Source organism: Protomyctophum bolini (assembly GCF_963924005.1).
Source record: "Protomyctophum bolini genome assembly, chromosome: 12".
NCBI classification, from domain to species: Eukaryota; Metazoa; Chordata; class Actinopteri; order Myctophiformes; family Myctophidae; genus Protomyctophum; species Protomyctophum bolini.
In genome coordinates, this window is record NC_137873.1 from 42,507,503 (window position 1) to 42,651,681 (window position 144,179).

A 144,179-nucleotide genomic window follows, 5' to 3' on the forward strand; every position below is an offset into this window, starting at 1 on the left:
GAAAGTCCCAATTCACAAGTTTCCAAATATAAAATATATATTTGAAAAAACATACACAACAAACTGAAAGCAAATATCAGCTCTATAAGCTTAAGCTCACAATGCATCACATTGTGACCAATTCATACATTAGGATATATACAAATATATACAAATGCACAACAAAACAATAACAGTTAAAAAACTATATATATTTGTATTTGTATTTTAGAAGCACAGTGTTTGCAAACAGGGTTTAAATTAATGTATAGACAATGCTTCCATTACAAGCATTGTGATTGTTTGAGCAATATCAACTTGTCAGCAACGTTTGGCCTCATGCAGTGAGGTCCATGCATATCTGGTTCAAGCCAAGAGATCTGAGTTATTATTATTATTATGGTGGGTGTGATTTATCAGTGACCGGATAGCAACCGCAAGGTTCCCAGTTTGAACCCTGTGGGCTCCCCCAGAGTTAGTGTCGAAGTGTCCTTGAGCAAGACTCTGAACCCCCTGATTGCTCCTGATGTGCAGGTTTGCTGCCTTGCATGGTTTCCTCCGGCATCGGTGTGTGAATGTGTGAATGTGTGTGTGTGTGTGTGTGTGTGTGTGTGTGTGTGTGTGTGTGTGTGTGTGTGTGTGTGTGTGTGAATGGGTGAATGTAATGCACAATCTCTGTAAAGCGCCGTTGGATAAAGGTGCTATATAAAGGCACCGTTTACCATTCATCAGTGCGTAAAGTAAGTGAGACAGACTGCACATGGCAGCCACCACCACCACCACCCCCAGTCCCCACATGCCAAAAAACCTTGTTAATAATTAGGCCTGTGAGAGGATGTGTTTGTTGTTGCATAATTGTTCCAGAGCAGTGACTCTTCCATGAGGCAAACAGGGACGAGATAAGCTCCCACGAGGCCATGAATATTGTCACTATGTGACATCAGTGGTGGAAAGAGTAGCCTACTGGTACTCAAAGTTTTTACTTAAGTAAAAGTATCAATATTTACAATATAGAACGGTTAGAACCACTCCGTTACAAGTCAAAGTAAAAGATCAGAATTCAAAATGTATTCAAACCGTACTCTCTCACTGTGCAGAATGTCCCCATTTCAAGTTTTTTAAATGTATAACAATCTTCACGAGTCACGATGTCTCTGATGAAGACCGCAAGGTCGAAACGTTAGTCGTTTTGTATACTCAGCACCTTAATAAAAGGCTCTAAATGTCCGTGTTGCTCCAGTCTCCTCTCCTTTTGCAAGTATAATAAGTATTTATAGTAGGCTTACTAAAGTATTGGTGTCAAAATGTACAAAAGTGCACGCTGCGTTCATGATTTGAGGCTTTTTGTTCAAAATGGGCCAATCCTGCAAACTTTGAAAGCCAATGTTAGACCAATTAAGGCTAATAAGGGTTAAAGTCTATTTGTGATAACAATCTAAATCTGTGAAGTAACTATAGCAACTAAAAATGTAAAATAATTAATTAAGTATAAAATATCAAGGGATGGAAAATACTCAAACTCGTAAAGTAAAAACATTGTACAGTACAGTAGGTAAATGTACAATATACTAAAATAAATAAATGAATGCATTAACCCATTCTGACCGGGAACCCATGGTGTTAGCATCATGTTATGCTTTAGCTATTGAAAAATAGCAGATCTACAAGCTCGTAGCGCGCCACCGAGTGGCGCGCTACGAGCTTGTAGGTCTGCTATTTTTGAAAAATCGAAGAACGACTGACATTTTTTAGAATCTGATCTCAGGTCAGAATGGGTTAATCAGACCAGTGTGTGTCCAGTGGAAACCTCGTATGAATCTGATCTCAGGTCAGAAGAAGTCTTCTGTTGCGAGTTCTGTGTTGCCATGGTGAAGAGCAGCCATGAGCCGTCTCCCTATAGGAAGGATGGAGGGTTTGTTGTGTCAGAAGGTTTGTATGGATGACGGTATGTAACAAAATGCGGAGGATGAGAAACATTAGCAAATTGCGGAGTGTTGCGGAGGATTGCGGAGTGTTGCGGAGGATTGCGGAGGATTTTTCTCCAAAAATTCGGATTGCGGAAGAATTGCGGAAAAATATTGCGGAAAAATTGTGTTGCGGAGGATGAGAAACATTAGCAAATTGAGGAGAAATTGCGGAAAAATTGCGGAAAAAATTGTCCTATAGTGTAGACTAGAGTCTACACACTGTATAATGTATAGTCTATACACTATATTACACAATATACTGTATAATGTCCCATTGTCAAACATTCATGTTTTATAACGTTAACAAGACAAAACAAATGCTAAATATTATAGGCCTACAGTTATCTTTGCACCAAACCTCCGTCCGTGGACATTACGGTACTTTCCGTCACCTTCTAAAAATAATGGCCGATGTCATTTTTCAGAAAACAGGAAAAAACTGAATCAAAATAAACAATATGATATTTCTTAATCATTTCCCCCAAAACTATAGGTTTATTGTAGGATAGTAGGAAGGGGTGGGGGGGGGGGGGGGGGAGGGGATAGTGAAGGGAGGTTAGCCCTGTGCACAAAAAAGAAATCACACCCGTGTGAAGTGAGTGGTACAACTCTGTGTGGGAGTCCCCAGGGGGTCCCCGGAACCTCCAGACCCACAGGAGGTTCCAGCGAGCCGCCCCGCGTCCGAACCAACCAAATGCTATTTTCGTGCTCGGACACAGCCAGAGACACACAAAGATCCGTATAGCACCACTCAAAAAGGGGGGGGGGGGGGAATAAGTGATGGGACGTGTAGGTGGGTTATTGTGCATGTATACATGCACATGTTCTGCACACCTGCAGGCAATACTATCCTATTGCAAAATGGGTTGCTCTCGCTGTATAAAAGGAATAAATATTCAAAGGAATTCATCGAAAATAGCAGGACTACAAACTCACAACGTGTCACAATGTGAACGTATAGATATGCTATTTTCTAAAACTCATAAAATAGGGCTTAAGTGGTTCATGATCAATATAACTATATTCCAATAACACCTTTTTGCTACATTAAATGTGGATGCTAATACTTTTGCACTTTGATTTTCACTGGTAACAAAGTGTTTTCACACTATGTGGTGTTCATCCACCACTATAGCTGGACCCAGCAACAACAACAACGTCTGTGATTAGTTTCATTTCAAGCAAACGGCCAATGAAAGCTCACCATAACGAGGACACTGTGTGTGACAATCACCGCCTCCCCGTTCACCTTGGATCCTTTCACTGCTGCATGCTTCACCATGGAAACGCTAACTTTGTGCATCCTACTGTACAACAAAGACCGCAATCAGTGCCATGAGTTACTTTGACACGGTTTCTTTTGCAAAGAAGACGCATCCTTGATATGAACATGGTTTGTGAACCACTGTGTAATCTGACAGTAACCTTCGACCCTGGAAATAAAAACGCCTGGGTTTTTCTGAGAAGTGTAAATGCCTGGAAACATTTGTAAAATAGTATTTACCACAGTTTGATTCAGTCTTGTATATTTACTAAATACAAGACTGAATCAAACTGGGGCAGACACATGCAGTCCAACAATGTACAATGTCTTTCATACTGCACACAGTGTACAATGTCTTACTGTCTTTACATGAAGAAATCTATGTTTATCATTCCACCAAGGTATACATTCATTTTATTGTCCACGTGAACAACGTTTTGAGTCTTTTGACATTCAAAGATCACAGATATATACAGGAAAGTTGCAACATGATTACCTATACTGTATACAGCATGTTGACAGATTGTACACAGTAAAATCCCCACTGTTAATTTAACTCTGAGAGTGTAATTAAGGGCCCATTTGGGTCCACATTAAACATGACACAATGCTCAATTTTCTTGTTGTTTAAAATGACACAATGGGCTTATAGCGCACTGTGGTCTTTTAAAAGGAGTATATACTATTGGAGGAGCAGCAAAGAAAACAAAACAGGATTCTATTGTGATAACTTAAACATCACAAGTACAACTGTTTTATATCTCCCTCTATCTATGTACTCAAGCCTGAAAATACTACTACTATTCACATCACTGTTAAGCATGTATATTGTAGGTGTAGACTTGTGTTACTATAAGTAGGCCTACATGCAGATGAAAGATAAAAACTCACTGTACGTCACACAAATAAATATTGTGTCATATAGAGGAGGATTATCACAGACAAAATAGAAAGGCTTAGTTTAATATGCTACAATTAAGGCACACAAAACATTCTGCTATAATATTCATATCAGGTGGATACACTATACAGTAATATCCGGGTGTATCCCATTTTATTTACAAAGTGTAGCCTATACTGTAAAAAGCCTTTCAAATTCAGAGTTGAACTAGATAAAGTGCCCCTCGGGGCACAGGTCTCCACCAGGGCAAGTCGGGTCAGGGCAGAGGACGGACGGACGGACGGACTGACGGACACACACACACACACACACACACACACACACACACACACACACACACACACAGTGCAAAACATACTCTCTCCCCATGCCTTCGGCCTGGTGGAGACAATCAATAGTCTGGATCTGACTGTGTAGCATATAATTTATACTCAAATGCTCTCATTTTACACTTTGGAATGAAATAACACAAAAGTGCTTTTCATCTGTCACCTTCTGTCACAGGCAGAGTAAATTACTGCAGGACACAAAAACAACCATATCAATATGATACACTGCAAACAGGGAACAACACCACAGTATACACATGAGTTTGAGTAGCCTATATATTCAGCGATCGTTATAGGGTTATAGTTTTACATAATTACAAGGAATTATTTCCATGACTGAAGTTACCCTGCCCCAGAACACACCCTTCCACTTGCCTTGCTGTAATACCCATACAGTACAGTAGTGTATATACTACAATATTACTGCATTTGTAAGAAGAGGAAGAAGAAGACGAAGAAGGAGAACAACAAAGTCGCACTGAAGTCCAAGATAATTAATATGGGCGGTCGACACAGGACGGTTCCATCCAGTTGTCACACATAATGTGCAGTAGCATACTGTAGCTCTGTTGGAGATCACATAATGTACAGTAGCTTATTCCATAACTTGAGTAAACTAAAGACCTGGAGGCGTGATCAATGCCATTTGGCTATTCTGAGTGGCCAAAGAGCATTGATCACGCCTCCAGGTCTTTAGTTTACTCAAGTTAGGGAATAAGACCTGGTACTTAAGACACGCAAAATACAGCCCTGTACAGCTCTGTTGGAGATCAAGGAAGCTGAGAGAATTGCCAGGAGAATTGCAAGGTTCTTTTTTCTTTCTATTAAAAAATAAATAATCATGCACCTTAGTATACTGTATATACCTGTTACTATTTTAACTGCCTTCATTCCATTGCCATTTCTTGTAACCATGCACCTTAAAAAATATGTTATTTAAATATTTATGTTATGTTTCCATTATTTTCCCCTTTACTGAAAACTGTAACTGCTGGGAGCTTATAAAACAAATAATGTCTTTTCTTTACCCCTGTGAATCTGTGATTTGACAATAAAGTTGAAGATATGCATGTTTTGATATTAATTCAGTAAACACCTGACAACAACAAGATGCTGCTATAATAACAGCACAGCTCCATGTACTAGAATGGAAAACCAGAGCTGTTTAAGTTACAGTTTAAATCAAAACAGGTCGCAGGTCTTTGAGACTTTGGGCCGGAACTGTATCAATTTCCACAAGAGAGTAAAAGAAAACTCTGTAAGTAACACTCTGAACTTCAGTATTATTATTTTTAACTGTCTTACTTGTGCAGATCTCCAAGTCCTAAAGAACATTGGAATGAGCTGGCAGGAAGCAGAAGCCCAGGCCCAGACGAGAGCTTGTAGGTCTGCTATTATTGAAAAAATCGTGAAAATGTAGTGCAAATCTTTGAATATATATGAATATATATTGAGAGAACGTTTTTAACTCAAATCTTTGCCTCTTGGGGGGTGCCTGGAACTTAACTATCATTTACAGCACATACAGAAGGCCACACTGGAACAAACACACATGACTACACAACTCACAAAAATGCTATTCGCTAAACCTACCCCGAATGTTGGCAGTGATCATGTTGAATCGATTTGTTTGGGTGTGTGAGAGAACATTTAAATATATTAACAAAAACACAAAGGACTTTTTTTGCTAAAGGTTATTATAACTTGAATATATAGCTACATAATTGTTCTTTTTGATCCCTCTTCAGGCAATAGATGAATGCTATACAATAGATTATTTTGTATTGATCCCCTTGGGGAAACGACTTCTCTGCGTTTGACCCTGTTGGGGTCAAATGCACACCCAGCTGAAGTTGCCCTTGCTTAGTGGCCAACAGTATAAGACTGTGGTTGTACTGGTCAGTACAACAGTATCAGACTGTGGTTGTACTGGTCAGTACAACAGTATCAGACTGTGGTTGTACTGGTCAGTACAACAGTATCAGACTGTGGTTGTACTGGTCAGTACAACAGTATCAGACTGTGGTTGTACTGGTCAGTACAACAGTATCAGACTGTGGTTGTACTGGTCAGTACAACAGTATCAGACTGTGGTTGTACTGGTCAGTACAACAGTATCAGACTGTGGTTGTACTGGTCAGTACAACAGTATCAGACTGTGGTTGTACTGGTCAGTACAACAGTATCAGACTGTGGTTGTACTGGTCAGCTCCCAGGTTTTAGTGTGTGTGTGTTTCTATGTGCAGGGCGTTGATGAGTGAAATGTAATTGGGATGGATTTCCCAGGAGAGTTTGTCTTAACTGACACTACTACCACCAGTAAGACGCGCAAACGCGGGAAGCGAACGCAGCTGAGACCCTGCAGATCATGTCTGTCTGTCCCGCTGTTACTGTATATGTGGACCTGGCCCCTTTTGTGCCCATATATGGAGCTGAGTGGACCTGGCCCCTTTTGTGCCCATATATGGAGCTGAGTGATTGCTGATGTAACACACTCCATATTTGGATAGCGGGACAGACACACGGACACACGGACGGACAGACAGACATGATCTGCTAGGTCTCATAGTAAGTGCTCACTGCGTTCGCAATCACTGCGTTCGCAACTAGACTAACCTCCCACTGACCCAAAAATAAGAACTTTACCTTTATCCTTTATTAGTGTTTTGGGAATCTCTAATGGGAAGAGATACAATACCCTGGCAGCCATCTCACTCTAGCCTCTCTCAGATCAGATCTCAGTGGTGATTTGAGTCAGACCCAGGTCGTTGGAGTCCGACGTCGCGCCCTGGTAGCGGACGGTGGACATTTCCACCGCTAGTCATACGGGTCTGGCCTGCAGCCTCCCGTCTCCGCGGGCCTCCGCGGGGCAGGTGTGGTCCCTGAGCGTGCTCCGGACGCGGCTCAGCCCCGCCTGGCTGTCGCCGTGTCCCCGGAGCACCGCCGGGCAGCAGAAGTCGCCGAAGCACCGCTTGAAGTTCTTGTCGAGGAAGGCGTAGAGGATGGGGTTGAGGCTGCTGTTGGTGTAGCCCAGCGCCACGCAGAAGAAGTAGGCGGCCATGACGCCGGTGGTCTCGGGCACGTCGGGCGACAGCGCCTTGACGAGGACGAAGATGTGTATGGGCGTCCAGCACACCACGAACACGGCCACCACCACCAGCACCAGGCGCGTGATCCGCCGGAGGTTGCGGTCCTTGTCGCGCGAGCCCGACAGCAGGCGCACGCTCTTCAGCCTCAGCACCATGAGGGTGTAGCAGACGGAGATGACGAGCAGGGGCACCACGAAGCCGAAGATGAAGACGCAGATCTTCAGCAGCGTGTCCCAGTACGCGTAGTACGGCTCTGGGAACTGCAGCGCACATTCTGTGGTTCCTGATGGAGGAGGGGGAGTCAAGACAACACATAACAACAGATTAACGTAATACTACACACTGTTCTTTGAGTCCTGATCGATGAGGTCAGAGGACAACAAATAAAAACAGATTAACGTAATATTACACGCTGTTCTTTGAGTCCTGATGAGGAGGGGGAGACAAGACAACACATAACAACAGGTTAACGTAATACTACACACTGTTCTTTGAGTCCTGATCGATGAGGTCAGAGGACAACAAATAAAAACAGATTAACGTAATATTACACGCTGTTCTTTGAGTCCTGATGAGGAGGGGGAGACAAGACAACACATAACAACAGGTTAACACAATACTACACACTGTTCTTTGAGTCCTGATCAATGAGGAGGGGGAGTCAGAGGACAACAAATAAAAACAGATTAACATAATATTACACGCTGTTCTTTCCATATCAGGAAAGATCCACAGAATCCACACACTGTGATAGCGTGATTATATGGACAACAGAAGCCAGTGAACAATTGGGCAATTTGCTTTAGCAATTAAAGAAAAAAAGCTTTCAGGCAATTCTCTCCCTCTGGGAGATCTAATATGCTCGTTGTCACGGACTTTAATCAGCCAAGTAGCGATAATGCAATGGCCCTGCTAGCTCATAAAGATTCTATTTCCGGTGTATATATGTGATGGTCATATGTACAGGCGGATGCTGCCCGCGGGCAATTGAGTCAATTCAAGGCAATTAAGGATGTATTCAGAGTACATGAGTTTGTCATCCACTGTCAATGTCAGCCACTATAATATGGCCCATTTACTGCCGATCAATGTCCCGCCTTATCTCCCGTAATCACAATGGCCGACATGGAGGACCGTTCAAGATCCTAGACTCAGGAGGTTATAACGTTGTCACATGCTCATAAAAGTACATGTGCAGCTAAATGTTATGGTTGTCATTTTGTATTGTCCTGTATCTGTCATTCTCTTGGCCAGTTCACACTTGTAAAGGAGACACCTGTCTCGGGGAGGTGCATACGTGGGTTAGACCAGTGGTTCCCAAACCTTTTCATGTCAAGGACCCCCCAAATTTACACTAATTAGCCCGCGGACCCCCGTTTGAATGAAGAGATATGCCAGGGACCCCCCCATAAGAGAAAATCTTTATGCCTCTAGCAGTGATTTCCAACCCGTTTAATTTCAAGGACCCCCAGTTTGACATGCATTATAGTCTACGGACCCCCATTTAAAAGCATTTATATCTCTGGGACCCCCAATTCATATAGTAAAATCAATGCTAATTTAACTCTGAGAGCGTACTAATGGAACCAGGTCCATTTGGTTCCATTTGTACACTCTCTCAGTTACAGACCCTTAAGGGTCCATTTGGTTCCAAATTATCATTTAGCTGGGTCCCCCCCCCTGGAACTCCCTCGAGTACCCCTGGGGGTCCCCGGACACCACTTTGGGAACCACTGGGTTAGACATACCAACAGTCGTGCTGCTGGTTAAAAATCACCCATGCATGGCTGGCTCCCGACATGCATGGCAGGTTAAAACTAATCTGTGCTGTTTAGGTTAGGGTTTGGGGAGGGTGTCTGACTCACGGTGTGTCTGACTGTTGGTTGCGAACGCAGTGAGCACTTACTATGAGACCTAGCAGATCATGTCTGTCTGTCTGTGTGTGTGTCCGTGTGTCCCCCCTTTGTGCCCATATATGGAGCTGAGTGATTTGTTTGTGATTGATGCAACACACTCCATATTTGGACGTATAGCTGCTTTGGGGACTCCTTATATGGTTATGGCTAAGTTAAAAACTTAAAAAAATACTAACTTAAAAATAAATCTTTAAAAAACCCAAATATGTACGAGCTGCGTTCGCTTCCCGCGTTTGCGCGTCTTACTGGTATATGTCTAACTAAACAGATAAAGGTGAAATAAATAGAAATAAGAATCCAGTACATAGTGGGTATATAACATGAAGCCAGCGCATACCGTTGTTAGTCTGCGTGCTGCCGAGGACCATGGCGGGGATGCCCACGGCGGACGACAGCACCCAGATCAGCACGTTGATGATCTTGGCCTTGAGGGGCGTGCGGAAGTCCAGCGCCTTGACCGGGTGGCACACGGCCACGTAGCGGTCCACGCTCATCATGGTCAGGGTGAAGATGCTGGTGAACATGTTGTAGTAGTCTATGGAGATGAAGACCTTTATGGGAGCAAAGGGAGAGATCATGATGCTGGTGAACATGTTGTAGTAGTCTATGGAGATGAAGACCTTTATGGGACCAAAGGGAGAACATGATGCTGGTGAACATGTTGTAGTAGTCTATGGAGATGAAGACCTTTATGGGACCAAAGGGAGAGATCATGATGCTGGTGAACATGTTGTAGTAGTCTATGGAGATGAAGACCTTTATGGGACCAAAGGGAGAGATCATGATGCTGGTGAACATGTTGTAGTAGTCTATGGAGATGAAGACCTTTATGGGACCAAAGGGAGAACATGTTGTAGTAGTCTATGGAGATGAAGACCTTTATGGGACCAAAGGAGAGATCATGATGCTGGTGAACATGTTGTAGTAGTCTATGGAGATGAAGACCTTTATGGGACCAAAGGGAGATCATGACAGTCTTTTAGATCATCTTTTTTATAATTAGACGGGATGATTTAGATCGCGAGTTATTAACGTTTTAAGATTTTCGTTGTCGTCGGCAACGAACATGGAGGATTGCGCAACAAGCGCTCCCAGGCTGTGGAGCGATGCGAGCGGTTTTGATATCATTAATCTCCGTCGTTTTAATAATCAATCAGTCACATCTGTAATTAAAGTGTTCTATATGATGACAGCTTTACACATAGCGAACAGGACAGAAGGAAAGCAACCATCAAACAGTCATTTTACACTTGGTTGCACTGCGACGCATTGTGAGCTTGTATAGATCGACTATTTTCAGCAAGTGTAAAATCAGCCATTACGACGCCATCAAGGCCCGCCAAAATCGACTAAATCAACTGTAGATTTAGTCGACTAACACTAAAACATTCCAGGTGACTAAAATGTTACGAAGACTAAATGAAAACTATTCAAAAGACTACGACTAAAAGCTAAAATCAACATTTGCTGCCCAAAACAATCAACAGTGGATGGGAGACCTAACCTTGCACACCACCTGGCCGAACGGCCAGGAGTGCAGGAGGTAGTCTGTGGTCTGGAAGGGGATGGTGGTGGTGACCAGGGCATCGGCCACAGCCAGGTTGAAGATGTAGATGTTGGTGGCTGTTTTCATCTTGGTGTATCTGTGGGTGGAGACATGAGGAACAACATGTTTTCATCTATGGGTGTATCTGTGGGTGGAGACATGAGGAACAACATGTTTTCATCTTGGTGTATCTGTGGGTGGAGACATGAGGAACAACATGTTTTCATCTATGGTGTATCTGTGGGTGGAGACATGAGGAACAACATGTTTTCATCTTGGTGTATCTGTGGGTGGAGACATGAGGAACAACATGTTTTCATCTATGGTGTATCTGTGGGTGGAGACATGAGGAACAACATGTTTTCATCTATGGGTGTATCTGTGGGTGGAGACATGAGGAACAACATGTTTTCATCTTGGTGTATCTGTGGGTGGAGACATGAGGAACAACATGTTTTCATCTTGGTGTATCTGTGGGTGGAGACATGAGGAACAACATGTTTTAATCTATAGGTGTATCTGTGGGTGGAGACATGAGGTACAACATGTTTTCATCTAGTGTAACTGTGGGTGGAAACACGACAAAGAGCTGTAACATATACTCGTGTGTTAATTAAACCCATTCAAACCGCGAGAAAGCATCTGCGCCATTTTAGATTTTAACCACCTATAATCCATTATTTTATACTTTTGCCATTCAGAGCCTCAGATTATGTCCATTCATGTCATCCAGACTCATTCTCGAAGATAATAATTCACCCTTTATTAAAACTCATGCTTATTCATATGTGGTGTTTCACATTGCTCATTTGAGGTGGATTATTAGCTATCACAATATTCAACAAATTAACAATGCCAATAATAGCCTACTTTGATGAATTCCTTCTTTAGTGAACGGATTTCATTCTGCATGCATGCACACGCATGCGCGCGCACACACACACACACACACACACACACACACACACACACACACACACACACACACACACACACACACGCAGAGACGCAGACATTTAAATACCATCATATTCTTTTTTTACTATAAAATGATGTATATCTGATTGCCACCTGGGGGCGCACAGGGACAAGCTGAGAAAACATACCTATTCATTTAGGCGGCCTTATTATTTTCTTCCGTGTTAAAACAATATCACTAATAATAATAATAATCAAAGACTAATGTCCTTTATAGCTATTAATACTTTTTTGATGAATAAATAAATTGCCAGTGAGTAGTATAGGTTTCTCAAAGTACAGTATAGCCCATGATGTGTGTGTGTGTAGTGTGTAGTCAGTGTGTGTGTGTGTATAGTTATTAGTTTTATCAGCCTAAATGTAAGTGAAAACATTAACTCACCTAACGATGACATACATCACTAGGCAGTTTCCCACCAAGCCCACCACGAACACCACGGCGTACACCGCGGCTATGATGGGACAGATGGGCGACATGCTCTCCATAACGTTCTCCACGTCCTCCCAGGTGCCATTGTTGTTGTTCATGGACGCGGCGTCCCGGCCGCTCATGAAGACGTCGGTGAAGTTTGGCGTGCACTCCTCCGGAGGATGGAAAAAACACCTGTCATCTTTGAAGATACGCACAACCCCGGTGCTGTCCATCATGTCCATGGTGGTGCTGAAGAACGCCGGACGGACAGAGCGCTGTTGAGACCACTCTAGTTGAACACGTCTGGCAATCTATCAAAATCTGACAGTTGTTAGTTAGGGGGACATATAGCACTGTAAAAAATATATAGTAATATTCATATATTCTGCATAATTCACAGATAATTGTGCATAACACGTGTGGCAATCTCTTACCTGTTATGTTTGTTTATTTCTTGCTCCGAAAAGTTGGTATCAGGTTAAGATAAAATGTCCGTCACGCGTGCCGCGGGATATTTATTCACGACTAGTAGCCATGTAACAATTAAAATAAGAAAAGGTATGTTACTGCAAAAGTCAATCAAAGCCCTTCCAGATGCCTGTGTGCCTGCCTGTGGAGAAGGAGAGGCTGTGCCACAGTGTGCCATGCACGCACGCAGCGCTGCGTAACGTTCTCCGGCTCCGCGCAGAGTGCTGCTCAATCAGTGACATCAGAGGCTCAGGCTGCTGCTGCCGGGTTCATGCTATAGTTTGTTGTGATGTGATGACAGTCAGGGGGCCACAACACTGCTGTCATCCCCCCGATGGAACCAACTGAACCGCGGCTATACTGAAAACAATAACAACAACAACACTATAGTGTCGTTCCATGCGTTTTGTCTGTTAAAACTATATGAGTACACAATATTAAATAAATCACATGCAGGCCTATACAACAACAGATGCACATGTGATTTATTTCATCATGCATCATGCAGTGAATTTAGTTCTCCGCATTTGACCCGTCTTGGAGCGGCGAGCCGCAGCCTAGAGGAGCGCGGTGAGCTGCGCTTGGGAATCATTTGATTAATGCTGCATGTACCCCCTCCAACTGTAGGATAGACTTTCTCCATTTTCAACTGTTTTTGCTTTGGCAATGTGTGTTTTCTCATGCCAATAAAGCTCATTTGAATTGAATTGATTATAGTTGATTGATGCTGAGTGGGTACCAATTAAGCAGGGAGGCATTGTTGGGATCGAACCCCGACCTCCCATGCAGTTTCAGGGTACAATATGGACACAGATCAGGGTCTGCCTGCACGGTGTGTGGGAAAAAAGAAAAAAAAAGAAGAGAAGATCGAGTGCATCCTTCATTAAGACAAAAGGGTAAAATCATCTCTTTGACTGAATGCCAGAAGCAATTTTGAATTGTGACACGTTTCAACGTAATTGAGCTTAATTATGTTGGTATTCTGCTCTTCCCCCACGCACTGAAACGTGTTGCTTAGAGACCTCTGGCTTGAGTTGAGTTCTACACATTTTGTTTAGTTAGTGTCGTCACACTCACAGTCTCACTGTATAATGTTTCTTTGTATCTATTCACAATTTCACACCAGTTAAAAAAAAAGTTTGCTGCAACAATTAAGAATAACTGCATGTTGTTTAATCCCAAAAATGTGTCAAATGGATCCTAGACAGAAAGACTATAATTATGCTAAACTCATAAGCATATAATCAAACTTTAAGACTACAGGTCCAGTTTCTAGACCAAGCCAATTTATTGATTTTAAAATTTGGCTTAGGCCTATATTGTATCCACAGATATAAATAGTTTGGAAAGACAGGAAAACTGCACAAAATGTTTCCCCTGATCAGGTAGGCTACTATGATTAATTATACTAGGAGGAAGAACTTTTTCAAAAAAAAGTGTAACACAAAGTGTTAAAATTATGTTTTTACAGTATGACATATAAACATATACGCCTCTTCTTCCGGCTCTGGGGGGCTTGTCAAAATTATAAACCCAATTGGCCAGTAGTGAGGAGTAGCACGAGTGACGTTACTTGGGCAGAGACGCAGCGTGCCTTCAGCGCTTCTGAGTCTAGATGGCACTTCCGACCCTCCTGCCTTCATTGGAGCTCCAATGAACTGCCGCGGCCAGTGAGGCATCTATTCTTTTTTTTAAATATCTATGGCCACAACCTCCAGTTCATTAAGTATACGCCTACCATGTTTTCCACCTTAGTAGCCTACTTCCACCCACCTGAACCCCCACAGCTGTTGTATGACAATGGGGGAGGACCTTACCATTAGCTTTAGAAACGGGTAGATTCATTGGTAGGCTACTCCTGAGGAGGACAGAGTCTGTCTAGTGTGTGATTTGAAAGAAATTGAAAATGAAATTATTTTTTTGTTTTACTGCCCATTATATGAAGAATTAAGACATGTATTATTTAGTAAAATGACAACCATCTTTCTGTGCTGACTTTTTCTGGTTGGAGGACTATGAAAAACTGGAATTTTGTTTTAGGAAAGGTATTTTTGCTTTGGCAGACTTTTTATGCAGGGCGTGGGAAATAAGGCAGAATGTTTTGTTTGTGTAAAAGAAAAAAAAAAGGGAATAACAACAAAACAAATCTGTTTCTTGTACACAATGCAATATTGAATGCAATGATATGGTGTGTCCTGTAAGTCCATGTGGGCTGGGCGCCTTTGGTGCATGACACAAAAATAAAGAAATCTATCTATCTATCTGTTCATGATGTCACTATAAAGTGCATGGTGTATTTTCGAGTGGGCCTTTTGACTCAAAGGCTTTCAGCTTTCAGGAAGAAACCAAAAATACACAGGAAAGATATATTTCAACATTCTAGTATATTCTATAGTCCATCTGGGGGTCTAGACTCAGAGTAATGTTAACTCCATAAACGCATGCAAAACAGAAAAAAGTAACCTACAAAAATCCCTTTAAAACCCTCTTTAACAGTTTTCATCATGGCTGCACAGTGTGGAACAGTGAGGAGGAGACATTGGAGGAACAGCAGGGAGTTTGGCATCGTTGATTTTGACAGAACCTTTTTATTTTAGCTTTAGTCTCTTGAATATAGTTTTCATTTGGTTTTCGTCACCATTTTTAGTCAACTGGAAAGTTCTAGTGATTTTTAGTTGATAATATCACAAGATTTTAGTCGACTAAATCTACAGTTGATTTAGTCGATCGACTAAAATGTATTTTGGCGGAATGCCGCCATATAACGACTGATTTTACACTTGCTGAAAATAGCCGATCTACAAGCCCACAACGTGTCGCAGTGCGACGCGTTGTGAGCTTGTAGATCAGCATGCATTTTCAGCATGCAACCGAGTGTAAAATGACTTGTCCACTAGTTTAGTTTTTTCATTTAGTTTCCATTTAGTTTTCACTGCAGGTGAACTGAGAACGAGGTATAATTATAGATAAAGCCACTGTTGGGTTGGAGGCAAAACACACTGGATGTTTCCGTGGCAACTTATTATATTTTTCGAAAACTATATATCTTCCGGCGCGCGGCGCGGCGCGGCGTGCGGCGTGGACACCTTCAGGTGTCAGGAAAGTTATTTCCAGACGACGACACCTGCGAGAAGCAGCAGCGGGGTGACGGGGTGCCACAGCGGGTGACTGGGTCCCACTCCACACAGAATCTACTGCAAATGTCAAGAGGATCAGACCTTTATACCGGTCTCACAGTTCATCTGTGTCTCTGTCAGAGGATCAGACCTTTATACCCGTCTCACAGTTCATCTGTGTCTCTGTCAGAGGATCAGACCTTTATACCTGTCTCACAGTTCATCTGTGTCTCTGTCAGAGGATCAGACCTTTATACCTGTCTCACAGTTCATCTGTGTCTCTGTCAGAGGATCAGACCTTTATACCCGTCTCACAGTTCATCTGTGTCTCTGTCAGAGGATCAGACCTTTATACCCGTCTCACAGTTCATCTGTGTCTCTGTCAGAGGATCAGACCTTTATACCCGTCTCACAGTTCATCTGTGTCTCTGTCAGAGGATCAGACCTTTATACCTGTCTCACAGTTCATCTGTGTCTCTGTCAGAGGATCAGACCTTTATACCCGTCTCACAGTTCATCTGTGTCTCTGTCAGAGGATCAGACCTTTATACCTGTCTCACAGTTCATCTGTGTCTCTGTCAGAGGATCAGACCTTTATACCTGTCTCACAGTTCATCTGTGTCTCTGTCAGAGGATCAGACCTTTATACCTGTCTCACAGTTCATCTGTGTCTCTGTCAGAGGATCAGACCTTTATACCCGTCTCACAGTTCATCTGGGTCTCTGTCAGAGGATCAGACCTTTATACCCGTCTCACAGTTCATCTGTGTCTCTGTCAGAGGATCAGACCTTTATACCCGTCTCACAGTTCATCTGTGTCTCTGTTCAGCGTGGCTATACTGTCTCCACCTTTCCTTTCCACCTCAGCTCATTATCCACCATTAAAAGGACCACTTCACCACTTTTCAACCTATCTTCATATAATAATTGATAAATGTTTTTATGTGATGTATTCCCATGCTTTTTTGTTCTTGCTTATTGTAAGTCGCTCTGGATTAAGAGCGTCTGCTAAATGCCTAAATTGTAAATTGTAATAGGTCCTCACTAATAATCATGAAAAAATGGCACGATTTTTTTCCTACTCAGTCTGTGTCTCATCATAGGACGGCACCATTTTGCACCAATTTGCACAATTGCACCATTCTTTCATGATTATTAGTGAGGACCTATTATATGAAGAAGATAGGTTGAAAAGTGGTGAAGTGGTCCTTCAATTATGCTTGTTCACTTGGTAGCCCTCATGTGTATACTCCCTGTTCCTTTGCCAGTTTGTAAGAGTCTCGGCTCTCTATGGAGGGTATGCGTATGCATTAAATGAATGGCAAATCGAGTGGCAAATCGAGTGGCAAAGTGAGTTTAACATAGTTTAACTTTGCTTAATGCAATCAGACAGGACTTTTCTGTGTGGATGTATTATATGGGCTGTCAAGGCCCGAAAGTAGTTTTTTGCATAATCGATACAGGCTACTTGTTTTTCCTAGCATTCACGTTTCTAGTATTTTGCTCCTCTGATTATGTCAAGCCTTTGTGTTTCACCAGTGCCTCAAACCTTTTGGGGATATTGGATGCTTCGTTTCTTTGTTATAAATCTGACCGAACTCTCTTATATGATTACTTACATATGACTACCCACCTCATCTCCTAACCTAACCATAACCCTAACCCACCTCATCTCCTAAACCTAACCATAACCGCAAGCACGGGAGCAGACGCTAGTCCGACATGTGGATGAATGTCGGACTAATGCCCTGTCTGAAAAGCATCCACCTCCCACACATGCATTTTGCACATGTATGTACAACATGTGATGAAGACCGTCTAGACAGGCAATCTCTGCCAATGGCAAGAAGTCAAATTTAGACTGTTATAGTCCTTTAAATCAGGCTTAAGTTCGGGATGAATTGACAGCAGTTTCAAGCACTGCTGTCCTTAACTCTCTTTATGAATGCCTCATGATTCACAAAATGTCAAATCCAGCAAACCCGAGTAAAGGTGTACCAAGGTGGCCATTTACTGATATAATTTTGGACTGTCAGCGTAAATTCCTCCACCTCTTCAATTTGAGGCGTATAGAATCTGAAGTCACAGACGCTCATCAGTGTGAATACAGCTCTGATTATGTCAGTGAAGATCACACTTGCTATTGTGTGAGCCTGAATGCCATGACAGATGTAATTACAATGCATGTCATCACCCTTCAAGTGGTCTGAACCACCCAACCAGCCCGCCCCGCCCCCCCCCAAACAGTACAGTAAATAAGGAAGAAAAGGTTAAACATCTCTGACGAGACAAATTATGTAAAACCTCTCATCTTATTAACCCATTCTGACCTGAGATCAGATTCATACGAGGTTTCCACTGGACACACACTGGTCTGATGAACCCATTCTGACCTGAGATCAGATTCTAAAAATGTCAGTCGCTCTTCGATTTTTCTAAAATAGCAGACCTACAAGCTCGTAGCGCGCCACTCGGTGGCGCGCTATGAGCTTGTAGATCTGCTATTTTTCAATAGATAAAGCATAACATGATTCTAACACCAAAATGGGTGCCCGGTCAGAATGGGTTAAAAAAGAATGACCTGTTACAACTTACAGGCCAGACGCTCAATCACGCTATGTTGGAAGAATGTCAATGCCCCTACGATCGGCGTTTGGCAGAGGAATTTAACGACCAGTTTGGCACATGAGAAACTAACGTATGTAATTATTCTATAAGTTATGGGATTAACTTAAGTTCTTGGACTTCATTAAGCGAGGTGATATTATTGTATAGTGGTTAATTGGAGTATAGTCAGCTGTAGGGTGGGGGGTAAGGAACTGTGACGGGACATTTGTTTGTTTAACTGTATGTAATATGTTTTTTTTTGTTATTAATATTACTATTCTTTTAATTTGTTTTGTATTTATGGACATTTCCTGATGTTTCTCCGAAGATTTTATTTAGTATTTGTGCTGCCATGGGGTTGTGGGGGGAAAATATTATATATGTGAATAATTGCTTTGAAAATACTATGTTGTAAAGAAAAATCTATAAACATAATGTAAAGAAAATGATAAAATGGGCGCACTCGGTTTAGCACAGTGGTAGGCCTCATACACACATACCAAACACATGTTCTGTGTCTTGTCTGTGTTTATTGGCCGCCACACTGCTTTTCCAATGGGAGTCACGTGACATCATGGTGTCTGACCAAACATTTTGTGTTTGATGCCTGGGTTCTGCCCATCAAACAAAACATGTTTGGTAAAACCATGTGACTCCCATTGGGAAAGCATTGTTGCGGCAATTAAACACAAGACACAGAACATGTGTTTGGCATGTGTGTATGCAGACCGTAAAGTGCCTGCCCACCACCGCAGAGGTTGTGGGCTCGAAGCTGCCGCGGTGCATCAATGGTCTCTAGCCCATTCTGGGTGGGAACCCATTTTGGTGTTAGCATTATGTCATGCTTTAGCTATTGAAAAATAGCAGATCTACAAGCTCATAGCGCGCCACCGAGTGGCGCGCTACGAGCTTGTAGGTCTGCTATTTTTTTTTAAATCGAAGAACGACTGACATAGAAACATAGCTTTTTCAGAAAACTGTCAGGATGTAGAAGACATTTTTAGAATCTGATCTCAGGTCAGAATGGGCTAGGACGAAGAGAAGGCTCTGCGTCCTTCCTGTGGGGGTTCACTGGAGCACCACAAGCAGACTGAAAAACAGCTTTCTCCCCCAGGCTGTATAAGACTGCCAGACAAGCCTAAATTAACAATGGACATTTCCGTGGTATTAATTGCTGCTGTCTGGGTTCTTTTAAAACTTTTAAAAAACTTTTTAGATAGCTTTTAGTTATTGTTATTTATTTGCTGTTTTATTTACGTGCATTGTGGAGCACCCCCCCCAAACTAAGTTTTACACAATGCATGTACTTTACTGTACATCTGTGTGACAATAAACATCTTGAATCTTGAGGCGTCAGACAGTATAGGATATAAGAGCAGAGCAGTGACAAGTTGACAAGTTGACAAGTTGTGCGTGGGAACGACTATAAATTGTCAAGAGAAATGCGACCCCAATCAGCGGCAGGGGTCAAACTGCTTTCTAGCCGTTGAAATAACCACGTTATTTCAACGGCTAATCAAAACATAACAATTCAGCCGTGCGTTTCTCCCAGAGAAAAGCAGGCTCGTGGCGAGGCTAGCTATAGTTTCTTGGGACATTTTGTGGTCGTATAGTGACTACATCTGTCATTGAAAAAGTTATTATTTTTCAGCGATTCTCTTATAGTTTTAAGGGTAACTGTTGTATAATTGCAATATTACACAAGAGGATGTTCTTTGACGTCATTAATGCACTTCTGCGATAGCTACAAGTGAACTTGTAGATCTGCTAATTTCAGCATGCAATCAAGTGTAAAAAGACTTACAGTATACTGGATCTCTTGTCCACTAGTCCCTTCCTAACATTTTAGTCTAGTTTTTATTTGTTGACGGAATTGTCAGTAGTCTTAGCTTTAGTTTTAATTTAGTTTCCATTTAGTTTTCATCAGTGGAAAAAGGTAGTCAACGAACATTTTTCGTCTTAGTTTCAGTCGACGAAAGCAACACTGGAGTATAGACTCACGTGAGACATCATGTATGCCAAACAGCGAAACCGTTAAGCGGTGTTCTTCTAATATGATGGAACAGGACTTCAGGCTCTGTGAACAGCGATCATGCAGAAAGTCACTCAGGTTTACAAGCCTGATTCTCCAACCCTGCTCGGCTGCTGATTATATGACTACTGCAGTGTCCATATTGGTCGCAGTGTCCATACAGTGTCCATTATTGGTCATCACGGGTCATCTCTGCTATGAAACCTTCCTGACACTGCGGGTAACTGCGGTGTCCATATTGCCCTCTTGACTCTGGCAGAGAGGAGAAGGATAACAGGTGTCCTCCACATGCAGAGGTGCATGCCGCAGCGATAAGGAGGTCACGTCAGGGACGAGAAGCGAGGCTTTGTTATTTGCGAAAATTGCGATTCTCCGTCAGCCACACATGACCATCGGCAACATGCAGGCCTCCTCGTCTTGATTGTCACTATGGGAACGGACAGTCTCTGGATCACTGGGATTCATGGATGGATGAAAATATAGGCCCCTGAGCCCAGGAACGTGCCATTTCTCAGGGCCCCTGTGCACGTGACTGTAAAGCTGTAATTCGTCCATGCTGGGATTTGGTCAGCAGTGAGTCGATTATACAACAGGTCATTTCGAGGAAGCAATCGGATTGGTTGAAACAGCTTTCTAGCCGTGCTTAAACTAGCGCAAAGGCACACCTAATTAAATCAAAGAAATCAACCGCTCTAGCCAATTTATTGGGACATTTGTGGTCGTAATCTTTCATTAAGAAATGCGATTATCTTAGTTTGAAGGGTTAGGCCTGCTGTTGTATAATTGCAATGTTACACTGGAGGGTGTTCTTTGTCGTGATTAATGCACTTCTGCGATGTCTTTCGAAACTCGCCCTGCCTGCAGCATCGCAGGCGTGCATTAATGACCATAAAGAACACCCTCTCGTGTCATATCGCTTAATTATTATGCTTTGTCACCCCCTACAGACATGGCAGAGAGGACATACATACCTGGCCATCAGGTGTTGTTGATTGGAGGTTCAGTTTTTTTACGTCTGGTTTTTGTTCTACACCTCCTTCTATTCTAAGTTACAGTTTATATGCTAAAAGTATCTTTATTTTTGTTTTCAACTGTTTCAATAAACCTTTTAAGTTCAACTTTAACTCTTCGTCTGGACATTCCTCATTTCCCTTTTTTTGGTCACGTTTGCTGCACAAAGCCAGTCAGTTAGAAAAAGGTACTCTCAATCAACCACCGCAAGAACAAAAGGTCTCTCTACACTATGTATTCAGATTGAATGTTGGCATCATTACTAAAGGTCTCTACACTATGTATTCAGATTGAATGTTGGCATCATTACTAAAGGTCTCTACACTATGTATTCAGATTGAATGTTGGCATCATTACTAAAGGTCTCTACACTATGTATTCAGATTGAATGTTGGCATCATTACTAAAGGTCTCTACACTATGTATTCAGATTGAATGTTGGCATCATTACTAAAGGTCTCTACACTATGTATTCAGATTGAATGTTGGCATCATTATCAGGTGAATACATGCACTGTACCACTCTTCTAGCGGACTCAGATGATAACATTCAAAGCGTAATCTACTGGTTGTTGATAACATTCATGGCTCTCGAGTCTTCACACAACCTCAATATAATTAATCGTTATTTTAGCACAACCTTCAGAACCCTACTGGGAAGAGAACCAAGCGATAATAAAGATGAGGTTACTCAGTAAATTATTCCTAAGTATATACTTAGACCAGGGGTGGTTGACGATGGAGAGGGCCATGCACTATATTTCCACACTCACTCCCTAGGGCCATATATTACTGTCGTAGCAAAAATATTATAAATACTATTTTTGCTATATTCGAATTGGAATCCTGAAAATTTACATTTTGATGTAATTTCAAATGCCTTTAATTATGCGTGAGTTGAGCATTGAGCTACTAATTTAGACTGAAGTAATTAAAGCAGGTCATGTTTGCATGTTGTGGAATTGTAAACAGCTGAAACCAATACTATATCAGTATTCTGACATTACCCTGAGGGCCACATTAAGTGAAGGTGGGGGCTGCATGTGGCCCCCGGGCCGCCTGTTGCCCACCCCTGACTTAGACCAATGACCCATTATGCTCAGTGACTGACTGTGCATATCGTATGCATGTACGGTAACTTCATGTATTGACCCAGCTGTACCTGGACCTGCATCTCTTATTAAGCGGGTGTTCGACAGTGTTTCAAGTCACGTCCCGAAAGTAATGAAAACAGTCCATCTCTCGTCAAACAGGCGTCTTACCAGTTAAACCATTCTGACCCGAGATCAGATTCATACGATGTTTCCACTGGACACACACACACTGGTCTGATTAACCCATTCTGACCTGAGATCAGATTTAAAAAAGTCAGTCGTTCTTCGATTTTTCAAAAATAGCAGACCTACAAGCTCGTAGCACGCCACTCGGTGGCGCGCTATGAGCTTGTAGATCTGCTATTTTTCAATAGCTAAAGCATAACATGATGACAACACCAAAAATGGGTTCCCGTTCAGAATGGGTTAAAGCCAGCCTAGATGGTAATGCCTAGATACAGCCTTATCTATATCCAACGTTCCACTATTCCCACCTACCATACTACCAATGACATCAGTGACGGAGAGTTCTATTCCAGGCTAAAAGAAACGTCAGCTTCTAAATAAAAAAAAGGTAGGGGAAAAAAAGAAAGAAACTATAATTATTATTCTCTTCCTGAAAAGTTATCATGCTGATTATAGAAGCCAGTACGTGTTCTTGCACAAAAAAAAACAAGGTTGTCACTGAGAGGTAATTACATTTTAGATTTGACGTTTTATATTGGAATCAGCTAAACAATTCAGTGGTTTTAATGGCACCTGTATTTGTAAACCTGTGATCATGCTGAAAGTTTAAACACAATCCTCTCTATTTAACATTAGTGAGGACCAGTTATATGAAATTTAACTCCCTGGATTCAATTCAATCCGTAAATTTCTTTTTTACACAGATTTATACAGAAGCATTTATTGCATATAATATCTGCAACACTACTGTATCTGTCCTGACCCCTAATCTATAACGTATACATTGTGGATAATTAATTACTATGGACTTCATCTCAACTGCTCAATTAACTTGCTTAATGACACAAAGAAACGCGTTAGAAAAAAAAAAATCAATAAAAGAATCACACCTGTGTGAAGTGAGGGGCACTCTTATCATCAGGGATGATGTCACGTGATGCGACCTGCTGTCACAGTTAAGCCCATATATGGAGATCCCTGATGTCATAAATATTGGCCAGCAGCACTACATCTGACCTCAAAACTCAAACCCTTAGATCTCCATATATGTCAGAACCTGTTCTGACATTCCATATGTTGATCCATCCCCATCCATCTTTCCTCTTCGATGTCTCCCTTCTGACTGATGCCTGTCCATTCAAACTCTAGACTGTCCTGCCCCAAAGATATTAGTGCAGCCTAGACAGTTCTCAACAGGCCCACCTGTCCATGTCCCTCGCTACCACCCTTAGATCTCCATATACTGTTATGGAGCTGACCAGTTCTGACATTCCATATGTTGATCTGACCTCATCCAACCCTGTACACTCAAGACATGCTCCTTATATGGCCAGTACAGAATTCATTCCATGTTGGCCTGACACCCCCCCCATGCCAAAGCACCAGCGCTCGCCCAGCAGTCTGCCGTCAATGAGGCGGATGCGCGCGCCGCGACCTCAGTCGCTTCTCGCCCTCAGGCGTCTTACTGGTAATATGTGTTTACACTATGACGTAAAACTGGCCATTCTGTACAGTCAGTGGCACAGAGGAAAAAGCTCCAGGGGGTCATAAATACAGCACAGAAGATCGTTGGCTGCCCTCTCCCCACACTGGAAGAACTACACAGAGACCGCTGTCATAAAAAAAACTCTGAACATTATGAAAGACACTTCCCACCCCGCTCACTCACTGTTTGAACTGCTGCCATCAGGCAGACGGTACAGAGTGATCAAGTCCAAGACCAACAGATTCAGTAACAGCTTCTATCCCACAGCGGTATAGTTGCACTCAATGCTGCTAAAAAATGATCTGTTGCTGCGACACTTTTAGTTTTTTTATCTGCTATCTTAAAGTACAATAAGGGTTTGTTGTGCGATAACAGATGAAATTACATGTTTGTGCATTAGTGCTGCTGGGGTTGTGCAATAACAAGAAGTCATGTGTGTTTTGTTTTAGCTTGTATAGAGTATGTTGTTTTGTGATATAATGCACTGATTGGTTGGCACTTTTAATTTCGTTGTACACGTTGCAATGACAAATAAAGATCTATCTATCTTAATGTCTTTTTTATTTTTTTATTTATTTAAGGCATTTAATGTTTGTGTTAGGACAAAGTTTGTGTTTACACCCACACACTAAAAGCTGAAAAAGATACTGGAAAACGGACGCGTGCGTGCGTTATTTAAAGCCGCCATGCTTACTGCAATGGATTTCTTTGCTTGCTCTCCCTAGAATTAACCACCAGCTCATTCAAAACTCTACAGCTCATCGATTAAACGACATTAGTCCCGTTTCATCTGCTCTGCACTGGCTTCCTGCAGCATTTCTAATTGATTTTATACTAAGCCCTAAATGGGAATAATAGGACCAATCAGCCACATTTATATCTGCCTTGATAAATACTTATCCTTGGTGAACAATGTGATCTCTGCTACTAACTCGCTGGTTTTCAGCTGAACGGCTGAAAGGAAACGGGGCATGAAGCCATTGTAAGATCTGAATGCGTTAGTCAGCCGTTCAGTAGTATTTTCTATCTTATGTTACATTAAATCCCCGTTTGTATGGTTATTATTCAGTGGGTTTTAATTCTATTTTATATGTATTGCACTTTAACCCATTTAGGCCTGACCTCAACATTTTAAAAGAATCTTCTAAATCCTCCAGCTTTCTGAAGTAAATATTCTCACGAATTCTTCAAAAATAGCAGATCTACAAGCTCGTAGCGAGCCACCGAGTGGCGCGCTACGAGCTTGTAGATCTGCTATTTTTCAATAGCTTAAGCATGACATGATGCCAACACCAAAAGGGGTTCCCACCCAAAATGGGTTAAGTATTGGGTATCATCCTAATCTTATCGTTGAACTTATTACGCATTGATTATCCCCGTTTCTATGCTAATTTACAGACACACAGCGAATGGCACCGTCCGCCCTTGGGCCCTGAACTGTGGACAGCATAATGTAAATGGAGAGGGCAGAGCAGAGCAAAAGCATCTGTTTCAGAGTTCACTTCATTGTTGCAGGTGAGCAGAGCACGGGGAACCGGGCCGAGGAGAGACACTGTAAATATAGCACTGAGCAATTGGCAAGACAAGGCACATAAATATCGATTGTGTTTTGTGCTACACCTCAGCACTACCATCATGACACGGGAGGACAGCACTGTCATTTTCACATCAGAGAGGACGGCAAACCTGGGGAGCAATTTGGGGGCCACACAAATTGTGTAAGTCTGTTTGCCAGCCTGATTCGTTGCGCTCTGTTGATCTAGTTTCAAGCATCACCTGGTGGGAGAACGTGGTTTTCATACCAAGAGCAGGTAATGCTGTACGCAGCTCGACACGGGGAGTTATTCCTGAATTATGGATTCCGAGAACTCGTCACGTCGTCAGCGAAGCCGTGGTCATGGCGCCATGGGTGCAATCTGTCGGCAATGCAGGGGCCAGCTGGCTCGCCAAACTTAACCCATTCTGACCTGAGATCAGATTCATACGAGGTTTCCACTGGACACACACTGGTCTGATTAACCCCAGTCTGACCTGAGATCAGATTCTAAAAAATGTCAGTCGTTCTTCGATTTTTCAAAAATAGCAGACCTACAAGCTCGTAGCGCGCCACTCGGTGGCGCGCTATGAGCTTGTAGATCTGCTATTTTTCAATAGCTAAAGCATAACATGATGCATAACACCAAAACGGGTTCCCGGTCAGAATGGGTTAAAAATCAAACAAGCAGTGAAGCACAACATTTGCAGACAATAATTGAGAATCAATATTACATTATGAAATAACTCCCATGTATTTTGTGGTAAGGTACTGGAGGTGGGAGGTAAAAGTTAGACGGATCAATCAGATATGAGTTCAACTATACCATGTGCCAAGTCTGTGTGATGCGTGTGTGATGCGTGTGTGATGCGTGTGTGTGTCATCCAAACTCTTGACCTCAGAGTCAAACGACTACTCAGTGTAGTGTTGTTTTGTGCACTGCACGTATACGCTCATGCTACGTATGTGCCCAAATGTCCCCAGAAGGACAATACAGCTTAATTGCATGAATTGTATGCAAGGATTAAATAAAGATTCCATTATCCGATTCCATTATTCCACTACTGATGTCTTTGGCAGACATCAGTAGTGGAAATTAGACTTTTAATCTAGCAAAGATAATCTCCTTTAAACTACTGCCCATCCATAACAAATGTAATTACGGTAACCTCTGTTGAAACACTGAAATAATACATACTTCAAATAAGGAAAATAGTCCTTCTCCAAGGACTGGGATCAGGACCCCTCCCTCACAATGGACTGGGATCAGGACCCCTCCCTCACAATGGACTGGGATCAGGACCTCTCCCTCACAATGGCAATAAAAAGTATTTCTGGAACTTGTAGAAGTTGCAAATTACTTGCAAAAACCCAATCAATGACTAATGGCCCAGAAGAGAAAAGAGATTGAAAAGCCCCTTCCTTGGGCTTTATCATGTCTGTCTGTCTGTCTGTCTGTCTGTCTGTCTGTCCGTGTGTCTGTCCCGCTATCCAAATATGGAGTGTGTTGCATCAGCAATCACTATATCGCTCCATATATGGGCACAAAAGGGGCCAGGTCCACTCAGCTCCATATATGGGCACAAAAGGGGCACCATATAAGGAGTCCCCAAAGCAGCTATACGTCCAAAACCCAAATATGTACGAGCTGCGTTCGCTTCCCGCGGCGTTTGCGCGTCTTACTCGTATTTATATGTTCACTGTGTTGTTTTTATACTGTGCTGAATAAATAAATACAAAACACAAAAGCACTTCCAAAAGAACGAATGCCCTTTTTTCTCCAAAGATGATTAAATCCTGTGATTCACTGATTAATAGTGTCTATTCAAGTTGCCTTAAGGGTTTGTTTTTTTATAAACAGCCTGCAAAATGTTTAGCAAATATGGCCTTGGTGGAAAGAAGAAAATGCCTGCCTCTGTGACATGACATGATGACACGGCTCAACAGCCAATTCATCACATTTCTAATGATTCTCCCGAGGTTGCGTATTATGTGTATGCCTTCATTGTATTGAATGCAGTTGCACACAGGCTGATAAGAAATACAAAAAAAGTGAGTCATCTACCGGTAATTTGAATCCTACCACATTATCTTTCTTATTCACCAACCTGAGTCATCTGCAGTACACTGTATACAGCACACGTATGACACAGTGAATTCGTGGAAAATTAATAAACATTTAAAGTATCCCAGATCAAAGTCTTTATTGGAATGCGTACTCTTACTCACTACTTCATCTTCCAGGGTAAGTCTTAAATAACGTTGACATTTTTTTTGTTTTGTTTTTTTTACACATCATTATCACAGACATAAAGTGCTAATCCAATCACTGCACGAGTACAGCACATAGCCTTGAGAGGGTACGCCACGCAACACGAGGGGGGAACTCAGGAAAGGCTTGATTTATTATCTATGCTATAGGTGTCACCACGCACTGAATACAGCAGATCCACAGGCTGACAAGCTAGTGGATCACTGATTACAGCCGATCCACAGGCTGACAAGCTAGAGGATCACTGAATACAGCCGATCCACAGGCTGACAAGCTAGTGGATCACTGAATACAGCAGATCCACAGGCTGACAAGCTAGTGGATCACTGCATACAGCAGATCAGACAGGCTGACAAGCTAGTGGATCACTGCATACAGCCGATCCACAGGCTGACAAGCTAGTGGATCACTGAATACAGCAGATCCACAGGCTGACAAGCTAGTGGATCACTGAATACAGCCGATCCACAGGCTGACAAGCGTGTGGATCACTGAATACAGCTGATCCACAGGCTGACAAGCTAGTGGATCACTGAATACAGCAGATCCACAGGCTGACAAGCTAGTGGATCACTGAATACAGCAGATCCACAGGCTCAGAAGCTAGTGGATCACTGAATACAGCAGATCCACAGGCTGACAAGCTAGTGGATCACTGAATACAGCTGATCCACAGGCTGACAAGATAGTGGATCACTGAATACAGCCGATCCACAGGCTGACAAGCGTGTGGATGTGGGCTGTGGTCGGCGCACGGCACCCGCGCACACAGGACGTATGAATCAGGCCTATATACAGTAAACGTCACGTACAAAGCCAGGTGTTGACGGACAAACGGTTGATAATTAAAACATCGATTCACATACAGTACCACACTCGTTCACGCAGTGACATCATCACCATCACCATCATCATGCACAGAGAACACTTCAGCTCCGGGCGGCCACGGTCTGCGGTTGCTGCTGGTCGGAAGTCTGCAGCTGTTTGCCCAGATATTCCCTGTTGGAGGAAATGATCAAAATTGATGAGGACGGAAAACGGGTGTGGTTCATTTTTTACACCTTCTGACATTCCATTACGACACAAAATGGCCGAAACATTTAACAACGGCACGGGCCGGTTTGTGTGCCAAATGGGCATGCTGATTTTACCTCTCATATATGCTCTCCATTCGTTACGTCTCTGTACATTTTGGCAAACGCCAATAGTGTTATTACTGTTACTGTTACAGGGTGTTAGATCGATGTGATAGGCCATCGACTAGTCATATAACTGGATGTATCATTGAACTTGACATTGAACCTGTGAATGGTTACAACAGATGGTGAGAGACATGATTACTGAACCGTTATTACAGACCGGTAATACAGCCAGGAGGGGCTTAATGAATAAATGGAATCATTGTATAATATTTCTATTGCTAAGAAACATTTTCAGATTTTTCATCATAACCCCGTTGCCTATACAAGAGATGAATAATAACTACGGTACTCACAGGCACAAGATAACAAAAGGCCCAGAAGGTTTTACTATATTTATCTTTTCTTTGTAAACTCAAATAGCCCAATAATCCCCAATGTGAAACACGGCTGTGTTATCTGTATACTTCCATTTGTGGTTGCTGCTAAGTTCTAACTGCAATGTGATGTCTGGTTATATCATTTTAACTCAACATAATGTATTATGTACATTGTAACCACAATCTTAACTTAAATTTCTGAACGGGAACTCATTTTGGTGTCCGTATCATGTTATGCTTTAGCTATTGAAAAATAGCAGACCTACAAGCTCATAGCGCGCCACCGAGTGGCGCGCTATGAGCTTGTAGGTCTGCTATTTTTTGAAAAATCGAAGAACGACTGACATTTTTAGAATCTGATCTCAGGTCAGAATGGGTTAAATCAGACCAGTGTGTGTCCAGTGGAAACCTCGTATGAATCTGATCTCAGGTCAGAATGGGTTAATCAGACCAGTGTGTAGTCCAGTGGAAACCTCGTATGAATCTGATCTCAGGTCAGAATGGGTTAATGATACCTTCCTTTAACCAGTTACACCATATATATATATATCTGTTGCCTGGGGTCCCCCAGGGTCTATAATCAGCACCCTCCTACTTTCCCTCTATAGTACACCATATCTGTCTCAGTGGGGGGGTGGGGGTGGGGTTAGAAACAATATCTAAAAATGTAAATGCTTCTGGATATATTGAAGTGTTTGAAATGGCTAATCCTTAGCCAGTCTCCGGCTAATAGCCTCTATATATACACGTGCACAGGCAGGAAACGAAAAACTGCAGCTGACAAGATGAGGTCGTCTAATTGGAGGCACGGCCAGGGAAAATGCAATTTTTCTAAGCGACACATTCAGTTCCGTTTCACAACAAGCCCGCCCGCCCGCCCGCACGGAAACACACAACAAGGCCATTGAAACGCCTCTAATTGTCGCTCCGTCTGCGTGAGGACATTTCAACGCCGAGTACACAGTCAGTCACAACAAAGCACACACTTTGCAGAATATGAACCCGGAATATGTTGACATATTATTTGACATGTCACATATTATGCCAATTACGAAAATTGCTCAACATATGCAATTTAGCATCCGGCAGTTTCTATACATGCTGGCGACCCATACTCAACATTTCTAACTATAAAACCTTGGTGTACTCAACATGTCCGGCTTCACAATGGGGATCTATGGCAGGGGGTCTCAACCCGTGGGTCGTGACCCCTCGGGGGGGGGGTCCCCCAATTTTTGATTTCATTTTTATTTTTTGCAACTGAATGGCTGGAAAATGTAAATGAAGAGTTTACATATAGTACACATAGTACATGCATACACCTTCCCTAATGATTACATCTGGTTTCAGTATTTATTTATGGTGTATTGTCTCTATTATTAAGGTTATTGTAGGGGGCGGGGGTCCCGAGAGACGTTGCCCAATGCATTTTCGGGGGTCCCCACCGGCCCAAAGCGTTGAGAACCCCTGATCTATGTATGGGGCTGACTGACTATTAAGACAATAAGTGTGCTCACAAAAGCTTCAAGCTTCAAAGAAAAGCAGGTGGTTAAAAAAGTAAATCAGATCCAGATGACACACGGGGGCCAATTTACGGGGGCAAGGACAGGTTGTGGGAACGTGTGGAGCGCCGTCTGTGGTTGTCATGACAGCAGGAGCCTGAAACTGGGAGGAAAGCGGAGATGTTTTTCTCTCTCCCTCGCAAACACAGACACGGTAACTCAAGGTGAACACGTTCATGTTCAACGCCTCACACGTTGGAGAGGAGATGTGTTGCATGTGCCGCTGAGAAGGCCATTAATGGTGCTCACTAAAGGCAGTGGTGGAAAAAGTGCACATTTATTTTTTTACTTAAGTAAAAGTATCAATACTGCAATGGGAAAATACTCAACTAAAAGTCCGGAATTAAAAATTTACTTAAAAGTATAAAAGTATTGGTAATTGGTAGACATTTATGCAGAATGTCCCATTCCACAAGTTTCCAGAAGCTAAATGAGATTCGTATAGGGCTGAAGTGGTTAATGGTTAATGTACGTTTTGTAATAATAATTAATAGTAAAATAATAGTATTGGGAATTAGAAAGTAAATTAAAGTAAATTACAAATATACTCAAGTAGAAATTCCTCAAAAAGCACTTAAGTAAATGTACTTAGTTACCTTCCACCAGTGTCACTAGGCCTGCTGAGCAGAATCCGACAGTTAAGAGTTGGAGCGGCAATCTTGATTACACTTAATATCTAAATGAGCGTTTAGTATTCAGAAAGGCGTCTGAGGCGCGCAGAAGGCAGCTTCATCTGAACAATAATCATTCTGGACGTACGGAGACACGTTGGATAACGACTCTTCTGAGGTGACATAAACCCGACTGAGCCGTCGCGCTGAGAGAAAATCAATGGGAGTGGAGTGAGTTCTCTCTAAGCATTCTCTTGTCAGTCTAGGACAGGTTGTAGGGAAGGCCATGTTTGTGGGAAATGTTTGTGTGCGCACGATTTTTGAGCAGTGGCTTTGCTCAAAATAATATGCTCACGTAACAGCATGCCGTATTGCCTTGGGAGTGACAATATTGCTTTTCTTTCATTATTTTCCCTTTTTTTCCCCCCTCCAATCCACTTGGGACATTTCATTCCATGAAATGTTAAACGTTTTTTAATCCGCCGACAAATATCAGAACTACAGCAGAAACCGATTTGAATACACAAGAATAACATTGGCAAACTTTGATACAATTTCTTACAATTAATTAGTAATTAACTTTTAAAAGCAATTTATTGCAACCTGTCATCCCAATTTTGTGTATGCTATTTATTCCATTTAGGCCTGACGTTCGCTCTGAAAGAATATATATTCAAAGATTTGTGCCGCATTTTTAGGATTTTTAAAATCCTACAAGCTCATAGCGTGCCACACTGATGATCATGTTTAAGGGTGGAAAAAAATTACGGCACTCCATCTTTAAAGCCAAGTAGTTATGGCTCCAGGTGCCACATTTTGAATGTAGTAATAGAAAATAGAATCAATTCTTGTGGAGGAAAAAATCGAGATTCACGTTTGAGCAAGAATCGTGCAGCACTTTCAATTTCAACAATCTTCAAGAATAGTGAATAAAAGCTGATCTAGGCTGTGAGCTTGTATAGATTTAAGTGGTTAAAATAGCAAGATTTGCCTTGTGCACAGAATCACCATGCAGGTCGTGCAATAGATTCCTTTCACAGCAGCAAATTAAAATGCTAAACCAACTAAAATCATTGGAAAGTCTCGTCATCCGCTCCGAATACGACCCTTATGCCATTAGGAAGGATCTGTGTGTCAAAATGGAAATCAAAACGGCTTGAAGCTATTGTTTGTTCCAGCCTCCATCAATCTGCTGAAACCAGGGACAAAACGTTAGCGGCACTTAGCAGCAGTTTCTTTTTGTGGCTTTCACCTTTATTTTATATATATATATATATATATATATATATATATATATATATATATATAGACCGTCGGGATCGGGAGTCGAACCCGCGGCACACTGCCAGACTGGATTGACCTGCCAAGGTGCCTGGACCGCTGAGCCACGGCCCAGGCCTTAGCAGCAGTTTTGCACTTAAAAGGAACTACAACATGCATTTTAAACTGTTTTTAATATTTAATCATATTGTTTATGTCCCGCAAACATATTTCTAATGGTTTGAGCCTAAATCACCTCTTAATATAACCAGTCCATGTCATTTCTGTCTGGCTTTATAAGCACACACCCTCACCTAAAGGAAAGGAAAGGTACCATGTTTACCCTGCAGGGTAACTGGACTAAGCTCAAGAACTTGTTTACAGCCAGGCCCTGCTCATAGAACATTTCATGGTAGAGGTTCAATGCCTTGTCCATAAAGGGCACTTCAGCGGTGGTAATTTTAACGTGCCGGTCCGGGGATACGAACTAGTGACCTTCTGGTATCAAGACCGCTCCGCAAACCGTTTGGCCACCGCTGCCTCTATCCCATTAGTTGTTTTTTTTTACCTAAATGTAACAAAAAAGAATCCCCAGGAGCCCTCGTTAGGGCCTCAAATCCAGTACCGCGCGGTCCAATTTCCTCCAAGGGCCCCTGAGGGCCCCTGAGGGCCACGGCCCCTGAGGGCCAAGGGCCACGGCCCCACTGGCCCAATGGCTACTTTAGCCCTGGTACATTTGCATATATACTGTATATTTACGGTCTTTGTAAATGTCACGAATAAATAAATTGACCAAACGTAATAATTTCCCCCACACTTTGGTGTACAGGTCGTCCGAGCATTGCAATCACTTACAATGCAATGCTCGTCGAAACACAAACAAAGCGTCCACACACACACACAGCGGCTCAGGAAGCCGCGCGCACTGCCTAGAGATAGTGGCAGGAGAACAAACACATTGTTCTCTGCTGTTAAATCATCTGTGTGTGTCTGTTTCTAGGAGATGCGGGAGGAGGGATGGAGTAGAGCCTGAGACCACATGTAATACTGTACACAGGTGGGTCGGGGAAACTGAAGAGGACTGTGTGAATGAGTCGGCCTGGCCTTGAGAGAACATGCCATGAGCACTAATGCCACGCTGCGCAGAAAGAAAAGCAGAGGATTCGTGTTCGTAACTTCAATGAATTCTGGTTTCTATTCTACTAATAACGGGCCCTTTGGCTATCAGTGTGTGCTCTTTTGTCTTTTTAGATGTTTCTGCCGTGAGCTGGCACCACTACAAAGACTGCTGTGCGTTTAGCATCCTCCTGCACAGTGTGGAACTTCAATGAACCCACTGCCGGCATACAAGACCCCAGATTGTACAGATGCCTTTTTTTTAAAGAAAATCAGTATTTGACACACTTTGAGGATGAAATGTTTCAAAAATAGCAGATGTGTAGAGAGAGAGAGAGAGAGAGAGAGAGAGAACGAACCAAACACGAATCCTTGTTGAAAAAGAAAAAAAAAATGATCACGGCCACAATAATAACAAAATAATTTTGCTTGAATACAGTGACCCAATGTGTTAATCCATCATTGTGTTCAGGTCTGATATATGGCAGTGGAGATCTGTCTGCTGCTTTAATGTGCCATTAGGATTGATTTTAAAATGATTTTACTTGTCTATAAAGCTCTCAATGGTCTCACACCTTCCTACCTACATGACTGCCTGCCTAAATATGTCCCAAACCGCCCCCTAAGGTCTTCCACTGCTGGCCTGCTCGCTTTGCCTAAAAACATGGGGAAGCAGCTTTTTGCTTCTACGGGCCGTCGGCATGGAACAAACTCCCACTGTACCTTCGACAGGCAGCCTCTGTAGACATTTTTAAAGCTCAGCTCAAGACCCACTTCTACAACATTGCTTTTAATTGATCTTTTATTTTTTATTTTTGTTATTCATGTCCTCACTGTATTGCATTACTGCTTGTTCTTAATGTTGTTGCCTTGCTTTTCTTTTATTCTCCGGCTTTTATCTGGCTTTTAGTCCTGTCTCTATGTGTGTAACCGTGTGTCTCTCTGCTTTTAGTCCTGTCTCTATGTGTGTAACCGTGTGTCTCTCTGCTTTTAGTCCTGTCTCTATGTGTGTAACCGTGTGTCTCTCTGCTTTTAGTCCTGTCTCCATGTGTGTAACCGTGTGTCTCTCTGCTTTTAGTCCTGTCTCTATGTGTGTAACCGTGTGTCTCTCTGCTTTTAGTCCTGTCTCCATGTGTGTAACCGTGTGTCTCTCTGCTTTTAGTCCTGTCTCCATGTGTGTAACCGTGTGTCTCTCTGCTTTTAGTCCTGTCTCCATGTGTGTACCGTGTGTCTCTCTGCTTTTAGTCCTGTCTCTATGTGTGTAACCGTGTGTCTCTCTGCTTTTAGTCCTGTCTCCATGTGTGTAACCGTGTGTCTCTCTGCTTTTAGTCCTGTCTCTATGTGTGTAACCGTGTGTCTCTCTGCTTTTAGTCCTGTCTCTATGTGTGTAACCGTGTGTCTCTCTGCTTTTAGTCCTGTCTCCATGTGTGTACCGTGTGTCTCTCTGCTTTTAGTCCTGTCTCTGTGTGTGTAACCGTGTGTCTCTCTGCTTTTAGTCCTGTCTCCATGTGTGTACCGTGTGTCTCTCTGCTTTTAGTCCTGTCTCTATGTGTACCGTGTGTCTCTCTGCTTTTAGTCCTGTCTCCATGTGTCCCTCTGCAAAGGGCTGGCCTTAATGCTGAGCAAATTCCTCCACATTGCAATATTCTTCTTCGGAATGCAGTGAATTCACCAATACAGAGCATTTAACCAATTTTAGAATTCGGCCCCATGTTACAACTAATTGGATCTGATCAGAAACACAGCGGAATAATTAGACCCTCATATTTCAGCACTGCCATCCAAGGGTGTTCTGGTTATTTTAACAGGGTTGTGAAGAAGGCATTTTCATTATTCCAAATATCCCAGCATTGCATTACCGTATATATATATATATTTAGTTGCAATAATTATGGCAGCTAAAAAACAACCGCTGGTCACAGGTTATCTGGACATTCTGCACGCCATGCCTCCTTCCTAACAGTGGTTCTCAGAGGGGGGTCGACGTCAGGCCCAAATGGGTGAATAAGGATGGATCAGAGCACGTACCAGTTGTGGACCATGAGCTTCTGCACCGCCAGCAGGGCGTTGTAGCGCACCAGCTGGTCCTCGTGGTGCATGTGGTTCATCACCAGCTGCTTTCCTCCCAGCTGCTCAATCACTCTGGAAAACACAGGGGAAAATACCAGTCAATGCAGTTTATCACAGGGGCCAGGAAAACACCAGTCAATGTAGTTTATCACAGGGGAAAATACCAGTCAATGCAGTTTATCACAGGGGAAAACACCAGTCAATGCAGTTTATCACAGGGGAAAATACCAGTCAATGCAGTTTATCACAGGGGAAAACACCAGTCAATGCAGTTTATCACAGGGGAAAATACCAGTCAATGCAGTTTATCACAGGGGAAAATACCAGTCAATGCAGTTTATCACAGGGGCCAGGAGGAAAACACCAGTCAATGCAGTTTATCACAGGGGCCAGGAGGAAAACACCAGTCAAAGCAGTTTATCACAGGGGCCAGGAAAATACCAGTCAATGCAGTTTATAACAGGGGCCAGGAGGAAAACACCAGTCAATGCAGTTTATCACAGGGGCCAGGAGGAAAATACCAGTCAATGCAGTTTATCATCGGTACACACAGGGGGAAAAAATGAATCGCGAATACAAGCGGCCGAAATGAGTGATTGTGTGTGCTTGGGGTAAAGCACAGAATCATTCCAGGGGTGCAACGTTGGATGCATTCGCTGTGATCACAACCACTGAAACGCTCCCGCGAGGTTGACATTTTATTTTATTGAGCTGGTAAAAACATGGATGTTCTATTATGATCACCTCAATCTGAGCACCACATGGATGTTCTGTGTGATCGCCTCATTTTTGTTATTGAAAAAAGAAAAAGAAAAAAGAAAAACGTTTTCCAATCTCATTATGTGCTTGCAGAACAGCAAAGTGCCACGACTGGACTGCCATAAAATGACATATCTTTTGTGAATATTGTATTGATACAGTTATGTGTGTGTGACTGTGTGTGTGTGTGTGTGCGGTGGATCAACAGCTATGTTGTAATCAGTGAAATGACTGAAATCAGGGTACTGGGGGCCACGACTATGGATTACATTCTTAGCGATTATTCTATTGATTGCCGTGGCCGTTCCCATTCGTCATATAATGAAGGAAAGAACAGCTATTAAATCAAGTGTCTTGACAAACTGTTGCACCCCTAATTGGTACATTACGGCAGGACCACATGAGGCAAATTGCTCCTAATTGGTGGTCTGTCAAAACAGAGACAAGGAGTGCCGTGCTCTGAAACCATCAATTGTGACTGATGGGTGCCGCGGGAATGGTTGTTGTGAAGGGAAAAACCATGATTACTCCTTCACTCAGACTGGAACAGTGGGCATGTTGAAGAATTAACCCATTCTGGACGGGAAACCCCTTTTGGTGTTTTAACTAAGCACTATGTTATGCTTTAGCTGTTGAAAAATAGCAGATCTACAAGCTCATAGAGCTTGTAGGTCTGCTATTTTTGAAAAATCGTGAAAACGTGGCCCAAATGTTTGAATATATTACGAACGTTTTTAACTCAAATCTTTGCTTCTGAGGGGTTCCTGAAACAACATATTTTCAGATGGGGGTCGACGGCCAATTACATATATATTTTTTGGGAGTCATTGACATGAAATTGTTTGAGAGAACGACACATAGGGGTTTTCAGAAAACTGTCATGATCTAGAAGACATTTGTAGAATCTGATCTCAGGTCAAAATGGTTTAACCCATTCTGACCGGGAACCCATTTTCGTGTTAGCATCATGTTATGCTTTAGCTATTGAAAAATAGCAGATCTACAAGCTCATAGCGCGCCACCGAGTGGCGCGCTACGAGCTTGTAGGTCTGCTATTTTTTGAAAAATCGAAGAACGACTGACATTTTTTAGAATCTGATCTCAGGTCAGAATGGGTTGATCAGACCAGTGTGTGTGTCCAGTGGAAACCTCGTATGAATCTGATCTCAGGTCAGAATGGGTTAAGAGAGGGTGGAGGGTGGAGCAGATGGACGTCTCCATGACACGGGTACAAGCAAGACTAGGAGAACTAAAAAAAGAGTCGTAAGACAACAGATTCCAGGCTTGGGGACGTCATCCTCCAACAAACATAAAGCGCTTTCATCTCCCTGCAGGGGCTGGTGAAAGACAGGGCGCCTCAGTCAGGTTCTGGTGTGAAAGACAGGGCGCCTCAGTCAGGTTCTGGTGTTGTTCTAAGTCAGGTTCTGGTGTTGTTCTAAGTCAGGTTCTGGTGTTGTTCTAAGTCAGGTTCTGGTGTTGTTCTAAGTCAGGTTCTGGTGTTGTTCTAAGTCAGGTTCTGGTGTTGTTCTAAGTCAGGTTCTGGTGTTGTTCTAAGTCAGGTTCTGGTGTTGCTACTGTAGCCGTCACATCGTGCTCAACAATAGGCTTGAGTTGATGTCTGACTGCATGACTAAAACTGTGACAAAACATGTTTGTCGACTACCTTTCTTCACGGAGGAAAACTAAATAAGAACTAAGCTATATGACTAAAGCTATTAATATGTTGACAGTTTTATCAACAAATAAAAACTAGATACAAATGTTAAGGAGGGACTAGTGGAGACTAGGGTTGCTGTGAGCTTGTAGATGGGCTATTTTCAGCATGCAACAACAAAGGCATTACGACGCCATCAAGGCACGCCAAAATACATTTATTTTAGTCAACTAAATAAACTGTACGGTTAGTCGACTAAAACTAGACTAACACTACAACATTACAGATGATGAAAATTACTGAATTACATTTTATTCAAAAGACTGATTAAAATTAAACTGAAATAAAAATGTTCTCTTGTATGGAGCCGGACTGTGTGTGTGGCAGACATAATGCTGCGTTCACACACGGGCAGATGCAAAGATACAAAGATTAATTTGTATGCTTTTTGTATCTGAAGTTCATCATATTTGTAGCTTTGCATCTTTTGCAGCAGCTACAAACTCGGATGCATCTTTGCCTCTCTTCATGTCGCTGGCTTACATTGAAAATAAATGGTAGACCGCATCTTCGCATCTGCCCGTGTGAACCATATATGCCCACTAGGTTACTGTGTCGGCCAGTGTTACAGATTCAAGTCATTCCAACATGAGTGACTGAAATAGCCGCACTTCTCATATGGAGTTTTTTGGTTCGTTTTTTTTTTCCAGATAACTTCCAAGTGGAAATGTTCCTCATTTTGCTATAGCAGAATGAGGAACATATAAGTTAAAATGCAATCTATTTATTATTAGTTTAGAGTAGTAAAAGGACACAGATTCTTTGAGTGCTTCCCCAGCCAAAAAAACAAACATCTTCAAGTCATTCCAACATGGGTAACGGAAACAGCCACACATATGTACGTTTTTTGGTTAGTTTTTTTTTTTCAGATAACTTCCAAGTGGAAATGTTCCTCATTTTGCTATAGCAGAATGAGGAACATAAAAGTAAAAATGCAATCCATTTATTATTATTAGTCGTAGTAGAAGGAGTAGTAGAAGGACACAGATTCTTTGAGCGCTTCCCCCGGCCAAAAAACAAACATCTTTTGGTGTTATAGCATCATGTTATGCTTTAGCTATTGAAAAATAGCAGATCTACAAGCTCATAGCGCGCCACTCGGTGGCGCGCTACGAGCTTGTAGATCTGCTATTTTTGAAAAATCGAAGAGCGACTGACATAGAAGACATGTTTAGAATCTGATCTCAGGTCAGAATGGGTTAATAAATGGAATAAATAAAGAGACATTTTACCGTTTCCCACGTGGATAGTGTCGCACGTACTCCCCTACGTCGTGTGCTGCCACAGCGATGACCTGGGGGTCATCTGACACCTCCAACAGCCTGGTTAAGATCCTATAGGTGGAGGAGACAACAGCCTGGTTAAGATCCTATAGGTGGAGGAGACAACAGCCTGGTTAAGATCCTATAGGTGGAGGAGACAACAGCCTGGTCAAGATCCTATAGGTGGAGGAGACAACAGCCTGGTTAACATCCTATAGGTGGAGGAGACAACAGCCTGGTTAAGATCCTATAGGTGGAGGAGACAACAGCCTGGTTAACATCCTATAGGTGGAGGAGACAACAGTCTGGTTAAGATCCTATAGGTGGAGGAGACAACAGCCTGGTTAAGATCCTATAGGTGGAGGAGACAACAGCCTGGTTAAGATCCTATAGGTGGAGGAGACAACAGCCTGGTTAAGATCCTATAGGTGGAGGAGACAACAGCCTGGTTAAGATCCTATAGGTGGAGGAGACAACAGCCTGGTTAAGATCCTATAGGTGGAGGAGACAACAGCCTGGTTAACATCCTATAGGTGGAGGAGACAACAGTCTGGTTAAGATCCTATAGGTGGAGGAGACAACAGCCTGGTCAAGATCCTATAGGTGGAGGAGACAACAGCCTGGTTAAGATCCTATAGGTGGAGGAGACAACAGCCTGGTTAAGATCCTATAGGTGGAGGAGACAACAGCCTGGTTAAGATCCTATAGGTGGAGGAGACAACAGCCTGGTTAAGATCCTATAGGTGGAGGAGACAACAGTCTGGTTAAGATCCTATAGGTGGAGGAGACAACAGTCTGGTTAAGATCCTATAGGTGGAAGAGACAACAGCCTGGTTAAGATCCTAGGAGTGGAGGAGGGAGGGGGACCACATATCACAACAGCCTGGTTAAGATCCTAGGAGTGGAGGAGGGAGGGGGACCACATATCACAACAGCCTGGTTAAGATCCTAGGAGGGGAGGAGGGAGGGGGACCACATATCACAACAGCCTGGTTAAGATCCTAGGAGTGGAGGAGGGAGGGGGACCACATATCACAACAGCCTGCAGGTTAAGATCCTAGGAGTGGAGGAGGGAGGGGGACCACATATCACAACAGCCTGCAGGTTAAGATCCTAGGAGTGGAGGAGGGAGGGGGACCACATATCACAACAGCCTGCAGGTTAAGATCCTAGGAGTGGAGGAGGGAGGAGGACCACATATCACAACAGCCTGGTTAAGATCCTAGGAGTGGAGGAGGGAGGAGGACCACATATCACAACAGCCTGCAGGTTAAGATCCTAGGAGTGGAGGAGGGAGGGGGACCACATATCACAACAGCCTGGTTAAGATCCTAGGAGTGGAGGAGGGAGGGGGACCATTATCACAACAGCCTGCAGGTTAAGATCCTAGGAGTGGAGGAGGGAGGAGGACCATTATCACAACAGCCTGCAGGTTAAGATCCTAGGAGTGGAGGAGGGAGGGGGACCATTATCACAACAGCCTGCAGGTTAAGATCCTAGGAGTGGAGGAGGGAGGGGGACCACATATCACAACAGCCTGCAGGTTAAGATCCTAGGAGTGGAGGAGGGAGGAGGACCACATATCACAACAGCCTGCAGGTTAAGATCCTAGGAGTGGAGGAGGGAGGGGGGCCACATATCACAACAGCCTGCAGGTTAAGATCCTAGGAGTGGAGGAGGGAGGGGGACCACATATCACAACAGCCTGCAGGTTAAGATCCTAGGCGTGGAGGAGGGAGGGGGACCACATATCACAACAGCCTGCAGGTTAAGATCCTAGGAGTGGAGGAGGGAGGGGGACCACATATCACAACAGCCTGCAGGTTAAGATCCTAGGAGTGGAGGAGGGAGGGGGACCACATATCACAACAGCCTGCAGGTTAAGATCCTAGGAGTGGAGGAGGGAGGGGGACCACATATCACAACAGCCTGGTTAAGATCCTAGGAGTGGAGGAGGGAGGGGGACCACATATCACAACAGCCTGGTTAAGATCCTAGGAGTGGAGGAGGGAGGGGGACCACATATCACAACAGCCTGGTTAAGATCCTAGGAGTGGAGGAGGGAGGGGGACCACATATCACAACAGCCTGCAGGTTAAGATCCTAGGAGTGGAGGAGGGAGGGGGACCACATATCACAACAGCCTGGTTAAGATCCTAGGAGTGGAGGAGGGAGGGGGACCACATATCACAACAGCCTGCAGGTTAAGATCCTAGGAGTGGAGGAGGGAGGGGACTTTAAGCAACGACGGCTACGGCAGTCTGCTACGGCAAGCGGAAATGGATCAGTGCTCGATACATGAACCTGCTCTAAATGGATCAGTGCTCGATACATGAACCTGCTCTAAATGGATCAGTGCTCGATACATAAACCTGCTCTCCGTCGCAGCCCTTTCTACTACGGGAGAACCTACACTTACACGTAGTGTCTACACAACGCCATGATGTCATAACCATGTTTAGGCCGATGCACACCTCAGAAGGCTAGTGACAGGTGCGTAGGGCAACAAAGCATACTTAAAAAGGTTATCTTTGTAAAACAAAGAAGGGTCCCGCACACTGTCAGAAACTTGCCAAAAATGTTTATTCAACGTTTCATCAGGACAGACAAGAGCAACATTTTCGGCAAGTTTCTGACAGTGTGCGGGACCCTTCTTTGTTTTTCAAAGATAACCTTTATGACCAAGTTTATTGAAATTATAAGCGGTCATACATTTACACCGATTGCTCCATCACCTCTCTTATGCTGTGTAATGTGTTTGTGTGCTCTGAATGGCATATTAACTTATTTCATTCATTTATTAAAACGGTTTTTAGAATAACACAGATTGCTCCAGCGCCTTCCTCTGCATGCTGATCGTGTCCAGTCAGTGCATAAGAATTAAGCATTATCGGCAAGTTAGCTGACGCACGACGGGGTGTTAAAAAAGAAAAGAAAAAAAGTGTTTATGTTTGACACACGCTGCATAGACGTGTCACCAATGTCGCCGTCGCCAACGGCTGTTTGCTTAACCCATTCTGAACGGGAACCCCTTTTGGTGTTAGCATCATGTCATGCTTTAGCTATTGAAAAATAGCAGATCTACAAGCTCATAGCGCGCCACCGAGTGGCGCGCTACGAGCTTGTAGGTCTGCTATTTTTGAAAAATCGAAGAACGACTGACATTTTTAGAATCTGATCTCAGGTCAGAATGGGTTCATCAGACCAGTGTGTGTCCAGTGGAAACCTCGTATGAATCTGATCTCAGGTCAGAATGGGTTAACGATTTTCACAGACCGAGAGAGAGAGAGATAGATAGAGAGAGAGAGAGAGAGACAGACAGACAGACAGACGGACAGAGAGAAAAACCCAGAAAGAGCAGTATGAAAGTTACACTGATTATGTTGAGAGGCCAATGAGACCAAGATGAAGAAGCCATTAGGGTTTTAAGCGGGATGTCAACGAGGCCAGCAGAGAGCGTGACTGAAATACGCGAGAACAATGAGTAGGAGCAGGGCTCTGATTGGACAGACAGAACAATGAGTAGGAGCAGGGCTCTGATTGGACAGACAGAACAATGAGTAGGAGCAGGGCTCTGATTGGACAGAACAATGAGTAGGAGCATGCTCCTGCATGGACAGACACGCACAGCAAAAGGAAAACATTTCCATCTCTGATACCCCAATTTATATAAAAAAAATCAATGTTAATTTAACTCTGAGAGTTACAGTCCCATATAAGGGTCCATTTGGTTCCAAACTATCATTTAGCTGGGGACCCCCTTCTCCATGGGTGCAGTGCTTAGTTTAGACAGTTTGGTTAGACCAGTCATTAGTGCTACCACTACAACCTATCTCAAACCCTCACCCTAAACCTAAAATAACCTCCCACGGGGCAGCACACCTAAACCTAACCGTAACCCATGTCTAACCAATGACTAGTGTCACTAGTCTAAACTAAGTATGCACCCCAACCTTAACCCATGTCTAACCAATGACTAGTCTAAACTAAGTATGCACCCCAACCTTAACCCATGTCTAACCAATGACTAGTCTAAACTAAGTATGCACCCCAACCTTAACTCATGTCTAACCAATGACTAGTCTAAACTAAGTATGCACCCCAACATTAACTCATGTCTAACCAATGATTAGTCTAAACTAAGTATGCACCCCAACCTTAACTCATGTCTAACCAATGATTAGTCTCTAAACTAAGTATGCACCCCAACCTTAACTCATGTCTAACCAATGATTAGTCTCTAAACTAAGTATGCACCCCAACCTTAACTCATGTCTAACCAATGACTAGTCTAAACTAAGTATGCACCCCAACCTTAACTCATGTCTAACCAATGATTAGTCTCTAAACTAAGTATGCACCCCAACCTTAACTCATGTCTAACCAATGATTAGTCTCTAAACTAAGTATGCACCCCAACCTTAACTCATGTCCAACCAATGATTAGTCTAAACTAAGTATGCACCCCAACCTTAACCCATGTCTAACCAATGACTAGTCTAAACTAAGTATGCACCCCAACCTTAACTCATGTCTAACCAATGATTAGTCTAAACTAAGTATGCGCCACATTCTCCCATTATGTTTCTTACTTGAGGAGCTCATAGTTCTTCTCGTTCAGACGGACGGCGTTCTCCCGCCAGAACTTCTCAGACTTGTGCACGGGGCTCCATTCCAGACGGCCAGACTTGAGCTCGGAGCTGTACTCATCGAAGGAGCTGAGAGAATGAGAGAAGGGGGGGGGTGTTATAACAATCCACAGCACTCAGCACTGCCAGTCTTTTGATAAAAGGTGTATTGATTTCAGTGGTTACAGCTTTGGGTCTCCTGTGGCTGCAGAAAAAGGGGCATGCAGAGTAGACAACAATGCCCAGTTCAATTGGGGGATGTAATCAGAGCAGCATTCAGAGATCAGGCTGCAGGCACCAGAGAGACAGAGATCACAGACAGACACAGTCTCTAGTTCCTCTCACCTGCAGTAATGGTCGTACCAAGAGAGTCACTGCTGTAGCAACAACACAGTACTATTTCATTCATTGTTATTGTATCTCTTTCCCTTTCTATCTCTCTCCTATTCCCCCTCTCTCTCCCCCGACACGGTCGAGGCAGATGGCCGCCCACCCTAAAGACGGGTTCTGCCTGACGTTTCTTCATAAAATGGGAGTTTTTCCGTTACCATTGTCGCAATATTGCTTCATGCTCTGGGTGGATCTTTGTTGGTTTGTAAAGTGTCTTGAGGCAGCTTGTCGTGATTTGACACTTTAATAAAAAGTTTGAACTGAATTGAACTGAATTGAATAGTCGTGCTACTAGTGGCCGTTATAATAATCGCTATTCTAGCAATTACTTTTTGCGTTTAGATGCCCCTCAGACGCACATATACATCTGGGGGACATCTAAATTACATATTAGTTGCAGCAGTGGAGAGTACAAGAGTGTCTGGACCCCAGGAAGAGTAGTCTTCACTGTAGCGAGGCACCGAGGACTAATAAACTACAGAGAAATATCTGCACTCTCTCGTGAGTAGTTTCTCATGAGTTTGTTTATCAGCAGCAAACACACGGTAAAACTAGTTTCTCCTCTTGGTAGACCGTAGACTGGGTGTTTGCTGATAATAAACAACTTCATAAGAAACTCACCGTAGACTGGGTGTTTGCTGACAATAAACAACTTCATAAGAAACTCCTCCAGAGTACGGATATCTCCGATAATCTTGTCTGAGCTCCCACCCCTCCCCACACTGTACATGTTTTCTCCCTTTGTTACTTTCTTTATGATGATGATTTCTTGTTTAGTTTTTTTGTATCATTTGTTTATATAGAAGTGTATATTTGTACGTCTCTAAATGTTCCTATGAATTGAAAATGGTGTAAATAAGTGTAATGCTTCATTATGCTTCTTTGTGGATTGTCCACAAAGAAACAGTGTTTGTATTGACCTGTGCTTTCGTTTGAAATGTACCCATGAGAAAAAAAACTTCAATCAGTCAATCAATCAATCAATCTGTACTGTGTTATAGTAAGAGACAACTCTTTAAGACTCCCCCCTTAGTAGAGCTCGTCTTCTCCTCAGGGTTTTTGATTGGGTGGGAGGAGAGCTGTCCTGACTAACAAACACAACGTGTGAGCCATTTCTGTCCAAGTGGCCTGTGGAGTACCTGAGCTCTCTCTCTCTCTCTCTCTCTCTCTCTCTCACACACACACAGACCCGAGGTCTCTCTCCCAGACGTACGTACCTGAGCTCTCTCTCTCTCAGACCTACCAAGTGGCCTGTGGAGTACCTGAGCTCTCTCTCTCTCCCTCTCTCTCTCTCTCTCTCTCTCTCTCTCTCACACACACACAGACCCGAGGTCTCTCTCCCAGACGTACGTACCTGAGGTCCTGCACGCTCTCCCCCAGGCGGTCCAGGAGGAACTTGATGTCCTCGGTGATGTCCTCGTCGTCGTACTTCTGCTGGCTGAGGTTCTCCAGCTGCTTCAGCACTTTGCACTGGATCATGGCCAGGGCGTACTCCTGGCACGTCTCCTTGTCCGCGGACTTCTCCAAGACGTTCTGGAAGGAAAGGGATCAGAGCAATGGATCAAAACACTGGATCATGGCCAGGGCGTACTCCTGGCACGTCTCCTTGTCCGCGGACTTCTCCAAGACGTTCTGGAAGGAAAGGAAGCCAAACAATGGATCAAAACACTGGATCATGGCCAGGGCGTACTCCTGGCACGTCTCCTTGTCCGCCGACTTCTCCAAGACGTTCTGGAAGGAAAGGAAGCGAAACAATGGATCAAAACCCTGGATCACATGGCCAGGGCTCCTCTCAGAGGACTTCTCCAAGACGTTCTGGAAGGAAAGGAAGCGAAACAATGGATCAAAACACTGGATCATGGCCAGGGCTCCTCTCAGAGGACTACTCCAAGACGTTCTGGAAGGAGAGGAAGCAGAACAATGGATCAAAACACTGGATCATGGCCAGGGCTCCTCTCAGAGGACTTCTCCAAGACGTTCTGGAAGGAAAGGAAGCCAAACAATGGATCAAAACCCTGGATCATGGCCAGGGCGTACTCCTGGCACGTCTCCTTGTCCGCCGACTTCTCCAAGACGTTCTGGAAGGAAAGGAAGCAGAACAATGGATCAAAACACTGGATCATGGCCAGGGCGTACTCCTGGCACGTCTCCTTGTCCGCCGACTTCTCCAAGACGTTCTGGAAGGAAAGGAAGCCAAACAATGGATCAAAACCCTGGATCATGGCCAGGGCGTACTCCTGGCACGTCTCCTTGTCCGCCGACTTCTCCAAGACGTTCTGGAAGGAAAGGAAGCCAAACGATGGATCAAAACCCTGGATCATGGCCAGGGCGTACTCCTGGCACGTCTCCTTGTCCGCCGACTTCTCCAAGACGTTCTGGAAGGAAAGGAAGCAGAACAATGGATCAAAACCCTGGATCACACTGGATCCCTCTGAGGACTTCTCCAAGACGTTCTGGAAGGAAAGGACGCAAAACAATGGATCAAAACCCTGGATCATGGCCAGGGCTCCTCTCAGAGGACTTCTCCAAGACGTTCTGGAAGGAAAGGAAGCCAAACAATGGATCAAAACACTGGATCATGGCCAGGGCTCCTCTCAGAGGACTTCTCCAAGACGTTCTGGAAGGAAAGGAAGCCAAACAATGGATCAAAACACTGGATCATGGCCAGGGCGTACTCCTGGCACTACTCCCCTCTCAGAGGACTTCTCCAAGACGTTCTGGAAGGAAGCAAAACTTCAGACAGGGCATTAGTCCGACATTCAATCGGATGTCGGACTAGCGTCTGCTCCCGTGCTTGCGGTTATGGTTAGGTTTAGGAGATGAGGTGGGTTGTCATTTGTCGGACCAATGACTTGTCTGAACTACGTACTGCACCCGGCAAAACAACACACAATATGCTGACCCATTTAGACCTGAGGACGATTCTACAAATGTCTTCTAAATCCTGACAGTTTTCAGAAAAAAACCCATGTTTTTATGTCAGTGGTGCTCAACCTTTTTCATGTCAAGGACCTCCAGAATTATCTGCATTTGGCTGCGGACCCCCCCCCCCCCCCCATCTGAAAACATGTTGTTCCAGGAACCCCCCAGAAGCAAAGATCTGAGTAAAAAACGTTCACTCTGAAAGAATATATATTCAAAGATTTGTGGCACATTTTTACGATTTTTCAAAAAATAGCAGGCCTACAAGCTAATAGCGCGGCACTCTGTGAGCTTGTAGATCTGCTATTTTTCAATAGCTAAAGCATAACAATCCTTAAAACACCAAAAGGGGGTTCCCGCCCAGAAAGGGTTAATGTCAGTTCACACTGAAATGTATCTTGCGACCCAGCAGCCATGTACGCAGAACACATTATGCACACATTCAGCACAAACAACAAAAACAAGATTACATACATTAAATGGTAAATGGTGCATTTCTATAGCGCTTCAATCTTAGAGCAATGTCCGCCTCCTGATTAAGCCTCAAAGTCGACCGGTGGACAAAAGGACCGCTTTAGTCTGACCTTATCTTATCGTATATACTGGAACACCGAATCTCCTTCCTGAAGGTCGCAACCTATATTCTCCATACAACACATAGGGCTAGTGTTTGAGGTAACATTCTTTGCCAACCTTAGAATGCTATAGCGCCCCTCCTATATACTGGTTTAATGTATGTTTTTAGTTCAATGTGTGTTTTTAAAACGCCATCGTTTGTTTTGTCCCTAACAAACATTAAATCCCATTAAACTATAAAGATAATGTAATGTTTGATTTGACAGAGTTTGTTTTACATCATCATTACATCACCGAATGATAAGAGTGCCCCTAACACTTCACACGGGTGTGATTTTTTAAATTTTATTTAACCTTTACTTATCCAGTAAAAAACACATCGAGACTAAAGTCTCTTTTAGTGTGAACTGGCCAAGAGAAGAGGCAGCTCAACAACAGGACAGACATGATGCAACGTTCATAAACAACAGTACCCACTAACGAAGGAGCTCAGGGGAGGAACAGGAACGTCTAAATAATGCAACAAATGTAAAAAACTAAGCAACGATAGCATCTGAAGAGGTCGCCCAACAACCTTTGCACAAATGTTCAGTTGTTGCAGCAGTTAGTTGTGACTTTAGGGGCTGCAGACAAACATCCACACCAGCCATGTGCAGTACTGAATGATAAGTGGAAAACCAAAAGAAGAATCCGTCTACTAGCGCCTGAAGGATCTTAGATTTGCAAAAAGGAAGAAGATTCTGTGCTTTGTTTTCTTACACGCTGATTCAATCTGATTTTTCCATGACAAAAATATGGTCCATTACTCTCAGAGCTGCTTCACCGCACCGCCGTGCACGAGATTAGCGACTTAACCCATTCTGACCTGAGATCAGATTCATACGAGGTTTCCACTGGACTACACACTGGTCTGATTGACCCATTCTGACTTGAGATCAGATTCTAAAAATGTCAGTCGTTCTTCGATTTTTCAAAAATAGCAGACCTACAAGCTCGTTGCGCGCCACTCGGTGGCGCGCTATGAGCTTGTAGATCTGCTATTTTTCAATGGCTAAAGCATAACATGATGCTAACACCATAATGGGTTCCCGTTCAGAATGGGTTAATGAGCTATTGATTTGAGTGGTGAAGCCACTCCGAGGATTCTGAAGAAGGATAGATAGACGGCACGCCTAAGTGTAGATTAATATATCTACTACAGAATGTCATCATGGCTTAACCCATTCTGAACGGGAACCCGTTTTTGGCGTTAGCATCATGTTATGCTTTAGCTATTGAAAAATAGCAGATCTACAAGCTCATAGCGCGCCACCGAGTGGCGCGCTACGAGCTTGTAGGTCTGCTATTTTTGAAAAATCGAAGAACGACTGACATTTTTTTAAATCTGATCTCAGGTCAGAATGGGTTAATCAGACCAGTGTGTGTCCAGTGGAAACCTCGTATGAATCTGATCTCAGGTCAGAATGGGTTAAAGCTATGGAAGTAATTATAGTAGATAAAGGACCGCTCGCTGCATGGAATTCACTGGATTGATTAACGCTGGTCGTGCACGCACAATGGCTAGAACTGTGCTACTAAAAATTACAGCTCCACAAGTATGGACCACAATTAATCGGTCATCATTTCGTAAAATAACAGTTTAAACGCGTTGCAGACGAAGGAGAAGACGTCGGGGCGGCAGTCTTTGTACTAGCGCCTATAGATAAAAGGCTTGAATCATCCATGCAGCACCAATGCTAACGCACACTGTGGTCTACCTTAACATGGCTTTGTCCCAACCTGACCCTTTGGTGTGGTTTGGGCTTTGTCCCAACCTGACCCTTTGGTGTGGTTTGGGCTTTGTCCCAACCTGACCCTTTGGTGTGGTTTGGGCTTTGTCCCAACCTGACCCTTTGGTGTGGTTTGGGCTTTGTCCCAACCTGACCCTTTGGTGTGGTTTGGGCTTTGTCCCAACCTGACCCTTTGGTGTGGTTTGGGCTTTGTCCCAACCTGACCCTTTGGTGTGGTTTGGGCTTTGTCCCAACATGACCCTTTGGTGTGGTTTGGGCTTTGTCCCAACATGACCCTTTGGTGTGGTTTGGGCTTTACGCCGCCCCCTGGGTATACAGCATAATAAATATGTTTATTGACGATCGAGTCAACCGTCTGTCCGCAGTTTTCATAGCAGTGTGTCCACATTGCAGTACAAGACTTCTCCCCAGCAACCCAATTTAAAAGGGAATGTATTAATGTTATGGGTCTGGGGGTTGGGGGGGGTGGACCAGCCGTGCTATACAGCGTGAAGGCTATAATGAATTGGCTTTGGAGGAGGTTCAAAGCAAGGACTCACTCCTCCTTCAGCTCAGGCACCATCAGAGTCCAACCGTATCCATCAAATGATGTCCCCAATTAAATGCCGAAGTGGCTGGGAATTGAGACAGTCAGGATGTGCACCTGTGGGCTGGTAAATAAAAAGGTCACCCACCCAAAGAAACGTCTCTGCTTTTGCATGTGACGTGACAGACAAGACAAGAAGTGCACTTTTCATTTCATTTTATTCCTCATTACAAAGATGCCATTGCCATGGCCCTGTATCGCAAATGGTCAAATAAATATTTGATTTACGGAATATAATTCCAAAGTGTAGATTTTTATGTTAAGACATTGAGGGAAATTAAGATTCTCAGATTAAAAAAAATAATTAAAACAGCGCTTATCAACGGATTAATTGATCGATAAGGTTATCTTAATTTATCATAATTTCTAAATGCCACTGTTACTCTCTTCTAGGCATAAATCTGTTCCTGGCCCGGGTTAGGGTTTCAACAGTCTTGTTGTTTGAAGGCAATGATGTCTGCTGATAGCAGAAAACAGCATATATCATAACACTGAGCAACACATAATCACAATATGTGGAATGACAGTGGGCTCTACATAACATAAAGTGAGCTGCAAATCAGCCAATTCATTTCCCCGCCATCTACGCAGGCTGTAAAAGCATGCATGGGCACCTCCTCCAATTAGATAACACTTTGGCAGCGAGAGCAGTACGGCGGCCATGGGCCTATAATTCCATCCTGTCCGCGAGACAACATGGAACAGGGATTTCATTACCTGGCATTAACCCATTCTGACAGGGAACCCATCTTGGTGATAGCATCATGTTATGCTTTAGCTATTGAAAAATAGCAGACCTACAAGCTCATAGCGCGCCACCGAGTGGCGCGCTACGAGCTTGTAGGTCTGCTATTTTTTGAAAAATCGAAGAACGACTGACATTTTTAGAATCTGATCTCAGGTCAGAATGGGTTAATCAGACCAGTGTGTGTCCAGTGGAAACCTCATATGAATCTGATCTCAGGTCAGAATGGGTTAATGGCAGACCACAGAGGACCAGGCCATGGCTTTTAGGGCCAAATTAAATATTCAATAGACGCCACGAGAAGTGACCGTACCGTACAGGAGATCTGAAAGGGTGGCAGAACCATAAATTGCATTACGGGTCTCATGTGGCCTGGGCTATTTTATGTGCTTGTTTCATCTCTTGTTTGGTTGCTGCGTTTTTCCTCTCTCGTTATGGTAAATGACAAGAGTCTAGACTAGAAAAACACGAAACATAAAAACAAGTCCACTGTGATTACTGGAGGCAGGGGACGTCTGAACGCCTCGTTATCTGCAATCTGTCCCAAACACGACTGGCTGTATATGATTTACAAAACAGTTGAATCGAACGGTTTCGGACGCGGGGTGGCTCACCGGAACCGGGCCGGCACCCTGGGCGCAACACCCCGGGGACCCCTCCGCACGAAGTTGCACCACTTACTGTACTTCACACTGGTGTGATTTTTAAGATCACGTTATTTTATGAGTGTACTCTTTTTCAGAAGTCCTATAGGATCAACTCACAAGTTGCGGAATAGCTCTAATACCTCTATGGTAAACGCTTAAAACACCACATGACGTACACGTCAATGGCGTCACACACACACACACACACACACACACACACACACACACACACACACACACACACACACACACACACACACACACACACACACACACACACACACACACACACACACACACACACACACACACACACACACACACACACACACACACACACACACACACACACACACACACACACACACACACACACACACACACACACACACACACACACACACACCCCTACGTACTCGGAAGGCGGCCAGGATGATGCGAGTGACCTTCTCCTTGACGGACTCCTGGAGGATGTCGGACAGGGCCGGCACAACGTTGTAGCGTCGGAGCTGTTCACAGAGCTGAGGGCTGAAGGCCAGGAGCCAGATGCAGAAGATCATCTGGTACTGAAGCTGGAAGCCACACTTGTTGCTCAGGACAGCCGTGATGCTGAAAGACAGAAATAGAAGCAGAACATACATTATATACTGTATGACGCAGGCTCTATTGTTTTGCCGCACAACATGGCGCATGGTCTTAAGCATTATGTTATACTTTCGCTATTGAAAAATAGCAGATCTATACAAGCTCATAGCACGGCACCGAGTGCCACGCTACGAGCTTGTAGGTCTGCTAGTTTTTGAAAAATCGTGAAAATGTAGTGCAAATCTTTGAATATATATATATTCTTTCAGAGCGAACGTTTTTAACTCAAATCTTTGCTTCTGATGTGTCCCTGGAACAACATATTTTCAGATGGGGGGGGCAATTACATATATTTTTGGGGGTCCTTGACATGAAATATTGAGCACCACTGATATAGAAACATGTCATGATTTAGAATAATGTTATTTTTTTTAATTTTCAACGTCAGGTCAAAATGCGTTAAATAGTTCCTTACACCATCATCACCAGTGGCCTTGTGGTTAAGAGTGTCCGCCCTGAGACTGGGAGGTCGGGGTTCGATCCCCGGCCGGGTCATACCAAAGACTGTAAAAATGGGACCCAGTAGTGCCTCCCTGCTTGACACTCAGCATCAAGGGTTGGATTGGGTGGGTAAGTCACTGCGACATACTATAGCGTCATGTCCAGGGGGTGTACTTGTACATCAAGCTGCCTCACGGCTACAGAAACAGGAGATGGGCTCCTGCCCTGTGGGCCTCATGGCTCGACAAGGCTACTTACTGTACTTACACCATCATGGACTTGACGTTTGGATCCTCACGGCTCTACATCTGCCATCTGGAGCTCACCTCAGTGTGCGGATCTTCTTCTTCCGATATTATCCCATTCTGACCTGAGATCAGATTCTTACGAGGTTTCCACTGGACACACACTGGTCTGATCAACCCATTCTGACCCGAGATCAGATTCTAAAAAATGTCAGTCGTTCTTCGATTTTTCAAAAATAGCAGACCTACAAGCTCGTAGCGCGCCACTTGGTGGCGCGCTATGAGCTTGTAGATCTGCTATTTTTCAATAGCTAAAGCATAACATGATGCTGAACACCAAAACGGGTTCCCGGTCAGAATGGGTTAAATAAAGTATCACCCTTTCACAGCCATGTGCCCCTCTAGTGCCGGAAGTGCATCAACACTTGCATCAACACTTATAGGCAAAGCATTCTCTGGGTCACACCGTCTGATAATGGGTACACTTTCATCATCCGATAATGGCTTGAAAAAGCACAGGGATCGCTATAGAAAGATACGTGTTGTGTAGAGACGAGGGGGGGAAATAACGAGGGGGCATTATTACAACGGTGTTAGGATGGATGCCCAAGTTCGCCATCTATGGTTTGTGTTACCACGGATATGGGAAGATTAGATTGGATGTCTTTATTATCCACATGGGAAAATTGTTTTGCTCAGGTCAATGCATCAATGCAGGATAGAGAACAAAAACGAAACCTAAGGTTTTTTGACCCCCAGGGGTTAACTGGGGACAGGGAGGAACTCCTTATATGGTCAGCACACTCTATAGTAGAGAGGATTATCACAACAAAACAAAAAAATAAGTGATATTTGAATTAAGTGAAATCACTGACTCTACCTTTAAAGCTATTTAAAAGAAAGCAAAGTCTCTCTCCACACCATGAAACACTCATAATGTGCGTGTGTGTGCGTGCGTTCAGTCCAGTTCATCTGCCTTTGTGTGTGTGTGCGTGCGTGTGAAGGCAGCGTGACGCCACCGCAGTGACGTCACAGCGACATTGCCAAGACTACGACGAGCTCGTGAGATTACGACTTACTAACGCCACTATTTCTCTAATCTCAAGAAACTGCCATTCTGACCGTGCTTACCACGAGCAGTTTCTCGGCTCCATATTACAGTTCAGACGATTAGCAACCTCGGTTAAAGTTTGGCTAACTTTTCTCTCACCTGCTGTGTTGTTGTTGTCTATGACATGGGGTACATTTGCAGAGATGCGTGTGCTGTACGATTTGTGCAGGGTTGTCACGAACAATATTGAAAAGCCTCATATTTTCTAGGCCTGTCACAACTATTACATGGTTTGAGAAGACATAAATCGTTTTCCACGTTGGGGAAAAAATCTATTCAATCATTTTCCAAAAAAATAGCAGAAATAGCAAAAAGTAAAAGAATAAGTCAGATATTTATATATTTATGTTTGTCATAATATGTGCCCTGTGCAATTTCTGTTTAACCCATTCTGACCGGGAACCCGTTTTGGTGTTAGCATCATGTTATGCTTTAGCTAATGAAAAATAGCAGATCTACAAGCTCGTAGCGCGCCACCGAGTGGCGCGCTACGAGCTTGTAGGTCTGCTATTTTTGAAAAATCGAAGAACGACTGACATTTTTTTAATCTGATCTCAGGTCAGAATGAGTTAATCAGACCAGTGTGTGTCCAGTGGAAACCTCGTATGAATCTGATCTCAGGTCAGAATGGGTTAAAAGTCAAACAGAAATGTAATTTTGGAGGGGCTCTAGCTCCTCCTATATACAGCTTTTTTTTGTCCTGAACTCTCAGGACATTTGCTCACATTTGCCAATTTAATTTGACAATGAAAGGAGAATATAATGGGGACCAGGTTGGTGGAGGGTGTGTAGAGCCCAGCATCACGTTAGATAATTGACACAGGGGTGAAAAATGGGTTACAAAATCGTGGGATAAAAGTTTTCTTTTTTTTTAAAGAATATATATATACTTGTCTATAAAGCTCTCAATGGTCTCACACCTTCCTACCTACTTGACTGCCTGCCTAAATATGTCCCAAACGAAACCGCCCCCTAAGGTCGTCCACTGCTGGCCTGCTCGCTTTGCCTAAAAGAAATGGCAACTAAAAAATACGGGGAAGCAGCTTTTTGCTTCTACGGGCCGTCGGCATGGAACAAGCTCCCACTGTACCTTCGACAGGCAGCCTCTGTAGACATTTTTAAAGCTCAGCTCAAGACCCACTTCTACAACATTGCTTTTAACACATTCTGTACAAAACACGTCTGGAAACGTCATAAGGATCAGAAACGAGCAATACCTTAGACGTCTGTGGACGTCCTAGCGACGTCCAAACGACGCGGGGCGAGATAATAATAATCAGAATTATTCCTATTTTTTTTTTTGGCATTTCGCTTTTCGCTTGCCGTATGCTAACGCTCTGTGCAAGTATTAGCTTGTCATTGACTCCCATGTTAGCGCGGCGGAAAGAATGACTCGTATCTCCTCATCCAGGGCGCTCTCCGTGGTGATGAATGGATCGATATGCTGGCGCTGCATTTCTGCTCCTCATCCGTCTCTCCCGCAAAATATGAACGCTTTTTGGAGTTTATATAAATATATTAAGTTGATCGGGGATTATGAGCTCACTTTGTCAAGTCAACTTTTTTAAGAAAGTATTTCCGGTTCTTGGCTTTCAGAGTAAATGCGATCAGACTACTCTGGCACTATAGCGGCCTTTATTTTGATGCACGTTGGCGTACTCAATGTGTTAATTGATCTTTTATTTTTGTTATTCATGTCCTCACTGTATTGCATTACTGCTTGTTTATTAATGTTGTTGCCTTGCTTTTCTTTTATTCTCCATTTTTCTGTAAAGCACTTTGAGCTGCATTTCATGTCATGAAAGGTGCTATACAAATAAAGTTTTATTATTATATATATATATATATATATATATATATATATATACACAGTATATATCCCCACCCTTTTCCCATGCAACTGTAGTGGTACTCACCAGTTGACGCCATCAGCCTCCACCCAGGCAAAGCGATACTCGTTGACCCTCAGCATCAGCTGGAGGCAGCCGGCCACACACTGGACATACTGAGAGCTCTGGAAAGGGACAACATTTATTCTCAAAACATTAAAACAAACTACAAACTACAAACAGGAGAACAGTAGAGTGTCAGACAGACGTGAGTGCGTAATCAGGGATTCAAGCAAGAGAGAGAGAGAGAGAGAGACTATAGATTAGAAGGTTAAAGGCGTCATCAGAGCCGCTCAGTCAGTCGCAGAGGGATGAAGGAAGTAGTTGACAGGCATAGACACGACACCAACAACAGGTGAGAGAGAAGAGACCAATCTTGCATTAACATTAACCTATAATACCGAACCCAACGGGCAAACTGCACATGCAGATTGAACACAGGCTTTACTACAGAGCAACCCATGCCAGATCACACACTCACTTCAGACAAAGTGCAAAGAGAATAGGAAAGTGGGAAAGGGTGCGCGGGCGGTGAGCAGGTGAAGAGCGTTCCATGATCACACCTAAGCAGAACGACGTGAATAAAGGTGTTTAGAGATTAATTAAGAGTGAAGGCATCTTAAAGAGGAGGGGGAGGGGGAGGGGGAGGGGGAGGGGGAGGGGGAGGAGGAAAGAGATGGAATTAATCTGTCAAAGAACTATAGCAGCTGTTGCATTAGAGAGGAAGAAACACGAACAGACCCCGAAGCAGCCAGATCCAGCAGTATAGACAGGAAGTGAATGAAGGACAGAAGAGTGGCAGTGGAGCACGCATAATCAGCAGAATTCTAAGCGCGTCTCTCAGGAATAACACGTGTTAATATTGTTAATAATAAATGTCTAACATAACATGGCGGGATGCTGCTGCTAGTCCAATAGACTCTGTGCATAACTGTAGTCCCAGGTTTCCAGAAGGTGGCACAGGATCCAGTTTCTGTAGCAGTTCATTCCCTCATATAATAGACATCCCTCTACTTTTTATTTCAAATCTGCTGCAGAGCAGTGTTGTTTTTGTCGACTAAAGCTAAGACGAAAAATGTTCGTCGACTACCTATTTTCACTGACGAAAACTAAATGGAAACTAAATGAAAACTAAGCTATGATGACTAAAACTAAGCCTAAGTAAATGTATTGACAATTTCGTCAACAGAATGATAAAAACTAGACTAAAATGTTAGGAAGGGACTAGCGGACAAGAGATCCAGTATAAGTCACTTTGCATCGGCTATTTTCACCAAGTGTAAAATTAAATCAGTCATTATGACGGCATCAAGGCCCTCCAAAATACATTTTAGTCGACTAAATCAACTGTAGATTTAGCCGACTAAAATCACACGAAAATATTCCTAATTTCCTGGTGACTAAAATGTGAACAAAACTATATTAAAACTATTCAAGAGAGACTATGACTAAAACTAAAATCAAAATTTGCCAATCAAATGAAGCTATATGGGAAAATGAACCGGTACAGTAAACACCCACTGTAGGTACAGTATGCCACGCAACTACAGTTATGCACAGAGCCTCTCCCCCCCCCCCCCCCCCCACAGAGCCTCTCCCCCCATATTCCCTTCATTAAAGGGTTATATAAAAATGGTTCTTCTTCATGCGTTCCTGGCATTTATACAGACCATTATGCTCATGCAATTTCCACTCAATTACAGCCGAGCCTAAAACCAGTGGCAGCCAGCACCTGCATGCCGCATGTCAGGCTGAACGGGCATTTCACCACCACTATGCATGTACCACAAACATGTACAATAGATAATAGAGCCACGCGTGTCCCCCGAACAAAAGAAGCCGGAGAGAACCGGAGTGCAACTACGAGATGGGAGAGAAGAAGAGGGACATCTGGGGGTGCTGGCGGGGTGTTTTAAAGGAAAGACAAAGATGTGAATGTCCAGTGAAAGCGGAGGTTGCACGAACCCCCTGCCGTGGAAGCACCAGGGCGGAGGGGGGGCAGCTGGAGCTGCTCATATACTCACTTCACTGGGGGACATAGTTCCTTGTCCTGTGCCTGATTCTGGACCTGTACCATGAAGGTTCTAATGGGAGATAAACAACAAAAAAATAAAGAAAGAGCTGCCACATGGTTGCTTAGGTACTGTAGTAGACTAGTCCACACGGCATCCTCCGGTATGAAGGTAGGCTGATCGTGGCACACACACACACACACACACACACACACACAACCGTGACAACCGCACAATTCAATGAGAACACATAACGGATTCTTTCGAGGCCATCAGGGCGAGAAATACTGAGAACTGAAAGCATTTTCTTTGGTACCTTGTGAATACCAACCACGAAAACTGCGTGCGTGTGCGTGTGTGTGTGTGAGAGGATAATATGACAATTATGACATGTTCATTGAATCAATAACACAAAGAACCACCTGCACTTTCAACGACGTTCAGACTGAATGGGAGACGAGCTCCAGAAGGCATTTAGAGACAACTCTAACAGCGCTACATATTGAGCCTGTCTGCGACTGTCTGTGGTCATGGATCCATATTCTGCTCTGTTGTCGACTCACTGCGCATGCATCTATTATTTTAATATAGTACTAGATTTAATAAATACGCTTTATTTTTGTGTGGCCATTTTCAAATATTTTTGACACAGAATCAAATGTTTTATGTTTTATGATTTGATTCAGCAGGAGCCTGGATGGCTTGTGGTTCCAGGCTTTAAATAATTCACATAGATATTTTCTGTGGCAAAACTATATGCGTTTTCTATCTGTGGGGCACCACAAGATGCCCTGTAGATCAGTGGTTCCCAAACCTTTTAGCCCGTGAGATTAATTAATACGTTTGCCCAGGACCCAAACTATAGTGAAAAATATCAGATCTACAAGCTCACAACACGACGCGAAGCAATGCACTGTGAGCTTGTAGATCGGCTAGTTTCACTACTACTACTACTTAAACATTAGTTTTCTAATTTATGGTATTTATTTGATTTTCTTTGATTTCTTCATGAAATTACTGTAAACATTTATTCAATTTGTTTTTGTTGGGTTTTTGTTTTTTTTGGGGGGGGGGGGGGGGGGGGATGTTTTTGAAAGCCGTTTTGAAATAATAATCAAAAACTAAAATAGAGTTGAAATGTGTCCGTGACCCACAAATGGGTCCCAATCCACTGTTTTGGGGAACAGTAGATAAACCAAGTGATCTCAACAGGACGGTGCTACGTATACTGTAGCTAGCTATGGCGCCTAGTTTTCTGTGTTCTCAAAATTCAATTTCATATTCCATAAATAGATGTAGACCTGCCGGTACATGTCCTGCAAGACTGGGGGCGGGCCGGCGGGGGCCTTTTAAATCATTGTACCTGTTCAGCTGATTGAATCCGTTTGTTACGACAATCTCATACAACTGCTCACATCCTGCGGGCATGTCACGACTCGCCACTGACGTACTGACTAATGGGTCGCACTGTAGAAGAACTGACGTACTGACTAATGGGTCTAACTGTAGAAGAACTGACGTACTGACTAATGGGTCGTATACTGTAGAAGAAGCCATCCATTTCACCCCCAGCAGATTAGCGCCTAGTCCATTTAAACCATTTTGACCCGAGATCAGATTCTAAAGAATTCTTCTACATCCTGACAGTTTTCTGAAAAAGCTATGTTTCTATGTCAGTCGTTGTTCGATTTTTCAAAAATAGCAGACCTACAAGCTCGTAGCGCGCCACTCGGTGGCGCGCTATGAGCTTGTAGATCTGCTATTTTTCAATAGCCAACACCGAAAGGGGTTCCCGCCCAAAATGGGTTAAACACTACTACATGTAGCAAGCAATTCCAGAACGAAAGGGACACAGGACAAAAGCAACACGCATAGAAATATATTCACGTTGTAAGGCCGAGGCTGTGACCATTTTACCAAAGAGTTACCCCGAGTATCAATTAACTCGGGTAACTGGTGAATGGCGGGGTCAAAGTGTTAAGCTTTTCCTTTCTTCTCTGGAGATGGCAGTAATTGCCAAAGAAGGTCTCTGCTCTTATCCCTTCCTGGCACTGACAGAGGGAACAGAGAGAGAGATGACACATAGGTAAGGGCATCAGACTCTGTCGGGAGGATTTTATTTATTATTTTTAGGGGGGCTAGTATGATGTGAAATGTGAGCTTTAGTCATATTCCATCATATTCAAGTGCTTTTGGAGAGAAATGATAGTCACTTTCAGTAGTAGAGCACTGTAGAGGGGAGCTGTGTGTGTCTGTGACTGTAGAGGGGAGCTGTGTGTGTCTGTGACTGTAGAGGGGAGCTGTGTGTGTCTGTGACTGTAGAGGGGAGCTGTGTGTGTCTGTGACTGTAGAGGGGAGCTGTGTGTGTCTGTGACTGTAGAGGGGAGCTGTGTGTGTCTGTGACTGTAGAGGGGAGCTGTGTGTGTCTGTGACTGTAGAGGGGAGCTGTGTGTGTCTGTGACTGTAGAGGGGAGCTGTGTGTGTCTGTGACTGTAGAGGGGAGCTGTGTGTGTCTGTGACTGTAGAGGGGAGCTGTGTGTGTCTGTGACTGTAGAGGGGAGCTGTGTGTGTCTGTGACTGTGCCCAGGTGATGATGGTCGTTGATGCTCATCAAGGAAGGCAATTATGTTTCTGCACTGTCAAAAGTAATGCTACTTCTTTTGCAATGTAGTTAAATAAAAAAACTCAGGGGGGGGAAGATAAATTATATAAAATTAAAAAATATATATACGATTTTGAAAAATCGTATCGTGAACGTCATATCGTGATACAAATCGTATCGTGAGTTGAGTGAATCGTTACATGCCTAAATACTATTATCATTCATTACTTTTACCAGTTTTTGTACCAGCTTTTTCAGAAAACTGTCAGGATGTAGAAAACATTTTTAGAATCTGATCTCAGGTCAGAATGGGTTAATGCAGGTGATCCAACTAAACTACTAGTTGCTGGGCTAATAAGAGCATTAACTACAACTATTGGTTGTAATCTAGGATCCAAAGACTGCTTGGACCTCGGACTACTCTACATTAAAACATCATTTCTGATCTGAGTAATTATGAAAGAAAACTGTTTTTTTTTTGTTGTTGAAAATGACCGCCATCTTGAAAACTAGGAGCCATATTGAATTTGTCATGACAAACATGACAGTGCGACAGTGCTGGACTCCCCGTCTGATAACTACAGCATTACAATATGTTCAGAGGTTCAAGGTCAAGCGGCGGTGGCTCAGGGGTAGAGTGCCTGGATGGGAACCGCAAGGTTGCCAGTTCAAACCCTGTGGGCTCCCCCAGAGTTACTGTCGAAGTGTCCTTGAGCAAGACACTGAACCCCTAATTGCTCCCGATGTGCTAGTTGGTGCCTTGCATGGTTTCCGCTGCCATCGGTGTGTGAATGGGTGAATGTAATGCACAATCTATGTAAAGCGCCTTGGATAAAGGCGCTATATAAATGCACCATTTACCATTTATGCTGGAATAAATAAATAAAATTTAAATTCATGCGACAGCCATCTTGAACAATGGCTGCCAAAAATCTGAAAGAAAAACATCATAATACAATAATGCACATTATGCGAGATGCAATATAATGTCACAAGTTAACATCTTGTGTTTTCCCATCAAAAGTACCGTAGGCTACAGCTACACTACAGTGCATCAAAAAGTTAACTGTAACTGCATCCTCATTACGATAAAGGAAAAAAAAAAGATAATGAAAATGATGATAAAATTTAGATGATACAAATTGTTCTTTTTCACAACAGTAACAGCAAAAGGACAGATCAAATGGTTAATATACGGCTCAGAGGACAGCCCCTACGGTCAGAAGCAGAAAAACTATCAAGACACGCCACTATTCTCTCTCTGGCTATGGATGAATATCGTAGCCTGTAGACACTGCAATCCCAACATTACAAACCTAACTCAATCATCATGACCTGTTCCAATGGTTCCCATGTTGACATCAGATCAGTATCATTCTACGGCTCCATATAACACAATTTCACCGACTGGAATGAAAGCATTTGCAATGAAAGCAATTTCAATAAATTGACTGGGAGCAAGTCACGAACGTTCCAGTGAGAAAAGTCCATTTACTTCATTCATTTTTTTTTTTACCTACTATTGACCAGTTTGGCCTGCACATCGTTCAGGGTTTGTAGTGAGTGTGCACACTTTTTTTTTTGTATTATTACTTTTTGAATTGAAAGCCCTTGAAATATGTGAGCCGTTCCCCATGTCTCTGCTCCATCATCACGTATAGCACTAGTGGGAAACTCTGCTACAGAATGCTGCGTCATGTCCAAGAATTCTGGTTACTGGGTGACGTTACACTGATCAACACAAATTTTAACAAAGCATACTTTGTGTTACTCGCCAGTACAGCAGCGAAGAAAATCATCTTGGTTAACCCATTCTGTCCGGGAACCCATTTTGGTGTTGGCATCATGTTATGCTTTAGCTATTGAAAAATAGCAGATCTACAAGCTCGTAGCGCGCCACCGAGTGGCGCGCTACGAGCTTGTAGGTCTGCTATTTTTGAAAAATCTAAGGAACGACTGACATTTTTTAGAATCTGATCTCAGGTCAGAATGGGTTCATCAGACCAGTGTGTTGTCCAGTGGAAACCTCGTATGAATCTGATCTCAGGTCAGAATGGGTTAATTGGAAATCTGAAAAATCACCTTCACAGAGACACTGGCTGAATGAGCTTTCATCATACTGTACCCCTTGAAAAGATACTGTAGAATGTAAGAAGAAGGCCTGCTACTTTTGAAAAGATATGGGGCAGGCTCTTTGAGGTTCTACCTTCAATATCTCCTCTGGGTTGATTTAGTTTTATTTATATTGTTATTTTCATATATTCTTCCGAGTTGATGCTGTCAAGAGGTGTTGTGTACAATACAGAGTAATGAGAGCTGTGTCGCTTTCCTTTCTGGGGTTGGGGTGGGGGGTGGGTGGGGGGGGGGGGTTTGTTTTTACTGTTTTTTGTCTTTTCCTTTTTGAGTTTGTCTTGTCTTGTTTAACCCATTCTGACCTGAGATCAGATTCATACGAGGTTTCCACTGGACACACACGGGTCTGATGAACCCATTCTGACCTGAGATCAGATTCATACGAGGTTTTCACAGGACACACACGGGTCTGATGAACCCATTCTGACCTGAGATCAGATTCTAAAAAATGTCAGTCGCTCTTCGATTTTTCAAAAAATAGCAGACCTACAAGCTCGTAGCGTGCCACTCGGTGGCGCGCTATGAGCTTGTAGATCTGCTATTTTTCAATAGCTAAAGCATAACATGATGCCAACACCAAAATGGGTTCCCGGTCAGAATGGGTTAAAATAAAATAAAAATCATGACTCTGTAATTCATTGTTGTAAATGTCTGCATTCTCAATAAATAAATCTTAAAAAAAAAAAAGAATGCTGCGTCATGTGTGTGTACAGTGTGCGTACACAGGAGGAGGAGACACTGTAAGTACAGTAGACTATACCTGTGAGCTGAGCTGAGTCTTTATCCAGTTGAAGTAGTAGTTGAGGTCACTCCCCTCCATCAGCTCACGGCCCCAGGCGGCCAGTTTGGCGATGATCCTCGCGGCCTGAGGAAGGAAGGAGGAAAAGCATACGTTTAAATACTTTTTTAATCACACCCGTGTGAAGTGAGGGGCGCTCTTGTTGTCATACATCATCACGTTCTGGCAAATCGTCTTCCCTTTTCCGTCTTTATCCTCAATATGTACAGTTGGGCGCCACCAATCTCTTTTATTTTGGAGAGGTTTGCGTCTCTCAGTCAATCAAACCATCGCTATGGGGTGATCAGCCAATCAAATCATCGCTATGACTTCTAAAAACGCCTCTAAATCCTGACCTAAGGTTTCTGAAAAACTTCAAATATTTATATAGCAGCATCAAAAAAATTACATTTTTGAATACTGTACATACTGTACAGAACCCAAATATGGGTTCCCGGCCTGAGGGGGTAAGATATGGGTTAGACGTACCATGTGGACAGTGAAAAGGTCCTTAAACGTACCATGTGGACAGTGAAAAGGTCCTTAAACGTACCATGTGGACAGTGAAAAGGTCCTTAAACGTACCATGTGGACAGTGAATACTACCTTAAACGTACCATGTGGACAGTGAATACTACCTTAAACGTACCATGTGCACAGTGAAAAGGTCCTTAAACGTACCATGTGGACAGTGAACACTACCTTAAACGTACCATGTGCACAGTGAAAAGGTCCTTAAACGTACCATGTGCACAGTGAAAAGGTCCTTAAACGTACCATGTGGACAGTGAACACTACCTTAAACGTACCATGTGGACAGTGAACACTACCTTAAACGTACCATGTGGACAGTGAACAGGTCCTTAAACGTACCATGTGGACAGTGAAAAGGTCCTTAAACGTACCATGTGGACAGTGAAAAGGTCCTTAAACGTACCATGTGGACAGTGAACAGGTCCTTAAACGTACCATGTGGACAGTGAACAGGTCCTGACGGTTCAGCATGGGCAGGAAGTAGGACCAGGCCGTGTTCTTGGTCTTCTTGGCGTAGTCAAAGAAGATGTTCACCCTCTGATGGTTCTCCTGGTCAGACACATTCATTCATTCATCCAAGTTTTATATATTCTCCAAATTCTCGAGTAATCAAAACTCATTTTCAGTGTCGTCGAGTTAATACAATCACATAGAACAACATGACACAAACATCAGAAGATCAGGGAAATAAAAACAAAGAATACAATACAATACAATACAATACAATACAAGGTTTACATGTGAAATTACATAGGTTTTACAAATAAAAAGCTAAAGCAAATTTCAAATAAAAGCTAAAACTAATTTCAAAATGATCTAAAAACAGTTACACATTGTGGTGGTCTGTATATAGCTCACCAAGGTTTCATAACGATGCAAGGGTATACCAATGTGGTCAATTATAATGTCTTCTGTAGGTCGTTCCACACAAGGTGACGTGAATGAACAAGCCGTGAGACACACAACGACTGAACAAAGCCATACTTGGACAACTTAGTCCAATCAATAGAGGGTATGCGCAATGCTTAATCCATTCTGACCTGAGATCAGATTCATACGAGGTTTCCACTGGACACACACTGGTCTGATGAACCCATTCTGACCTGAGATCAGATTCTAAAAATGTCAGTCGTTCTTCGATTTTTCAAAAAATAGCAGACCTACAAGCTCGTAGCGCGCCACTCGGTGGCGCGCTATGAGCTTGTAGATCTGCTATTTTTCAATAGCTAAAGCATAACATGATGCTAACACCAAAATGGGTTCCCGTTCAGAATGGGTTAAAGTGAATGGCACATCGAGTGGCAAAGCAACAGGCAAAGTGAGTTTAACATTGTTTAATGTTTTTTTAATCAATCAGATGGGACTTTTCTGTTTGGATGCATGGGCTGTCAAGGCCAGAAAGTAGTTTACGCGCGATAAAACCTTGGCAATAATATGCTATCCTAGGATTAATTAATGCTGGCGGGAATTGTGTAAAGATGGTCCTGAGTGCTACAATACTGCAAAAGGTCAATTATATAAACATCTCATGAAAACAATTTATATGCGAGCCTGTGTTTGTGTGTGTGTTTGTGTGTGTGTTTGTGTGTGTGTGTGAGAGACTGTGTGTGTGTGTGTGTGTGTGTGTGTGTGTGTGTGTGTGTGTGTGTGTGTGTTACCTGCAGAGTATCATCGATCAGAGTGAGGATGTATTGGACCGTCTGCTCCTTGGAGATGTGCGCCATCAGGTTCAGAAAGGTCTTCGCACACTGAACACAAACAATATGAAATCAGAAAAGTCTTCGCACAGCGAGCACCAACTATATGAAATTGAAAATGGCTTTCTGCACCCCTTCCCCATACGTCTCTAAATCAACAACGCTGCATGCCACAATGGGTCCATTGTTCACTCTCAGACAGTGTTGATTACTACCTTTTTTAACTGACGAAGCAATGGAAAAACTCCAACAAGCCTTTAACACCATGCAAGATGCACTCATCTCACTCAAACTCGTCCTGAACGCCAGTAAACACCAAATTTATGCCATTCTCAAAAGCCAAAAACATAGACTTCAACTCCCTGCACATCATTCACACTATCAATGGATCCTCTATCGACAGAGTCACTGGATATTTAAATATCTGGCTCGATGAAAAAGTAACCTTTAAACACCATATCATTGACCGTCACCTTACCACCAAGTTAAGGCAGAAAATTGGTTTTCTTTACAGAAATAAAGCCAACTTCCCAATGATCTGTAGGAAAAGGGTTGTTGATGCTGTTTTTATGTCAGTTCTGGACTACGGTGATGTAATTTATAGAAATGCTGCCCTTACCACTCTTATACCCCTAGATACAGTTTATCACTCAGCAGAGCCAGCACTAATATAAGGTTTATCACAGGTGAAAGCTACAGCACTCACCACTGTACCCTCTATGATAAAGTAGGTTGGTCTTCCCTCTCTGAGAGGAGAACCAGGCACTGGCACCAATTTATCTTTAAAGCCATTGATGGAAAGCTACCATCGTACATCACGTTGCTATTAAAATGGAAAATAAATACTCGCCAGACCCGTTCAAGCGAATGGCTTAAAGTAGAGGTCCCATCCGTACAATCTGAACTAGGAAAGTCAGCTTTTTGCTTCGATGCCCCAACCACATGGAACACTTTACAGCAACACATTGAAACTTGACCCCAAATATCTTAATAATCTTATAGTCAATTTAACAACCTGCTTCTGAACCTCCCTACCCCAATATGTAACTGTTTTTAACTTGTGTTTTGTCTCACTGTCTGTATAATATGTCTCTATGCCTTTACGTGAAGATTCGATTTGTGTCTTATACCTGCATGTCTTAAATTGTTTAGTTAAAATCGTATGATATTTAGTCAACTAAAACTAGACTAACACTAAAACATTTCAGATGACTAAAATGTGACAAAAACAAAAAGATAATATCAAAATCAACACTGCTCTCAGAGTTGGGGTTATAATCTTTACAGTTGACAGAAGGTTTTGCTGTGCATCTTTCCCATGCGTTAGCTAGCTCTGTGCCGTCACTCAAGAATGCGAGACGTCGCTTCTTCTAGACAGGACATTTTGTCACAGTGAAACTGATTATTATTCCATTTATAATTAAAGCGGTTCTCAATATTCATTTGCAGCACAATCTATGTATGAGATGCAGCGTCTCCATCAGACCCGGCCCTAGAGAGACGTTTTAAAACATGGATGCTAACAAAAGTTGTTGCATCCAGGTTGTTGCAAAGTTGTTGCACGTACTATAGAATGATTTGTCCTTTTTTATTTTGTATTTATTTGAAGGCATACACAAATCTGATAGATTTCTTTATGCCTTCATTTAAGATATTGATTATTTTCAAAGACACTATATTGAACTTAAATGTCCAGTATTGCGTGTATGCCAGACAGTGTACTATAAACATGAATACAGTTGGATTCACAGTTTCACAGAGTATCAGAGTAGTGATAGCGGCTTTGATACCTGGTGTCCGTCATTGGTCAGAATGACCTGTTTCTCCTCAGAGTGAGCCACCTCAAACTTCTTAATGAACTCACAGTCCTCTGCGGAAATCATCTGACCCCTGCAACAAACACAAGAAAGAAAAGCAAGCAAACGTTGAAGCTATAACCCAGTGTTTTAATGAAACAATCTCAATAAGATATAGCGAACACATCTGCAGTCGTTGGAGGCGGTGTCCCTACGCTAACCCTAAAGTATTACTCCTAAAAGTCTGGGATTTCTTGGCCAAGCCTAGGGCTGTCACGATTACACATTTGAGTTGACGATTAATTGTCACACAAATAAACGTGTTGTAAGCTTGTGCCATTTCTGCAATTTTGGGGGGGAAATGTTTTAAAATGTAACTATGAAAACATTTCAACATGATTGAAAAAATGATTCTTTTTATGTAAAACAATTGTAATTATCTCAAATAATTGACATGCCTAGCTAGCCAGGACACTGAGGACAGTAGTGGTAGTTTCATGGCTCCTGTTCCTACTTATAGTCAGCACCTCCACAATAGTGACACTCACTCTGGAAATACCACAACCAATCCTCAAGAGAGCCACAGTGAACAGCAGTACAGTACAGTACAGTACAGTACAGTACAGTACAGTACAGTACAGTACAGTACAGTACAGTACAGTACAGTACAGTACAGTACAGGAAAAAGAACACTGAACCAATCCGAAATAATACACATAACACCATAAAGAGGAAGCCTCACACGAGGTCTAGTCCAGCGGTAGGCAACCTTAGGCAGCAGTGCCAACATTCCAGTCCAGCGGTAGGCAACCTAACACCGGGGCTCCACCGGGCGCGTCAGCGTCGCGTCTCCGCCACCGTCGTCAGGGGATGTTCCCTTTTTAATCAATGAAGGGCGGCTCCACTGCCCGCGTTGCGTTGCGTTGCGTGACTGCATTCAAATTGCCCCGGTTTGTTTTTTGACACACTCGACAGAGACGCAACGCGCCCGGTGGAGCCCTGCTGCTGTTAGGCAGCAGTGCCAACATTGGCACAAAGGAGGGTGATCACTGGCACACTGGCATAAGTGTGTGAGAGAGTATAAATGAAGTCCCTCACATTTGTATGTAAATTAACATCCTGCACATAATTCTACATGAATTAAAATGTATCTATACTTAACCCATTCTGACCGGGCACCCATTTTGGTGTTGGCATCATGTTATGCTTTAGCTATTGAAAAATAGCAGATCTACAAGCTCATATCGCGCCACCGAGTGGCGCGATACGAGCTTGTTGGTCTGCTATTTTTGAAAAATTCGAAGAACGACTGACATTTTTAGAATCTGATCTCAGGTCAGAATGGGTTAATCAGACCAGTGTGTGTCCAGTGGGAAACCTCGTATGAATCTGATCTCAGGTCAGAATGGGTTAAGAGAGTGCTGGTATTCTTTTTTTTTTTTAACTCAGAGCAATAAGCAAAGCAAATTCATTAAAACTATCTCCCAGGGAGAGAGTCTGGGAGATAGGTAACCCACCTATCTCCCAGACTCCCTCCTCAGTCAGAGTTCAAGAGTTTTAATGAATTTGCTTTGCTTATTGCTCTGAGTTTAAAACAAAAGAATACCCGCACTCTCTAAAGTATAGATTCTGATGAGTTTCTTTATTAATGAGCTCAGCAGCAGACTGTCTAGCGTTTCGGCACACAGGCCTTCCTCAGCGTTCCCCAAGCGTTTGGAATGCCTGCGAGCAGAAACACATTGGTTTCTCTAGGTAGACTGCTGCTGTGCTCATTAAGAAAGAAACTCATCAGAGACTATACTCAAGAGAGTGAGGATATTCCCTTTTTTTCAATTGATCTTCAAGAATCTGCACCCATCAGCCACAGAGCCTATACCAAGACTCCTCCCGAGTAGAGAGCGCCTTCTCCTAGAACTAATGATTGTTGACTGTACAACAAAAGGTTCCAGTCAGAGACCTTGGATAAATCCATCAAACTCTTTTCCCGTGACAGTTGGTGAAACCTCTGGATCTCAATAGAAGCCTACTGTATGTTGCAGAATATCAGCACATCAACAAGCACATCTCTGCTGTCGGGAGGAAACCTCATAACTCCAAAATGTTCATTTCATTTCATGAAAAATTTAAAATGTACATTTTTCAGGAAATAAAGAAAACCATATATTTTTTTTTTTTAAAGCAATGCTGCCTCATCAAAGTTGGTGTTGTAACTTTATATATTGTCAATTACTTCCATGAGAGGTGGTGGAGTTAGTTGCTTTAGCAGACATTTTGAGGGTCCAAAGAAGTTGTCCAAAGCACTTTTTACTACTTTCCATCGGTTCAATATTTTCGAAACAACACACAGACGTGAAAGAGTGTTCAATAGCACCTTCCTCCCGACAGCAACGACATGCAGAGCACTGGAAAGAAAGGAAAGGTACCATGTTTACCCTGCAGGGTAACTGGACTAAGGAAAGGAAAGGTACTATGTTTACCCAGGGTAAGTGGACTAAGGAAAGGAAAGGTACTATGTTTACCCTGAGGGTAAGTGGACTAAGGAAAGGAAAGGTACTATGTTTACCCAGGGTAACTGGACTAAGGAAAGGAAAGGTACTATGTTTACCCAGGGTAACTGGACTAAGGAAAGGAAAGGTACTATGTTTACCCAGGGTAACTGGACTAAGGAAAGGAAAGGTACTATGTTTACCCAGGGTAACTGGACTAAGGAAAGGAAAGGTACTATGTTTACCCAGGGTAACTGGACTAAGGAAAGGAAAGGTACTATGTTTACCCAGGGTAACTGGACTAAGGAAAGGAAAGGTACTATGTTTACCCAGGGTAACTGGACTAAGGAAAGGAAAGGTACTATGTTTACCCAGGGTAACTGGACTAAGGGAAGGAAAGGTACTATGTTTACCCAGGGTAACTGGACTAAGGAAAGGAAAGGTACTATGTTTACCCTGCAGGGTAACTGGACTAAGCTCAAGAACTTGTTTACAGCCAGGCCCTGCTCATAGAACATTTCATGGTAGGGGTTCAATGCCTTGTCCAATAAGGGCACTTCAGCGGTGGTAATTTTAACGTGCCGGTTCGGGGATACGAACTATAGCGACCTACCGATATCAAGACCGCTCCGCAAACCGTTCGGGCTACGGTACTTACTGGAGGTAGGACTGCCAGTTGACCTGGTTGGCTCGAACCTCGGCTGCCTTCGCAGCGATGATGTTGGTGGGGACAGCAGCATCCACGGCCCCGCGGATGTCCATCATATGGTTGAAAATGTGGCGACTAGTACAATGTGTGTCCTGATCAAAATGTCACACCGTCCTGGATGGGGAAAAAGTATTAGATTTAGATCATGGAGTGCTATATTATTTAGAGTCTGGGCTTGCGCGAGTACATGAACCACGATGTGACCGGGCTGTTTTCTGCCCGCTCTTATATTAGCTGGCTCTGGGTTGCGAGTAGTTGCATGCAATCATTATCCCCAATGGCAGTTGTACAAAGAGTTGCATTGGTGTGTCGTGTGACATGTTAATGCGCAATTAAACGGGTTGAGAATCACTGCTAGAGCTGTAAAAATATTCTCTTATGGGGGTCCCTGGCATATCATTTCAAATGGGGGGTCCGCAGGATAATTAGTGTCAAACTGGGGGTCCTTGCCATGAAAAAGTTTGGGAACCCAGACTCTACACTACAGTTACAGTAAGGTCACATACATACATACATACATACATACTGCTTTGTTTTCTGATAAACAGCCATTATATAGACAGTCCAAATCGTTTTTCAGGAAACAATATGTGACAATATGTCTTCATACTCACTCAGTCAGTATACTAGAAGGACACTGGAATTAGATCTAATAATTGGTAGCTAACAGCAGCTCACGCTAAAAAACGATTAGTGTGATGATAGCAATGTCACGACACACACACAGCAGGCAAAACGGCTGAAACTACAAGGTAAAAAATGTTGCCTACAAATACAAATACATAGTTAGCTGTATTATACATCTAAATTCCCCCAAATTGAAGGTCAAATGAACGCGATGTTCATGTTGTTGTTAGCAGCTGTTAGCCAAGACAACGGCTCTCAGTGGGAAAACAGGGGAAGGATATCATGGATGCTAACCTAAGCTAGCGCTTACAATAACGACAGATAATGACGTCCATGCATGTAATTTCACGCACTTACATACTACCGTTTCTCTAACATAATGTCATTTATTTTTCCCCAACACTGACTGAAGAATATAAGTAAAGAATACCGTTTGAATCACACTCACCCTGGTCTCCACTATTATACTACTTGTCTGCAGCTGACAGATGACAGCCTCTATCATGTGACATGTGCACGAGCGATCACATGACACAAGGTGGCGATTGAGTTTTATTTTTTTCTTCTTTTCAGTGGAGATTGAGTCTTTGACCATTCGGGACTGGGAGCATCCTTCCTTCCTTTGCGTAAGTGCTGCTGATGGGGCTCGGGGGTACTGGGTGGGAGTGGTGGAAAGAATTACTCAAATTTTGTACTTCATGAGTAAAAGTAGCAATGCTGCAATCTAGAAATACCCAGTTACAAGTAAAAGTAAAAGGGGGCACGGAGGCACAGTTGGTAAGTAAAAGTAAAAGTCTGGAATTCAAATGTAGGCTACTTGAGTAAAAGTACAAGGGTATTGGCAATGCACTTGAAGTACCAAAAGTATGCAGAATGTCTCATTTAAAACATTTAAATGTAAAAATGTTTTGAAAATAGACAATCTACAAGCTAGGTCCAAATCATAAAAGCTTTCGGAGGGTTCCGAGAGGGGCTAATGATTTGCTTAAACTACATGACAGCAGACTGCTGGGCGAGTGCTGGCGCTTTGGCATGGGATCAACATGATTTCTGTACTGTAATGATTTCTGTACTGGCCATATATGGACTCAGTTTGTCTTGAGTGAACAGGTTTTGATGAGGTCAGATCAACATATAACAGGTCAGCTCCATATATGGAGATCTATGGGTTTGAGGTGAGATGTAGAGTTGCTGGCCAATTGATGACATCAGGGATCTCCAAATATGGGCTTAATATTGATGACATCACGTGATGTCATGAGGCATGACCATATATGGGGCGTGACAGACTGACTGACTGATTTCATAGTAAATGGGACCTGCTGCTGTTGCAATAAATGAAGCCAGTTGAGAGTTGTCAGAGAGAGAGTGATAGTGGAAGGGGATAGACATAACATAACACAAATGTTGTATTTCAACATTACTTTTTAATACTTTTCATTCGTTTAACCCATTCTGACCGGGCACCCATTTTGGTGTTGGCATCATGTTATGCTTTATCTATTGAAAAACAGCAGATCTACAAGCTCATATCGCGCCACCGAGTGTCGCGATACGAGCTTGTAGGTCTGCTATTTTTGAAAAATTCGAAGAACGACTGACATTTTTAGAATCTGATCTCAGGTCAGAATGGGTTAATCAGACCAGTGTGTGTCCCGTGGAAACCTCGTATGAATCTGATCTCAGGTCAGAATGGGTTAAAAAGCCTAGTGGTGGCAAATACGGAAATTGACAAAGTGATTCTGATTGTGAACGTGGTGATTGCGAATGCAGTGAGCTCTGGCTTCGTACTGTACATACCTACACAAGAAATGTTCGGTCCGTGTGTGATGTCTGATTGCTGTTTGATTGCTGCTCCAATTCATTTTCAATGGGAGTCACATGGTTTGACCAAACATTTTTGTTTGATGAGGGGGGAGCAATCAGCAATCAGCAATCAAACACAAATGTTTGATCAAACCATGTGACTCCCATTGGAAAAGCATTGTGGTGGCCAAAAAAACCCACATTTTTGCCACAGATGAATCCACACTATTTATCCATAATGTATAAATGATAGATAAGGGGTCAGGACAACGAGGCCTTTTCGTGGAGGGGTCAGAATGAAATTGTCTGTGGTACTTTATTATTATTCTGAATTTATTCTAATTGTTGTTATTGCAATTTACGAGCTGCGTATTCGCTTCCCGCGTTCGCACGTCTTACTTGTTCTGATCATTTGTTTCAGCTCAGAGGCAATCAATCACTGAGGTCTGGAGTCAGCTGATTGCTCACAGCGGAGAGCTTTGATCAGTGTTCACCCGTGTGCCTTGAGTGGCGTCACAGTGACATGCACCATAAGTCTAATGTCACGCCAAATCAACGTCAAAACGGAACATCTTCTCTTGCTGTCTGTTGAGTATAGCTACAGTTCAATACGCACAGACACAGAGTGACATGAATAGAATAGTAATGTTTAATCACACCTGTGTTTCAATGTTTTTAATCCATAGTATTACTTATGACCTTTCTGGAGTTCATTAAATGACAGGATTATATACAATCACATTTGACTGTCATTAGTCCTGCTCTCCATGGGCTGTATTTTGCGTGTCTTAAGTACCAGGTCTTATTCCCTAACTTGAGTAAACTAAAGACCTGGAGGCGTGGTCAATGCTCTTTGGCCACTCAGAATAGCCAAATGGCATTGATCACGCCTCCAGGTCTTTAGTTTACTCAAGTTATAGGGAATAAGACCTGATACTTAAGACACGCAAAAATACAGCCCTCTGTGTCCCTATCTAACTCGCACACTAAGACCTCTCAGCTTAATCTGGCCCTAAGCTGGTGGAGATGCAACAGCGAGACTGTAAACTCCCTTCTAATCCCCCTCTGTCGACTCCTCTCCGACTGTAAACAGTAGTCTGCTCTCACCAGGGGTTCACTGACACTTCCTTCTCTCTTCGTTCCCGACGCACTTCCAATGTGCTTCACGAGCTTCAGGGGAGGGGGACTGGTGCTGGTGCTCACCCATGGTTTCAACCCAGCTTTCTGACAGGCCTCTCCCTGGGAGCGGTGCAGGCGCCGCCGTGTTTGGACCATGCCCAGCGCTAGGGTGATGAGGCGGTGGGACGTGGTGAGGCCCTTGACGCCTGCGATGCGGGCCGGGATCAGACGCACCCGGGCCCACATGTGGCGGGGTCTACGGGGACTGCTCCAGTCCTGCAGACGTGGGCAGGGCTACCAGCCGCCGGGGGCGTTCAATGACCACGACGACCACGATGACAGCGAGGAACAAGAAATGTGCCCGGAGCCGGTAACGACACGCTACATATTCTTCATGCGCACGCATACATACCATCACCTCTCTTCTATTGTAGCACTGGTGTGTAAACCAATACTGTGAGGATAGGTTAAGTCTGTTTGGGGAAACACAGTAGTGTATAGGTCTATAGGACTCTTACAGTATATCTTATTCTGTTTTCACTTCACACTGTTTCTGTTTCTATACTAAAAGCCTTTGCCAAAAATAGCAGGTCTACAAGCTCACAACACATTGTGGTGCATTGTGAGCTTGTAGATCTGCACATTTTTTGCCAAATGTTCACCCCCAGAATAGGGACTCAAGTGGTTAAAAAGTATGTCAATAGACTTATACATTTCAAATGCTAAATACCACAGATAATACAATGAGTAACTGTTTCACTTCAATTCTAGGTTTGTTTGTTTGTTTGGTTGGTTGGTTGGTTTTATTTGTATTTGTTGTTTTTTCTGATGGTGTCAGCTCATAATTAGTGTTGTTTTCATTGTCTGCAGCCTGAGGGTCACATATTTAGGGATGCTCTTCCTGTGTATACATTATACAGGACTTAGGAGGATGCAGATCTAAGATATAGTGTGTCTATGAATAGTATGATATGAACAACTTGAAAGTTGGGGATACATCTAAACTTCCAAAGAGCTGACACACCACATACTGTAGATGGCTGGCAACAATATATCCACAAATCCACCGCTATAGTTTGCTGTTTTGAATGAAATGAAACACTAAAATGTTGTGTTGTCTTAGCATCAGATTTATTTTCATGACTTTCAGTAAAAAATGAGAAGCATGTTACTATTCACAGTTAACGGAAAGTAGCAGATTTTCAGCTAAACAACATGATGGTGGTGTGTTGTATTGTTTACTTTCAAATATCTTATATTCGGTGAGTAATTCTCTAAGCATGTCTCTGAGGAAGAGAGGGGAGTGTGAGGACAGACAGTATACAGTCGACCTCTCAGGTCATTGTTATGTGGAGGCAACAACCCGTTCACATTCAAATTCTAGAGCTAGCTACTGTAACCCTCAAGTTGCACTGACCTCGTCAGTGGAATTGTGTTGCTAGGGAACTAAACAAGTTTGTTTTTCCGTCAGCAACTGATATTCACAGACACTGTGTACAGTATATTGAGAAATGAAAAGGTCTTTATTTCCCCGAAGGTGCTACTTGACATAATTATTGGCCTTTATCTTTTCAGGGGAGCCCATTGAGAGCATGCTCCCTTTTTCAAGGACGCCCTGAGTACAACAACACAAAGTACAAAAAGATTCGAAAGCAACAGCAAATAACACAATGTTATATAAGGTGAAATATAGTCGACATTATGTATTATTAACGGGGTTACAGAAAACAGGTACAGGCGTTATGTGTTGCATCAAGTAGTATAGGCTACCTTAAATGACCCTATCAGTTTGTCCAGTTTCAGAGAATCCTGGATTTCTGCCATTTGTCTGGAGCGTAAAAGATGAACTTGTTCACTGTTCATTCTTGGAGTTTTAAGTGTAATGTAAACACGTTCGATATCTTGTGGGGTTTGTAATTAAAAGTGAGGATAAATACAACGGAAGCTTATAAATAAATGAAACACAATGTTGTTCTTAATTGGAACGGATCCATTCATATGTATATGTACGGTAGTAGGCTACAGTATATATGCAATGCAAATGTTCACAAATATAACAGAATCTTTAACTGGATGTAGGAATGTAATTAACTTTCAGTTTCTTCACAATTTGTGAAGAATTTGATTTGATTTGATTTGAAGCATTTGCACTTTCAAATTCAATATATTATCTCTATATTGACAGAGACGTACATGTATTAGACGTTAGCTATTTCAGCATAATAAGCGCATGTATCTATTTCAAAATAGCAATGCCTGATTAAAACTAGCATGACTGAAGTAAAATGAGAGTATGAGACACAAGTATAGCATGTGCTTAAATTCATATTTTAGAAAATGTTTCAGATGTCAAACATTTCTGAGCTGATAGAATGGTGATGGATGACGAGGGTGATGGAAGGGGAACATTCTGAAAGCTTCATGAGCTCAAAGATAATAAACGTCAAAAGAACGGTGGATCGAAATGATCGACCTCTCAGACATGCTAGTAAGAATGATTCATGTAAAATACTGATCTAAACAAAATAATCATTAAATCCATGCTGAATAGCTGGACATACTCATCCACAACATCACATTCTAGAGATGCTGATCGGACGATATTCACTCCAAATGACTCCATCGGTGATCGGCAATTTGCCCGATCTGTGATTAGCAATTTACCCTATCTGGAGAAACCGGTCTTTGATAAAAGTCAATCAGATATATATAGTATAATATGAACATCCTCCCCTTCCCCCCACACACAGGAACAGGTTGGACGTGGGTACTTTTGACATATAATAATTTTGGAAATATTCAAATGTTACCCTTGTGCACAAGATCCCCTTAGGCATGAGATCCCCTTAGGCATGAGATCCCCTTAGGCATGAGATCCCCTAGGCATGAGATCCCCTTAGGCATGAGATCCCCTGACGCACAAGATCCCCTTAGGCATGAGATCCCCTTAGGCACGAGATCCCCTTACGCACAAAATCGGTATCGGCCGATCGGTCCCAACTCAACTGATCGGAGAATCCCTAAAAATCACATTTGTTTCTTGAAGAAACAACTTGGGGAAACTTGGGAAGAATATAAATGAATGAGTCATCTCATGGACGATTCTCAAATAATCTATAATAGGCATTTTCCTTACATAACCCCTTTTAATCAATCGTCTATCTCTTCATCATTTAGAATACAGTGTTGAACTTGATTATGACCCCCAGCCCACTGAGCCCACTCACCGTTGACTCCTGAATGTCGTGGTCGGTGGGAGCCGGACCAACTGACCGATAATAATTAATTGGTTTCTAACAATTCCTTTCATTTCCCCTCTCAGCATGAGAAAGGCCCAGCACTTCTACCAATATCACTGGGCCTGTAGTTATCACTGAGCTGAACGCCCCTCTCAGCATGAGAAAGGCCCAGCACTTCTACCAATATCACTGGGCCTTTAGTTATCACTGAGCTGAACGCCCCTCTCAGCATGAGAAAGGCCCAGCACTTCTACCAATATCATTGGGCCTTTAGTTATCGCTGAGCTGAACGCCCCTCTCAGCATGAGAAAGGCCCAGCACTTCTACCAATATCATTGGGCCTTTATAGTTATCCTGAGCTGAACGCCCCTCTCAGCATGAGAAAGGCCCAGCACTTCTACCAATATCACTGGGCCTTTAGTTATCACTGAGCTGAACGCCTCGTTCAGTTCACCGCAGTGACTTGCATTGAATCAATAATATAAGATTTATTGGGGTGGCTATGAAGAGGGGGCTGATGGAGTCTATAGAGGGTATGCACGTGACATCATCGTCAAACCAGGAAGTTATGCAGGAACGCCTACTGTGTAGCAAAAAAACTACTTTCTGGCCTCGACAGAAAAATCATATCTGATTGCATTAAACAATGTTAAACAATGTTAAACTCACTTTGCATGTTGCTTTGCCACTCGATTTGCCACTCAATGTACCTGTTGTGGCTCTTTGTTGGTTCCAAACATTTCTACCTTATATCCAACAAACCCACTGATGCACCTAGGGACTATGGATGTACGCAGGTCAAAGAAAGAGATTGTCCACAGGTTCAATGTCATGTTGTTGTATTTACTTTCCTTTAAAGTGCATGGTACATTACAAGCAGCTCCTTCTGTGTTGTCTCTTCTGTGTTCTGTCTGGTAAAACTGGTTTGTCCACCAGGTGCATGCCGCTCCCCAATCACCCAGGCCTATATGCTCTCTCTCAATCAATCAATTAGGCCTGGGGAGGCATGCCCTTGGTGTCCAAACAGTGATTCCAATACATAATAACCCCTCAAACCAATACCCAATAATGCCAAATAATAACTACAACAATTGTGATAACAATAATAATAAATAGACATACTAAACAGTGAGGATGGCTTCTACAGTACCATTCACTTTAAGCATGCGCATACCCTCTATACAGGTTACTCAAAGATTTAACCTGAAAGGGTCATTTCACGACACAGTCGAATTCCAATCAACGGTTCAGTTTCCCAAGCATTACCGCAAACTGTCCATATGATTGTGTTGTCGGTGGGCATTCCAAGTATATGTCTATACACCGCAGTGACCCATTCTAAATTGAATCGATAGGCGACAGGCTGTGAAACAATATTCTTTGTTTTTGGTTAAAATATGCATTGTTTGTCCTCAGGTGGTCATTGGGGGGAAAAAGTGTTTTGTTCATTTTCTATAAGCTAAAGTAAATTGCCAGTAAATTGTGCACAATGTTTTATTCTTGTATAACACACTCCTCCGCTCGGCTCTTGTTGTAGAAAAGACTCTGGGGTCACCTATAACTGCTGCAGTGTGTGTGTGTGTGTGTGTGTGTGTGTGTGTGTGTGTGTGTGTGTGTGTGTGTGTGTGTGTGTGTGTGTGTGTGTGTGTGTGTGTGTGTGTGAGTGTGTGAGAGAGAGAGAGAGAGAGAGAGAGAGAGAGAGAGAGTCAATCTGGCAGTGTTGATTGTGGGACCAAAAGGTGTTGCATGGAGTGACATGACAGACTAGAGTCACATCTCTCCTATGTATCTATAATGTCCTTGACTGAGAGGTTGCTTGTGTTATAGGGCAGTGGTGGCGGGGCACAAACTGCAGCATTATCATGATGAACAACAGCATCATCTGAGGAAGTTATATATACATACAGTCAGAGCTGTATTGTATTCTGCATGATGAATGATGATGAATGGATCTGGCCGGGAGGAGTGTAAAGATCCACAGAAGTCCGTTTGGTCCCATGTGACCGGTTCATTTCGCTCATGTCACTTTCTTTATGCATCAATGTCACGTCGTCTCTCCCCGTGACCAAAAAACCTTCCATCTTAGCTATAAGATTTGAAAGCCACGTTTTTAACGAACTGTTTCAGATATGATTTGTTTTTTTTAATCATCTCAGGAACACATCCATCCATTCCATCCATGCAGGAATCAGATCAATTTCGACGTTTTAATTTAAAGACACCAACATGCTTTTTTATGGTTTTACACCTTGAATATTGCACTGATGTTTTATATCTTGAGTAAACGAAAAGAAAAAAACACTCATAAATGTATAGAGCGCTGCTGCTAGGCATTTAGCTATAGGGGAGGAGGACATCATATGTGTTCTATTGTCACGTCCATGTCTGCATTTAGCATTGATTTTAATGTCTGTCTGTTTTAGCATTGATTTTAAGATATGCATTCTATGGTCCATTAACTCCTTATGAAAGTAAAAAGGGGTCTTTTGAATCTATGTTATTGGGATTATTATTCTGTAGCTGAATTTTCTTCAGTTTTGCACTTTGTAACTTTGTAATAAATACAGTAAAATTATTATTTTTAATTAAAAATAAAATATAGTTGAAGAAGTTTTGTACTGGATCTGGCATGTACCTCTGGCATCTGGCATGATCTGTACCTCTTTACTTAATCATACGATTATAACTAATACACCACAGCGAAATCCTATTCAGAATTGAATGATAAATCCTATATTCAGAATTTCATATTCAGTGTATTTCAACGTATCCTCCTCAATATGGGTTTAATACTAGGCGTTATTCAATTGAGAGTACATACTGCCATCTGGTGACTGACGATATATTTTAAGACTTGTACGCCCATTGGGGCAGTACTATTGTCATGCAGCATAGTTTGGTTCAGGGGATCAATATTATATTATTATAGCCAGTACAAAGAAGGAATACTACCTATTGTCCTTGATAGAACATAGATAATAACTATAGCCAACATGAAGAGATGTTAGTTTACTAGATCTCTCACATTGCTGCCTGGATATTTAAATAAAACCGCCCAATAAATAGCTACATTCGCAAAGAACCTAGCCCTAGGCTAGACTATAAAAGCAGTAATAGTTATACCTCATAACACCAGCAGATGGAAGTATTGTGTTATTCCGCGTTACTCCGCGACACTGCTGCATCTGAATGGTAGGCTAGATGAGTTGGTGCGGACATAAATACATATTAGGCTTTAATGCAACACAGACGGACCTACACTGTTGCACCCATATACCTGCTATAGCTGCAAACATCCTCTTTACAACGTTTATATGGAATTAACTTCAAGAATGTTGGTCATTTATTTACTACTAAATAGCGTGAATCTCGTTCCATCCTGGGAAACTGGAGTCCGTTTCAGAACCATGGATAGCGACATTGCTCTTGGTAGCCTCAGCCTGTGGGTCATATTTTACCCGTTTCTATTTTGTTGTGAGGCCAACCCCCGGGACTCCTTGAGCCATGAGCTGAGGCCCCAGGGGCCCTTGGCTCTCAGGGGCCCTTTGGGGACATTGGACCGCGGGGTACTGGGTTTGAGGCCCTTAAAACAGCTCCTGGGGTCCATTGGCCATTGATTTTGTAAAAATCACAAAACCCCCCAAAAAACTGTATGGGGGCCCCCAAACAATTGGCCCTTAATGAGGGTTAATCCGTCGGGGGGGGGGTCATAACCGCAGTCTGCAGATGGGGGTCCGTCATCCGTGGCCTTTATAGGCAGGCCTATTAATTTGGGGGTCCGTTTGAGATTCGTGCATGCGGTCCGTTGATTTCCGTGTTGTGCGGACCACCCAACATGTCACATAGTGAAACGCACAGCTTGTATTAATTTAATTCCAGCATAGGGCTACTACAGTACTATATTCATTTAGGGCTACTACAGACAGTACTTTTTATTAATTTAATTCCAGCATAGGGCTACTACACTACACTACAGTACTATACTTGCAGAGGAGAAGACAGACGCATGCGTACTGACGTGAAGCGGCCGGTCGGGGGAGGAAAGAAGGAAAAAAAGAAGCCGTGTGTGCCAACGGATGTAATCAAGGCAAAGATTTAACTCTACTCTGGGCATACATGGTGAAATTGTAAGTATTTGTAAGCCAAATTGTGTAACGCGATCACGACGGGCAGTGTATGTATATAGTTGGTGAGCGGAGGAGCGCATGCTGGGGATGTTGTTAATTCCTGGTTGTTATATATATATTTTTAAAGAAACGGCATGTTTCACTGTGTGAGTGTTATTGCCATCCATCCATCCAGTTATAGGCTAGTAGTGGTCTTTTAACAGACCCATGTAGTAGGCTGTCTGTCTGTCTGTCTGTCTGTGGTCTGTCTGTGGTTGTCCTGGCTCAGTGGCTGAGGGGGTGATGAAGCTGCAATGGGCTGCTTTTCTTAATTCTCCCATTGATGTGATCTGCTGCCTGCATGCGAGAAATGGAAATGGTTTGTCGGTTGTTTAAACACTGTGTGCACATTATGAACAGTTATATATAGGCTATAGTCCCCGCGACTCATACATGTGCTATTGTTGTTGTTGTTATCTTACAAAAAAAATCTAAGGTTTAATGACAGTCTGCAGTTCATTTAGTGATCTCGTGTTTCATGATCCTCTGAATGGATGGATGTAGTAGGTACCGTACCCCCACCCCCCATTTCATCTTCATCAGCTGTTGAGGGCAAAGCTAATGCAATTGTGTGTCAGCTTTGAAGTAGACATACTTCATGCATACCCGACACCTATAAACGCGTAAAGTATATAGCCTATACAGGCTTTATGCCATTTGGGCACACACGCAAACCCACCACCAGGCACGGAGTATTTATATTTCGATATAACCATAATGCGGATCCATCCATTTTAGAAACGGACAAATGGTTTTGTATAACCGGCGCTGATGGAACGAACGATGCTGCGGTTCTATTGGCAATAAGCTGCTGCGCCTTCAAGCCCGTCCACCCCCCCCCGTCCACCCCCTCCCATGATGATGTTGCCTTATATCAAATCTCCTTATGGATGTTTTAAGCATCTTTCTTATGCCCGGCCGGTAGCTTTAATGATAAGGTAGTCGAACGAAAGCAACAGATTTGTTACATAATGATGTGATAGAAATGGCTGATGGTTGGTGTTCAGTACTGCCTAGTGATGACACATCTATTATAATGAGAGTAGGAGGACTGTTAGTATTCTCCTACAGTAGCCTATATGTGTGCAATGCACTGCCATTTAGGCTATACTGTAATACTATAATAAAGTGGGAATTCAATTGAAAAAGACTATAAAGGCATTGGCATTATTATTGTCAGTGCAGTATAGCATATATAGTCCAATCAACCGTCAGCTTGGCAATAGTGCATGCATCGCACAACTTACAACACAGGATCATTTTGACAAAGTTATAGTTGACAAATCATAAAATAAATATATGGAGAACCACACTTTGTATTTGCATTATATATAGGACTACATGTGAGCTGCAGCAGCATGGGTGTTTTATGTATATAGTTCTGAATGAATGAATTCTAATTCAATTCTATATCCCATTCCTTCTGATATACATTATGCACCCATACTGTATGTATAGGCAGGGCTTGTGAAATTGCATTGGCGTTCACAGAAACAGGACGTTATGGGGGCTAAAGAAGGTTATATATGACCTCCTGCATGCCCATGCACTGCACTGTGCTATAAAATGTGCTTTGATGCTCAGTCACACACATAGTTGATCAGTGAGGCTATAGCTTCCTTCAGCTTGCCTCTGACAGGCCAGAACGCATTCCATGACAATATGACCCCCTGTGGGCGCAATATGCATGCCAACACATGCCCCATGTGCCAGGGAACCTGTGTGTGTGTGTGTGTGTGTGTGTGTGTGTGTGCGTGTGTGTGTGTGTGTGTGTGTGTGTGCATTTACTCACCCACGTGAGTAAATGAGATGGATGTCAGTAAGAGTAATTACCGTACTTTGATACAAGTGGTCACTCATCCAAAGCATCAGGATTATTTATAACCACTCAGACCTCCATGCAGCATCCATGGTGTTGGATGGTAAAGCTTTTGCAGAAAAATATCAGATTGACAAACTCACTCTCAACTCAACGCATGTCAATCTGCTATGCTGTATAATACTAAGACCAGAATCTACTAAATGTCTTCTAAAACAGTTCTCTGAAACTATATGTCACAAACCTTTTCATGGACCCCCAGAATGATATGCAATATTATAGGCCTATGGTCGAATATGACATCAATGCATTTAATAGCAACTTAACCCATTCTGGGCGGGAACCCTTTTTGGTGTTTTAAGGATTGTTTCACTTTAGCTATTGAAAAATAGCAGATCTACAAGCTCGTAGCGCGGCACCGAGTGCTGTGATACTAGCTTGTAGATCTGCTATTTTTGAAAAATGTGGTGCAAATCTTTGAATGTATATTCTTTCACAGAACGTTTTTAACTCAAATCTTTGCTTCTGAGGGGTTCCTGGAATAACATATTTTCAGATGGGGGTCGGTGGCCAATTACATATCATTTTTGGTGTCCTTAACTATGAAATATTGAGCACCACTGATATAGAAAAATTGGTATTTCACAAAACTGTCAGCATTTAGAAGACATGGCCAAACCCTGTCTCGTCCCACACAAGCGATTCCCTCAAATGAACAGTTTGGATCTGGTCACTTTACTGCTACGAGCGGGAAATCTTACAATTAACTTTGTAATTTGTTGTAATTTAATTGTGTTCTTGACATTGGAACATAAATACAAATGTGTGTTGCTGTGCTTTTAGGCTTCGTGGAGATAAATTGCACATGGGTTGCACATTGAACGCTTTAAACATGTTTCAACATGCGAAAGAATAATAATAATTATGGATTATCTCAAACAAATGTGATTAGACAATTATGTAATGATTGTGACAGCCTGTGAATGTCTCAATGTGTCCTTCTGCTGTGTGTGTGTGCTTTTGTGTGTGTGTGTGTGTGTGTGTGTGTGTGTGTGTGTGTGTGTGCGTGTGTGTGTGCGTGTGTGCGTGCGTTCCTGTGTGTGTGTGTGTGTGTGTGCGCAGCCCATGGGTTCAGAGCGGATGGCGATGCGAAAGAGGCAGATGTCGGTGCAGCAGGAGGCGACAGCGGGAGGCTCTGCACCGGCCCTGCAGGGCCAAGCGGGCCCGGCCGGTCCGCGGGCTTCCAACACATGCTGCTTCTGCTGGTGCTGCTGCTGTAGCTGCTCATGGTAGGTCTGTCCTCTCCTGTAGCTGTTACTGTAGGTCTGTCCTCTCCTGTAGCTGTTACTGTAGGTCTGCTCATGGTAGGTCTGTCCTCTCCTGGTGTAGCTGTTAGTGTAGGTCTGCTCATGGTAGGTCTGTCCTCTCCTGTAGCTGTTACTGTAGCTGCTCATGATAGGTCTGTCCTCTCCTGTAGCTGTAGGTCTGCTCATGGTAGGTCTGTCCTCTCCTGTAGCTGTAGGTCTGCTCATGGTAGGTCTGTCCTCTCCTGTAGATGTAGATCTGCTCATGGTAGGTCTGTCCTCTCCTGTAGATGTAGATCTGCTCATGGTAGGTCTGCTCTTTCCTTAGCCCAAATTGACCTGAGATCAGATTCTAAAAATGTCTTCTACATCCTGACAGTTTTCTGAAAAAAGCTATATGTTTCTATGTCAGTGCAGGTTCTTCGATTTTTCAAAAATAGCAGACCTTGTAGATCTGCTATTTTTCAATAGCTAAAGTATAACATAATGCTTAGTTAAAACACCAAAAGGATGGGCTAAAGCCTGAGTTTTCATTGAAACCTTTATTTATTCTCCAAAAGAGCATTGAGGTTAATTCCCCCTCATTTGCAATGCTGACGAGATCACATATATAAAAAGAACAATCACCGGTAAGACAGATATAAAACACAAAACAAATCTACAAGTATAAGACACAGAGACATAATACACAGACAGTTAAAACCAGTTACATTATGGAGGTAGGGAGGTTCAGAAGCAGGTTCTTAAATTGTCCATGATGTGATATTGGGGTAGCAATTGTCAGTGTTTGTTGTAGAGCGTTCCATGAAGTAGGGCCATCGAAGCAGAAAGCAGATTTTCCCAGTTCAGAATGCACAGATGGTACCTCCAGTGTAAGCCATTCACTTGAGCGGGTCTGACGAGTATTTATTTTCCAGTTGCAACGTGATGTAGTTATTTATACACATTGCTGTAGATCGGTTTCAAATGCTATAGAAAATTGCCAAAGTATAGCTCATATCTACGCGTTGTGTGGTAAACGGTGCATTTATATAGTGCCTTTATCCAAGGGGCTTTACATAGATGGTGCATTACATTCACACACACATTCATAGACCGATGGCGGCGGAAACCAGCACATCAGGAGCAATTAGGGGTTCAGTGTCTTGCTCAAGGACACTTCCAACACTAACTCTGGGGGAGCCCACAGGGTTCGAACTGGCAACCTTGCGGTTTCCATCCAGCCACTCTACCCCTGAGCCACTGCCGCTCACTACTCGGAGTACTCGCTGTAGGCAGTATGTGGAAATGTCCATACTGGCCACATTGAACAGTATCAGGCACGGTCGCCCGTAATCCATCTCGCCCTCGGTTGTTTTCCGCCGACCGCTCGGTGCCGCGGTTCTTGTATTCTTGATCTTACTTTATCTTGTTTTTTAGAATAAGGTTAGAAATTAGTTTAGGTTTAGGCATAGTTTTACTGGGGTTAAGTTTAGGTATAGAGTTATAGGTTTAGGCATAGTTTTACTGAGGTTAAGGTTAGGAATAAGGTTAGAAATTAGTTTAGGGTTAGGCATAGTTTTACTGAGGTTAAGTTTAGGTATAGAGTTATAGGTTTAGGCATAGTTTTACTGAGGTTAAGGTTAGGAATAAGGTTAGAAATTAGTTTAGGGTTAGGCATAGTTTTACTGAGGTTAAGTTTAGGTATATAGAGTTAGGTTTAGGCATAGTTTTACTGAGGTTAAGGTTAGGAATAAGGTTAGGTTTAACCGTTTAAGCATAATTGACTTAGGTTACTGTAGGAATACCAGGCCACACACACAGTTCCGCCAGCGAGTTGGTAAATGGGCAACTCGTCTAGGTATGCATTGAATGGTCTTGATAAGAACATACTGGTGATTATAGGTTGATAGATAACCCTCGGAACGGGTGGCCGCGGGCTGGCTGAGCTGATTAAAAGGTCATCACATCAACTAAGCAAGCCTATATATGCAACTTAAATCAAACTATTATAGCTAATTATAGCAGTTAAATGTGGCCTAGCAGCACAAAAACATAAATAACTTTTATAACAAATTTAAGCAACAAAATAAACTTCAATGCAGTAACAATTAACGCACCAGTGGCATTCCCCTTGATGGCTTGAGGTTTCGGTCTTCCCAGCTCCAATGTTTGCAGTTCAGTTCATGAAAAGTCTTTTAGTTTGTTCTGCTTCTCTCCATGCTGTGTTCTCCACTGCTGCTGCTCTCATACTGGACAAACACTTCCTGTTTTCAGTGCCTCGCCCCAATCAGTGATTGTCACCAGGTGCTGACTACTCATGATCAGTGATTGACACCAATGATTGATGCCAATTAGGCCAATTAGGGGTTTTGACAGCACAAAGTCCGCAGAGCAGGCCCCACCAACTTGTGTCTGAGACATGGAATTGAGTTTCTCATCTCTCATCTCTCACAAGACCTTTGGCTATTATCGATTCACCTCATATGCACATGTTCAAAGACGGGTGCATCATGTGTTTGGTCCGACGTTCAACAGGCATTAGTCTGACACCCCACCCCAAACCCACGGGTGAGTCTTCACCCACCACGCATGGGTCTTAACCAGCCACGCATGTTGTCGGACATGTTGGACTGCCCCCTCAAAGACAGGTGCCCAGAACCTTATATTATAAGCACTGTAGTACTACCATAGCTTCAGGCCTGGCCTTGTGTTACATGTCATGATTTTACATCTCTCTAATCCTCAAGGGGAATATTTAGATGTCTGTCTCTGTAACGTAACGTGTCGTGTATGCATTGTTTACGTTCAGGAACGAAGACCGGGAAGAGAGGAATCGAAAGGCCTCGTACGATGTCAAAGACGGGACCACAGACTGTGAGGACAGGTCGGTCTCAAAGGGACAAACTACACATAATAATAATGAAATGTTACTTGACAATTCATTGTCATTACAAATAATTGCAATTAACGATTTAATTTTAAGATATATATTTTTGGGGGCTTTTTTGCCTTTATTTGATAGATCACAGTACTGTAGGTTGAAGGGATCAGGGAGAGAGATGGGGGGGGGGGGGGGGGGGGGCAAGACATATACTGTAGCTGTATACTGTAAATAAAAATCACATTTCTATTTGGCTTTGTGAGCAAAAATTGCACAGGGCAGACATGACAAATAATCACATTTAATATTTATATACTTTCAAATATAAAATAAGATATAGTGCAAATAGCTGATCAGATCGGCTATTTCCATTATTATTTTAAAAAGTTTGGAGATGTATGAAACATTTTCAACATTTGATTATGGCGATTGTGACCATGATCTCAAATAATTGTGATCAGGCGATTATGTAATAACTGTGACAAGCCTAACTTCATAATACAAATTGAAAAACAAAACAAAAAAAAGCCATTAAAGCTAAAATCATGCTGACTTCTCATGCTGTCTGTTCTCTCTCTAGTCCTCAGCCCACGTTGGAGGAGGTGCGCTTGTGGGGTCAGTCGTTTGACAAGCTGATGTGCTGCCCGTCGGGCAGGGCCTCCTTCCGCCAGTTCCTTCGCACCGAGTTCAGCGAGGAGAACATGCTCTTCTGGTTAGCCTGCGACGAGTTCACCGAAGAGAGCAACACGGGTGCGATCGAGGAGAAGGCCCGGGTCATCTATGAAGACTACATCTCCATCCTCTCTCCGAAAGAGGTCTGGTTATTTACTCTCAAAACCTTCCTATACGTCGGCATATGTAGCCTGGGCAGCATTCCCTTTCGGGTTTATGATCTTGTCGGGAGCGGATGATATCGCTACGTCATGTTGTAGTATTGTTTTGTAGTCATCAGGATGATATCGCTACGTCATGTTGTAGTCATTGTTTTGTAGTCATCAGGATGATATCGTTACGTCATGTTGTAGTATTGTTTTGTAGTCATCAGGATGATATCGCTACGTCATGTTGTAGTCATTGTTTTGTAGTCATCAGGATGATATCGTTACGTCATGTTGTAGTATTGTTTTGTAGTCATCAGGATGATATCGCTACGTCATGTTGTAGTCATTGTTTTGTAGTCATCAGGATGATATCGTTACGTCATGTTGTAGTATTGTTTTGTAGTCATCAGGATGATATCGCTACGTCATGTTGTAGTATTGTTTTGTAGTCATCAGGATGATATCGCTACGTCATGTTGTAGTATTGTTTTGTAGTCATCAGGATGATATCGCTACGTCATGTTGTAGTATTGTTTTGTAGTCATCAGGATGATATCGCTACGTCATGTTGTAGTATTGTTTTGTAGTCATCAGGATGATATCGCTACGTCATGTTGTAGTATTGTTTTGTAGTCATCAGGATGATATCGCTACGTCATGTTGTAGTATTGTTTTGTAGTCATCAGGATGATATCGCTACGTCATGTTGTAGTATTGTTTTGTAGTCATCAGGATGATATCGCTACGTCATGTTGTAGTATTGTTTTGTAGTCATCAGGATGATATCGCTACGTCATGTTGTAGTCATTGTTTTGTAGTCATCAGGATGATATCGCTACGTCATGTTGTAGTATTGTTTTGTAGTCATCAGGATGATATCGCTACGTCATGTTGTAGTATTGTTTTGTAGTCATCAGGATGATATCGCTACGTCATGTTGTAGTCATTGTTTTGTAGTCATCAGGATGATATCGCTACGTCATGTTGTAGTATTGTTTTGTAGTCATCAGGATGATATCGCTACGACATGTTGTAGTATTGTTTTGTAGTCATCAGGATGATATCGTTACGTCATGTTGTAGTATTGTTTTGTAGTCATCAGGATGATATCGTTACGTCATGTTGTAGTATTGTTTTGTAGTCATCAGGATGATATCGTTACGTCATGTTGTAGTCATTGTTTTGTAGTCATCAGGATGATATCGTTACGTCATGTTGTAGTCATTGTTTTGTAGTCATCAGGATGATATCGCTACGTCATGTTGTAGTATTGTTTTGTAGTCATCAGGATGATATCGCTACGTCATGTTGTAGTATTGTTTTGTAGTCATCAGGATGATATCGTTACGTCATGTTGTAGTATTGTTTTGTAGTCATCAGGATGATATCGCTACGTCATGTTGTAGTATTGTTTTGTAGTCATCAGGATGATATCGTTACGTCATGTTGTAGTATTGTTTTGTAGTCATCAGGATGATATCGCTACGTCATGTTGTAGTATTGTTTTGTAGTCATCAGGATGATATCGCTACGTCATGTTGTAGTATTGTTTTGTAGTCATCAGGATGATATCGCTACGTCATGTTGTAGTATTGTTTTGTAGTCATCAGGATGATATCGCTACGTCATGTTGTAGTATTGTTTTGTAGTCATCAGGATGATATCGCTACGTCATGTTGTAGTATTGTTTTGTAGTCATCAGGATGATATCGCTACGTCATGTTGTAGTATTGTTTTGTAGTCATCAGGATGATATCGCTACGTCATGTTGTAGTCATTGTTTTGTAGTCATCAGGATGATATCGCTACGTCATGTTGTAGTATTGTTTTGTAGTCATCAGGATGATATCGCTACGTCATGTTGTAGTATTGTTTTGTAGTCATCAGGATGATATCGCTACGTCATGTTGTAGTCATTGTTTTGTAGTCATCAGGATGATATCGCTACGTCATGTTGTAGTATTGTTTTGTAGTCATCAGGATGATATCGCTACGACATGTTGTAGTATTGTTTTGTAGTCATCAGGATGATATCGTTACGTCATGTTGTAGTATTGTTTTGTAGTCATCAGGATGATATCGTTACGTCATGTTGTAGTATTGTTTTGTAGTCATCAGGATGATATCGTTACGTCATGTTGTAGTCATTGTTTTGTAGTCATCAGGATGATATCGTTACGTCATGTTGTAGTCATTGTTTTGTAGTCATCAGGATGATATCGCTACGTCATGTTGTAGTATTGTTTTGTAGTCATCAGGATGATATCGCTACGTCATGTTGTAGTATTGTTTTGTAGTCATCAGGATGATATCGCTACGTCATGTTGTAGTATTGTTTTGTAGTCATCAGGATGATATTGCTACGTCATGTTGTAGTATTGTTTTGTAGTCATCAGGATGATATCGCTACGTCATGTTGTAGTATTGTTTTGTAGTCATCAGGATGATATCGCTACGTCATGTTGTAGTATTGTTTTGTAGTCATCAGGATGATATCGCTACGTCATGTTGTAGTATTGTTTTGTAGTCATCAGGATGATATCGCTACGTCATGTTGTAGTATTGTTTTGTAGTCATCAGGATGATATCGCTACGTCATGTTGTAGTATTGTTTTGTAGTCATCAGGATGATATCGCTACGTCATGTTGTAGTATTGTTTTGTAGTCATCAGGATGATATCGCTACGTCATGTTGTAGTCATTGTTTTGTAGTCATCAGGATGATATCGCTACGTCATGTTGTAGTATTGTTTTGTAGTCATCAGGATGATATCGCTACGACATGTTGTAGTATTGTTTTGTAGTCATCAGGATGATATCGTTACGTCATGTTGTAGTATTGTTTTGTAGTCATCAGGATGATATCGTTACGTCATGTTGTAGTATTGTTTTGTAGTCATCAGGATGATATCGTTACGTCATGTTGTAGTCATTGTTTTGTAGTCATCAGGATGATATCGTTACGTCATGTTGTAGTCATTGTTTTGTAGTCATCAGGATGATATCGCTACGTCATGTTGTAGTATTGTTTTGTAGTCATCAGGATGATATCGCTACGTCATGTTGTAGTATTGTTTTGTAGTCATCAGGATGATATCGCTACGTCATGTTGTAGTATTGTTTTGTAGTCATCAGGATGATATTGCTACGTCATGTTGTAGTATTGTTTTGTAGTCATCAGGATGATATCGCTACGTCATGTTGTAGTATTGTTTTGTAGTCATCAGGATGATATCGCTACGTCATGTTGTAGTATTGTTTTGTAGTCATCAGGATGATATCGCTACGTCATGTTGTAGTATTGTTTTGTAGTCATCAGGATGATATCGCTACGTCATGTTGTAGTATTGTTTTGTAGTCATCAGGATGATATCGCTACGTCATGTTGTAGTATTGTTTTGTAGTCATCAGGATGATATCGCTACGTCATGTTGTAGTATTGTTTTGTAGTCATCAGGATGATATCGCTACGTCATGTTGTAGTATTGTTTTGTAGTCATCAGGATGATATCGCTACGTCATGTTGTAGTATTGTTTTGTAGTCATCAGGATGATATCGCTACGTCATGTTGTAGTATTGTTTTGTAGTCATCAGGATGATATCGCTACGTCATGTTGTAGTATTGTTTTGTAGTCATCAGGATGATATCGCTACGTCATGTTGTAGTATTGTTTTGTAGTCATCAGGATGATATCGCTACGTCATGTTGTAGTCATTGTTTTGTAGTCATCAGGATGATATCGCTACGTCATGTTGTAGTATTGTTTTGTAGTCATCAGGATGATATCGCTACGTCATGTTGTAGTCATTGTTTTGTAGTCATCAGGATGATATCGCTACGTCATGTTGTAGTATTGTTTTGTAGTCATCAGGATGATATCGCTACGTCATGTTGTAGTCATTGTTTTGTAGTCATCAGGATGATATCGCTACGTCATGTTGTAGTATTGTTTTGTAGTCATCAGGATGATATCGCTACGTCATGTTGTAGTATTGTTTTGTAGTCATCAGGATGATATCGCTACGTCATGTTGTAGTGTTGTTTTGTAGTCATCAGGATGATATCGCTACGTCATGTTGTAGTATTGTTTTGTAGTCATCAGGATGATATCGCTACGTCATGTTGTAGTATTGTTTTGTAGTCATCAGGATGATGTCGCTACGTCATGTTGTAGTATTGTTTTGTAGTCATCAGGATGATGTCGCTACGTCATGTTGTAGTATTGTTTTGTAGTCATCAGGCCAGGAGCAATCATCCGGAACTTCCTTTTCCCTCAAACCGATTTTTCTCAATAAAAGCTGCAGGCTACGAGTGCTTTTATTGTTATTCTTCCGGTTTGAGGGAAAGGAAGTTCCAGATGATTGTTCCTGCCCAATGACTACAAAACAATACTACAACATGACGTAACGATATCATCCTGATGACTACAAAACAATACTACAACATGACGTAACGATATCATCCTGATGACTACAAAACAATACTACAACATGACGTAGCGATATCATCCTGATGACTACAAAACAATACTACAACATGACGTAGCGATATCATCCTGATGACTACAAAACAATACTACAACATGACCTAGCGATATCATCGGCTCCAGGCCGGTTCACACGGCACTTTTGTAGAAAGCCTGGTGAAGGTTAAAACGTCAGTGGCTTTCAAAGTGAGCCCGACGGTGACCCCCAGGGGTCCTTCCCCAGCTAAATTACTTACTATAGCATCAAAATATTTTTAACCAGTTTAACCCTGTTGTATACTTTCTGACCTATTATGAAATAGCAGATCTATAGCTCACAAGCTATTTTTGAAAACTGTGAAAAACCTTGAAATAATTTGGAATAATCTTGAAACAGAGAGAACAACACATGGTAATACATCAAATACACAGAAATAGTCATCAAGAATCATAATCAAGCTAAGAACCTAACATCCGTCTAACAGAGGAATATTATATATAATTAAACTATGTGTATGTACACACTATAGGGTGCTATGAAAGTCACACATCCTGGCACGAAGTCATTTCACGGGGGTCCGCGGCTAAATACATATCATTTTGGGGTGTAGTATATGCTATATGGTGTAAGTATGCTTTACTACACATCGAACAGTGGACATATCTTTCAAGATGTGTCTGTCATTGAGAGTGACGCTGTCCTTGGTTTCTCTTCTGCTCCAGGTGAGCCTGGACTCCCGCGTGCGCGAGGTGATCAACAGGAACATGCAGGAGCCCACCTCGCACACGTTTGACGACGCGCAGCTGCAGATCTATACGCTGATGCAAAGAGACTCGTACCCGCGCTACATGAACTCCTCCGCCTACAAAAACCTGCTCAACAGCCTGTCAGAGCAGTCCCCCGAAACTTAGGGTGGGCAAAAACCTGCTCAACAGCCTGTCAGAGCAGGCCCCCGAAACTTAAGAACCTGCTCAACAGCCTGTCAGAGCAGTCCCCCGAAACTTAGGGTGGCGAAAGACCTGTGATCTTTTTAACTCTTGCTATTAACTCCCCGACCGTCCACACACACACACACACACACCCCCCACTCCTCCCCTGACCCATTTCTTTAGATGTTCAGTGTACGATTACATGAACCGTCCTCCTCCTCCAGGGATCTCAGCGCTATTGTGATCTGCACCTGACCGAAAGACACTCAGGTCTCAAAAATCTCCCGAGGGCTTGACAGTACTGCTACAGTTCAACATAGCAAAACTCTCCAAAGGAATACTAATACATTTGTTTCCTGTTGTCTTTTGGATAGAAATAATCTATTTTATTTGTGTTGAACGTTTTTTTTCCTTGTTTTTTTATGGTCCTTATTTTTCTTTTTGTATGATTGTTTGAGGGAGAAAATTATTCCTACTGTAGATTATATATTTGAGTTTGTAAATAGTGAAAGAAAAAGGGAATTGTGGGTGTTTTGTGGGATTCTATTTACTGCGTATGAAAATCAAAGCTCAAGTCAAAGGCTAAGCGTTAGCTGTACTTGCAGGCAGCTTTGTGGGGTACTGTATGGTTTACCTTGGTTCCAACCTCACCTGTAACAGTGACTTGGCAACTCCACTTCTTGTACCACTTAAGCCCTAAGCGAAATCTTCAATTTCTTTTTTTGAAAATAGCTCATCTACTTCCTTCAGCAGTAATATTTGTATCCTGAAACTAAACCCAAATGCGTTGGAGGTACACACACCGGTTTCCCCGTTGTCATAATTTCCGTATCATTTAGGACAGAACAGAACTGTTATTTGTGAGCAATTTTCAAAATGTTATATGCCCCAAAATAGGGAAAGCCAGGGTTAAAGTGATTTAGTGGTTATGCAGCGAATAAACAAAATGCTAAATCCTTAAACTACAATTTAGGCATTTAGCAGACGCTCTTAATCCAGAGCGACTTACATTAAGCAAGAACAAAAGCAAACTAAGACTGAGGATTTTGCTGTGCATGTCTGTGCAAACTGGTGGTTCCCTAACAGGTTATGGTGAGTGAAGGGAAGGTACATTACTGTACCTACGCCTTAGTATTTAACTTTATCAGAGACAGGATATTATATTCATTAAAATGTTACTCATTAAGCAACTCATAGTATTTTGCAATATTCAAAGGTAGTTGTTATTTAGTCAGGCATCAGAAATTTAGAGATTATTTTTTATATATTAAAGATGATTGCCAATATTGGGAAAAAACCAGCCAGTACAAAAAGTATTATGGACGAGCACACAGTCATAACGTGTCAATTAAAAAAGAGGAAAATGAGAGTACTTAACTATAATAAGCATGGCCATTTCCTTGATAGGAAATTGAGTCCTTTGTCATGTTAATGAGATAGATTTAAGATTGCTAATATAGAGTGAATAGCGGCAGTACGTGGTCCATAGCCACAGTGAGCAACTCTGTGACTTAGAGTTGGACCCATTCAGGACGGGACCCCTTTTGTTGTGAAGCGTTATGTGGCTATTGAAAAATAGCAACCCGGCCAAATACCATATACTTCTGGGGGTCCTTGAGATGAAACGGGTTGAGCACCACCGACACAGAAACAGGTTTCCCCAGAAAACTGTTCCGTCTCCTGAATCGGCTTCAGGTCTAAATGGGTTAAAAAAGCCTTGTTATTTTATCATTTTTTTGTCGATGGTTAAAAAAAGGCCTCTGGGACCAGGCCAACGTTAGCAGTGACACCAAAGCTACCACGTAAACTGTGCTCATACATTTTAACGTTTTTCCACATACGAAAAATTTGGAGTTGCCAAGTGTCAAATAATATGTATAAATGTATAATGCTTAGTTTTAGTTAAGTTATTGTTGCCTCACAAACATGTCACTCAAAGACAATATCCTCATTTGGGGAAGTGCCTTGACATTCAGTTTTGTGACATCTTTATCATTGGCAACAGTTGTTTTCAAACACTTGCCATATGGATGGGTATTACTACGTGCACTCTTAAGTCAGTTACTGGAACACATCCCCCCCCACCACCCCCTCCCCTCATCGGCCAAGTTATTGCATGTGTTTTGTCTATATTCCTTAGTCACGACTACATTAATGGATTTTGGTAGTGTTACCAAACAGTATGGTGGCGATGTTGACGACATAAGGCTGGATGGGGCTATGGGTGATCTGAACTACTGTCTGCCACTCTGTGTACTACGACACAGTGGCACTTTCTACTTCTACGTAAAGCCTATACTTTGTTGTTACAACAGTGTTACTCGCCTTTCTAACTAAAAACTGTAACTCCATGTGGGGGGCTAAGGCCGTCGCAGGGCTAAGTATGAAATTGTCGGGCGTCAGGTGGAAACCTCATATGTCCAAAACGGTAACTCTGCCAGGAGGACATTGGGGGGAAAAAAACAGAATCGGTTCCAAATAAAATTCCAATGTAGTTATTCCGTCATGTTTTAGTAGTGAAAGTAGGCGATCCACATTGTGACGTGTTGTGAGCTTGTGGATCAGATATTTTCGCTACTTTTGCGCACCATCGGCATACAGCGATGTATGAAATAGGGCTTTTATTTAAATAATTAAAATAATATACGTCAAAAGATGAAATGTGAAGATACCAGGTTTCTGCCCGACAGTGGACGATATGGGATTTAAGAGTACATTTTCTACTTGATATGTGCAATTTGAGCTGATGGTGACATCACATAGATCAACCTCGAACACAATCTAAGCCAATGGTTTGGAGTGATACTGCCTATAAATGTTTATTCTTCTGTTAACTAGCCTATATGAAATGTGTTATTTTTTTTTGCGGTATGTTTAATAATTAATACATTAAAGAAATCATGTGAATGTTTACAGTATATGGTTTAGCTTTTTTTCTCTGTTTCTCTCCAAGAAAATGATGATTTGTGGGCATTTTGATTCTAAAATAAAGCACAATAATTTTACTGACCCGAGTGACTTCATCAGAAAAGCATACTGGTACGATAACGCATGCAGTAGGTTGAATACTTGCATAAAGTGTTGCACCCTGATCATTTCAATTCAAAGTATTTCAGGCAGGTTAAGTAGGTTCTTTAAAAAGATTGCTGAATTGAACAACCAGCACTATGAAAACTTAACGCATTTTGACCCGAGATCAGATTCTAAAAATGTCTTCTACGTCCTGACAGTTTTCTGAAAAAGCTATGTTTCTATGTCAGTCGATTTTTCAAAAATAGCAGACCTACAAGCTCGTAGCGCGCCACTCGGTGGCGCGCTATGAGCTTATAGATCTGCTATTTTGTAATAGCTTAAAGCATAACATGATGCTAACACCAAACAAAAGGGGTTCCCGCCCAAAATGGGTTTTAAATGGACTTGTGGATTGTCTATTTTTGCCACTACTATAAAGGGAAGTAGGGTATTCATTTATAAATATATAAAAAAGGTTGAAATAGGGAGATATGTTTCCGCTGGTCAGAAACGATCGAGTGGTTGCACCTGGGAAAATACACAACAGGTAATTGTGTTATATTGTCCCCATTCAGATCAACAATGAATATTCACATTCACGAGATAAATATTCCATCAATTCAACTCAGAACTGAACAGCTGCAAATCTTTTACTAATGCCCATAGTAGTAAAATGACATAACGCAAAAAAGCCAACGGAAATTCAGACTGAAACAAAAGGGGATGCTTGTTCTGTTTTTATAAACGCCAACAAAGATTCATGCAACAAAATTAGCTATTATTAAGCGGAAATAGATCACGCAATAAATTGGAGGCTGGAGGACAACACAGACTTAATGAAAGACATTTTCTTTACTATTTAATCAAATGATGACATTTCATTGGGAAATTAAATAAAACATTGTGGGGGGAGGGGGGGGTGGGGGGGGGGCAAAGCAAAACGGGGAATAACTTGTGGGTAAATTCTGTCAAAAAAAAAGTTAAAACGACATATAAAAAATGTTGGTAAAAGAGATGAGATTGATCGTATATAATATCCGACAGCGAACATAGCTAAAAACAAAAAATCGAAACATTTGAACGGAGGAGGGTGGCGGGCCGCGGGACCCCGACAACGAAAGTCTGCGTCTATCGAAACAACTGAACAGAGGAGTTGGGGCGGGGGGGTGGGGGGCGGGGCAGGACCCGACAACAGACTGCGTCTATGAACGTTATATTCAAATAATAAAAGCAGTGGTGTATTTATATGGCAATTTGTGCACCAGGTTATACCACATAAAATAAACCTTCCAATCTGTTGCAGAACGGACAGATTCCTGGTCCGGGAGACTTTGCTACTTCTCTGAATTCCAAGGTTATATTGCTTGTATATTCAGCAGAACTGGGAGAAAAAGAGAAAAAAAAGACAGATAAGAACTAACCCATAAAAAAATTGCCATACATTCATGTGACCCAGGATCAGCGACTGGTTAACCCATTCTGACCTGAGATCAGATTCATACGAGGTTTCCACTGGACACACACACACTGGTCTGATTAATCCATTCTGACCTGAGATCAGATTCTAAAAATGTCAGTCGTTCTTCGATTTTTCTAAAATAGCAGACCTACAAGCTAACCTCATAACTCCAAAAATGTTTTTCAAATATGTGCAAAATTATTGCAAATATTGAATTATCATGATTATTTTCTTGACCTTATTAGTCATTATAAAATGCTGCATGTAGCATGCAACATCATATTGGCATGACTTATGAGTACCATTATAAAGCATGGTGTGCTTTATAATGTAATAGTAATAACTATTACAATCTTGTAGCGTGTTTGGGTAATTCATCCATATAGACATTTTTAAGGGTAACAATTTATGTACATAACAATAATATTTTGTGAAACAGAGCTCAGTATGAATAAGAAAACACAAATAGACGTAAGAAATAAGTACATGAGTAGACATACCTTCCATCTATTTCCGCAGTCATTACAAAAGACGAATGTGGTCATGGGCTCATCAGCACTGCGAGTTTGAACCTGGGGACGGACAGACGAACACACAGTTTAGTTTTTGTCAGGTGAAAACACACACAGTTTAGTTCTTGTCAGGTGAAAACCTGACATAACAGCTCATCAAATGTAAGAGACCTAGTCATCAATGGGAGTGACCACATGCTGCCTAAGCCAATGGTATACTCTGACACACGGCCAAAGCCAATGGGGAGTCTGCAGTGCACCACTCGTGTAGCCAATCACGTAGTAGCGACCTAGTCATGATTGGCTGCCTCCTAAGCCCTGCCCCGCACCGCGGAAGTCTGGCAACGCCGCACCGCAAACCACGCTAAGACCGCAGCTCTAAACCACAACAGCTGCTGATGTTATGAGCTAACTGCATGGACAGCAGGAAAGCCACAACAAAACAGAGTCACTGAACCACGAACAGAACGCAAACAACGGCCGCGAGGTTGTGACACAGACACGTTACTATGATAATAATATGGGCAGAGAAAAAAAAAGGGGGACAATGGAGACAGCGCCTGTCATCATTTCTTGTTTACTACTAGTAGTCTACCCAAAGTGTAAGCAGCTCAGTGTATGGTGGTTTAGAGCAGGGGTTTTCAGACCGAGGACCTCTGAGCCGGGAGAGCGAGATGAAGCAGGGACCCCCACTACCTCTAACCCTGGAGAGCGAGATGAAGCAGGGACCACCACTACCTCCAAGCCAGGAGAGAGAGATGAAGCAGGGACCCCCACTACCTCTAACCCTGGAGAGAGAGAGAGATGAAGCAGGGACCACCACTACCTCCAAGCCAGGAGAGAGAGATGAAGCAGGGACCACCACTACCCCTAACCCTGGAGAGAGAGAGAGATGAAGCAGGGACCCCCACTACCTCTAACCATGGAGAGAGAGATGAAGCAGGGACCCCCACTACCTCTAACCATGGAGAGAGAGATGAAGCAGGGACCCCCACTACCTCCAAGCCTGGAGAGAGAGATGAAGCAGGGACCCCCACTACCTCCAAGCCTGGAGAGAGAGATGAAGCAGGGACCCCCACTACCTCTAACCCTGGAGAGCGAGATGAAGCAGGGACCCCCACTACCTCTAACCCAGGAGAGAGAGAGAGATGAAGCAGGGACCCCCACTACCTCTAACCCAGGAGAGAGAGAGATGAAGCAGGGACCCCCACTACCTCTAACCCAGGAGAGAGAGATGAAGCAGGGACCCCCACTACCTCTAACCATGGAGAGAGATGAAGCAGGGACCCCCACTACCTCTAACCCAGGAGAGAGAGAGATGAAGCAGGGACCCCCACTACCTCTAACCATAGAGAGAGATGAAGCAGGGACCCCCACTACCTCTAACCCTGGAGAGAGAGATGAAGCAGGGACCACCACTACCTCCAAGCCAGGAGAGAGAGATGAAGCAGGGACCCCCACTACCTCTAACCCTGGAGAGAGATGAAGCAGGGACCCCCACTACCTACAACCCGGGAGAGAGATGAAGCAGGGACCCCCACTACCTACAACCCGGGAGAGAGATGAAGCAGGGACCCCCACTACCTACAACCCGGGAGAGAGATGAAGCAGAGACCACCACTACCTCCAAGCCAGGAGAGAGAGATGAAGCAGGGACCCCCACTACCTCTAAGCCTGGAGAGAGAGAGATGAAGCAGGGACCCCCACTACCTCTAACCCTGGAGAGAGAGAGAGATGAAGCAGTGACCACCACTACCTCTAAGCCAGGAGAGAGATGAAGCAGGGACCACCACTACCTACAACCCTGGAGAGAGAGATGAAGCAGGGACCCCCACTACCTCTAACCCTGGAGAGAGAGAGATGAAGCAGGGACCCCCACTACCTCTAACCCTGGAGAGAGAGAGAGATGAAGCAGGGACCCCCACTACCTCTAACCCTGGAGAGAGAGAGATGAAGCAGGGACCCCCACTACCTCTAACCCTGGAGAGAGAGAGAGAGATGAAGCAGGGACCCCCACTACCTCTAACCCTGGAGAGAGAGAGAGATGAAGCAGGGACCACCACTACCTCTAACCCGAGAGAGAGATGAAGCAGGGACCCCCACTACATAACATTGTATTAAACATTTGCATAGATTTAATAATAGATGGCTTAACTCTGACGATCATCAGTGTTACATCAGTGGTTAAATTACATTTAACCACGTAAAGCCCACAACTTGACTTGGTTCTGTACTTGATGACGTGCACTCCCCCCCCCCCCCCCCCATTCACATTTCCCTCTTTGACGAAAATAGCCGATCCACAAGCCCACAACACGAGGCCACGAGGTGAGCTTGTAGATCTTTTCGACTGATGCACAAAGATTTAACAGGCACCCCTGTTGAAGATCCCCGCCCCGAGATTGGGAGGGGTTCAATCTGGGGCCCGAGTCACACCAAGACACTACAACCACAACGACTACACCATGTCAGCTCGCAGGTCTGCAATTCTCTGCCGTTCTCAGAGAGAGACACCATCGCTTGACAAGAGCATAAGTTAAGGAAAACAAAATATTAATAAACGACTTCCATCGACTGGGGAGTGTCTATTCGAATAGTAGTACTTTTTTGGGGTACACCCCCTAATCACATTCATATCAAACCGGGTCTCAATGAAACAGATAAGGGTTGAAGAACACGGTAAGAAATCCTCATACCTGTGAATAGGAGCACTTCTTGCCCTTGCACTTGCCACAGGTAAACATATCCGACTGTGTTCCTCCGGTGGTGGATAACTGGTGGTCCCTGACAGCCTCTTTGGTCAAGTTCTTTCTCATCTCCCTCAGCTCGTCGCTGGCCATTTCCTGCAAGAACAAGGAGGCAGAAAACGACAATAAACCAGAATGCCATCAGTCGGCCAGAGCAACACAACACCACATATTCCACCCAGAGCAACACAACACCACATATTCCACCCGCTTCGAATGTTATCAACCAATAATCAAGTCCTGTCCATGATCAGGACCTTGGAATAGAGCCAATGTGTGATAATCAGACATACTAGGAGTGAGCTAAAGCGACTGAGTTGCCGTGGCAAACGTTGCGAAGTAAATACAGTACTAGTGAAAGCCACGCCTCCGTCACGGTCAACAGTAGTAATGTATGGATTTTGGCGGTTTTCTAGTACTGTATTTATTTACGCAATTGCCAATCAGTGTTATTTCACCATGTTTGGGTGAGATCGGGCCTACATAACACTTTCCAGAGAATTCCATGTGAAGTGTTTAATTCAGGCAGAAATGGAAGACATTTTTAGAACCGTTTTCAGGTCTAAATAGGCTAGTCTAACCGACCTCTGCTTTCATCTTGGCCATGCGTTCGGGGGACACGTTCCCACACAGCACAGTCCTCCTCAGGTTGGGGTTCTTCACGTCCTTTAGGTTGGAGATGCGGCTCCGCACTCGGTTCTTGAATTTCGCGTCGGTACACTTGAACTCTTGGAAGATAAGTGATGGCAAGTCAAGGAAGTTTTAAGCTTAAACTAATATTACTAAGCAATATGGTGGAATGCTATGCATTACCGACAACGCAGCACCTACAGAGATGTACAAATTAGGGATGGGCTATAAAAAAAAAGGTAGGCAATATATATAATATATATTATACACTTAATTGTTTAATGACCCAACGTTTTAACCCAGAGGTCTTCATCAGGACATAATGCATGAATTTATTCACACACAACATGCAACAGATCTCCACATTGAGGAAACATTTTGTAGCATGTTATGTATGAATAAATCGCTCAAAGTACAACCTAACTCTCTGCCACCACCATAACTTAAAAGACAATGACAGGTTATGGTTACTTATGGTGTTCAGAATCAAAGCCATTTAGAATACTACAAGTGTAAATAACAACTAAATGCGTCCATAGTTTTCACATAAGCGTGAACATTTCAAATATATTTGAGTTAACTTCATGTTTTTGTTTTTCTATGAAGACAATGTGCTGTATTTAGAGAACCATGACATTATGTAGTAGTATGTATTAGACTGATTTCATAAAATACTGAAATAGATAGTATCATCTAAAGCAGATACCATTAACCGTCAACTGGTATAGTGAACACCTGTTCCACACCGGCGTATTCAACTATTCATGCCCATCCCTAATACAAAGCTAGTAAAAAAAACAGTCTTTAAATTATTTAGGTATGACAATGAAAATCTCAGAACTATCAGAAATGGCAAAAGAAAGAACAATGTCATGGTGAACAGAGTGCAAGAGTTCAAAAGGATATATTCCTCGATTTGTGCCCCGAGTTCGTCGCAGTCAGCACCAATAGCGATGTAGTCATCTGAAAGAAAACAGGATGAAAATGTGAGGGTGTGTCCATCTGTGTGCATGGCGTGCATGTCTTTTTTTAATTGAATTTAAAAGCACAACTCAGAAACCCATGGTTCTGTGCTGACAGCCAGGCAGCACAGAAACCCATGGTTCTCTGTGCTGACAGCCAGGCAGCACTAAACCCATGGTTCTCTGTGCTGACAGCCAGGCAGCACAGAAACCCATGGTTCTCTGTGCTGACAGCCAGGCAGCACAGAACCCATGGTTCTCTGTGCTGACAGCCAGGCAGCACTAAACCCATGGTTCTCTGTGCTGACAGCCAGGCAGCACAGAACCCCATGGTTCTCTGTGCTGACAGCCGGGCAGCACTAAACCCATGGTTCTCTGTGCTGACAGCCAGGCAGCACTAAACCCATGGTTCTCTGTGCTGACAGCCAGGCAGCGCTGGCCGTTTCCAGAGTCTAATGAATGGGTTTACCTCCCGTTTGCAGCGCGGCACACAGCAGCTCTCGGCACTTGATCCGGACAGAGTCTGAGGTGGTCGGCGCGCGGGGAAACATGGAGATGAGGTTGTTGGTTGGTGCGTCTGCAGGCTCGCTCTTGCTGCTCGAGTTACTGTTGGAGCTGTTGAAGGGACATTGTGTTACTGTTGGAGCTGTCGAAGGGACATTGAGTTACTGTTGGAGCTGTTGAAGGGACATTGAGTTACTGTTGGAGCTGTCGAAGGGACATTGAGTTACTGTTGGAGCTGTCGAAGGGACATTGAGTTACTGTTGGAGCTGTTGAAGGGACATTGAGTTACTGTTGGAGCTGTCGAAGGGACACCGACTGTTGGAGCCATGGACGAACTGCGTGCGCATGCACAGGGGCCCTGAGCCAATGGGGGCCACCGGCCCTGCTTGGATTCAGAATGTGCTCAAAGTCACGCTTCCAACAAGCTTTGAACTGAGCAGATTGGACTTTCCGTTCCAGAGATAATGGCCAGAACGACTTGAAAACAGCAACTTTTTTTGAGTGGTGCAACCACTCTCTTACGGACTTGTGTGTGGGTGGCTGGGTGGGTAGGTATGAGCATGAAAACAGCATGGTTGTTTTTCACCACCTGTGCGCAACCTAACACACACAAACACATATTAACTGTATATATGATGATTTCGGGTGTGCCAGTACAGTGACAGTACAGTAGAGGGACCGGCACACAGTAACTCTGTCATTTCTCAACCGTTTCGGACACGGGGCGGCATGTTCGGAACCGGCCCGGCCCCCTGGGCGCGTTCCTGGGGGTCTGGAACTTCAATCTCAGGCTTTTGAACGTCACGGACCTCCAGTTTGATATGCATTAATATTAATAAGCCACTTTGATGATTTTCTTCATCTCTGTGATTACAATCTACACTGCAACAAAAACTAACTGCACAGAAATGGATTTCACCCACTTCTATTGACCTGTAAACCTGTGATGCGACAATACAATTGATTCTTAACTCTGAGAGTGTACAACCTGACATAAAAGTACGTCGCTACAATTTGTCTCCGTTAATTACACCAAAAGCTGGTGAATCCTTATGAGCTTAAACTTACGCTGTAAGCGGAGCACAGATCTCTGTCAGGAGGCATGCCCTAATACCGTGTGAATACAGTGATGTAAAAAAAGGTGCCTTCAATTAAGTAGGGCTTGAAATCTACTAATCGTTGTCCTCCGATTACACGCCCTACCGAATTGAAGATCCCATAATATGCTGGACGGATAGCTTGCAACCGACACCAGATAAATCTGCAGGAGGAGCAGGGTGAATCTTCTGGTCTCCACACATGGACACGGGCAGTGGCCCCAGAGGCACATTCAAAGATTTATTCTGATGTTTTGCAGATGGGTTGATTGGGTTCACAGATTGAACCCAGTCTGACTGGTTCATCAAATGATGTTCTTTCAACTCATTTGCAAAGGTAAACAACAGACTGTGTGTGTGTGTGTGTGTGGGGGGAGCTCTAAATGTATCAAATGATAAATAAAAAACGGTTTGAATTTACATCATGTCTATAATGTCTATAGTGTACTTGATGCGAACAAAAAGTACAAATAATAATGATGAATCGAGTATCAGACTGCATGTGGAAACACCCACGCTTAACTGTTAGGGGGAATCCCTAGATAATGTTGTTGCACTTACTGTATGTGCTGAACAACAGCTACAGTAGGATATGCATTTAGTGTCCTGTACCTTTCCTCTCTGGGCTTCCCTAGCTACAGTAGGACATGCATTTAGTGTCCTTTACCTTTCCTCTTTGGGCTTCCCTAGCTACAGTAGGACATGCATTTAGTGTCCTGTACCTTTCCTCTTTGGGCTTCCCTAGCTACAGTAGGATATGCATTTAGTGTCCTGTACCTTTTCTCTTTGGGCTTCCCTAGCTACAGTAGGATATGCATTTAGTGTCCTGTACCTTTGGGCTCTGGGCTTCCCTAGCTACAGTAGGATATGCATTTAGTGTCCTGTACCTTTCCTCTTTGGGCTTCCCTAGCTACAGTAGGACATGCATTTAGTGTACTGTACCTTTCCTCTTTGGGCTTCCCTAGCTACAGTAGGATATGCATTTAGTGTCCTGTACCTTTGGGCTCTGGGCTTCCCTAGCTACAGTAGGATATGCATTTAGTGTCCTGTACCTTTGGGCTCTGGGCTTCCCTAGCTACAGTAGGATATGCATTTAGTGTCCTGTACCTTTCCTCTTTGGGCTTCCCTAGCTACAGTAGGATATGCATTTAGTGTCCTGTACCTTTCCTCTTTGGGCTTCCCTAGCTACAGTAGGATATGCATTTAGTGTCCTGTATTTTTCCTCTTTGGGCTCTGGGCTTCCCTAGCTACAGTAGGATATGCATTTAGTGTCCTGTATTTTTCCTCTTTGGGCTCTGGGCTTCCCTAGCTACAGTAGGATATGCATTTAGTGTCCTGTACCTTTCCTCTTTGGGCTTCCCTAGCTACAGTAGGATATGCATTTAGTGTCCTGTACCTTTCCTCTCTGGGCTTCCCTAGCTACAGTAGGACATGCATTTAGTGTCCTGTATTTTTCCTCTTTGGGCTCTGGGCTTCCCTAGCTACAGTAGGATATGCATTTAGTGTCCTGTACCTTTCCTCTTTGGGCTTCCCTAGCTACAGTAGGATATGCATTTAGTGTCCTGTACCTTTCCTCTCTGGGCTTCCCTAGCTACAGTAGGACATGCATTTAGTGTCCTGTACCTTTCCTCTTTGGGCTTCCCTAGCTACAGTAGGACATGCATTTAGTGTCCTGTACCTTTCCTCTTTGGGCTTCCCTAGCTACAGTAGGATATGCATTTAGTGTCCTGTACCTTTCCTCTTTGGGCTTCCCTAGCTACAGTAGGATATGCATTTAGTGTCCTGTACCTTTCCTCTCTGGGCTTCCCTAGCTACAGTAGGATATGCATTTAGTGTACAGTACCTTTCCTCTTTGGGCTCCGGGCTTCCCTGCGATGGAGAGGCAGGTGTCGTCGACGTCTCTTTCCTCTTCTCCTCTGAAGATTTGTCTCCACCTCCGGGCTCGTCTGGTAAGCAGAGGAAACACAGACAGTGTCAAACCACCACCACAGTCAGTCGCACCGAGACAGCTCAACAAAAACACGGCAAAAGTGAGAAATTGCCATTTGAGTATCAAGTACACACACTATTGGCTTGGATGTACTACAGTGAGTGGGGGGGGGGGAAGCAAGCAGCATTACAATCAGGCAAAGACAGGCGGAGACAATAGAAATAATGATGATAAAGGAATTACCTAAAAGCTTCTTCCATGATTTGATCAAGGCCTTGGCTAGAGACGTCACCTCATCATCTGTGCTTTGCTTGCGGATGGCATTGACAGACATCCCAATTCTAGTGGACTGGAGAAAGACTTTGCTTCAATGCCTCGACAGATAACACACGGTGCAATCAAGATGCAAAGAGAAGAAATGAGCAAAGATACCTGAAGTAATTCCAGACTCATGGGGATAGATCGCAGCTCCTTGAGTAGGTCCAAAGCCCCAGACTGCAGCGGGGGGGAAATAGTTTAAATTCAGAATCAGCCTGCTCACATGTTTACTTTTTTTAATATATATATATATATATATATATATATATCAACATTGAACCAGGAGTTTAATCTAAGCTTTCCAACTAGAAGCAGTGCTCTAAAAATGTCAATCAGTCCACCAATTAATAATTTACTGTCATACTACCCAGGGGTCACGTTGCCACATAATCAGAGATCTACTAATACAGTTCTGGGTTAATCTAAATGTATTTGTTATTTTGTTATGGGCTTGGATCTGGCAGAGAAAACCAGGGCTAACAAACCTACTACTACGCCCACTGCTTTGAACGCCAATCCTGATACAGCCCATAATATTCAGGACAACCTTAACCCATTCTGAACGGGAACCCATTTTGGTGTTACCATCATATTATGCTTTAGCTATTGAAAAATAGCAGATCTACAAGCTCATAGCGCGCCACCGAGTGGCGCGCTACGAGCTTGTAGGACCAGTGTGTGTCCAGTGGAAACCTCGTATGAATCTGATCTCAGGTCAGAATGGGTTAAAAGACTATTAGTTCTGTGCGATACTGTTACTGTGTTTTATTTAGCCCATCAAAAACCGGGAAAGCATCTGTGTCATTTTATACTTTGGCTATTCAAAAGTAGCAGAACTACAAGTTCATAGTGACAAAGTGCCTCAGGTCTTCAATCCTCAATTGAAGCCCATTCATTGAATGCAGATATCACCAGACCCGTCACAGGATTCACCACACATTTTTACCAATGAATTTCCACAACTTTTCCTGAATATTTTAACCCAATTTCCAGACCTATATAACAATCATTCAGCGCATTAATGAGTCTCTTAACACTGTGTGTAATGCCCAGCAGTGTAGCAACAATAAAGCATATTATATAGAACGCTATAATTCTAATCTACATTTTGAAATGTTTTGCTACACCACCTATCCTAGGTCATAGGATCACACTGCAGCACTCTGAGCTTGTTGATCTGTTATTTTTGTCACATTGGGCTGCAATCACGCTGCCCGTTCGGAGAATAACGACTTATGTTACATATTTTGTGTAATGTTATACGTGTTTTAACAAAAATCTATAGCCACAAACAATGCATAGCCAACTATTTTTCCAGGTTCCTTTATACATTCCAAACCTTTTTCCATGTCTGGAAAATGTTTATTTCTCGTTTCAAAATATTTCCAGGAATGTCATCATGACCATAAGAACCCAGCATCAGTAGGACGACATCTCATTCTCTGATAGTCTTATTATTTCACCCCAGAAGATGAATTCTACAGATGTTGGTGCCTTTCCTCCTTTTAGCAGAAATGCTCATTAACATTTGCACACATATTCTGAAGGGAGCCTTATTGCCGTGCAACTCCCAACAGGCTCTGTGCATTCATGCTCACTAGAGGATTAAACCCCAACAATATCAGTGACTCCTGCATTTACTTTAGACGGGACCGTACCTATGTTCCCTCAGCCCTATGTTCCCTCGGGTCCGCGTCAATATGCCGACGGTCCGATCGACAACCTACCTCAAACCCTCACCCTAACCCTAACCTCCCCCGGGGCAGACACCTAAACCTAACCACCCACCCTCTCCCGACCCCCAGCGCACCTCGGACCAATGCTCCTTCTGAGGGAACATAGGGCTGAGGGAACATAGGTATGACCCCCTTTAGACAACTATGTTAATTATGCACACAAGATACCTGGTTAACTATACATTTGGACTGCAGGATGAACTCTAGATGATTTTGGTAACCCCATGGTTCATCTAGCAGCGACCTCAGTGGGTAGTCAGTACGATAACAGTTTAGGTGGGCAGTGGGCATCAAGGAAGAGTGGGCACCTCTGTGTTAATTTGGCTATTCTTTCCAAAATGTCAATTCCAAAATTGGAACGTTAATTATGAATTGAGTGTGCAAAACCATACCTACCGGACCGGTATATTAGATTCGTATCACCATGACACTTGCCCAGTTGAAGAAAATTATTTATTGTATCACAAATTATAAATTAATGCAAATGAGGCATTATAGAGGACAATATGCAAAAAATAGAAAATGTGAAAAAGCTACTACTGCGGAAAGTTTATCATATATGAATTTACTTACCGTTATAAATTCATATTTAACGTTCCAAATTTGGAGCTCTGACTCATGGACTAAGAACCAAAAAACTGAACCGGTTCCCACTGGGAACCAACCGGTGGAACTGGAAACGGGGTCTCCGAGTTACAGACCCATAAGGGTACATTTGTTTTATACTATCTATCAATTAGCTGGGGACCCCCTGGAACTCCCTCAAGGACCCCTGGACCCACTTTAGAGAACCACTGCTAATCACAGCGGCTACTTTCTATCAGAAACGCAACAACAACAACCCAATGTTTACTAGATTAACTGTTAGCATAGACGGCTAACTGGCTAATCATTCTTGTGCGGCTATTAAGCTCTTTCGTGCTCACAAATGCATCGCCAGAATCCTCCCCAAAAAACACGACTTTTATAAACGAGGTCAACGCGTGAAATAAACCCGACTGGTTTGTTGTGTGGGATTCACAAAGAAAAGAAGCCGGCTTGTGTTCAGGGCTAACTTATGTTAGCTCGGGTAAAAGGTGAGCGATAAAAAGCAAAAGTACAAAACCAGGACCGCCAACCAGAGGCAGCTTTTTAGAAGATAAGGTTCGCGTGTAGTTCTAGTTTCTGATGCATTGGATCCAGTTATTTTTGGACGGCGCGGACGGTCTTTAAAAGGGGTGCCAACTGACGGATGGGTTTGATTTGTTGTTGACATGTTGTTGGGGCTAACATCGCCAGGCTAGTAGTATACTATACACAGGCTACAGCTAAATGCTAACACGCTAACGTGTAGTAGTAGCCATGCAACCGAGCAGCAAAGCAAACTGATGGCATCCATTCATCTCATTCTCACCCCGCTCTTCTTCTGGGCCATTTTATCCATTTTCTTGGCGATTCTGATGATCTCCTCTTCTTCCTTTTTGCCCATGATGTATTGCTGGCTGAGTTGGAGTGATCTGCTTTGCAGCAACCCGTAAAAAAAAGAAAACAAATGGGTCCCTCTTCCTCGACGAGTAATGGAAGCTGATGACAAAAGAGGCCAGCCAGCCAGCCACACAGTCAGGCACACCGCCCAGGCGTCCACACACAGGGCACTACGAGCGACTCACTGTTGCCATGTTCACTGTGTGTGTGAGAGAGAAATAAGCAACCAGGTCCATGAAACCCAGGCGTTTTTATTTCCAGAAAACAAGCCCAAAATAAAAAGAAGTCTGAGGGTTATATATTCAACATTTTAACAACACAAATCTTGTGTGGGGGGTATCCTGGCCCAACATGATTGATTGATTGAAATATTTATTAACAGTTTGCAGAATTATACAGTATACATTTCAGCACAAACTCAATACAAAGACTGTTAACTGTGAGTGGACGACCCAATTAAGCGTTACACACTTGTTTACAAGAGGGTCCACCATGTTCAATTCATCAAAACATTTATAGACGTACAAATAGACACTTCTATATAGACAAAGAACAGAACAGGAATTCATCATAAAGGAGGTATTAAATAAACATATACAGTGAGGGGAAAGGGGGGGTGGGCGGTGGGCGGTGGGGGGGATTCAGATTTTCTGGGGGCAAGTTTCGAATTGCAGCCGTCCGTAGGTGCCCTTTGAGAGCGGTTTTGAAGGAGTCAAGGGGTTCGCATGTCTTAATGACTTGTTGGTAGAGCGTTCCACATTTTTGTGGCATAGAAGCGAAAATAATTTAGTCCCATTATGTTTAGATGTTACATTATGTTTAGATGTAGGCCTAGAGTCCTTACTCTTAGTTGGACAATAAAATACATTTTAATCTGGAGGTGGCTTGACACGAAAATGTGTGAGAATATTCAGAATAAACCGCAACTACCAATATTTCCAAGCAACTTTACAGAAAACAAGCACAAAGTCGATCATAATAAGCGGACATGGCAACACTGGTACACAGCACAGCACGCCTCCGTGGCTATGGGCGGGGTATGGAGCATTACCCCCACCTACGGTGGACGTTTAGCACTGCTAGTCCAGATGGTAAACTGTGTTTCTCAAACTTTTTCATGTCAAGGACCCCGGCCCAAATTGCCCTGTGGACCCCCATTTAGTTTGAGGCTACCAACCCCCATTTCTATCCCTGGGACCCTGATTTATATTATAATCATTTCCTTTTTATAGCTATTTTGAATATTAAAAGGGCTGGCATTATAAACTGAGGCTTCTGGCCAAACACTCCCTTTTGGTAAAAAAAAAAAGAAAAGAAAACCCTGAATACATTGTATAAGGTATGTGTACTTTAAATGACCAATAAACTTGAAATGTCAAGGGCGGTTTGGTTGATTGATTGATTGATTGATTTGTGTGTGTGTGTGTGTGTGTGTGTGTGTGTGTGTGTGTGTGTGTGTGTGTGTGTGTGTGTGTGTGTGTGTGTGTGTGTGTGTGTGTGTGAGAGACGCAACTTGGCCTGTTGTAGCGCCACCATGAGGCTGATTTGAAAACTGTCAAGTGGCATTTCTTCCTCAGCCTATCCTGCTACCCTAATAGACAGGGGTACATGAGCACCTGGCCGTTCATTCGTGCTCTATCTCCGACCAAGCCACACTTCCACCACACATCTCTCTATGCAAAATAAAACCTGCACACTCCCACAAAAGACATAGACTACATTGCATTCGCCAAAAATGTCTTCTTTACTGTTTAAATATTACTTTTCTGAAACACGCTATTCTTGCTCAACCTCAACAGCCTACGTCAGAATCGTCATGTTGGCGTCTACTACGCCAACTACGTTCACTTAATGGGGCCAGTCCTTCATAGTGACACACGCGTTACATCAACCACGCGACCGGGATGGTTTCTACCCCTCAATGTCGTGCCTACTCTACACTGCCATCCGAAGGCCCCTCCCCCTTTCACTGCTCCTGTGTCGCCAACTACGTTCACTTAATGGGGCCAGTCCTTCACAGTGACACACGCGTTAGATGAACCACGCGACCGGGATGGTTTCTATCCCCTCAATGTCGTGCCTACTCTACACTGCCATCCCAAGTCCCCTCCCCCTTTCACTGCTCCTGTGTGTGACCTGTGAACTACTCTCTGACTGCACTGTAGGCTACTCACTCCACCAACAACAAAGACACAAACAACAACGACTCATGCTTGCCACCGCCAACTGGACTGGAATATACTCTGCCATCACCCCCCCAAAAACACAATATGCCACGAAGAAAATGCAGCGCACTTTCTAAATACACGCGTGCCTCCAAACATTTGCGAGCCAGTCGCGCAAAACAAACCCAAACAGGTAAATCACACAGCATGTTGCATCCTTCTCAATGTTTCTTGCTTAATCGTTCGTTTGATTTATCCATACATCGCCCTGTGTGTGTGTCGCGATCCACACATCGCTCTGTGTGTGTGTGTGTGTGTGTGTGTGTGTGTGTGTGTCGCGTCGCCCTCCAGCTGCAATTGCGAGTGTGCGCTGTGTGCAGGGCACACTACTGAGTTTAAAAACACAGCTGAAACATGAAGTGGAGTCTGTCAACTCCCGCAATTTCCTTCTTCCCATATTGCGCTGCAACGTAACTAGGATTCAATTAATCAATCCAACAACTACATTAGTTGCCTGTTCAATCTATCATCTTTTGTTTTACTGCCCATTATATGAAGCATTAACACATGTATTATTTTGTAAAATGACAACCATCTGTGCAGACTTTTTCTGGTTGGAGGACTATGAAAAACTGGAATTATGTTTTAGGAAAGGTACTTTTGCTTTGGCAGACTTTTTATGCAGGGCGTGGGAAATAAGGCAGAATCTTTTGTTTGTGTAAAAAAAAAAAGGGAATATCAACAAAACATATCTGTTTATTGTACACAATGCAATATTGAATGCAATGATATGGTGTGTCCTGTAAGCCCATGTGGGCTGGGCGCCTTTGGTGCATGACACAAAAATAAAGAAATCTATCTATCTATCTATTCAGGCCCATTCAATTAATCTATCACTTTTAGACAGACAATTAGTTGCCTGTTCAAAACTAAACTACACTTTATGAAATCATTGTCAACTCCCGCAATTTCTTTCTTCCCATATTGCGCTGCAACGACACTGGGATGAGGCCCCCGAAGGGGGCCGAAATTCTAGTAGTGGGAATATAGGCATGCACCGCAAGGGGATACGACTTATATAAATCCTATAAAGCCTTGTTTATACTTCACTGTGCAACGGTCCTATGCTGGAAAATAGACGATATGCAAACTCACGTCACAGCACATCTCATTCAAGACACTGAACTTGCAGATCTGCCATTTTTGCCATCCAAATGCATTATATGGTTAAATGGGCCCTAAAAGATGCAGAAATGAACTAGAAAAAGTGCCCTTCTTTCTCTCTCTTTTTTGTTAACACCATTAACAAAAAAAGAGACAATTATATGACAGTTTAATACATTATGACGTAATTTTCCCTTCATTGTCAATGGCGTTTACAAAAGAAACATTGAACTATAAAGACAAACATTAAACCTGTGTATAGGTTTTCACTGAAAGTTTGCAGAGTATGTTTCTACTACTATTTCTAGTACTGACACCATCAGACCTCTAGCTGAGGAAGGAGATTGTGAATGTGAATGATACTGACGGGGAAAGCTTATAACTGTTAGGAAAACAATACCACAAGTTGTCATTAGATGGCATCTGTGGGTCTTCTTCAAGTCACTTTTGATTGATTGATTGAAATATTTATTAACAGTTTACAGAATTACAGTACATTTCAAGCACAAACTCAATACAAAGACTGTTAACTGTGAGTGGACGACCCAATTAAGCATTACACTTGTTTACAAGAGGTTCCACCATGTTCAATTCATCAAAACATTCAGAGACGTACAAATAGACCCTTCTAGTTACAGAACAGAAAAGAGATGTCTGAAGTGGGATTCGAACCCACGCCTCCAGGGGAGACTGCGACCTGAACGCAGCGCCTTAGACCGCTCGGCCATCCAGACTGCTACTATAGACTAAAGTGGATTTCATATCACGGACCACCATTTGATGAGATTTAGCCTCAGACCATACATTTTTTTGGACCCGCAGGGTTCCATTTGGTTTCATTTTACACTCTCAAGAGTTAAAGATCTATAAGGGTCCATTTGGTTACCAACTCTCCACCATTTAGCTGCATGGGGACCACCTGGAACCCCCTCAAGGACCACTGGTGGTCCCCGGACCACTGGTTGAAAACCACTGCACTAAAGCACAGATGTACACTCGATGTGAAATGTGAATTATGATTTAAATATTGTCTTACATAGATCAGTTAAAACAGAAAGGATTTATGCCTGAGTCAGTGTGGATCTGAACAGAGCCGAAGAGTTCTGATGATCCTCATGGGGGCTCCCCGCAGCCCCTTCTTGTTTTGTTTGCCCCGTTTATTTTGAAACCAAATACACTCACACAACACAAACTCCTACCATAATATCAACCTTGTAACTGCACTGGGATAGTGGGATTTGCTATTTCTATTTTTATATTTCTATTTTATTGCTAACGTGAACATTAGAGGTATGTTCATCTGGGTACATTCTTTGTATTGCATGCAGTGTGTGGTGCCTGTGAATGCTGTTCATATTATGACCGGATGAGGGCATGCAGGAGGAGCCCTGTGAGTAGCATTTATGGCACCGGTGAGAGCTGGCTCAGGCAGAACCAACCTGAGTTGCACCGTACGACTCGAGGAGCTCTGCTCAAGTTAAAACAGAGTGTCCTCTAATAAGTAATAGAAGAGAATTTATAGTAGCTCCTAAAGAATAGCAGAAGGTGCACACGGTACGTTACATGTTGTTTGTTTCTTTGTTTGTAAATACTGTCGTAGTTCCTTTGATTGTTTGTGTAGGCTACGTTTCATCATGTTTGTTTACCAATAACCCGGAAGTCATGATTGACCAACAAACGAGGACATTCACATTACAATTTCACGGTGTTTAAGAGAATATATGTATGTTTTTGTTACAGTTTTCACGGTGTTCAAAACGGGAAAATAAAAACCCTTAAAGACATCAGTTTGGAGCGTTGTCACATTTCTGCTGGATGGAGCCGCTAAAAACCTGTTGCAGTCAATCACCATCGACAAACAAATACAAGTGAGTAAATAAGACGCCCAAATCCCAAAGTGTGAGCACGTTGTTAAACCGTATATCTCTGGTGATAAAAGAAAGATAGGCATATTGGCCCTAGGGCCTACATGATGGCCCTATTATGAGTAACTAACTATCAGCACTATTTAGTATTCATCACCGGTGTCATTTCTCACTTCACTTGCCGTTGTTCTGTCCCCTGTACCATGTCGATCTGGGGCCTATTTCACGAATCTTGGATTAACTAATCCAGGATATAGGCCAAAGCGAGGCTTTTTAAATCCTGATCTTTACAGCCTGGTTTATTCCGTTCCACTAAAGCCAAGCGAGGCTCCGAATTGGCGGATTTGGCGAGCCGGGCTCAGCAAGCCTCGCTTACAAGCGCGTGCACGCATTCCTTGAAAAGCCATGATGCCGATCATAGATTTCTTGAGCGAGACCAATCATGAGCGAGGCGAGCAAATCTGCAGGGAGAGCTGCGGCTTTCACCGTTGAGGAGCAAGAAAATCTTATGATAATGATATACTACGAGGAAGCCAAGGAAATAATAAAAAATAAGGGAAATACAAGCGCCATTAACAAGGCGAGGGAGAGAGCGTGGCAAAATATTGCCGACAGATTGAACGCGTAAATTGTAAAGCATATTATATATATAGGCCTATAGTCGAAGTCCATAAATATATAATTCAGTGAACCTATAGCCCCGAGTTGTGGAGGGTGAGCTATAGTTCCAAACGAGCTTAAACTTTAAGGGCACTTTCTCGAAATAGCGCACTGAGCTCATTTGTGCAATGCAAACGCCAAACTAATAGGCGAGTGCGCTCCGGATTCGGTACGGTATGGAATTATATCCTACTAATCTACATGTAGGCCTATTGTGCGCCATGAAATGTTACATTACATTAAGTCTGTCTGTCTAACTGTCTGCATGCACTGTAGTGTCACGATTGCATGGCATGGCAATACCGATTTTTCAGAATGTATTATTCCATCATAATTTGAGCCTATAAATGTCTCAAATTTGAAAGCACTATATTTCTAAAACTATGAAACATTTCAAAGATTCCTTTTACACATGTCCACCGTAGGATGAACCTAAATAGGTTTGAATGGGGTGTCGTAAGTATGTAGGACTATGGGTGAAACGTTATAATGGTAATATGTTGTAAAACAATGAGTAGGCCTAATGGTAATATTTAGTGGTTTTCACTTTTACAAAAAATAATAATAATAATAATTCTTCTTAACCGTGCACGACACACGACACACGACAGCAAACCTATTCATGGGGAACATTCACCAAAAGCAGCTGATCTACAAGCTCACAAGCTGTCATGATGTTGTGCAGCCTATATATTTTGGTTATTTGATTTTATATAGTGCTTAAATTAGTCCTTTAATGCAGACCGATACAAATAAGGCAACATAAACCCATAATAATTGAATAAATCTGGAAAACATCATTGGTTTGTGATCAGTTTGACTGCTTAATGAACAGTAAAGACATCAGGATTAGGTTAAACCTGGCTGTTAGCCTGGTCCGGAGCAGGCTAAATCCAAAGCATAAGTTCCCATGGTAACTTATGTAGCATCCCTTTCATGAAACCGAATCAAGCCTCAACATATCCAGGTTAACTGGTTAAGTTAATCTGGCAAGATCAACCAGCTTTCATGAAACCGGTTAAGCACTGATCCAGGATATATTAAACCAGGATATGTGTTAAAGCCCGGCTTAATCTCTAATCCAAGTTTCGTGAAATAGGCCCCTGTTCCTGTAGGCTACTGTATTGTGTTTTTGTATGGACGTAGTGTTGGGTGCTTGCACATATGCACACATGGCATCAACGCATGGTGTTGTGTGCGGGCACACTACACTTTGTCTTTCTTTTATCTGTATTGTATTGTGTTTTTGTATGGACGTAGTGTTGGATGCTTGCACATATGCACACATGGCATCAACGCATGGTGTTGTGTGCAGGCACACTACACTTTGTCCTTTTATCTGTAGTGTATTGTGTTTTGTATGGACGTAGTGTTGGGTGCTTGCACATATGCACACATGGCATCAACGCATGGTGTTGTGTGCAGGCGCCCTACACTTTGTTCTTCTTTTTTATCATTCATTCATTTTTTAAGAGCCTGCCCAGGGACTACAGATGAAATGTAGGTTCGGCTAACTCTGGCCCATTTACATTGATGTGAAAACTGACATGTTGATTAATGAGCTTTGTCCCTGTCAAATAAATAAATAAAAATAAATAAACATTCAAGTTGAAATCTTTACTCTGATACGGACACAAGTATTGAAATTGGATCGATTGGAAGGATCTAACCATAATGGATGTGTCACGCTATTGAAGCTAATGAAATGAGCGATACCATACGGATGAATGAACGCGCAGAGCGCGACATTTAATGTGGATTGGAATGAATTGATGTCGCTATTAAGCAAGCTTTGTGCAACGCTAAGTTTGGATCTGGAAAATAAGCGCTGCTGTTGTATTCTAAATACGGACGTCACGTCACGTTTTACTGATGTCTGTAAATGAAGCGGATTAATTACTCCAGTATGAAAGAGGCCTGTCCGTGTGTTTGCTAATACAAAAACAGCTTAATTGATATAAGCATCAAAGCAATATTTTAAGTACTTTTTATTAGCAAGTGCATTCCATAGCGCTGGACCACACATGGACATCCTAAACCTGCGACGGGAACAGTTCCTATGTAGTAAAAGATTATATGAAAGAAATAAAATATTTAACTGGTTTATATTTTACAATTTTAGTTATAGATGGCAAGTATAATGTTAAGGAATATTTGTCTTATTAACCAGAGATCCTTTTAAAATGTTTCTATTACTCTGAGTGATATGGTCAGCTTCTGATGTCTTTCTTTCTTTCTAGATGTAGATGGAGATGACCGTAGATGCTGCTAGAACACTGAACCTGGTCTCCTGTGTGAACCACCCCATCCTGACAGCTAAGATGTCCATGTGGACATTATGAGTGTTTGTATAGAGAGAAGCATGGCTGAAGAGCTTTGCATATCAGTCGTTTCTTGCTGCTGCCAAAGTCAAATTGTGATATCTGTGGTGTTTAGTTCATGGCCGCTTATGAGATGTAGATATAAGTACACCTGACTGGTGGAATAGCCTTGTGATACATACTGGGTGTGCTCTTTGGTTGTTCACAAAACAAAAAAACAAAACAAACAAAACAAACAAGTCCTACATCAAACTTTTATTTATAGAGAAAATAAAAACAAAATGCCACAAACTTACTAAAAGCTGCACAAAAATCACACAAATCAAGGGATGTTCGACAGTCAGTGTTGGATATTGTCCAACTCCTAATTGCCGATATCAACAGATACCGATATGCAGGCTTTTTCCAGTGGTGGAAACATAACTCAAACTTTTTACTTAAATAAAAGTAGGCAATACTGCAATATAGAAATACTAGGTTAATAATAACTAGGTTAAAAATAACCATAGGTTTTGGTATAAAATGTACTTAAAATACCAAAAGTAATTATTAATAATTACTCATTATGCAAAATGTCTCATCTAAAATGATCTAATCTCTCACAAGCTCACATGTGTCTTATTGTATTGTGAGCTTGTATAGATGTTTTTAATGTAAAAGAATAAATAAAGTAAAATTAAGGGTTAGGGTTATTCATTTTTAATGCCTTTATCGGCCGATAATATCGGACATCCCTAACAAAAACATATATCAAACGTGTCAATACATTTCAAAGAATGCCACAAGTGGCACTAAAACTTCACCAATAAATTACAAAAAATAAGTTTCTTAAACATCTTCTGCCGTATGTCCATAGAACTTCAGCTCTGTTGCAGCAAGCCAGTACAATGTGTCATTGTCTAGGTCACCTAAGCCACGATCACCATTCGGTGGCCGGTATTTGGGGCAAATGGTCATTACGTGTTCCACAGTCTGTAGTGGATCCTCGCATTCACAGTGGGCACTGTCCGAGATGTCCCACTTCTGCTTTGAGGGTTGTCCACTCCTTGCAGGGGAGGTGCTGGCAAAGAACATATTTGGGGTCCTCAATGTATTCCACTGGTCCCTCTGTCTTGCCTTCACCCAGGATGCCTTGGAGGTGTCAGCTGGTGTTGTGTGGAGCAGTTCCTGCGCCTGTGTGGCAAAGGGGCACAGTGACTTGAGGCACGTGTGCTATGGCAAAGGTCGCCGTGACTTGGTGTGTGTGTGTGTGTGTGTTGTGGCAAAGGGCACCGTGACTTGAGGCACGTGTGCTGTGGTGTCTCTGACGACCTTGTGGAGGAGATGGCTGGGATTCACTCAGCTGTGCCTTCCCGGTGAGGGCCAGCGTGGCTGCTTCTCGTCTGACCTCTGTTGGAGTGATTCCAGCGAGAACAGGCAGGCAGTTTGTTTGGGGTGGCCCATCCGGTGTTGAGGGCAGCATCCAGCTTCTTGACATGAGAGCTACGGCTCCAGACTGGGACACAGTACTCGGGTCGTCTGCATAGCCATACTTAATTGATGTTGTTGCAGGGAGGTCATGGATGTAGCTGTTAGTGTTGAACAGCAGTTACTGGTGTGGAACCGAAAAGCTTCACAAACATGCCAAAAAATTCTAGTTTTGAACCTTTTTAATCTAGTTTATTTTCAAATAAATTTGTTTTTACTGTTTTGTGAAGCAACTTTGGGTACCTTGAAAAGTGCTATATAAATTGTATGTATTATAAAAAAACAGACACACAGCAATTGTCGCCACACAGACATCACAAATTCCTATTGGCAGCAACAACATGTGAGTGATGTGCAAACCCATTCATAGACTATAACCATTCATAATTATAATTCATTCCAGATGCTGCGAGGCTCAACCGGAGCCCCTACAGGTGGACATCTGCAGTTCTCGCTGTCCATGGATGAATCTGCATGGGGGGCTCTGAAGGCGGCTCAAAGTAAGAAACCACTTAGACTTTTCTATTACTGCGAGTGGTATGGTCGGCTTCTGTTTTAAATGTTCTCTATACATTTTGTGTATGATGTGAAAGGACACAATGTACGTATATCTGGCTCTTGGTCACTTAAATTAATCTTTCGTTCTTTCTTTCTTAGGGTGGATGGGTCGTGGTAGACGTCGTGGAAGGACAGAGATCCGTTCCAAAGCTTCCCTCCCGGGGGTTTCCTCTGCGAACTTCTGATGAGCTGTGAGTAGGAATATTTCTTGTTTTTATTTTCTCTATAAATAAAAGTTTGATGTAGGACTAGGCTATATATATATATATATATATATATATATATATATATATATATGTTGTGACGGGATATAATATATATCTGGCTCTTGGTCACTCTAATCAATCTTTATTTCTTTGTTAGGATGGAGATCGTGGTAGACGTCGCTGGAACGCCACTGCTGGACAGGGTACACGCACACACACACACACACATGCACACACAGAGCAAAGCTAATTTGGTGTGTTTTTTTTCTTTTCTTTCTTTGTTAGAATGGAGATATCGATAGACGAGCTGATGTTCCCTGGACAGAGATCCGTTCCAAAGCTCCCCCCCCGGGGGCTTCCTCAGAGGACTCTGATGAGCTGTGAGTAGGAATAGTTCTTGCTTGTTTCTGAGGATGGATAACTGCTTTTGTACTGTTATGGCACGAAGAATGGCATAATTTACTACAGTAATCCAAATGTTTTAAATATTTTATGATAAATCTAAATGACCCTGCACAATAGTTTGAGAGTCAATATCTCATCTGCTTTTAGAAGCACTTGAATAAAAAATTACAAAAGATGTTGAGTACTGTACATGTGTTCAACCACATGTGCGTCCTAGTGGCACTGTGGTTGAATGTCTTGTCAGCTTTCCAAGCTAATCAAAGTCTTAACCACTTCAACCCCAGCATCCCTATTCTGAGGGAGCGTTAAGCAAAAAATAGCAGATCTACAAGCTCACACCGCGTTGCAACGTGTTGTGAGCTTGTAGAGCTAATGCTTTCTTCTTTCTCTCTCAGGATGGAGATGGCAGTAGACACAGCTGGAGCCTCTGGAGATGGAGATCTGCAGGTCTGTCCATGGATGGATGGGAGGACGGAGATCTGGGTAGACGCTGGAGGACTTCGGACCTGGGCCTGGATGGATGGGAGGACGGAGGACGGAGATCTGGGTAGACGCTGGAGGACTTCGGAGAGGAAGTCAACAGTACGAACCGCTTCGGTGAGGAACTCGACAGTACGAACCGCTTTAGGGTTAGGGCTTTTTTAGTCTTTATAGTAAAAAGCCAATAATCGTCCGTTGCCGATAATCGGTCGATCCCTATTCTTAAACATTACTGTAAGTGCATGTGTATGTTGTGACGACACACACACACACACACACACACACACACACACACACACACAGCAAAGCTAATTTGGCGTGTGTCTGTCTGTCTTTCGTTCTTTGTTAGAATGGAGATCTCAGCCGATGCCCGGGATCCGAAGCTTTCCCCGGGTGTTTCCGATGAGGACTTCTGGGAGGCTCGGACGGAGCTGGAAGGTTGCTGGAAGGTTCGGTAGACGTCACTGGAACCCGTTTAGGCCTGTCAGAATTTGAGGTTTTATAATGGCCGAATAATTGTCGCTCAAATAAATTACAAGTAACAATTTAATTGCGTCATACTAACATTCTAAATAAAACTTTGGCTTTTGTAGGCTTTGTAAACAAAAAGCTGCACATGGCATAATTCAACAACTTTATACACTAAAAGAGAAGAAAATTACAAAGTGACACATTTAGAGCTTGTAGATCGGTTGCTTCCATTATTTCTTTAAAATGTTTGAAAATATATGAAGATTTTCAACATGGAGACGATTATGACTTATCCCTCAAAAAAGTATCTCAAATACTTGCCGATTAGGTAATTGTGACAGGCCTAAATCCATCTGGTTGTGTTATTTTTATATCATGTTCTGTAATCAGTTGGGGTTGACTATAGACTTTTTTTTTAGGAACAAGATCATCATGCCGGTGAAGAGCACGTTTCTAGCCGATGGAGCAACTATTTCTGATCACCTTTGGAGTTACATCACAGCAAGGTAACTATACAACACACGCACACACACTATGATCATGACATGACATCAGCTTGTGACTGCAACTTGTTCCTGTTCGCAGATGACTCGGCACTGCTAGTCTCGGACAGGAACAAACTGCAGGTTGAAAAGGCCCTCGGCTCTGAACTCGGTAGAATCTGCACCTGGCTCGCTGATAACAAACTATCTTTACACCTGGGAAAAACTGAATCCATTCTCTTTGGATCTAATAGTAATCTCAGCAAGGCAAATGGCTTCTTGGTTAGAGTTGGTGACAATGTTATCACACGTAAAGATGAAATTACCTACCTAGGTTCCATCCTGGAGGCTAATCTTTCCGGTGATAAAATGGCCACCAACGTAATCAAAAAAGTCAACCAAAGAACAAGATTCCTTTACAGGATCTCCTCACTGGTCAACAAAAACACCTTGAAGACCTTAACAGGAGCCCTCGTACAAGGTTTCTTTGACTATGCATGCACCTCCTGGTACCACAGCACCTCAAAGGCCCTTAAAACTAGGCTCCAGACCTCCCAAAACAAACTGGTCAGGCTCCTACTTGGCCTCACCCCCCGAACCTACCTCACTCCTGCCCACTTTGACAGGCTGGAATGGCTTAGGGTCGACGACAGAGTACAGCATCTTGCAATGGGTCTGGTCCACAAGATTCGATACACCACCAAGATACCCATGTACCTGTCTAGATACTTCCTTTATGTTAACGAAGTCCACACCCACAACACCAGAGGGAGTGCAACGAACCATGTACAACCCAGATTTGGCACAAACAAGGGACTAAATTATTTTCACTCCTATGCCACCAAAATGTGGAACGCCCTACCAACAGTCATTAAGACATGTGAATCCCTTGACTCCCTTTTTCCCCTCACTGTATAAGTTTATTTTCCCTTTTTACCTCCTTTATGATGAATTCCTGTTCTGTTCTTTGACTATATAGAAGTGTCTTATTTGTACGTCTCTAAATGTTTTGATGAATTGAACATGGTGGACCCTCTTGTAAACAAGTGTAATGCTTAACACTTAGAATGCTGAAAGCGTTTTTAAACGTTTTATTATAGCCACCCCTAAGATGCGCATAACGTTTTTATACGTTTTATGGTCCAAAAAACGTTTTTTTATTGATTACTATAGTTCAACTATATTTGCGCCCGGACAACTCATAATGTAACACCGATCGGCTCTAAAAAGAGTTAAAACCCCCCCCTGCTGAAAAGAGGTGTTGGTCTGAGAAGCGTCTGACACCGCCTATTGGTTGGTCTATGCGAGGACGTACGACGTAATGGAAACGGCCGTCCGGCATAGACCAACGCAGATGTCAGGGGATCTAAAATGGATGGGTCCATGCTCTTGTGTGTGTGAATACACTCGATTCCCCCTCCCCTCCTGTTTCTACATGGTTTCTCCCGAGGGAGAATGGTGGGGGGGGGGGTCTCTTCCTCTTGGATCGCATTGGCAGTTCCCCCCCCACTCCCGAGTCCCCACTGCTTTCAACTGCAAGGCTTGCACTCTCATTCTCGGAACAAGATACAACGCGATTTGCTCTCTGCCCGTATATAAACCTGCAACGATCGGCATTTGATTTCATAACGTAACGTTTGCCAGACACATGTGGAGTTAGTCATGGACAGATTGCACATCATTATCGAGGGCCCGCCATGATACGTTGGTCGCTGATCGCAAGCCGTACTGCTGCTGCTTTCCTCGCATCCAACCATCCATCCAATCCATCCCCCTTTCTCGTTACAACAGGCTATTATAAATACAGGCGAGCAGCCTGCCCTGCACCTAATGTGATAAAATGAACGGCAGGACAAAATCGGATCGATTATTATCTGTCTATCAGCAACATACGGGTGTTTGTCTTGCAACGACAGGTGGTGCTTTCTTGTTGTTTTTTTTCTTCCAAATACGTTGACGTGCTGCTTCTGCTGCTGCCGCATCCAACCATCCATCACCCTTTCTCGTTGTTTTCCTCGTTGTTTTTTTTTCCAAACATGTCCAGACACAATCCGATCCAGTCTCGCGTCTCACCTTATAGATACGCGAGACTAGATCGATGAGGTTAGTGGTATGTCTGGACATGTTTGGAGCGGCACACGACAATCGACAATAATGTTGATTATGCAAGATCATTTCCTCAAAGCCTAGTTGCCCCCCCCCCCCCCCCCGTTACTGCGATTGTAGCTCGAATCACAGAATGAGTTCAATGAGCGTAGGGAGAGGGCACATATGGGGCTACGATTGAGGCTGATTTATATTTTCTAACAACTTAGGAGAGAGACTGACCACGATGCAGGCAGAAGAAAGTTTCCAAGTCCGTTTTATGATCACATATGTGCATCAAGACTCTCTGCTTTCATAAGAAAAAAACTAATACTGTAATTGCGAATGCAATGAGCACTTACTATGAGACCTAGCAGATCACGTCTGTCTGTCTGTCTGTCTGTGTGTGTGTGTGTGTGTGTGTGTGTGTGTGTGTGTGTGTGTGTGTGTGTGTGTGTGTGTGTGTGTGTCTGTCTGTCCCGCTTACTGTATATGTGGACCTGCTTTGGGGACTCCTTATATGGTTATGGCTGAGTCATGGTGACATGAGTGTGATGGCGTCTTTTGTGACCATATATGGAGCTGGCGTGGTCCAAGCACTAACTATGACACCCTGCAGATCATGTCTGTAATTTATTCTAATTGTTATTGCAATTTACGATCTGCGTTCGCTTTCCGCGTTCGCGCGTCTTACTCGTAAAAATAAAAATCACACCCCTGTGAAGTGAGCAGTGCAATGTTGTGAAGTGAGCAGTGCAACATTGCACTGCTCACTTCACTGGGGTGTGATTTCTATTATTATTACAGTATTAGTATTTTTCTTATGAAAGCAGAGAGTATTCTGTTTCATACGGTATATAGTATGTACATGTCGCTATAGGCCTTATTTTGTGAATATTTAGTTGTTAGGTCCATGCTTTCTCTAAAATTTTCTTTTTCAGAGAACTTTAGAGATGGCATGGGCCTGAATAACTATTATTCACAAAATAAGGCCTATAGCGACATGTACATACTATATACCGTATGAAACAGTAGACTCTCTGCTTTCATAAGAAAAATACTAATACTGTAATAATAATAAAAATCACACCCCTGTGAAGTGAGCAGTGCAATTGCACTGCTCACTTCACAGGGGTGTGATTTTTCTGGGTGGTATTTTTCTTATGAAAGCAGAGAGTCTACTGTTTCATACGGTATATAGTATGTACATGTCGCTATAGGCCTTATTTTGTGAATAATAGTTCTTCGGGTCCATGCCTTCTCTAAAGTTCTCTGGTGGGCGCAAGCTGCATTCAATAGCCAATTAGTGACAAACTGTATATGTGTACAATGTGTACTGTTTTCCTCCTAAAAGTAGACATTCAGGGCTTTCATTCGGTATATGGTTTGTATAGGATATTATTTGTGCTCAATTTTATATCGGTCTTTTGAACTAAAAAAACTGAACTGAAATGTCTGTCAACTTCAGGCCTCCATATCTCTGTTGTTTTTTTTCACAAGCAGCGTGCAGGCAAAAGCAGGTGTTAGAAAAAGGTCAATATCTCCAGAATGGAAGATGGTAGAATCATAATTTTTTTTTTAAATTGAAGTGGACAAGTTATGCTTTCTTTTGATTTATGCGGTGTGATTCTCGCTATAAGAGGCCCCTCGCTGTGGGCCCCCCAAAAAAGTTCAAAAATCCCAATGTTAATCCCCTTAGCGCTGGAAATCCTTGGTCCACTAGAACCTGTAGCATTGTATGTGTTAATTGGGTCGTCCACTTACAGTTAACAGTCTTTGTATTGAGTTTGTGCTTGACATGTACTGTAATTCTGCAAACTGTTAATAAATATTTCAATCAATATTGTTTTATGAACAAAGTAGTAATGAGCATTTCTTTCTTTTCTTTAGGACGTTGCTGGTCTCCTGTGTGGCTCCATCTGGAGGTCACCAGGGTTCTGAGTCACTCAGATCCTGACTGGTAGTGGTGATATGTAGATGTGATCAATCAGGGCTCTAAACAATAAAATAATAAACCAATATAAATAACTAGATAATAATATAAATAAATTGATAAAACGAACGATAAAAAAATAGATTATAGTAAAATAAAAGTAAATTAAAATAGTAAAATAAAAGTAAATTAAAATTAGTAATACATAAAATAAAATTAGTAATAGCATAGTAATGGATAAAATAAATATAATTAGTAATATATACAATAATACATAAAATAAATTAAATTATCAATATAGTAATGCATAAAATTAGTAATAACAGTAATACATAAAATAAATAAATGCATTAAAAATAAAAGTAGTAATAACAGTAATACATAAAACAAATACAATTTGTAATGCATGAAGTAAAATTAGTAATAACATAGTAATACATCAAATAAATACAATTAGTAATATAGTTATACATAAAATTAGTAATAACATAGTAATATATAAAATACAATTAATACATCAAATAAATTAAATTACTTTGTGTTGTTATAGAATGAAAAAAAAAAATATATATCAATCACATCTACATATCACAACCAGGCTATATTGCCAGCAGGCAGGTGGACTGTAGACTCACTACAGCTGTTGCGTGGCTAGTCTGCTATCCGCGAACGTCTCCACGCTGGTTTCCTAAATGAGGGATATAAGTGCTGTTGGCACTCTGGACTCTGAATTCTGCGATCATGTGCTTCAGAAGAATGATGCTGCGTCACCTGTGCGGTGACAATTTCCGGTCTTTGGAAAGCTGTGACGTTTGCAGCTGTTCTGTCAAGATGGCCAATCTGCAAGCTGAGCTTGTGGATGAGATGTGCAATAGCCTAGTGCTCTGTGTTTGAGCCCTGTGCAGGAGCTACAAGACTGCCGATTTGGATTGCTCTGTGCAGTTTTAACCACGTGACGCCTGCAGCACACTGTCAAGTGTGCAGGTGGACAGTTCTGAGCGGACGGCTTCGCCTTGTTTGTTGTTATAAAACTGTGGTGACGCTGTGTAACGTAGGCCTGAGGGCGGTTGCTCTGATAGACTTAAAGAGAGCCTTGTAGGAATTTCTTTACCTGATATGTGATTTCAGGGTCGTTTCGCCTACTTCTACGTCCGGAGAGTTGTGATATTGGTTTTGAGTTCTTAAATTAATAAATGGGGGAAATGTCAAGGAAATGTGGAATGCTTGTACATTTAAGGACGTCATAAACCAAGCCATGAGAAGCTGTTTTCTGTGACCTGTGACATGTGTGGTCTGGAGGTCTCTGATGTCATGTGTAGAAGACCCACCCACCCCTGGGGTGGGGGGTAATGTATTTAAGCTGAAGCCTGACTGAGATGTGTTGAGTCAGTACGGTGTTCCATTGTAACGCTTCACTGCTGTCTCCGTATTCGAATACATTCTATTCCAATACTCTGAATTGTGTCTGTCTCATTATTGATGTTTCAACTATGTTATAAGTGCTCACCGACAGATTTCTTTAACAGTCACAATGTGGTGTACTTTGTTTTGACCCAACTGGCCTCCAAGGAGAGGCGAGCATGGAGCCGGACATCTGATGATACACGAGAGAAGACGTGGGTCTTTTCTCGAGTCGGTGTGTAGTCTCACTATAGTCTGTAGATTACGCGGCGGTGTTGCTGCCCCTCCGGGGAGTCGCGGCTCATGGCTCTTCACAGACAGCACAGAGACAGCAGTCACTCCGCTGAACGTGTCAGTGTTGCTGCAGTGGTGTGAACTGTGAACCGTGCGGGCACTGGTGGTGGTGCTGAGTTCTGACAGCCGAGTCACAGCTTCTTCTTCTGAATTACTTTATCTTTGCCTTGGAAAATACATTTTGCGTTTTGCTGTTTCCCAAAACAAACCAGCGCGCGCTACTGTTTGCTACAAAGCGACTGGAAGCGGACGAGGTTTACAGACATACCAATAGTAGCCAATCATATGCTGATTAGGCCAGTTGCTGTATAGCCTACCTACCTGATCACCAGGGAGCAGCAACAACACACACACACTACACACACAATAGCCTTCTATATAATACTGCGCACATATATTATATATATTTAAAAAAATACCCAGCATAATTTTTACACATTTTTTTACACACCCGCCGCCTATGGGCACTGTACTGTAAGCATATAATACCTGGCTAGGTGAAAACAAAAGAAACCTGATTAGCATTTGAGTACTTTTAACACCTCTGAACAGCCGGCGGAGAGGTTCACATTTTCGGAATTTTGCGACAGAGTCACAGAGGGTCAATAATTCCCAGAAAACTTGTAATGTTAAAATAAAATGTCCACGAAAATCTTCATGGGGGCTAAAAGGGGCTACAGCCCCATAGCCCCCACAGACTCGACGTCGTTGGATCTGAATGTAAATCGCTCTGGATTAAGAGCGTCTGCTAAATTGTAAATTGCAAATTGTAATTGGATCTGAATTGTTTGTCAGTGTTATAGACTGTAGCCTAAGTCTGGGTTGACATCTCACAACAAAAGCATGTTTGTAGCTGAGCTGCAATAAGCCACATGAACTCATGATACTGTTATGTTTTAACTTTATCTTTACTTTACCTAAACCTCATTATTGTAAATGTGCACTACTTTATGTGCATTAACAATTATTATTACTTATTTGTATTTAGGCCTACAGTAGGCCTACATGTTTTGATATGGGTGTTGGCTTGTCATTATAACTTTATTAAGAGTAAACAGTATGTTGAGAAAACTGTATGGCATCCTTACTCCTTACGTGCCATTGAGTAGATCGAGAAACTAATTATTATTATGTCTTGTATGTCTTGTTGATGAATTGTGATCAACAAAATTCAGACGCTAGACCTCTGGGAGATGGTTTGCTGAGGTGATTTCGTCGACTAAAACTAAATGAAAAATGCTCGTCGACTACCTTTTTTCACTGACAAAAACTAAATAGAAACTAAATGAAAACTATGCTATGATGATTAAAACTAAGACTAAATATATCGACCATTTCGTCAATAAATAAAAATATAAATAAATGTTAGGAAGGGACTAGTAGACAAGAGATCCAGTATAAGTCATTTTACACTTGGTTGCATGCTGAAAATAGCAGATCTACAAGCTCTCAACGCGGTTTAAAGGCGAGTGCTCTACCGACTGAGCTACTATAATCAGTTAAGATAATGAGGTATAATCAGGTGGTGCAGCAGGGGATGAAGTTCCTGACCTTGTTTGTGTTGGAACGTCTAAAACCTCTACCTGCTCAGATGCTTTGCCTTTTCTGGGACTTGCGCCACAGAGCTTCTCAACCTTTTTTCAATTCATGGACCCCGGATTGACATGCATTAGGGCAGCAGACCCCCATTTGGTACAGATTTTCATCTCTGGGACCCCAATCTACATTTTTGTCAGAGTTACAGACCCCTAACCCTGTAAGACCCGGATATATTTCTATACTTCTCTATACTAGAGATTTTAACCTTACTACTACTTTGTACTATACTAAGACTTTGCAGAGGAAATTATGTAAAAAAAAAAGTTTTATGAAAATGTTATGCACATTATAATAATTATTAAAATATTAATAATAAATTAATAATTTACATTCGGTGGATATCTTTCACAATAATACATAACACATGATGTTCTAGACATTCTAATGATCACAAAATTATGTCCAGAGATTTTGAAGTTGTGTAAATCTGTGCCTCTGTGGGGGGTATTTATATGCAAATATCATGACCAATGGCTTTGCAAGACTAAACAATGAACATCAATGATGATGTCATTTTTTTTGTTTAATTAGGTAATTAAGTAATTAATTAAAAAATAAAAATGTTACAGAGAAGCATCGTTGGGGCTTACAGGGCTAAGGGTCTATTTATACCCTGTTAGTCCCTGGGCCAACAGGGGACGATCTAAAGGGGAAATTGCAGGCAAAAGCTTGGTCTTTTTTAACCTATAAGGAATTGCCTATAACCTACCAGAGAATCACTTAAAAATGTACTCTTATTTACAAGGACGGGCTCTCTCACAATCACAAAGAACTATTTTCCCCTGTGTCTATAGTAACCTCACTATAGGCTCAGTGGTAAATTGCTTGCCCGCTCACCACAGAGGCTGGGGGTTCGAATCCACTGTGGTTCATCCGGCTTTGTCGAGCGTCTATCTCAGTCAGGGGTGCCCCAAAAGGTAGATTGCGTATACCAGTAGACCACATATAGGCTGTCCAAGTAGACCTCATGACATGCTCCTAAAATATATAATAATAATAAAATTATATTTTTGGTATCTGCCACTTGAATTAAGGTGACTTGCTTGATTGACATAGAAAGGACCTGTCAGCTCAAACCCACAAAGCAATATGTTGTTTTCAAGAGCGTTGCAGATAAACATTACCAAGTTACAATATATATAAAAACCCTAATATATTTTGGGGTTGGGTAGATCTTGTTGAGCTGGCCAGTTTAAAAGTAGTTCTTGAGTCAAAAAAGTGTGGGCACCTCTGGGCCTCTATCTATTCGAACACTGGTGTTCTGGGGTGGGAAGCCGGGTGGCGAGGTTGATATTTGTCACTGTGCACCTGTCAGTCAGCAGGGAGAGTATAGGACGGATCAAGGCTCTAGTCTACTACATCCGATTGGTGTAGCACAGGCTGGCTCTACTACATCCGATTGGTGCAGCACAGTCTGGCTCTTCTACATCCGATTGGTGCAGCACAGGCTGGCTCTACTACATCCGATTGGTGCAGCACAGGCTGGCTCTACTACATCCGATTGGTGTACAGCACAGTCTGGCTCTACTACATCCGATTGGTGCAGCACAGCCTGGCTCTACTACATCCGATTGGTGCAGCACAGGCTGGCTCTACTACATCCGATTGGTGCAGCACAGGCTGGCTCTACTACATCCGATTGGTGTAGCACAGCCTGGCTCTACTACATCCGATTGGTGCAGCACAGCCTGGCTCTACTACATCCGATTGGTGCAGCACAGGCTGGCTCTACTACATCCGATTGGTGCAGCACAGGCTGGCTCTACTACATCCGATTGGTGTACAGCACAGTCTGGCTCTACTACATCCGATTGGTGCAGCACAGGCTGGCTCTACTACATCCGATTGGTGCAGCACAGGCTGGCTCTACTACATCCGATTGGTGCAGCACAGCCTGGCTCTACTACATCCGATTGGTGCATGTAGTAGAGCCTGACTGGCAGGTCAGAGTCAGAAGGTGACAGCCAGTGACAAGTTCACACAAATGTGAGTGCGGAGGAATTCATTGTTGGCATAACTACTAATTTGGGGAGTAAAAAGGGTATTCAAAACTCAAAAAAGTTAGTGTCACCAGACAGGCAATTTAAACTTAATTATATGCTTATCCCATTCTGACCTGAGATCAGATTCATACGAGGTTTCCACTGGACACACACTGGTCTGATTAACCCATTCTGACCTGAGATCAGATTCTAAAAATGTCAGTCGTTCTTCGAATTTTTCAAAAATAGCAGACCTACAAGCTCATATCGCGCCACTCGGTGGCGCGATATGAGCTTGTAGATCTGCTATTTTTCAATAGCTAAAGCATAACATGATGCCAACACCAAAATGGGTGCCCGGTCAGAATGGGTTATACTTATGCATGACAGACCATAAACAAAATGGCCTAGTAGTGTGAGGCTGTGCGATGTTGCTTATGGCACTATAGGTTTACAAAACCACTTTCGTGCCACTCTACGTGAACTTAGTGAACCAACAATCCCCTCGAGCAGCCCATCTCCGTGCTGACGGGAAATTGTTCTTGAAACATGTGACAGAAGCAATTAGGTTAGGTCACACAGGTCAGGGCGAGTTCGTAAAGCAAGCCATAGGGTGAGTAGAGAGTTCATATAGGTGAGTATAGAGAGTTCATAGGGTGAGTAGAGAGTTCATACTACGATGCAAATCATACCGTCTAAGCAAATCATACCCGTACTTTGTTCACCTCTTATGCTTTATTTAATTTTACATTATGTCATTGTGAAGATTGCAGTATATCATCCAGTTTGGTATATTTATTATCAATTAACTCTTGACAGCTGCAATAAATATAAGACAAAGCATGAAATATAATAGTCTCCTCTATATTTCAGATGTTACAACAATAGTACTGTATACCTATACTTAGTTGTGAGGCAAAAGTACTACGGTAAGGTCTTGTTGTGCTGTATATCTCATGCTGTCAGCAAGTGTGTCAAACCTTTCACCTAATCCCTATTAGGCCAAGCAGGCTCCTCAAATCTGATTAAGAGGCTGCCGGTAAAATAGAAACGGCACTACCAACCCGTGATATCCAGACAGAGTAGGAGGGGAAATGTCAATTTAATTTAACCAGTGTATATTGAGTGTAATACGCCTCAATCACTCATTTGCACAGTTATAGGTTTCAATGACTATAATTCTTGGCTTTTTCTCTCTTGCATTCAGTTCAAATCTTATATTGACAATTTGAGCTAGACTAGTTTTGACATTATATTTGTTTACAAAATCCCTTTGGAAACAGATTTCTTTGTTTTAGATCAGGACTGGGGGTATGTACTATCAATAATACAAAAATACCAAAATTATTATGCTTCATATTTATTTTCCAGTATAATTACCATCCATAAATACCATCACATATATTTGATGCACTTGCAAGTACGTGCTGATGTCGCCTGCCAGTTGTTGTTGTCCATATTCCTGTCGAGTTCTTTCCCACACTTTATTCACCACAGCATGATATGCTGATTAACTCTGAGCAAAGATTAAGCAAATTGACCAGCTTGTCCAGAAATAGCCTGTCAGATGCAGGACGCCACTGAGCAGCTTCTACGACTGTAGGCTAGTAGATGCCTAGCTCTGTTATGGCGTTTTAGCCATCACGATTCATGGAACATATTACACACGGTAAGTGTATTAATTTATATATAGAGGGAGAGACTTTCTCTATCATTTTGTTTGCCTTATATCCAACATTTTATTTAGTTCCTATTAGAATCATGACTGTAGTTTTAATGCCCATGCTGTAGATGACACGCTTCTGTTTGGTGTGCAGAATCCATGGCATGTCAAGTTGACTCATCTCTTATGAAGTAATAGCTCTCTCTCTATATATGCTATATTTCTATTATATTTATATATATATGTATGCATTTTAAAGCATGCATGATGTGGACATATTACTCAATCTGGTTTGAGACATATTGCTCTGTTTGAGTTATAGCTCTTTAGTTGTTACAGCTGATAAAACACAGAAAACATACATAAAAAATAAACAAATAATAATAGTATATTTATCCGTTACTTGCTGTTTTATTGTTTTCTTAGAATCTTGTTACAGTGTGGAGATTATGTAGTGTAGTAGTCAGACATATGCCACTATATATTATGAAACCGTGCGAGATGGCAAAGCTGTGATTGCCACTACGAGTGCTCGAAGTGATGGGACCGTATACCTATGTTCCCTCAGCCCTATGTTCCCTCGGGGCCACAGAGGTGGTTTTGTATCAATGGAGGTACTGAGATGCTGTTGGATTAATGCATTCCCCATTCATTTTACCATTAATGCTCAACCTCGGTATGTGTAGAATAATAATAATTGTTCGTGTTGTGTGAGCCAGTGGGTGATGAAAAGTACTTTGTTTACATAGAAGCATTTGGCATTTGCCACTAAGATACTGCATACATATATTGTATCATGGGGTGACTTGAAGAATTTAGTACAATTTAGTACAGTTTGACATGCATTAAGCTATACGGACCCCCATTTCTATCTCTGGGCCCCCCTAAATATATTGTAAAGTTATTCTAACTCTGAGAGTGTATTCAGGCTACTAAACTCCACCGCCGCCAAACTCTGACAATGTTGGTGAGTTTGACATTATTTAATGCAATTAAATATAGGACTTTTCTGTTCGGACGAATGGGAAGTTGCACCTAGTTAGCACCTTGCTGGCAAGATGGCCGCCGTGTGCATATCAATAGCCAGCCCCCTGGACAACATGAGTAACATCTCTCCCTCTCTCTCTCTCTCTCTCTCTCTCCCTCTCCCTCTCCCTCTCCCTCTCCCTCTCCCTCTCCCTCTCCCTCTCCCTCTCCCTCTCTCTCTCCCTCTCCCTCTCCCTCTCCCTCTCCCTCTCCCCCCCCTCTCTCTCTCTCTCTCTCTCTCTCTCTCTCCCTCTCTCTCTCCCTCTCCCTCTCCCTCTCCCCCCCTCTCTCTCTCTCTCTCTCTCTCTCTCTCTCTCTCTCTCTCTCTCTCCCTCTCTCTCTCCCTCTCCCCCTCTCCCTCTCACCCCCTCTCCCCCCCTCTCTCTCTCTCTCTCTCTCTCTCTCTCTCTCTCTCTCTCTCTCTCTCTCTCTCTCTCTCTCTCTCTCTCTCTCTCTCTCTCTCTCTCCCTCGTCCTCTCCCTCTCTCTCTCTCTCTCCCTCTCTCTCTCTCTCTGTTTTCTCCCTATATAGCCAGCCCCTGCATGACAACATGAGTAACTCGTCCCCTGTAGAGCTGCCCCCCGGGGCCATGTCCTCGGGGAGCGTGGAGCTGCCCACCGGGGGCCCCTCCTTGGGGAGCGTAGACTTGCCCACCGGGGGCCCGTCCTCGGGGGCCTCCAGGACCCTGCAGCAGCAGCAGCAGCAGCTGCAACAACCCGTGTCCGACCCCTCGGCCTCCAAACGAGTGTGCTTCTACAAGAGCGGCGACCACACGTTCGGCGGGCACCGCATGGTCATCACCGGCCGCACCTTCAACACCTTCGAGGCCCTGCTGGACGCCCTGTCCAAGAGAGTGCCTCTGCCGTTCGGCGTGCGGACCGTCACCACGCCGCGCGGGACCCGCCAGCTCAGGGGCCTGGAGGAGCTGAGCGACGGGGGGCTGTACGTGTGCTCCGACCGGAGGCGGGTCAAGCCTCTGAACCTGGACCGGGTCAACCGGCAGCAGATACCGTGGGACACCACGCGGTCGGACAGCGTGGGCCGGCGGGGGGGTCGTAACGGACCCCCGTCGGACAGCGCGGGCCTGCGGGGGGGTCGTAACGGACCCTCGTCGGACAGCGTGCAGGGCCGGCGGGGGGGTCGTAACGGACCCCCGTCGGACAGCGTGCAGGGCCGGCGGGGGGGTCGTAACGGACCCTCGTTCGTTCGGTCCGGCAGGTCCGTTCCGTCCGGCAGAAGGAAAGAATCGGGCACCGCCACCAACAGGATCGCTCGGCCCGGCAGGAGGAAGGAATCGGGCACCGCCACCAACAGGATCGCTCGGCCCGGCAGGAGGAAGGAATCGGGCACCGCCACCAACAGGATGGGGAGAATCAACGAGAGGCAAGCAGGGGTGCGTACGCCAAAGAGGCTCGTGGTCATCAAGAACCGGGAGCCCGCGGTCAAGCGGACCGTCGTGTTGCAGAGAAGGACCGCACCGACCTTTGATGCCTTGTTGGATTACCTCTCCCAGATCATGCAGTTCCCCGTGCTGAAACTCTACTCCGCTGATGGCAGAAGAGTAAGTATGTTTAACTGACATAATATGATATGCGATCAAAAGGTCCACACTGGTCATAATCGGAGTCATGTCGGACAAATATCTGTCGTCGTCTGTGTGTGTGTGTGTGTGTGTGTGCGTGCGTGTGTGTTGGGAACAACACAGTTGGGAACTATTCACTCTTATCATCATCACATTCCGGCCAATCACTTTTGGTGTCCTCACTTTTCTGTCCTCACTTTTTATCCTAACTTTTTAAGCCCTCAGCCAATCATCATTGCTATGGGGTACACACACAGACACACAAAGCTGGGCATAGGAGGGGCTAGCGCCCCTCAAATACAGTATAGGGCTTAAAGCAGCACTATGTAGTTTGGGGTATCGTGGCCGCTTTGGGCACAAATAACATGATGTCAGCCAACGTCTTTGACTTCCATTACCCCAAGAGTCTCTTTGAATGAAAATACATCGCATGGATGCAACTGGGACGTATCCTCAGTGACGTATCCCTGCAAGGTCATCATCTGGGACGTATCCTCAGTGATGTATCCCAAGGTCATCACCTGGGACGTATCCTCAGTGATGTATCCCTGCAAGGTCATCTGTGTTTTGGGTCTCGCAAACATCATACCCCTCACTGGGGTGACCCAGCCGGGGTGATCAAGTCCCGACTTACGTCCCAGTAGCTACCCTCCATCAGACCCACTAGGGAAAGACCTGGCAACCTTGCGGTTACCATCCAGCCACTCAGCCCCTGAGCCACCGCCGTCCGTATAGTAATAACTGTGCTGATAGATGTGCTCATCAGGGATGTGCACACATAGACCTCAACGCGTCGCAGCGACACGTTGAGAGCTTGTAGATCTGCTATTTTTGCTATTCTTTTGTCCAAAAGTGGCCTCTTACGGGATTTTAGCCCCTGCCCTGCACGTCCCTGGTGACCATCACTACAGTATACCCCTTGGTATATCTCTCCTAATGTCTGTCCATTCATCAGTCTCTCCTAATGGCTGTCTGTCCATTCATCAGTCCCTCATCAGTGATACAAACAAACAGGCGTTTTGTTTGTGCATGATGCTTGTTCTCAGGGGGCGGGGGGGTACTCACTTATGTCGAGGTATAATTTAGGCTCTTAATCCAGAGCGAGGTAGATGCGTACTAGAACCACATGAGGGTGGCTTTTTTTTATATTGTCCAGATTTAATTAAGCCCTATTTAATTCCATTGTATGATGTTGACAATAGACAAAAAGCTCTGAACACATTGTGAGGCATTGCAAGCCATTGTGATAAGCTTGTTGATCGGCATTTGTTTATTTATTTGTTATTGTAAAATATAAAATAGCTTATTATTGAGGGGCTCCTATATGTCCAGCTTTGAGGGTTTGTGTAAACACGAACATCGTGTAAACGCAAACATTGAAGACGAACGTGAGGACGCAAATTGTGATTGGCCGGAATGAGATGATGTATGATGACATCATTGATGATGTATGATGATGATAAGAGCGCCCCTCACTTCACATGGGTGTGAAGAACAAAATTACTCCACTTTTTCTGGAGAAATATTGTTATGCCCCTCTTTTTTTTAACACAAAAAGACGCCTGCTTTTGAAGCCACAATGAGTCATAAGGACTTAAAAAGCTCGGAGTCAGTACTAGTACTCAGTAGCCAACAGTAAACATAGGATAACTAAATGCATCTCGTTTTAACCCATTCTGACCTGAGATCAGATTCATACGAGGTTCCACTGGACACACACTGGTCTGATCAACCCATTCTGACCCGAGATCAGATTAAAAAAATGTCAGTCGTTCTTCGATTTTTCAAAAATAGCAGACCTACAAGCTCGTAGCGCGCCACTCGGTGGCGCGCTATGAGCTTGTAGATCTGCTATTTTTCAATAGCTAAAGCATAACATGGTGCTAACACCAAAATGGGTTCCCGTTCAGAATGGGTTAAATCAACAAGTGACACCATTAACTTTGTTGACACCAATGTTTCTTTTTCCCGTCCTTTCCAGGTCGACGGGCTCGCTGCCCTGATCTTGTGCTCTGGCCTCATCGTCGCAGCAGGCAGTGAACCCTTCAGGTTAGGAAAGCACAGCCTTCACAGAACGCTTCAGGTGGCACAGATGTCAGTGAACTCAGAGGCTGCAGAGCCAATCGACACGATGCAACCTCGTCTAACTCGTAAGTGTTCATTAATCAGTATATATATTCACTATATTTAAATGAAGCAGTATGCTGTACACACAATACTTTGAATGATACTCTTTCATTAACCCCACTCCCTCTCTCTCTCTCTCTCTCCCTCTCTCTCTCTCTCTCTCTCCCTCATATCATACATCGGCGATTAAAGAGGAAAATAAACCTTCATCCAGTGGAAGAGCCTCACGGAACTTCTCATTATCATCAGAACGGCACATTGTCGACCAGATCAACAAGTCTCTGAACGGAAGCACCGACAGCCACCAACGGAGGACTGAAACCGAAGGCAACAACCCACGCCACAGCTCCACTGACATGGACAGCTCGGAACATTCTGGAGCAGAGAACGGCCGCGCTTGCATCGTTCCCCAGGACGACGACATCGAGAAGTCCTTCCGCGTGAACCCCGACGGGAGCATGACGGTGGAGATGAAGGTGCGTCTGAACATAAAGGAGGAGGAGATGCTCCACTGGACCACCACGCTGTGCCGCGTCAGCCTTAGTAAGACCACAGGGCGTGCCTCAAAGTCCAGGTCAGGCAAAAGTCCACCTGACTCGAGCCATTCCATGGCTGGGGAGGACAACCCTGGTGTTAGTGAGGATGAAACCAAACAAGAGAACCACGGCATGAGTCCCACCACGACAGATCCACCCAAATCAAGTTCGCGGCAAAACCCAAGCCCAAGTCCTCGACACGTCAGGAAGAAAGCATCTGTAGAGAGTGTGAAGACGGTGACGGAGTCCGGGGTGGAAGCCAGCAGCACGCTGGGCCAGTATTCCTACACGGAGAGGAATGCCGACGGCGAGCTGACCGAGGGCTACTGTGTGCTCCGACAGAGCAGCAGCAGCAGCAGCAGGCCAGTCCCAAAGCCCCGCAAAACCACACCGAATAAAGGGCCTCACTCCTCCGTCAGGTCACCAGGAACAGCAGAGGTACCACAGATACAAAATGACGAGGTTACAGAGACTGTGATGCACATTTACGAGAAGCAGGGTTGCTTCGACAGCTATTCTGCAAACGTGGAATACAGCACGGATAGCGTGTTTGAACATGGTTCTACTCCAGTGCCACAGAATAAACTGACTTCGTGTGACTCAGGGCAACATTCGTCTAGCAATGATTGTGATGTTGATTTTACCCTGCCGTCGTCCATCACTGACTCACGACACAGGCAGAAAGAAGAGATGTTGTCTTTGTCATCTGAACCCAAGGCACCCACACCGAACATTAGCAGAAACCTTCCCTCTTTGCCTGACAACGAGGCCCAGACTGTAGCAGAGTCTCCAAATGAATCTCCGCCTAAGGAAACGGAGCCTGTGAAAAAATCCAACGTTGTTCAAGGTGAAAAGAAAAGGAAAACAGCGAAAACTACTGGGAAGCAAATGTCTCTTTCAGTAATTAGTTCAGGTAAAAAACAAAAGGAAAGCCTGGCACGGTCTTCAAAGAGTGGAAAGACATCAGAAAGTAATAATAATAATGATCGTAATGTTAAGAGAATAGAAATATTTCAAACAAAGAAGAAAGTTATAAGTAGGGATGAAAGGACACCAATAAAGAAACAACCTGGATCACGTAATGTAGAAAATCCCAAAGGGACGTCATCTAAGAGCCAACTGAATATGAGTCAAAGAACTCCTAGAGCCACTGGACATAATGTAAATACACATGAGAGAGCTCCTAGAGATACTGGACATAATGTAAATACACATGAGAGAGCTCCTAGAGATACTGGACATAATGTAAATACACATGAGAGTAGAACTGCCACAAAGACAAGATCATTGGCGACCAAGCAAAAAACCACGAGTGAGAAAAGGATGCTAAAACAAACATTAGAATTGACCGAGAATATGTCAATGCCGGCTTTTAATACAACACCGTCTGACCCCCACCAATATGTAGAAAACTGGCTGCAGCAAATGAAGCCGGATGCGACACAAACGCCATACATGGAGGACGCAGACACAGAGCAATCGTCTAGTCCAAAGGTGGTTTTTCAGATAGGTGGTGATTCTGAATCTGAGGACAAGAGTGAATGCCAAGCTAATACAGAGGAACCCAATTCGCGTTGTGACGACGGTGTCCCTGCATCCACGTCTTTGTCTGTTCCCGTATGCAGCGTGGCACCTACAACATCCACTGATGTGCTAAATAACAGACAGAGAGCAGTGGGTGTCTCGATGCCAACTGTCATTATAGAACCCGTAGACAATGAGAGTCAACTGAGAACACTCACATCTGCTGAAGGCATTGGTCCAGTTGAGTGCGACTCATCTTCTTCCACATCCAACCGCCTAAGTCTGAAATCAAAGGTGGAACCTGTTCTGCAACAGATGTGTTCATCAATTCAGGCCATCAGAAGTGCCACTGAAACGTCTAACAATCTACCCGATTTCTCATCACAAGTGGCCTCAGTGTTTGGCTCGTCCTCCAAAGTGTTCCTTTCATTTCTGTCAGTAACGACTCTCCGAGATACCTTGGCAGGCTCTACATCAGAAGACACCGACTCAGATTCTGCAGTCACCTCAGAGGCCATGCTAATGCTGCAATCCTTGCAGAAAATCGCCACTATTGAGGATGGGGAGGAGCAGAGAGCAAGTCTAACAGATCTCCAAAGCAGAACCTCGTTAAAGTTTAGAGAACGCTGGAGTGATTTCCAAGTGTTGAGGGAGAGGCTTGAAAGTGAACCCCTGTCTCCCAAATTATCAGAGTTTGCATTAGATGTTTCTGAAGGGGGCAACCCATTTGAAGATCAACATGTGGTTGTTGATGAGCTCATGGCTGAGCTCAACATGCCCCAAGACCTTAGGGAGGAGATTACGTCAACCCTCCAGCACAATAGAAACGTCCGACCGGAGGTAGAAGAAAGCACCGTGCTAAAAAGAGAAACACACCATTCTGAGTCAGAAGAGGGCGAAGAGAAAGGGGACGAGGAGAAGGAAGAGGGATTAGTGCACGTGGAGGAAAGGGGAGGGAATGAGAACTATGAGCAGCTGGATGAGGAGCAGGAGGAAATGGAGATTCGGGATGACGAGGACATAGAGGAAGAAGCTGCTGGGGGTGGCAAAATAATCGAGGAAAAGGAGGAAGCAATGGGGGAGGATACTGTGGGGGAGGATACTGTGGGGGAGGATACTGTGGGGGAGGATGAGGAAGTGGGAGGAGAAGAGGCAGTTGCTGAAAGTGACAAGGAAGAGGGGGATGAGAGAGCGAGGGATGACAAGGTGGTGGTGGAGGACGAGAGTGGGGAAGAAGAGAAGATGGAGGAGGGCGAGGTTGCGACGGACAAAAATACAGAGGAGGAGGAGGAGGAGGAGGAGGAGGATGTAGAAGAATGCAGGGGCGGTGAAGTGGAAGAGAGTGGTAAGGAGGAGGAGAGAGACAGAGAGGAGGAGGATGAGGGAGAGGTTGGGGAGGAAGAGCAGGCTGAGGAAGCGAGGGAAGGAGAACAGGACAGCCTGTCCGACGAGGGGGCTGAGGAAGAGAGAGGGGCGAAGGACAGACAGGACGAAGAGGATGACATGCGTCACGGTTCAGACACCATGAACGAAGATAAAACGGATGAAGGGGAGGGAGATGAGAACGAGGCCGGAAGCTGCAACCCACGCCAACCAGTTGAAATATCACAAGAATTGCTAGACTTTGTTAACTCTGCCCTGCAATCTTCTTCCCTGATATTCACATATGATGCTCGCGGTAACATTAGGATAGAGCAGGATAAAGCTCAGGTAGTGCACACAAAACGATTTATAATCCCCAAAAGCAGAAGTGATAACCTGTACGGCCTAAAGCGACTTCCAAGCCCAAATACCTCCGATTTATCTGATTATCGGCCGGAGACTTCAGACAGCGGTGGACACGACAAGACTCAGAGATCTTTAGACGTTTTCTCGACGAGTCTCGATAATTCAGAGAGTCAGTCTCCAATCTACACAGGCGCAAGGCATATGAGTGATAAACCCAATAGGAGAACAAACGTTGAGCGCACCAAATCTAAATTAACACAAGGAAATACATCAGAAAGACCCACGTTAGAAAGTGAGGGAAGCTCCGACTCAAAATTGTCACAAGGAAATATATCAAAAAGGTCCACATCAAAAAGTGAGGGAAGCTCCAACTCAAAATTGTCACAAGGAAATATATCAAAAAGGTCCACATTAAAAAGTGAGGGAAGCTCCAACTCAAAATTGTCACAAGGAAATATATCAAAAAGGTCCACATTAAAAAGTGAGGGAAGCTCCAACTCAAAATTATCACAAGAACATATATCAGAAAGGCTCACAATAAACAGTGAGGGGCGCGCCGACTCAAAATTGTCACAAGGAAATATATCAGAAAGACCCACATTAAAAAGTGAGGGGCGCGCCGACTCAAAATCGTCACAAGATCATATATCAGAAAGACCCACAATAAACAGTGAGGGGCACTCAGACTCAAAAGTGTCACAAGGAAATATATCAAAAAGGTCCACATTAAACAGTGAGGGGCGCTCCGACTCAAAATTGTCACAAGGAAATATATCAGAAAGACCCACATTAAAAAGTGAGGGGCGCTCAGACTCTAAATTGTCACAAGAACAGTTTTCAGAAAGGCCCACATTAAAGAGCGGCGGGAGCTTCTCCACTTGTGACTCAGGGACAAAAGCATTAGGGGAGGATGTGTCTAATCACAGCTCAGCAAGCTCATTAACGAAGCCTTCCAAAGAGCCTGCTTCGGCCTCCACAGAGGCCGACTCAAACGAAGGGGTTCTCATTGATCAAGGTAGGTGGCTCCTCAAGGAGAACCACCTCATACGAAACTCCCCTCCGATCTCCAGCGACAATCAGGGAATGTACGGCAACGCAGACACGACGTCCATAGAGTCATGTCCGGAGAACGAGGCGGATCGTTTGTCGCAGCACAAACCCCTCGACGTCATATCGTCGTCAGAGCTGGAAGACCTGGCGAAGCCTCGAACCCCCAAGTGTGCCTATTACAATATGGAGCACGGGAGTGACTCGGACCCCTTTTTGGACGACGCCAGTGTCAAAAGCGCTCGCAGGAGCAGCAAAGCAAAGGGTGTCAGCAGGGTCTCGCCCACCATTGACACCAGCAAAACCTGGGCAAAGACAAACCACAGCCTTTCTTCGTTTACATCGGTGGAGTTTAAGCTGGCGGACAGCAGCGTGCACCCCGAGGGGCAGTGCTCCTCTGCCGTGGCACAGGCTCATGACAGGCCTAGTGTTGCAGGGGGAGTACTGCAAGCACA

The 144,179-nt window shown here is 43.1% G+C and overlaps 5 protein-coding genes and 1 long non-coding RNA gene across 6 annotated transcripts in view; 3 read left to right on the top strand and 3 right to left on the bottom strand.

The window, feature by feature from the left end:
- Nucleotides 1-7,261: 7,261 nt before the first annotated feature.
- On the bottom strand, nt 7,262-12,446 carry oprk1 (opioid receptor, kappa 1; the record flags this gene model as incomplete). Its single annotated transcript, XM_080777361.1, has 4 exons — nt 7,262-7,812; nt 9,783-9,996; nt 10,950-11,088; nt 12,352-12,446. The coding sequence occupies 4 exons, from the start codon at nt 12,444-12,446 to the stop codon at nt 7,262-7,264; spliced, it is 999 nt and encodes a 332-aa protein (XP_080633487.1).
- A 15,635-nt stretch (nt 12,447-28,081) lies between these two features.
- On the bottom strand, nt 28,082-72,543 carry atp6v1h (ATPase H+ transporting V1 subunit H). Its single transcript, XM_080778088.1, has 14 exons — nt 72,497-72,543; nt 71,371-71,535; nt 68,221-68,320; nt 66,392-66,481; nt 65,169-65,282; nt 64,182-64,286; nt 58,699-58,758; nt 56,702-56,799; nt 52,760-52,952; nt 46,432-46,610; nt 44,652-44,777; nt 40,030-40,131; nt 36,283-36,396; nt 28,082-29,185 (listed from the first exon to the last, which is right to left on the bottom strand). Exons 2-14 carry the CDS (start codon nt 71,475-71,477, stop codon nt 29,116-29,118), a joined length of 1,458 nt encoding a protein of 485 aa, XP_080634214.1. The 5' UTR covers nt 71,478-71,535; nt 72,497-72,543; the 3' UTR covers nt 28,082-29,115.
- Nucleotides 72,544-75,127: 2,584 nt separating this feature from the next.
- LOC308326300 (regulator of G-protein signaling 20-like) lies at nt 75,128-94,564 on the top strand (the record flags this gene model as incomplete). Its single annotated transcript, XM_080779106.1, is given in 8 exon segments — nt 75,128-75,343; nt 81,692-81,785; nt 82,237-82,317; nt 82,320-82,339; nt 85,320-85,486; nt 88,293-88,367; nt 88,945-89,179; nt 94,376-94,564. Coding segments are annotated over 8 exon segments (1,077 nt in total).
- Nucleotides 94,565-98,422: 3,858 nt separating this feature from the next.
- On the bottom strand, nt 98,423-111,099 carry tcea1 (transcription elongation factor A (SII), 1). Its single transcript, XM_080777663.1, has 10 exons — nt 110,883-111,099; nt 107,868-107,930; nt 107,679-107,784; nt 107,349-107,451; nt 104,374-104,519; nt 103,849-103,905; nt 102,898-103,052; nt 102,262-102,408; nt 99,554-99,625; nt 98,423-98,975 (listed from the first exon to the last, which is right to left on the bottom strand). The coding sequence occupies exons 1-10, from the start codon at nt 110,955-110,957 to the stop codon at nt 98,967-98,969; spliced, it is 933 nt and encodes a 310-aa protein (XP_080633789.1). The 5' UTR covers nt 110,958-111,099; the 3' UTR covers nt 98,423-98,966.
- Nucleotides 111,100-122,180: 11,081 nt separating this feature from the next.
- Nucleotides 122,181-127,518, top strand: LOC308325571. The gene is made up of 4 exons (XR_013965039.1): nt 122,181-122,361; nt 122,594-122,693; nt 123,135-123,221; nt 127,173-127,518. It is a non-coding gene; the product is annotated as an uncharacterized lncRNA (long non-coding RNA).
- Nucleotides 127,519-135,730: 8,212 nt separating this feature from the next.
- The window catches only part of LOC308326301 (uncharacterized protein), a gene marked incomplete at both ends in the record, with an annotated part of 8,501 nt that continues 52 nt past the window's right edge, over nt 135,731-144,179 (top strand). Inside the window, 6 exons of the mRNA XM_080779107.1 lie at nt 135,731-136,248; nt 136,543-136,741; nt 138,744-138,912; nt 139,082-140,272; nt 141,389-142,627; nt 143,567-144,179. The exon at nt 143,567-144,179 is cut by the window's right edge and continues 52 nt beyond it. Coding sequence (XP_080635233.1) covers nt 135,731-136,248; nt 136,543-136,741; nt 138,744-138,912; nt 139,082-140,272; nt 141,389-142,627; nt 143,567-144,179 — 3,929 coding nt within the window. The remainder of the gene's footprint in view (nt 136,249-136,542; nt 136,742-138,743; nt 138,913-139,081; nt 140,273-141,388; nt 142,628-143,566) is intronic.

Bases quoted from the DNA above. Each gene is read 5' to 3' on its own strand.
- atp6v1h (XM_080778088.1), bottom strand. From the start codon at position 71,477: ATGATGGACATCCGCGGGGCCGTGGATGCTGCTGTCCCCACCAACATC. The intron at 65,283-66,391 runs GTAACACACACA...GTGTCTGACCAG, and splicing joins TGATCGATGATACTCTGCAG to GAGAACCATCAGAGGGTGAA. The intron at 36,397-40,029 runs GTAAAATGTCTC...TGTGTTTTCCAG, and splicing joins CACTATCCACGTGGGAAACG to AGTGATTGAGCAGCTGGGAG.
- tcea1 (XM_080777663.1), bottom strand. From the start codon at position 110,957: ATGGGCAAAAAGGAAGAAGAGGAGATCATCAGAATCGCCAAGAAAATG. The intron at 103,053-103,848 runs ATATCCTTTTGA...ACTTGCCATCAC, and splicing joins CGGGGCACAAATCGAGGAAT to TTATCTTCCAAGAGTTCAAG. The intron at 102,409-102,897 runs GTCGGTTAGACT...TTGTTCTTGCAG, and splicing joins TGGCCAAGATGAAAGCAGAG to GAAATGGCCAGCGACGAGCT.